Source organism: Oncorhynchus mykiss, chromosome 7 (assembly GCF_057628025.1).
Source record: "Oncorhynchus mykiss isolate SJ-2025 chromosome 7, ASM5762802v1, whole genome shotgun sequence".
In the NCBI taxonomy this organism is placed as follows: domain Eukaryota; kingdom Metazoa; phylum Chordata; class Actinopteri; order Salmoniformes; family Salmonidae; genus Oncorhynchus; species Oncorhynchus mykiss.
In genome coordinates, this window is record NC_143028.1 from 35,718,710 (window position 1) to 35,862,888 (window position 144,179).

General features: G+C 43.3%; 5 protein-coding genes across 8 annotated transcripts; 3 read left to right on the top strand and 2 right to left on the bottom strand.

Moving 5' to 3' along the window:
- The first annotated feature begins 543 nt into the window (after positions 1-543).
- Positions 544-53,097, top strand: ppm1j (protein phosphatase, Mg2+/Mn2+ dependent, 1J). Its single transcript, XM_021609266.3, has 10 exons — positions 544-1,017; positions 33,547-33,664; positions 41,179-41,514; positions 41,768-41,880; positions 42,451-42,535; positions 45,934-46,052; positions 46,240-46,303; positions 46,845-46,952; positions 47,245-47,396; positions 49,613-53,097. Exons 1-10 carry the CDS (start codon positions 758-760, stop codon positions 49,767-49,769), a joined length of 1,512 nt encoding a protein of 503 aa, XP_021464941.1. The 5' UTR covers positions 544-757; the 3' UTR covers positions 49,770-53,097.
- A 649-nt stretch (positions 53,098-53,746) lies between these two features.
- On the top strand, positions 53,747-79,355 carry rhoca (ras homolog family member Ca). Its single transcript, XM_021609267.3, has 5 exons — positions 53,747-53,992; positions 68,529-68,686; positions 70,741-70,861; positions 74,722-74,852; positions 75,924-79,355. The coding sequence occupies exons 2-5, from the start codon at positions 68,531-68,533 to the stop codon at positions 76,095-76,097; spliced, it is 582 nt and encodes a 193-aa protein (XP_021464942.1). The 5' UTR covers positions 53,747-53,992; positions 68,529-68,530; the 3' UTR covers positions 76,098-79,355.
- Positions 79,356-84,422: 5,067 nt separating this feature from the next.
- Positions 84,423-106,857, bottom strand: mov10a (Mov10 RNA helicase a). Its single transcript, XM_021609268.3, has 21 exons — positions 106,556-106,857; positions 106,323-106,428; positions 103,545-103,741; positions 103,052-103,293; positions 101,061-101,316; positions 100,741-100,881; positions 100,445-100,607; positions 99,868-100,019; positions 99,618-99,788; positions 98,607-98,754; positions 92,403-92,564; positions 92,129-92,232; positions 91,845-91,942; positions 91,473-91,571; positions 90,564-90,672; positions 90,306-90,423; positions 89,613-89,804; positions 89,450-89,521; positions 88,915-89,040; positions 86,671-86,759; positions 84,423-84,809 (listed from the first exon to the last, which is right to left on the bottom strand). The coding sequence occupies exons 1-21, from the start codon at positions 106,678-106,680 to the stop codon at positions 84,662-84,664; spliced, it is 3,018 nt and encodes a 1,005-aa protein (XP_021464943.3). The 5' UTR covers positions 106,681-106,857; the 3' UTR covers positions 84,423-84,661.
- A 2,211-nt stretch (positions 106,858-109,068) lies between these two features.
- On the bottom strand, positions 109,069-125,111 carry capza1a (capping actin protein of muscle Z-line subunit alpha 1a). Its single transcript, XM_021609272.3, has 10 exons — positions 124,922-125,111; positions 112,724-112,787; positions 112,541-112,592; positions 112,392-112,455; positions 111,854-112,060; positions 111,475-111,554; positions 111,261-111,339; positions 111,017-111,088; positions 110,540-110,602; positions 109,069-110,433 (listed from the first exon to the last, which is right to left on the bottom strand). The coding sequence occupies exons 1-10, from the start codon at positions 124,958-124,960 to the stop codon at positions 110,293-110,295; spliced, it is 861 nt and encodes a 286-aa protein (XP_021464947.3). The 5' UTR covers positions 124,961-125,111; the 3' UTR covers positions 109,069-110,292.
- Positions 125,112-125,337: 226 nt separating this feature from the next.
- st7l (suppression of tumorigenicity 7 like) lies at positions 125,338-143,437 on the top strand. Of its 4 annotated transcripts, none has more exons than XM_021609271.3 (15): positions 125,338-125,736; positions 126,317-126,399; positions 126,655-126,814; positions 127,040-127,094; positions 127,225-127,340; positions 127,533-127,611; positions 127,768-127,856; positions 127,961-128,061; positions 128,778-128,892; positions 129,165-129,237; positions 129,572-129,674; positions 136,446-136,596; positions 136,761-136,853; positions 136,953-137,092; positions 141,414-143,437. In XM_021609271.3, the coding sequence occupies exons 1-15, from the start codon at positions 125,529-125,531 to the stop codon at positions 141,507-141,509; spliced, it is 1,662 nt and encodes a 553-aa protein (XP_021464946.1). In that variant the 5' UTR covers positions 125,338-125,528; the 3' UTR covers positions 141,510-143,437. The 4 variants fall into 4 exon arrangements, 2 of the variants coding, with proteins under 2 accessions (XP_021464946.1, XP_021464945.1); XM_021609270.3 differs by having other exon boundaries at positions 125,351-125,736; positions 127,225-127,364; XR_016497221.1 differs by having other exon boundaries at positions 125,414-125,736; positions 136,446-136,634.
- Positions 143,438-144,179: the final 742 nt, after the last annotated feature.

The following is a 144,179-nucleotide window of genomic DNA, read 5'->3' on the forward strand; positions in this document are numbered from 1 at the left end:
ATGTTTGGCTTGTGATGTGATTGATGTGAAGACAAATCCAAAATGGCTTCCCTTGACACTTTTTTTTTGTGAGAAAGGACCATTCACAATTGAGATGACTCAGTTTAGCTCAACGCTCATTGGCTATTATTTTGTAGATTTTTTATCAAGGGAGGCCAAATGCTCATTGTATTCAACGCTAATGCCAGAAACAATGTCATACTCTTTCTGACCAGACAGTATCATATAGATACGCTACACATACACAGACAGAGGGGCGCTGTTTCGTTCGCTCGTATGCTTTAACCAGTTAGATACAATCAGCCGCATGCGAATTGAATGACATTTATGAGAGACAAAAATACATTATTTTTTGATTATTTTTTGTAAATTGTTTTCGGAAGCCTGGCTTCCCTTTGCAAACATGAATACACGACACTGATAAATGATCAACAGCACTGCTCAAGAGTGATATTGTCTTCATTGTGACAGGGAATGGTTATTTTATGTCCAATCCAGACTGGCGCGCAATTTGCAGTGCGTATCCCCCCCCACAACAGCGTTCACTAAACCCCTGCCTTCTGAGATGAGTATACGCACTGAGTGGGGAAGGGGTAGGCTATATTTTCAATGAGGAAAACAGTGTCTGTCAAACGTCACATGGGGCTGGGACCGATTGCTTCCTGAAATGCTGTTCATCGTTGTATTTTTTTCCCCACTACGGTACTAGTATTAGGCTTTTCATTCATTTCTGTATCGGTTTATTATTTCTTCCGCAATGATAAGCAAAGTAAAAAATGCGATGTCCACGCTGGTGGGTGGAATGATGCCCCACGGTCACAACCAGCACCACGGATCCGGGAACGTTCACCACCAGAACTGTCACCAGGACGGTCTGCCTCCACGGTTCCCCTACGGTCGACCTGAGTTTCTGGATCTTACACCAGAGCTTCTTCAATACTCGACAGAACATGCTTCTCGACCGGTGCTGACGTTGAAGAGGGACAGCAGGCTTCCCTGGCGGACGGGATACGCAGAGTGAGTGGTTTCTCGACGTGTCATTTATAGGGATTTACAAAAAATGCCAAACATTAAAATGCAACTGTCAGATTGAATGTTGTAGGCCAAGGATAATTTGCACTGTTGACAATAAACTGTTTCGTTTTGGGGTAGCTTTTTATGGCGAATATGGCCTCCGTGCTGCTATTGCAAATTCACCCGAGAGCACAGCTGCAACCTGGACTCAGGGGTATAACATAACATAGTAAACGTAAATCCAGGACACAACAATAAAAAATAAATTGTAAATCTTTATTTAACTAGGCAAGTCAGTTAAGAACAAATTCTTATTTTCAATGACAGCCTAGGAACAGTGGGTTAACTGCCTGTTCAGAACAACAGATTTGTACATTGTCAGCTCGGGGATTTGAACTTGCAACCTTCCGGTTACTAGTCCAACGCTCTAACCACTAGGCTACCCTGCCTCCCCAATTAGTAGAATATGTTACGTTTTGTATGGTGTGTATTCATTTCTCGACGTCTGTCAATAATTTCTATGATATGTTACATATTACAATTCATATGATATGCTACAAATTGCAATTTGTTGTGGCTAACATTAGCTAGGTGGCTAACATTATCTAGGCTAGGAATTATGGGTTAAGGTTAGGCGATAGGTTAAAGGGTTTTAAGATTAGCGGAATGGTTAGCTAACATGCTAAGTAGTTGAAAATTAGCTAAAAAGTAATAAGTAGTTGCTAAAATGCTGAACTGTCTGTGATGAGATTCAAACACGCAACCTTTAGGTTGCTAGAAATTCGAGTTAAAAGCCTACCACCCTATTTTCGTTTTTGCCTTAAGTAACCTTCTGTTTTATTTAACCGTATCAAGTAGCATATTATACTGATGAGTGTCTCGGATTAACATTTACTATATTACGTCTAGTCAATGACGCCAGGCTGCACAGGCTGCTGCTGCTGTAGCTGACGACGCTATAGCAACCTATTGTGTGGTTACTTTAAAACGGTGAGAATCCCTCAATGTCCACTCACTGCATAGACTGACATTGCAACAATAATCAGCTACATATGTTGCAGTTTATTGTATCTAGTATTTTATAGGATCTCACATGTAGAACAAACAAAAACATTGAAATGCTACATACGTAGAGTAAGTGATTGTCTCCAGTAGTAGACTATCATAATCTGTCCACATCACTGTTATCATCCTTTTCTCTGGACACATATTAATAGGACCATGTGCCTGTAAGCTATTCCGGTGGAAATTAGTATCTTATACGATAGGGGTAGACTGTGTACTAGGCCTACTGCTTGACATTTAGTTTCTTTCATAAAGATTCAATAAGTCCCATAGTTGACACAAAAAAAAAAAATGTAATGTAGCCTACGTGTTTTAGGCGTAAAGGCATGCTTGAAAGTAACAAAAGGGAGGGAGGGACAATTATCAACATTACTTGACATGAATGTCATACAAACTAATATCAAACATCATGCTAACTTTACCCCGGTACAGTTGAAAGGTAAGGTTGTCTCTGAACATGCAAAGTGCAAAGAACAGTTGACAAAGAGCACCTGTGTGGAAGTGTTTGAAAATGCATGTCAGTGTAGCCTACTCTTCATAAAACTGTAGCTACTGACTACAGCATATGAAGTGTCCAGTAAAAACCTATTTCTATGTAGCCTATCCATTCTACCCTATACAAATGTTTGTAGTTTATACGTAGTTTATATTCTCAGGAAGACATCCTGTGATATTGAGTTAGTCCTGCATGTTTCTACAACAGTACAAGACTACCTGTGTTTCCAGCTACAATAAAGCAATAAACCATCTAATACAAAGCATGCAGTTCCTATCACCTCCCAAGGTAATTTCATTCACTCTATTGGGTAGAATGTGCTGCCTGGTTGATTCAGGGGAGAGGGGGAAAAAAAACCTCTCAGCATCATTCCAGACCTGCCATCTCTCAAGAGGGGGAGTCAGTGGAGGCTGACTGGTGGATTCCTACATTTCCAGACCTAGGTGGGTTATACCATTGTATGAAACCCACCCCCGGCCGTCTCCTCAAAGACCCTGAGAAATAAATCTGAGAAAGAGCTGAGTCATCCAAGGGGTGAGACAGACAGAAATACAGGGGGGTTGCAATGAAGTGAAGAAGAAGCAGGGATTTTACAATTGCAGGCAGGATGAAAGAAAGGATTCTCACTCCCAAGCAGCAGCAGAATAGAACGAAGGCGAATGTAGGAAAATGCGTCACACAATTATTAAAGGGTTATTATACACAGCGTTTACAAAAACATGCATCATGGAGTCTGATTATTGTAAACAGCGTCATATATACAGAATCTCTTTATTTCACCAAACTGCAATTTGTTCTAAATTACGGACATTAAAAGTGTACATAGGCTACTGTACTTTCAGTATTGCCTATATTCTATTTTGCAATGGAGAAGAATGTAGTTGTTCTCTTCTTCGATGGAGAATTACTACATCCATCTCCTTCCCACTGTTTCTAAAGTGCAGTACAAACCACTGCTGTAATGGACCGAGTGGAAACAATGATCACACATCGACTCTGAACTCCCCAGTTGGAGAGAGAGTCCTGATCTGCACGGGTCAGTTTTTTGGAGTTGCACCCACCCCATGCCAGACACATCAATTCCGAGCTCCACCCGATACCTGACATCAAGATAGTTTTCTCCACAACCCGACCAACCCGCATAGATTTGTTTCCGAGAGCTGATACATTGTTTTTATGACTCCAAAACAGTAGGCTATTCCCCTTCCCCGCATTAATTACACTTAACAAAAATACCAACGCAATATGCAAAAAATTCAAAGATTTTACTGAGTTACAGTTCATAAGGAAATCAGTCAATTAAAATAAATGAGGCCCTAATCTATGGATTTCACATGACTGGGAATACAGATATGCATTTGTTGGTCACAGATACCTTAAAAAAAGGTAGGGGCATGGATCAGAAAACCAGTCAGTATCTGGTGTGACCACCATTTGCCTCATGCAGAGTGACAAATCTCCTTCAGAGTTGATCAGGTTGTTGATTGTGACCTGTGGAATGTTAACCCACTCCTCTTCAATGTGTGTACGAAGTTGCTGGATATTGGCGGGAACTGGAACACGCTAGCGTACACATCGATCCAGAACATCCCAAACATGCTCAATGGGTGAGTATGCAGGTCATGGAAGAAGTGGGACATTTTCAGCTTCCAGGAATTGTGTACAGATACTTGCAACATGGGGCCATGCATTATCATGCTGAAACATGAAGTGCTGGAGAACTTCCAATTTCCATAGATAAAATGCAATTGTGTTTGTCCATAGCTTGAGCCTGCTCATACCATAACCCCACTGCCACCATGAGGCACTCTGTTCACAATGTTGACATCCGCAAACTGCTAACCCACACAACGCCGTACACGCTGTCTGTTATCTGCCCGGTACAGTTGAAGTCGTTTACGACGTCGAACGGCAGTCAGGTGTGACTGCCAGGCTCGAATCGGTCTTATGTAGCAAATGTTTTTTTACATTGGATAAAAGTAGAGACTCGGGGCTAGAAAATGGTATATCATACACTACAGTTGAGGAACAATGGGAAAGCAATTCTGCTTTGAAAGTTGTTACACTTGTTGCCTCACTTTTGAGAAAATGGCCTTTGAATGTTTTGGTACACCTCCTGAAGAGCTATTCTTTGTCTACACACATTCAGCATCGTTCACACCCTCTTACGCTTTAGCCCCAGCCATCTCTAAGGGAGCCGTGTCTGAATCCTGGCTTAGGAAGGCCACCAACAATTCTGAGATTTCCATACCCAACTACAACATTTTCCGTCAAGATAGAACTGCCAAAGGGGGAGTAGCTAGCCTGCAAAGTTCTGTCATATTTTCCAGGTCTATACCCAAACAGTTTGAACTTCTAATTTTTTAAATTAATCTCTCCAGAAATAAGTCTCTCACTTTTGCCGCCTGCTATCGACCCCCCTCCGCTCCCAGCTGTTCCCTGGACACCATTTGTGAATTGATCGCCCCCCATCTAGCTTCAGAGTTCATTCTGTTAGGTGACCCAAACTGGGATATGCTTAACACCCCGGCAGTCCTACAATCTAAGCTAGATGCCCATAATCTCACAAATCAAGGAACCCACCAGGTACAACCCTAAATCCCTAAACATGGGCACCCTCATAGACATTATCCTGACCAACTTGCCCTCCAAATACACCTCCGCTGTTTTCAATCAGGATCTCAGCGATCACTGCCTCATTGCCTGCATCCGCTATGGGTCCGCGGTCAAACGACCACCTCTCATCACTGTCAAACGCTCCGTAAAACACTTCTGCGAGCAGGCCTTTCTAATCGACCTGGCCCGTGTATCCTGGAAGGATATTGACCTCATTCCGTCAGTTGAGGATGCCTGGTCATTCTTTAAAAGTAATTTCCTCACCATCTTAGATAAGCATGCCCCGTTCAAAAAATGCAGAACTAAGAACAGATATAGCCCTTGGTTCACTCCAGACCCGACTGCCCTTGACCAGCACAAAAACATCCTGTGGCGGACTGCAATAGCATCGAATAGTCCCCACGATATGCAACTGTTCAGGGAAATCAGGAACCAATACACACAGTCAGTCAGGAAAGCAAAGGCTAGCTTTTTCAAGCAGAAATGTGCATCCTGTAGATCTAACTCCAAAACGTTTTGGGACACTAAAGTCCATGGAGAACAAGAGCAGCACCTCCCAGCTTCCCACTGCACTGAGGCTAGGTAACACGGTCACCACTGATAAATCCATGATAATCGAACATTTCAATAAGCATTTCTCAACGGCAGGCCCTGCCTTCCTCCTGGCTACTCCAACCCCGGCCAACAGCTCCGCCTCCCCCGCAGCAACTGGCCCAAGCCTCCCCAGCTTCTCCTTCACCAGACAGCAGATGTTCGGAAAGAGCTGCAAAACCTGGACCCATACAAATCAGCTGGGCTAGACAATCTGGACCCTCTCTTTCTAAAACTATCCGCCGCCATTGTTGCAACCCCTATTACCAGCCTGTTCAACCTCTTTCGTATCGTCCGAGATCCCTAAAGATTGGCAAGCTGCCGCGGTCATCCCCCTCTTCAAAGGGGGTGACACTCTAGACCCAAACTGTTACAGACTTATATCCATCCTGCCCTGCCCATCTAAAGTCTTCGAAAGCCAAGTTAATAGACAGATCACTGTCCCCCCATACCTTCCCACCATACCTTCTCCGCTGTGCAATCTGGCTTCCGAGCCGGTCACGGGTGCACCTCAGCCACGCTCAAGGTACTAAATGATATCATAACCGCCATCGAAAAAAGACAGTACTGTGCAGCCATCTTTATATACCTGGCCAGGGTAACTCCCGAGCAGCAAGCTCGTCCTTAACCTCCTCCGAGACGCTGTGCAGGAACATGTCGAACAGTGCTTCCTGGTTCCAAGCACTCTCCGCTGCCGACGTGCGGAAATCAACCACATAGTCAGTCAGCCACCCTGTGGGCGTCCTGCCGGAGCTGGACTAGGCTCCGGGCAGCTTCTCTCCCGGAGAACGGGGCATCAAAAACCTTCCTCACCTCTCGCACAAACCCCTCCAGACTCACGCACATGACCGGCTGTTGTTCCCATACGGTGGTAGCCCAGGTGAGAGCCCTCCCAGACATCAACGTGATGAGGTAGGCTATCTGGGAGCGATCCGAGGGGAAGGAGGAGGGCCGAAGCGCGAAAATGAGGGCACACTGAGCTAAAAATGCCAGACAGGTGCTCGGCTCTCCATTAAAGCTTTCCAGGGGAGGTAAACAGGACTCCCGGGATGGTGGAGTTGCCATTGGGAAGGTGCTGCTAACCGCTGAGTTACTGGGGGGCGGTGGGGTTACCACCGTGGCTGCCCCCCAGACAACCCGCGGAATTGCTCCAGCAGCATGTACAACGCCCGGTCATCGCGATCAGCGAACGTTTGGACCTTATCCATAAGACCATGAAGCAATTCATGTCAACAATGTATTTGTTGCTAAAGCTGTTGCATACAGAGTTCTGGTGCCAAATTCGTCTGAAAAGTACACCTTGGAGAATTATGCTTGTGGTCTTGTGACCATTTTGAGAAATCATTTAATTATAAGTGCAAATGTAACTTCTCAAGAGCCTGTAAAGTACAAAATGGTTTTCTTTCACTATGTGTGACCCATGGGATTAAATGGGTAAAATAAACAATTCCCATAATCAAATAGTCTACAGGCTTTAAAAATAGCCTACATTTATTTAGTAGGCTAAAGGCTACTCAAGCATTTACCAGCAGCACAGGTTTTAACTTTATATGGCCTGTGTATGGTCTAAATCAGGTATTCCCAAACTGGGCTTTGCGCAATGCCTTCGGATATATGCCAAATTACATTTTTCCCCCCACATTTTCAAACAGTCCATTTATATTTTTTCCAACTGCACTATACATTTGGGTGTTTTTTTTCTCGTTAACTATCTAGTGTTCAGCAATATAACAACACAATGTCAAATACAGGTAGCCTAGTCAAATAATTAACATCAAATCACATTAACCGTTACTCTCTCGTGGGTGAAACCTTCACTCTTGTGCAGACATTTAGAAACAAAACATGCCAATTTGAAAAATAAGCCATGTGTTTGAGTGAAAATTTAGACAACTTTTGAGTAGTAAGACATGTATAAAAGCAACAGATACCATTAATAAGAAGGGGCTAGAAGCATTGTATATGGTGAGCCACCGAGTGGCTAGGACAGGCAAGCCTCATACTATTGTGGAGGACTTCTTCCTGCTGCCGTGGATATGGCTGGGACAATGTTTCAAAATGCATCAGTGACATGGCAGGAGATGTTTTGAAACAATTACTGTTTTGCATACAAGCTACTGATCTCTATGCGTTACAGCTGGATGAGTCAACAGACGTGGCGGGCCTGGCACAGCTCCTGGTATATGTCCTTTACGTTTATGGGGGGTCAATTAAGGAAGACATCTGCTTCAGCAAACCACTAAAAACCAGGACAACAGGGGAGGATATAAGTACTGGACAGCTTTGTGACATGAAGTGGACTTTGGTGGTCAAGATGTGTTGGTATCTGTACTGATGGCGCAAAAGCCATGACAGGGAGACATGCGTGCAAGCAGTTGCCCCCAACGCCACTGGATACACTGCAGCATCCACCAAGAGACTCTTGCTGCCAAGGGAATGCCTGAAAGCGTGAAAGACGTTTTGGACAGTGAAAATGGTTAATTAATTTTGTTAAAGCAAGGCCCCTGAACTCTCGTGTATTTTCTGCATTATTCAATGATATGGGCAGCGACCATGTAACACTTTTATAACATACAGAAATGCGCTAGTTATCGAGGTGCAAAGTATTGACACGTTTTTAAAAATTGAGAAATGACCTTAAAGATTTCTTTACTGACCTTCATTTTCACTTGTCTGACCTCTTGCATGATGATGAGTTTCTCACACGACTGGCCTATCTGGGTGATGCTTTTTCTCGCCTCAATGATATGAATCTAGGATTACAGGGACTCTCCGCAACTATATTCAATGTAAAGGACAATATTGAGGCTATGATTAAGAAGTTGGTGCTCTTCTCTGTCGACATTAACAAGGACAACACACACGTCTTTCCATCATTGTATGATTTTTTTTGTGTGCAAATGACCGCAAGCTTACGGACAATGTCAAATGTGACATTGCGAAGCAAAAGAACGAGCTGGGTGCGCAATTACGCAGGTACTGTCCCGAAATGGACGACACAAACAACCATTGCAAAATATTTTCAGTCTCCTGAGTTGGAATAGGGTTTTGTCGTTCCCGCTTCACGACTGTAATGGTGTGCTTGGACCCTTGTGAAGGTTGACCTGTTTAAAGGTCTTACTCACATTGGCTGCAGCTGGTGCTCTCATGCATGTTTCATTGTTATTTGCCTCGACGCAAGCATAGAAATAGTTTAGCTCGTCAGGTAGGCTCGTGTCAATGGGCAGCTCTCGGCTGTGCTTCCCTTTTTAGCCTGTAATGGTTTGCAGGCCCTGCCACATCCGACGAGTGTCAGAGCCGGTGTAGTACGACTCGATCTTAGTCCTGTATTGATGCTTTGCCTGTTTGATGGTTCATCGGAGGACATAGCTGTAACGGTTTTCTTCGTGAGAAGGAGAGTCGGACCAAAATGCGGCGTGTAGATTACGATCCATGTTTATTGTGACTATAGCAACACGAATCTAAATACAAACACTATCAAAACAATAAACTTAATGAAAACCGAAACAGCCTAAACTGGTGCAAACTAACACTAAGGACAGGAACAATCACCCACAAACACACAGTGAAACCCAGGCTACCTAAATATGGTTCCCAATCAGAGACAATGACGAACACCTGCCTCTGACTGAGAACCATATCAGGCTGAACATAGAAATAGACAAACAAGACATGAAACATAGAATGCCCACTCAGATCACACCCTGACCAATCAAAACATAGAAAATACAAAGTAAACTATGGTCAGGGCGTGACAGTACCCCCCCCCCCAAGGTGCGGACTCCGGCCGCAAAACCTGAACCTATAGGGGAGGGTCTGGGTGGGCATCTGTCCGCGGTGGCGGCTCTGGCGCTGGACGTGGACCCCACTCCATGACAGTTTTAATCCCCCTCCTAAACGTCCCTAAATAGGTTACCCACCACAATGATAACATGGGACAGAGGGACAGCTCGGGACAGAGGTAACTCGGGACAGATGGGTAGCTCAGCACTGAGAGGAAGCTCAGCACTGAGAAGAAGCTCAGCACTGAGAGGAAGCCCAGGCAGGTAGTAGAAACTACCAGAACCTGGCTGGCTGGCGGTTTCAGCAGATCCTGGTCGACTAGCAGATCTGGAAGAATCTGGTCGACTGGCGGATCTGGGAGAATCTGGTCGACTGGCGGATCTGGGAGAATCTGGTCGACTGGCGGATCTGGAAGAGTCTGGTCGACTGGCGGATCTGGAAGAGTCTGGTCGACTGGCGGATCTGGAAGAGTCTGGTCGACTGGCGGATCTGGAAGAGTCTGGTCGACTGGCGGATCTGGAAGAGTCTGGTCGACTGGCGGATCTGGAAGAGTCTGGACGACTGGCAGATCTGGAAGAGTCTGGACGACTGGCAGATCTGGAAGAGTCTGGTCGACTGGCAGATCTGGAAGAGTCTGGTCGACTGGCAGATCTGGAAGAGTCTGGTCGACTGGCAGATCTGGAAGAGTCTGGTCGACTGGCAGATCTGGAAGAGTCTGGTCGACTGGCAGATCTGGAAGAGTCTGGTCGACTGGCAGATCTGGAAGAGTCTGGTCGACTGGCGGATCTGGAAGAGTCTGGTCGACTGGCGGATCTGGAAGAGTCTGGACGACTGGCGGATCTGGAAGAGTCTGGACGACTGGCAGATCTGGAAGAGTCTGGACGACTGGCAGATCTGGAAGAGTCTGGTCGACTGGCAGATCTGGAAGAGTCTGGTCGACTGGCAGATCTGGAAGAGTCTGGTCGACTGGCAGATCTGGAAGAGTCTGGTCGACTGGCAGATCTGGAAGAGTCTGGTCGACTGGCAGATCTGGAAGAGTCTGGTCGACTGGCAGATCTGGAAGAGTCTGGTCGACTGGCAGATCTGGAAGAGTCTGGTCGACTGGCAGATCTGGAAGAGTCTGGACGACTGGCAGATCTGGAAGAGTCTGGACGACTGGCAGATCTGGAAGAGTCTGGACGACTGGCAGATCTGGAAGAGTCTGGACGACTGGCAGATCTGGAAGAGTCTGGACGACTGGCAGATCTGGAAGAGTCTGGACGACTGGCAGATCTGGAAGAGTCTGGACGACTGGCAGATCTGGAAGAGTCTGGACGACTGGCAGATCTGGAAGAGTCTGGACGACGGGCAGATCTGGAAGAGTCTGGTCGACTGGCAGATCTGGAAGAGTCTGGTCGACTGGCAGATCTGGAAGAGTCTGGACGACTGGCAGATCTGGAAGAGACTGGTCGACACAGACTGGCTGCTCTGGCTGCTCCATGCTGACTGGCAGCTCTGGCTGCTCCATGCTGGCAGACTGCTCTGGCTGCTCCATGCTGACTGGCAGCTCTGGCTGCTCCATGCTGACTGGCGGCCCTGGCTGCTCTGGCTGCTCCATGCTGACTGGCTGCTCCATGATGACTGGCAGCTCCATGATGACTGGCAGCTCTGGCTGCTCCATGCTGACTGGCTGCTCCATGCTGACTGGCAGCTCTGGCTGCTCTGGCTGCTCCATGCTGACTGACTGCTCCATGCTGACTGGCTGCTCCATGCTGACTGGCTGCTCCATGCTGACTGGCGGCCCTGGCTGCTCCATGCTGACTGGCGGCCCTGGCTGCTCCATGCTGACTGGCGGCCCTGGCTGCTCCATGCTAACTGGCAGCTCTGGCGGCTCCTTGCAGACTGGCAGCTCTGGCGGCTCCTTGCAGACTGGCAGCTTTGGCGGCATCCTGCAGACAGGCAGCTCTGGCGGCTCCTTGCAGACTGGCAGCTCCTTGCAGACTGGCAGCTCCTTGCAGACTGGCAGCTCCTTGCAGACTGGCAGCTCCTTGCTAACTGGCAGCTCCTTGCTAACTGGCAGCTCTATGCTAACTGGCAGCTCTATGCTAACTGGCAGCTCTATGCTAACTGGCAGCTCTATGCTAACTGGCAGCTCTATGCTAACTGGCAGCTCTATGCTAACTGGCAGTTCTGAACAGGCGGGAGACTCCGGCAGCGCTGTAGAGGCGGAAAGCTCTGACAGCGCTAAACAGGCGGGAGACTCCGACAGCGCTGAAGAGAAGGAAGGCTCTGGCAGCGCTGGACAGGCGAGGCGCACTGTAGGCCTGATGCGTGGTGCTGGCACTGGTGGTACTGGGCCGAGGACACGCACAGGAAGCCTAGTGCGGGGAGCTGCTACCGGAGGGCTGGGGTGTGGAGGTGGTACTGGAAAAACCGGACCGTGCAGGCGCACTGGAGCTCTTGAGCACCGAGCCTGCCCAACCTTACCTGGTTGAATGCTCACGGTCGCCCTGCCAGTGCGGCGAGGTGGAATAGCCCGCACTGGGCTATGCAGGCGAACCGGAGACATCGAGCGCAAGGCTGGTGCCATGTAAGCCGGCCCAAGGAGACGCACTGGGGACCAGCTGCGTAGAGCCGGCTTCATGGCATTAGGCTCGACGCTCAATCTAGCCCGGCCGACACGCGGAGCTGGAATATACCGCACCGGGCTATGCACCCGCACTGGAGACACCGTGCGCACCATTGCATAACACGGTGCCTGTCCGGTCTCTCTAGCCCCCCGGTAAGCACAGGGAGTCTGCCCAGGTCTCCTACCTGGCGTAGCCATACTCCCTGTTAGCCCCCCCCCAATAAATTTTTGGGGCTGCCTCTCGGGCTTCCTTGCCAGCCGTGTTCCCTCATATCGCCGGCTCCTCTCTCCGGCTGCCTCTGCTCTCCTAAGTGCCTCCACCTGTTCCCATGGGAGGCGATCTCTTCCAGCCAGTATCTCCTCCCAAGTGTAACAGCCCTTGCCATCCAAAACGTCCTCCCATGTCCATTCCTCTTTACGCTGCTGCTGCTGCCTGTTGACACGCTGCTTGGTCCGTTGGTGGTGGGTGATTCTGTAACGATTTTCTTCGTGAGAAGGAGAGTCGGACCAAAATGCGGCGTGTAGATTACGATCCATGTTTATTGTGACTATAGCAACACGAATCTAAATACAAACACTATCAAAACAATAAACTTAATGAAAACCGAAACAGCCTAAACTGGTGCAAACTAACACTAAGGACAGGAACAATCACCCACAAACACACAGTGAAACCCAGGCTACCTAAATATGGTTCCCAATCAGAGACAATGACGAACACCTGCCTCTGACTGAGAACCATATCAGGCTGAACATAGAAATAGACAAACAAGACATGAAACATAGAATGCCCACTCAGATCACACCCTGACCAATCAAAACATAGAAAATACAAAGTAAACTATGGTCAGGGCGTGACAATAGCGGGATTTCTTATAAGCTTCCGGGTTAGAGTCCCACTCCTTGAAAGCGGCAGCTCTAGCCTTTAGCTCTGTGTGGATGCTGCCTGTAATCCATGGTTTCTGGTTGGGGTATGTATGTACGGTCACTGTGGGGATGACGTCATCGATGCACTTATTGATGAAGCCAATGACAGCTGTGGTGTACTCCTCAATGCCATTGGAAGAATCCCGGAACATATTCCAGTCTGTGCTAGCAAAACAGTCCTGGAACTTAGCATCTGCTTCATCTGACCACTTTTTTATTGATCTAGTCACAGGTGCTTCCTGCTTTAATTTTTGCTTGTAAGCAGGAATCAGGAGGATAGAATTACAGTCAGATTTCCCAAATGGAGTGTGAGGGAGAGCTTTGTATGCATCTCTGTGTGTGGAGTATAGGTTGTCCAGAGTTTTTTCCCCCTCTGGTTGCACATTTAACATGCTGATGAAAATTTGGTAAGACGGATTTAAGTTTCCCTGCATTAAAGTCCCTGGCTACTCAGAGAGCCGCCCCTGAGTGAGCGTTTCATTGTTTGCTTATGGCAGAATACAGCTCACTCAATGCTATCTTAGTGTCAGCCTCTGACTGTGGCTGGCACACACTTACCAATATCTGAACAGGAGAGCCTCATCGAAATTGCAACAAGCTGTTCTGTGAAAATGTAATTTAAATCAGAAGCAACTGCCAGATTTCTGAGTATCCGGTCTTGGCAAATCGCGTGGTTAAGATACTGATGCCCTTTGCATCCACGTACCTATGTGAGAGTGGATTCTCGGCCCTCACTAGCATGAAGACTAAATACAGGCACAGACTGTGTGTGGAAAATAATTTAAGACTGAGATTCTCTCGAGTTATGTGCATCCTTTCAAGTACACCCTTTTCATTAACCTGTGGTGAGTTATTCATTATTTGTGATGCCCAAATAAGGTTTTATATGTAAGATGGCTAAATAAAGAGCAATTATATGTTGTTGTTGTTGTTATTATACAATTATATTATTTGTGCCCTGGTCTTATAAGAGCTCTTTGTCACTTCCCACGAGCCAAGTTGTGACTCAACCTCCTTATGTTTAATAAATGTATTGTATAGTGTGTGTGTGTGTGGCAGGCTTTCAATGATGGCAAACAACAACATGTGAGAGTGCGCTGACCCTGGTGCTACAGGGGGTACGCAGCTGGAGGTTGAATGTTTGAAGGGGTACGGGACTATAAAAAGTTTGGGAACCACTGGTTTAAATTAACAAAAACTCAGGTAATTATGTTAATTCAAGCTATCTTAAGCAAATACCTGCTTGCACTTTTTGTGGGCTGTGTATCATTCTATCATTCCTTCTTGTCCACAATGACTCCAAAATCCTTCCAAACCAGGGATTTCACTCATGTAGCACCTGTTTCCACGATGGTGTATTCCACCATCACAACCTTTTATTTATCCTGTTACGTTATCTATTTTTGTGTGCGTTAAACTAGCCAGGGAAAGTACACTTGGCAACGTAGTCACAAGTGGGGGAGGGAAAATAAGCTCTTCACGTGGACAAATTAGGAATGTTTCAGCACCACACTAATAATGGACAGTTCCCTGCTCCACTACGTGTGTGGTTGGTACTCTAGGCTACCATATCTGGCTCACCGCTTACCGAATGGAATTTGCAACACAACAAGCTCCTGGGTTTGTAAAAAAAAAATAATAATCTGACCCACTTTGCAGGCTAAAGAACTGTCTCTTCAGACTAAAAGCACTCTGGCATCCAGGTCCTTTGGACTCGAGAGAGTCCTTCCCCTCATCTCCTCCAGCTCCTAGCACTCCAGTTCCTAGAAATGTATTTTACCTAGATCACCTATGATGGGGCACTTAACCATGCCTCACTTAACCATGCCTCACACACACACCACATAATGCATCACTGTAATTGAGGCAAAACTTACAATAGATTTTGCACTGGAATGTTTCTATTATTGCATTGAACTTTTAATCTTTGTTATTTTACTCTACAGCAGTACTGTGGTTTTTGGCTTTGACTCGTGTTATTAAATTGTTCATGCCCCCTTATTTGAATGCACTTATTGTAAGTTGCTCTGGATAAGAGCGAGTGTTGCAATGTCAATGTGATACCCTCTGGGCATCTATTTAAGCTTATTAACCTCTAAACAGAGAAGGATGCTCATTGTAGAACCTATTGACCCACATGTTTTATTTAAAAATTGCTTCTGGTGCTATCCCTAAAATCAGGGTGCTATCCCTAAGATCTGGGTGCTATCCCTAAGATCTGGAAGGTGGCGCAAGTCTTCCCCATTCACAAAGGCAGGGATACTTCGGACCTAGATAACTACTGCCAAATTTCTGAACTATCTTGCCTTGCAAAATTATCCGAAACACTGGCAAACTCTCAGCTAATAACGGTTTTAACTTCAAATTATATTCTTAATTTGTATTTTTTATTTAACCAGGTAGGCTAGTTGAGAACAAGTTCTCATTTACAACTGCGACCTGGCCAACATAAAGTACAGCAGTTCGACACATACAACACAGAGTTACACATGGAATAAAACAGTCAATAATACAGTAGAAAAAAAGAAAAGTCTATATACAGTGAGTGCAAATGAGGTAAGGGAGGTAAAAGGCAATAAATAGGCCATGGTGGCGAAGTATTTACATTATAGCAATTAAACACTGGAATTGTAGATGTGCAGAAGATGAATGTGTGCAAGTAGATATACTGGGGTGCAAAGGAGCAAGATAAATAAATACAGTATGGGGATGAGGTAGCTTGATGGGCTGTTTACAGATGGGCTATGTACAGGCTCAGTGGAATGTGAGCTGCTCTGACAGCTGGTGCTTAATGCTAGTGAGGGAGATATGAGTCTCCAGCTTCAGTGATTTTTTTGCAGTTTGTTCCAGTCATTGGCAGCAGAGAACTGGAAGGAAAGGCGGCCAAAGGAGGAATTGGCTTTAGGGGTGACCAGTGAAATATACCTGCTGGAGTGCGTGCTGCTATGGTGACCAGTGAGCTGAGATAAGGCGGGGCTTTACCTAGCAGAGACTTGTAGATGACCTGGAGCCAGTGGGTTTGGCGACGAGTATGAAGCGAGGGCCAGCCAACAAGAGCGTACAGGTCGCAGGGGTGGGTAGTATATGGGGCTTCGATGACAAAACGGATGGCACTGTGATAGACTGCATCCAATTTGTTGAGTAGAGTGTTGGAGGCTATTTTATAAATGACATCGCCGAAGTCGAGGATCAGTAGGATGGTCAGTTTTACGAGGGTATGTTTGGCAGCATGAGTGAAGGATGCTTTGTTGCAAAATAGGAAGCGGATTCTAGATTTAATTTTGGATTGGAGATGCTTAATGTGAGTCTGGAAGGAGAGTTTACAGTCTAACCAGACACCTAGGTATTTGTAGTTGTCCACATATTCTACATATTTGTAGTTGTCCACATAAGTCAGAACCGTCCAGAGTAGTGATGCTGGACGGGCAGGCAGGGGCGGGCAGTGATCGGTTGAAGAGCATGCATTTAGTTTTACTAGCATTTAAGAGCAGTTGGAGAGTTGTATGGCATTGAAGCTCATCTGGAGGTTAGTTAACACAGTGTCCAAAGAAGGGCCAGAAGTGTACAGAATGGTGTTGCCTGTGTAGAGGTGGATTAGAGAATCACCAGCAGCAAGAGCGACATCATTGATGTATACAGAGAAGAGAGTCGGCCCGAGAATTGAACCCTGTGCCAACCGCATAGACTGCCAGAGGTCCAGCCAACAGGCCCTCCGATTTGACACACTGAACTCTATCAGAGAAGTAGTTGGTGAACCAGGCGAGGCAAACATTTGAGAAACCAAGGCTGTTGAGTCTGCCAATAAGAATGTTGTGATTGACAGAGTCGAAAGCCTTGGCCAGGTCGATGAATAGGGCTACAGTAATGTCTCTTATCGATGGCGGTTATGATATCATTTAGGACCTTGAGCATGGCTGAGGTGCACCCATGACCAGCTCTGAAACCAGATTGCATAGCGGAGAAGGTACGGTGGGATTCGAAATGGTCGGTAATCTGTTTGTTAATTTGGCTTTCGAAGACCTTAGAAAGGCAGGGTAGGATAGATATAGGTCTGTAGCAGTTAGGGTCTAGAGTGTCTCCCCCTTTGAAGAGGAGGATGACCGCGGCAGCTTTCCAATCTTTGGGAATCTCAGACGATATGAAAGAGGTTGAACAGGCTAGTAATAGGGGTTGCAACAATTTCGGCAGATCATTTTAGAAAAAGAGAGGGTCCAGATTGTCTAGCCCGGCTGATTTGTAGGGTTCCAAATTTTGCAGCTCTTTTAGAACATCAGCTATCGGGATTTGGGTGAAGGAGAAATGGGGAGGCTTGGGCGAGTTGCTGTGGGGAGTGCAGGGCTGTTGACCGGGGTAGGGGTAGCCAGGTGGAAAGCATGATTATTGACATTTTCAATTATAGTGGATTTATTGGTGGTGAGTGTTTCCTAGCCTCAGTGCAGTGGGCAGCTGGGAGGAGGTGCTCTTACTCTCCATGGACTTTACAGTGTCCCAGAACGTTGTTGAGTTTGTGCTATAGGATGCAAATTTCTGTTTGAAAAAGCTAGCCTTCGCTTTCCTAACTGCCTGTGTATATTGGTTCCAAACTTCCCTGAAAAGTTAAATATCACGGGGGCTATTCGATGCTAATGCAGAACGCCACAGGATGTTTTTGTGCTGGTCAAGGGCAGTAAGGTCTGGAGAGAACTAAGAGCTATATTTGTTCCTGGTTCTACATGTTTTGAAAGGTGTGTACCAGTCTGGTTTTAGACCTGGACATAATACATTTATGAAACGGTGCTAAATGGCTTGATAAGATAATCCATCCACCTGACAGGTGTGGCATATCAAGAAGCTGATTAAACAGCATGGTCATTACACAGGTGCACCTTGTGCTGGGGACAATAAAATTCCACTCTAAAATGTGCAGCTTTGTCACACAACACAGACGTCTCAAGTTGAGCGAGCTTGCAATTGGCATGCTGACTGCAGGAATGTCCACCAGAGCTGTTGCCAGAGATTTTAATGTTAATTTCTCTACCATAAACCGCCTTCAATGTCATTTTAGAGAATTTGGCAGTACGTACAACCGGCCTCACAACAGCAGACCATGTATGGCATTGTGTGGACGAGTGGTTTGCTGATGTCAACGTTGTGAACATAGTGCCCCATGGTGGTGGTGGGGTTATGGTATGGACAGGTATAAGCTACGGACAACAAACACAATTGCATTTTCTCGATGATCCCGTGACGAGATTCTGAGGCCCATTCTGTGACCAACAGATGCATATCTGTATTCCCAGTCATGTGAAATCCATAGATCTGGGCCTAATTAATTTTTCAATTGACTGATTTCCTCATGAACATGTTGCATTTGTATTTTTGTTCAGTATAAATAATATTGGTCTATCTGCAAAAATCTGTAACGTTCATCTGTATGCAGATGACACTTATGTACGCTATTGCCCCTACTGCTGAACAGGCTATGTTGGAAAATGGAAATGTATGTTTTATGTTGTTTTCTATTTGTTGTAGAAATATGTAAGATGTTTTACATATTTATGAATTGGATGGTTCTCTCAGCGAGCAGGTTCCCACCTATAAATATATGGGCTTTTGGATTGACAAAATGTTGACGTTTAAAAAAACAGATGAGCTGGTTAAAAAGTTAATATTGAAAGTAGCCTCTCCCCAAATAGCAGGAAGCAGTTGTACAGGCAACTTTCCTGAAAGCTCCTTACTATGGGCAACACCATTTATCAGAATGCAGCAGCCGCTACTCTAAAACCCTTGGCTACAGTGTACCATAGCGCTCTTTGCTTTATCACAGGTGACAGGTATAATACTCGTCACTGCATCCTTTATAAGAAGGTCGTCTGGACCTCTCTAAATTCCCGTAGATCACTTCATTTCTCCCTTTTTGTTTACAAGCTTCCAACATATCTCACTTCTCTGCTAAAGTATACAAATATGAGGCAGCTAATCTTGTTGTCCCTCTTGTTTTGAATCATTTACAAATCTCATTAAATCTCAAATCCCTGGTGCCAATAGGGCAGTTTAGAATGCTGATGAGGAATGAACTCACTGAAGTTTCCGAGTGTTTTGGTTGATTTGTAATAATTTAATAATGTATGTTGTAGTTTATTTTTTTCAGTTTTATTGAATTATCATATTGATGTGTGAATTATTTGTTCTCAGGGCACCATTGAGAATGAGACCCTGGTCTCAATTGGGCTTACCTCAAAAAAGACAAGTTAAATATACAAAAATAAAGACACAGTTAACTGAGTGAGGCTGGGATAAATGTGAAGCAGCAGTGTGCTGATGTTCATCATTGCAATACAGTTGTTTCAGTTGTTAAGTTAGAAACCCTATGGCAAACCAGACAGCTAGCAATGCTTTTCTAGACTTGGAACAATATGGAGCTCTTATGGTGAATATTTTCACATTGGGTGCATACCCCAGACTGTACTGTTCTCGATCACACAGTGCATTCACACACAAGCACTTCCTCGGAGCGGTTGCCTAATAAACGATTTGCAAACAACAGAAGTGTCATGTCATACAGTATGCTGTGAAAGCTTTTGGGTGGGAACAGAGACACAATAAGCCTTACTGTAGTGGAATTCAAAGGACGACTCTAACCTTTTTCAAAGTTGGCATGCTGGAGCTCAAGTCTTTTGAATTATGCTTATAGCAGCAATCCATCTCAGTGAGCATGGCATCAATTAACTGTAACTAGACACTACCTTCCACTATATTCCACTTTAAAAGCCTCTAGTCAAATTATATTAGATGCAGAATGTACAATAGCCAGAAAAGGCCAGGACATGGTCAATGGTATGCTTGAACACTGCCTAAACAAGACCCTTTTAGAACCTTTTATTAGCATCTTCCCCCCCCACTAAATATTTTTTTGCCACCCTCCTTATCTCATTTTCAAGAGAACAGCCTCCAAGTTTCATATCAGATCTGATCAACGATCACGTCTTATAAACTATACATATTAGTGAAGTAGTATATACAATAACCAGTCAAAAGTTTGGACACACCTACTCATTCAAAGGTTTTTCTTTCAATTGTACTATTTTCTACATTATAGAATAATAGTGAAGACATCGAAACTATGCAATAACACGCATGGAATCATGTAGTAACCAAGTAAAAGTGTTAAACAAATCAAAATATATTTTAGATTCTTTGAAGTAGCCACCCTTTGCCTTGATGACAGCTTTGCACACTCTCAGGCAGCTTCATGAGGAATGATTTTCCAACAGTCTTGGAGGAGTTCCCACATATGCTGAGCACTTGTTGGCTGCTTTTCCTTTACTCTGCGGTCCAACTCATCCAAAAACATCTCAATTAGGTTGAGGTCAGGTGATTGTGGAGGCCAAGGTCATCTGATGCAGCATTCCATCACTCTCCTTGGTCAAATAGCCCTTACACAGCCTGGTGGTGTGTTTTGGGTCATTGTCCTGTTGGAAAAACAAATGATCGTCCCACTAAGCTCAAACCAGATGGGATTGCGTATCGTTGCAGAATGTTGTGATAACCAGCATGGCTAAGTGTGCATTGCATTCTAAATAAATCACTGACAGGGTCACCAGCAAAGCACCCCCACACCATCACTCCTCCTCCTCCATGCTTCACAGTGTGAACCACACATTCGAAGATCATCCATCCACCTACTCTGCGTCTCACAAAGACACAGCAGTTGGAACCAAAAATCTCAAATTTGGACTCATCGGACGAAAGGACAGATTTCCACCGGTCTAATGTCCATTACTCGTGTTTCTTGGCCCAAGCAAGTCTCTTCTTATTATTGGTGTCCTTTAGTAGTGGTTTCTTTGCAGTAATTCGACCACAAAGGCCTGATTCAGGCAGTCTCCTCTGAACAGTTGATGTCGATGTTTGTTACTTGAACTCTGTGAAGCATTTATTTGGGCTGCAATCTAAGGTGCAGTTAACTCTAACAAACTTATCCTCTGCAGCAGCGGTAACTCTGGGTCTTTCTTTCCTGTGGTGGTTCTCATGAGAGCCAGTTTCATTATAGAGCTTGATGATTTTTGCAATTGCACTTTCAAAGTTCTTGACATTTTCTGGATTGACTGACCTTCATGTCTTAAAGTAATGATGGACTGTTGTTTCTCTTTGCTTATTTGAGCTGTTCTTGCCATAATATGGACTTGGTCTTTTACCAAATAGTGCTATTTTCTGTATACCACCCTACCTTGTCACAACACAACTGATTGGTTCAAACACATTAAGAAGGAAAGAAATTCCACAAATTAACTTTTAACCTCTACTGACTCCCCATCCCGCATGTGGGAGCGTAATGAAACAAATTAGCATAACGCAACGGACATAAATATCCCTAGAAAATATTCCTATTCATGAAAATCACAAATGAAATATATTGAGACACAGCTAAGCCTTTTGTTAATCACCCTGTCATCTCAGATTTTCAAAATATGCTTTACAGCCAAAGCTAGACAAGCATGTGTAAGTTTATCGATAGCCTAGCATAGCATTTTGTCCAGCTAGCAGCAGGTAACTTGGTCACGGAAATCAGAAAAGCAATCAAATTAAATCGTTTACCTTTGATGAGCTTCGGATGTTTTCACTCACGAGACTCCCAGGTAGATAACCAAAGGTCATTTTTTTCCCAAAATATTATTTTTGTAGGCGAAATAGCTCCGTTTGTTCTTCACATTTTGCTGAGAAATCGCCTGGAAATTGCAGTCACGAAAACAGCGAAAAATATTGCAAATTAGCTCCATAATAGACAGAAACATGGCAAACGTTTTTTTATAATCAATCCTCAAGGTGTTTTTCTAATATCTATTCGATAATATATCCGTCGGGACAATTCATTTTTCAGTAGGACCGATTGGAGTAATGGCTACCTCTGTATTTTACGCGAGAGTCACCCTGGGAGACATCAGGTGACCACTTACGCAATGTAGCCGCCTACGGCTATTCTTCAACATAAATGCGTAAAACTTCGTCACAATGCTGTAGACACCTTGGGGGATACGTAGAAAGCGTAAGCTGGTTGATAGCACATTCACAGCTCAATAGGGACTCATTGGAACGCAGCGCTTTCAAAATATGGGGCACTTCCAGATTGGATTTTTCTCAGGCTTTCGCCTACAACATCAGTTCTGTTATACTCACAGACAATACCTTTACAGTTTTGGAAACGTTAGTGTTTTCCATCCAAAGGTGTCAATTATATGCATATTCTAGCATCTTGTCCTGACAAAATATCCCGTTTTAAAACTGGAACGTTTTTTTTCCAAAAATGAAAATACTGCCCCTGGAGTCGCAACAGGTTTTAACAAGGCACACAAATTGCATTCCAGGTGACTACGTCTTGAGAGAATGCCAAGATTGTGCTCAGCTGTCATCAAGGCAAAGGGTGGCTACTTTGAAAAATCTCAAATATGAAATATATTTTTGATTTGTTTAACACCTTTTTTGGTTACTACATGATTCCATGTGTTATGTCATAGTTTTGAAGTCTTCACTATTTATTCTACAATGTAGAAAATAGTAAAAATAAAGAAAAGGTGTGTCCAAACTTTTGAGTGGTACTGTATGTGTATTATATACACCTCACATGCAACCCATGATAAGACTATGAACAAAGTATATAAAAACTGAATATGACTCCATAAAGGTGATTTAGCAATGTGCAAGCAAGCATTTAGTTACACTTTATATTTGACTACTAGGAAAAGGTCTGAGAATTGCAAATATTTAATATCATTGTAAAATGAATGGATTTACATACAAGGCATAAGCTTAAGTTACAAGGCATTAACACGCAATACAACGCATTATTCTAGGCATAAAGATCTACGACAAAGTATGAACAAAACAGGCCCACTAGGCCATACAACCTTTTTCCATGGGCAGGTTACAGTATAAGAGACCATGTAATTTCATTCTATTTATTCCAGAACGTACTTGTTTGTATTCAAAATCAGGGGTTGACCAACCACAGGCAAAACCGAAACTAATATAACTAAAATATCAGATCGAACCAACTAGCCAACCTCCTCAAGAGTAGGTCACATCTACATGTGATGTCCTGAGGTGGTGGGCTGAGTACTCAGTTACTGGCGCAACGCTCCAGGCTACCTGCCGCCTCAGGGGTCAGGGCTGACTGGCCCCTATCTATGTGCGTGCACGTGGGTGGAGTGGATTTTTTGGGAGCAGCTGACACCTTTTGGTAACATATCCTAACATCGATCCCACTCCCATTCACAAGGGGGTAAATACAATTATTTTTTTTGTTGGTCATTTCATTTTATGAAAGCAAGGGAGGGTCACCTTCCCTTGCTAGTAGTAGCTAGCTGGCAGCCTTGGTAGCTGCATGGTCTTAGCCTGGCTAAAAACATAGCAAGCTCGCTAGCTAGCTAGCCCTTTTAAGCGTCCCACATCGCCATGTGAAGTAATCAGATTTATATATATTTTTTTAAATATGCCCTGGCAAATATTCTTATACTGGCCGGTGTTACCTAAAATATTATCCCAGTTTGATATGCTGCTTTTGTATTCATTTCAATATCAGCTAAAACAGAACATAAAAAATAGAACATCATGTTTTGGGGGAGAAAAAAGCTCATGGCTAGCTAGTTGGCTACAGCAGGTTCACCATTTCACAATAGCCTGGAATCACTAGTTATTACTTCTAAATAAAATACCTTTTTGGGTGGATTCTTGTTGTTTGGTTTACTGTTTGAACAGTCACTGAGATTATATTTGGATATCAATGCAAAATAGACTACTTTGATGAATAGACAATACTAGACTATTTGACTATATAGACTACAGGTCAGATCAAGGAACCAAGTGAACACACTGCCCCCACACTGTGGAAGGAATGATTTGCCGTGTCTTAATTTTCAGGTAGTACAAAGGTATGTGAATGAAGTAGCGTATTACAAGGAGCCACCCATTTTGCAACACTGCCCACATGCTCCATACCTTCGGTCTTCGTAGTGTGTGAATTTACCCTAAAAGCCTTTTGTATTGTTGGGCCATTTGCCACCTGGCCATGAATAACCCTTTTCCACTCCTATTATTTTTTCAGAGAAGTTGAGGTTGAGGCCATGTCATGCAGGTCCTGCAATACAATGACTCACTGTTAGCACCATGCTTGAAAAGCTGTGACAGGAAACCACAGACATCTCAGACAGGAAGAGTTCATCTTGACTTTTGGTGATAAGCTCATGAGTGGCTTTTTAGAAAACTCATTATAAATGAATATCCAAACTCATGAAGGGTTATTCTGACCACCAAGATCACTTTGTAAAACATTTGACTTTCTCCTTTTTATCACATTTTTGTACATGAGATGAAGTCAAACATGAGGCCGTGGTTAAGTAAAATGTAATCATCATCACTCTTGGTTTGTGAGGTAGGTTAAATTGTGTTGAGAGAATGAATGATATAAGTGGAACACAAAATGTAGATGGTAAAGGAAGTGTCATCATTACTTAGAAAAAGGAATGACCCATTCTCATCTCTCTGTTCTTAAAAAAAAAAAAATAGGCAACTGATGAGGAACTCAGTGAAACTCGAGGCTTCCTCTTTTGAAAGTCCCCTACATCAGTTAACAAGATTCAAACACAGATGTGCTCGTTTAACACGGGGAAAGTATTTCAGTTACATGACTGAAACCTTAAGATAAAAATATGTCACAAATCGAATAGAACCGAATCTTCATTGTTTTGTTTTCTTACATTATTAAGGCCAGGGAATGACTGGCTTGCACTTGGTGGACTCACTCAAACGGGTGACTATTTTCTTGTAGGCATACAGTACATCCCTTGGTTGCCAAATGAGTTATGAGCAAATATATTGCATATGTGACTCATGCAAAATAAATCCCATGAATTTGCCTAGGGAGATGTTACATTTAGTGAACATTTTGAAAAAGCTGCATGGTTCTAAGGAATAGGCCTACAGCCTTAGTGCCAACTCAGACAAAGGACTTGACTTTAGCACAAACAGACTATGCATCCAGCAGTCTAAAAGAAACATGCCTCTATAACCCAAAGTATGATATTGGCAAACCGGTTACAGATGTGTTGTAAAACATGGAAATACATGACCCTGGCCTGGCTTCAAACTTTGGAACATGAATTAGAAGTCATCGTGATCATGTAAACTTTGAGGCTCACGATGACTTCTATTCCATGTCCGCGTCATCAGGATTAATACACCCCTGGCCACTACACTACAGTGCCAGTTTACTGCTTTCAACTGATTACAAACTAGATGGCTTTTTATAATCCAGATTTGGGCAGCCATAGCTTTTTCTGCCTTATATTAGAACACTCATCTCAGAGCATCAAACCAAACAGGGATCATTTTCCTCAGCAATGGTTCAACCATTTGAAATATAATTTATTTTGCCAAACGTGACGTAGTCCTTTTGCCACCCTTCACATAGCAAGATATAGGTTAGCTTAGTAATGATTTCTGAACTAGCTGTAGGCTATATGCTTTATTCAGGGTTTATGAAAGCTTCATTAAGGGACATACAGTACACACTTTGCCAATTTTCTGTCTGCCATTCATCAAGCATATTTCTGCTATTCGTTCTCTGTGGAGTGCTATAGGGACCACTCGCCAGTGCCGTTTGACTGGCGACTGAATTGGGACATTCTCTCCTGTTTCTTCATGGTGAATCGGTATGCCATCGGTAGAGAGACATTTCTACTTACAGCAAATCAGAGGGCACAAGTGGGGAGCTGAAAGGCAACCAACAAGTAGAAGAAAGGGGTAACTTTTCCCTGTGACTCCATCCATCCCTTTGCAGCTTGCTAAATGAGCCAGTCACACTGTATATGCAATGTATAGGTTCATGGTAGCTAGCTAAGTGCACAGACACAATGCGCACACACGCTCCACAGAGTTGGCAGAAAACAGATGTTTCTAGTTTTCAGGGATACAATATTTTCAACCTAACTTACGTTTCCTCTGAAAAACAGAAATGGGGACTCTGCTCAGGCTGTTTCTTCTTTCCATGAAGCAGCTGCCAGCTGGCTGCCGAGAGTCAATGCACTGTCTTTACTTTACCTAGCTAGCACAACAGCTATATAGCTAGTAAACCATGCTAACCATTTAGCTAACATTAGCCAGCAAAAAAAAAATATCTATGGGCTGTAAGCGATTATGGAGTGTTTTACATTTTCTTTGTCATCTTGCTAGCTAGTTATATAGCTGTGGCCATTTAGTATCAACAAGGGCTTTCTACAACAATAGCAACATTAGTGCTGCTAGCTAGCGAACATTGGTTATCTAGACCATAAAGCAACACACATGAACATGCATTGCCAAACAACGCTACCCACACCTTCTGGTTTGGAATATTTTAACAATGCGGAGTGGCTGACGACTTCAAGATCTTTGCTGTGTGAACACAAAATAGATTGACTGCCGACACTATTCAGAGGGGCTAAGTACTCTCAGCATGCAAATGTTTGACAATCCTACCAGTGTGTCGGTGTGTCTGAGCCCTGAAGCATTTTCATTTGTCCTTGTTTAGTGTGAGAACATTGTGAAAAGGTGAGTCAGTATTTTGATTTTGCTCACTCAAATACACTCATCCTAATGATCCTAGATAGGTGGCCATTGTACAATATGTACCAGATTGTGTAGTTTTGTCCTTGTCTATTTAGTTCTGTGCTTGTCTACTAATGTTCTGTATTATGTCACATTTTATGTTTTGTGTGGACCCCAGGAAGAGTGTTGCATGAGCAACAGCTAATGGGGATACTAATAAATATCTAACCAACTGGTTTGTTTACTTATCACCCATCCTCTCTGGTGACGCATTCTCTCCTCTATCGTATATGACTGGCGTCAGGGCACAGCTGTATCAAACAGACTCTCGCTCTTCTCTCTACACTACTCTTACTACATCATTAATCCTCTCTGTAAAAGTGTTTCTGGGGACACTTTAAGGGTAATACTCCAAATTGTCCAAGATACCAGTAATTGAATCTGAAAATGTTATGTAACAGAGTGGCTTGACCCTGTTGGATCCTTGCACTGAAGTGGCAGAGAGTCATCGGTTTTCAGCTTTAATGGTACAACAGGGGTGACACCTTTTGGCAGCCCCTGTTCGCAAGGATAATGGCTTTGCTCTAATGCAATGCATGACTTCATTCCATTTCAGTGTCCTGTAAAGTAAACACTGCAGTGGTCTGAGGTGAAGGGAGAGAGCTGGAAACTGTCCTCTGTGGCCAAATAATCTTAAAGAGCAAACTCATAGATTCCAAATGTGTTGGTCTGTTGCTCATTAAGGAAAAATGAGATTTCAGTCTTGGGGGTGTTGTTATCTTACCCTGGCAGTTGCTGTTGTTTGTCACTCTTAAGACACCGCAACAACCTACCGACTAGGCTACCGCTTCCTAGAAATAGGTTTTATTTATTCGCACCAAAGAAAATAAGTGAAAGACAAAACAGTACAGATAAACTGGTAAAAACAGTATGCAAAAGCGCTTATATGAAAAGCACACCACATCTAAGTACAGAAATGTTTTTGTTCAATCAGCTAAGCAAAGCATATCAATTATACTTGTACATGATATAGTCAGTATACAAGAAAAAACATGTTTGATTATGTGTTCGTGTGCATGTGTGTGAGAGTTAGCCTACATGGAGGGGATTATTTTGTAGTTTGGTTCATCAGGCTGACACGCCTTCTCTTGAAATTATTGAGGGATGATGAGGTTTTTTGCATTGTGAAGATATGAATTCCAGAGTATGGTACCTCCTGTATCCGATAGTCAATTCTCGATGTGAGGTGTGACAGAGGGAAGGCTAGAGGTTATCGCAGTGTCTTGTGTTACAGTTGAAGTCAGTTTACATACACCTTAGCCAAATACATTTAAACTCAGTTTCACAATTCCTGACATTTCATCCAAGTAAAAATTCCCTGTCTTAGCCCAGTTAGGATCCCCACTTTATTTTAAGAATATGAAATGTCAGAATAATAGTAGAGAATTATTTATTTCAGCTTTTATATCTTTCATCACATTCCCAGTGGGTCAGAAGTTTACATACACTCAATTAGTATTTCGTAGCATTGCCTTAAAATTGTTTAAACTGGGTCAAACGTTTCAGGTAGCCTTCCACAAGCTTCCCACAATAAGTTGGGTGAATTTTGGCCCATTCCTCATGACCGAGCTGGTGTAACTGAGTCAGGTTTGTAGGCCTCCTTGTTCGCACACGCTTTTTCAGGTCTGCCCACAAATGTTCTATAGTATTGAGGTCAGGGCTTGTGATGGCCACTCCAATTCCTTGACTTTGTTGTCCTTAAGCCATTTTGCCACAACTTTGGTAGGTATGCTTGGGGTCATTGTCCATTTGGAAGACCCATTTGCGACCAAGCTTTAACATGAGATGTTGCTTCAATATATCCACATCATTTTTCTCCCTCATGATGCCATCTATTTTGTGAAGTGCACCAGTCTCTCCTGCAGCAAAGCACCCTCAGAACATGATACTGCCAGCCCTGTGCTTCACGGTTAGGATGGTGTTCTTCAGCTTGCAAGCCTCCCCCTTTTCCTCCAAAACACAATGATGGTCATTATGGCCAAATAGTTGTATTTTGTTTCATCAGACCAGAGGACATTTCTCAAAAAAGTACGATCTTTGTCCCCGTGTGCAGTTGCAAACCATAGTCTGGCTTTTTTATGGCGGTTTTGGAGCAGTGGCTTCTTCCTTGCTGAGCAGCCTTTCAGGTTATTTCAATATAGGACTTGTTTTACTGTGGATATAGATACTTTTGCACTGGTTTCCTCCAGCATCTTCACAAGGTCTTTTGCTGTTGTTCTGGGATTGATTTGCAATTTTCACACCAAAGTACATGTATCTCTAGGAGACGGAACAAATCTTCTTCCTGAGCAGTATGACGGCTGCGTGGTCCCATGGTGTTTATACTTGAGTACTATTGTTTGTACAGATGAACATGGTACCTTGTGGAGGTCTACAAAACAAATGGAGGTCTTGGCTGATTTCTTTTGATTTTCCCATGATGTCAAGCAAAAGAGGCACTGGGTTTGAAGGTAGGGCTTGAAATACATCCACAGGTACACCTCCAATTGACTCAAATGATGTCAATTAGCCTATCAGAAGCTTTTTCTTGATTTTTCCAAGCTGTTTAAAGGCACAGTCAACTTAGTGTATGTAAACTTCTGACCCAATGGAATTGTGATACAGTGAATAAGTGAAATAATCTGTCTGTAAACAACTGTTGGAAAAATTACTTGTGTCATGCACAAAGTAGATGTCCTAACCGACTTGCCAAAACTATAGTTTGTTAACAAGACATTTGTGGAGTGGTTGAAAAACGAGTTTTAATGACTCCAACCTTATGTAAACTAACCCAACTTCAACTGTATATAGATGGATTTCAGAATTAGCCTGGAAGAATCCATTGAAGGGTTTAGGTAAACTGTCTGGGAGGTATGAGTAGTTGTAGGTGCGTAATTGGTGTACATTTAAATGTTGTAAATGGACAAGATATTGATTTTATTAAAAATAAGGTACAGTGAAGCCAGGTAATTAGAGAAGGTGGCTAGTCTTGCACATTTATTTTGTATAATGTGTCAAATAAAATTTGATTTGATTTGTCACATACACATGGTTAGCAGCTGTTAATGCGAGTGTAGCAAAATGCTTGTGCTTCTAGTTCCGACAATGCAGTAATAACCAACAAGTAATCTAACTAACAATTCCAAAACTACTGTCTTATACACAGTGTAAGGGGATAAAGAATATGTACATAAGGATATATGAATGAGTGATGGTACAGAGCAGCATAGGCAAGATACAGTAGATGATATCGAGTACAGTATATACATATGAGATGAGTATGTAAACAAAGTGGCATAGTTAAAGTGGCTAGTGATACATGTATTACATAAGGATGCAGTCGATGATATAGAGTACAGTATATACGTATGCATGTGAGATGAATAATGTAGGGTAAGTAAGATTATATAAGGTAGCATTGTTTAAAGTGGCTAGTGATATATTTACATCATTTCCTATCAATTCCCATTATTAAAGTGGCTGGAGTTGAGTCAGTGTCATTGTCAGTGTGTTGGCAGCAGCCACTCAATGTTAGTGGTGGCTGTTTAACAGTCTGATGGCCTTGAGATAGAAACTGTTTTTCAGTCTCTCGGTCCCAGCTTTGATGCACCTGTACTGACCTCGCCTTCTGGATAATAGCGGGGTGAACAGGCAGTGGCTCGGGTGGTTGATGTCCTTGATGATCTTTATGGCCTTCCTGTAACATCGGGTGGTGTAGGTGTCCTGGAGGGCAGGTAGTTTGCCCCCGGTGATGCGTTGTGCAGACCTCACTACCCTCTGGAGAGCCTTACGGTTGAGGGCGGAGCAGTTGCCGTACCAGGCAGTGATACAGCCCGACAGGATGCTCTCGATTGTGCATCTGTAGAAGTTTGTGAGTGCTTTTGGTGACAAGCCGAATTTCTTCAGCCTCCTGAGGTTGAAGAGGCGCTGCTGCGCCTTCTTCACGATGCTGTCTGTGTGAGTGGACCAATTCAGTTTGTCTGTGATGTGTATGCCGAGGAACTTAAAACTTGCTACCCTCTCCACTACTGTTCCATCGATGTGGATAGGGGGGTGTTCCCTCTGCTGTTTCCTGAAGTCCACAATCATCTCCTTAGTTTTGTTGACGTTGAGTGTGAGGTTATTTTCCTGACACCACACTCCGAGGGCCCTCACCTCCTCCCTGTTGTCCGTCTCGTCGTTGTTGGTAATCAAGCCTACCACTGTTGTGTCGTCCGCAAACTTGATGATTGAGTTGGAGGCGTGTGTGGCCACGCAGTCGTGGGTGAACACGGAGTACAGGAGAGGACTCAGAACGCACCCTTGTGGGGCCCCAGTGTTGCGGATCAGCGGGGAGGAGATGTTGTTGCCTACCCTCACCACCTGGGGGCGGCCCGTCAGGAAGTCCAGTACCCAGTTGCACAGGGCGGGGTCGAGACCCAGGGTCTCGAGCTTGATGACGAGCTTGGAGGGTATTATGGTGTTGAATGCCGAGCTGTAGTCGATGAACAGCATTCTCACATAGGTATTCCTCTTGTCCAGATGGGTTAGGGCAGTGTGCAGTGTGGTTGAGATTGCATCGTCTGTGGACCTATTTGGGCGGTAAGCAAATTGGAGTGGGTCTAGGGTGTCAGGTAGGGTGGAGGTGATATGGTCCTTGACTAGTCTCTCAAAGCACTTCATGATGACGGATGTGAGTGCTACGGGGCGGTAGTCGTTTAGCTCAGTTACCTTAGCTTTCTTGGGAACAGGAACAATGGTGGCCCTCTTGAAGCATGTGGGAACAGCAGACTGGTATAGGGATTGATTGAATATGTCCGTAAACACACCGGCCAGCTGGTCTGCGCATGCTCTGAGGGCGCGGCTGGGGATGCCGTCTGGGCCTGCAGCCTTGCGAGGGTTAACACGTTTAAATGTTTTACTCACCTCGGCTGCAGTGAAGGAGAGACCTCATTTGTGTAGGCTTGGGGTTAAAAGCTGTTTTGTAGCCTCTTGGACCTAGACTTGGCGCTCCAGTACCGCTTGCCATTCGGTAGCAGAGAGAACAGACTGACTAGGGTGGCTGGAGTTTTTGACAATTTTTAGGACCTTACTCTGACACCGCCTGGTATAGAGGTCCTGGATTGCAGGAAGTTTAGCCCCAGTGTTGTACTGGGCCGTACCCACTAGGGCTGGGCAATATGGCCAAAATATCATATTGTATGGTATTTTTGAAATTTTTACTGTATTTTATGTTTTGGGTTTATAAAAGTTCTACATTTGCTTCATGAGAAGTGCATGACCCTAGGGTGGCAAAACATACAGTGGGGAGAACAAGTATTTGATAACCTGCAAAATCGGCAGTGTTTCCTACTTATAAAGCATGTAGAGGTCTGTAATTTTTATCATAGGTACACTTCAACTGTGAGAGACGGAATCTAAAACAAAAAATCCAGAAAATCACATTGTATGATTTTTTTAAAAGTATTAATTGGTCGTATTTCAAACTGCAGTTCCTGATCACGTCTGGTGTGGGTGTACAAAATCAACACGCACGCAATGGCGGATGCATGTGCCCGAGCGGTCTGGTCTGCATACACACCGCTCCCCATTGCAAAATAAATGTACACATACATGTTATTCAATCATTGCACCCATACGCATCTGCGTAGCCAGGCGCTAAAATAGAACTTTGTTCTATTTGTGATGCGTGATAGGCTGCAAGTCCCGCCTTTCCCATCTCACTGGTTTTTAGGAGCATATACCCACGTGCCATCTCCTCATTCGTTTTTAGGAACATATACCCACGTGGGTGATTAAAAGATGAACTGCAGTCCACATTCCATTTGGTAGTGGTAATGCACCTTAAAGTTGGTTGCCAACTGCCATATAAAGTCCAAAAAAAGAAGAAGCCTGAAGGCGGAGAGATTACTAGAAACAAACTAGGTTTACCCTTTTTATCTGTGGATTAATTGTTTGAGTAGAGGACCTTGTGCATTTCAGTTAAAATAACAACCCAATGTTTATATCCCAGGACAAATTAGCAAGCAACAGCAAGCTTGAAAATGAAAATTACAGGCCTCTCATCTTTTTAAGTGGGAGAACTTGCACAATTGGTGGCTGACTAAATACTTTTTTGCCCCACTGTATATCTAATACATGTTAATGGATGGTGTAATATTAGCTACCGTAAGATTACACAAGTATGAGCAAAAAGCACTGCCTCTTCCACCACTCCTCAGACTACTGCAGTGTCTACTCCCACATTCTGTACAAGCACAGCCACTGGTCCACTGAGATGGTCAGAATATGCTTCATGCTTTATAAAGCCATTATCGTTAGGGATAGGCCAGTAATGAAAACACTTAATTCCAGTCGCAGTCCTGCAGCTTCCCTAAGCACTACCCACTGGGCACAGACGTCAGTTCAACGTCTAGTTTTGCTTTACATTTGGTTGAGTTGTCAACTAGTGTGAATTCAACAAAACATTTCACCATGTCGTTGGATTTTAGGTTAAAAGTTGAGTGAAAAAAATGAAATTCCCTTACATTGCTAACTTTTTTTCAAATCCAATCCATTTTCCACATTGATTCAACGTCAAATTGAATGTTTTTGTTAAAATTACGTGGAAACATTGATTCAACCAGTATTTGCCCAGTGGGTATCTGCTTCTTTCTTATGTTTTGTACGTAAATCATAACATTACCATCTCCCCATGATAAAAATGAAACATTGTCTGCCACTCTGATATGCTCTGAACACTGATTTATCTAAAACGCACCTTGGTTGGGTGATTTTTTTTTCTGTCCATCACCTGAACCAGGGGGGTGCATATACATTTTCTTATAGATGGATGACTTCCCCATACCTTCTCTACCCCCATTCCCCTCAGGACCATCAATGCTGGGAAGAGCATGCTGAATGAGGACCAGGCGTCCTGTGAGCTGCTCTACGTGAAGAAGCTGAGCAACAAAAAACAGCGTAACTCCACACTGCTGGACGACAATGGGGTGAGACTACTGGAATCAGTTCTAGTCATTATATAAATAGAACACTGGTAAGGCTCATTGACTGGGTCTACAGCACTACAATAGGAGAGAGGGTAAAGCATACCAGCCTGGTCTGATAGACTAGACGTAACATAGTAAATGTAAATCCAGGACATCCAAATTGGTATGATAAGTTACATTTGGTATGGTTAAATAAGACCGATATGTACTTAATGCAAAAATGAAAGTTGGGTGGATGGCATAACGCAAATGTCTAGCAACCCAAAGGTTTCGAGTTCGAATCAAATAACGAACAACTTTAACATTTTAGCTAATTAGCAACTTGCAACTACTTAGCATGTTAGCTAACCCTAACGTTCCCACTAACCCTAACCCTTTTCACGAGTGAATTCCAAATATCTCTAACGATTGCCCAAGCGTGAGATTTTTTTTAAAAATGTGTGTGATGTCAGAATATACTCACTGTTCCATGTGATTGTTACACAACAAGACAGTTAACCCATGCTGCCCTCAAACCAAAGCATGCTGTCTGCAAATTATCTGTAGGCTGTGTTTCAAATTGCCATTTCAAATTATTTTTTAAGTTTGAATTGAGGTGTGCTCCCCTCCACATTAATTCACATAGAAGTAGCCCATTTCACTGTTGACAACAATTTAAGTTTCAGGCATCAATGAGCCGGACAAACCGCTCTCTTCGACGAGGGATCAAGTACCCAGACATTTGCACATCTCCAGTCAGAACAGAATGATGTATATTTCCCTGGCACATTTTCCAGCTGGCGCCCGCATTGCCTTCATTGTTGTTTTCCTTACTAATAGTAACTTTGGCCATGTGTGTTCCAGTCAAATGAAGTGCATTATTATGTTATCATTATAGTTTCTGTATATCGTGTTGTTTCTACTGTAGCACACCATATGTATGTATGGAGCATAATGTATTTACTGTTTTATTCACATTTTCAAGTACTGGTGACAAATCATGCTTTCCAATTATTGCATAGATTAATGGACACATGGATGTGTATAAAATACTTTTTTGAAGGTTGTACTGATTATGATGAGCTAATGCTAAGCTGCCAGTTAAGTGTGGGGCCATGTTTGTTGACATCATACAATGCATTTGGTTGGTCACGTAAATGCCTGTCAGACCAAAGATGTTATAATAAAATGAGGTGAAGGGATGTTACACTCGTCTCTCGAGTAAACTTCCGGAAGTGAATGATGGTAGATGACACACCACCTTCAACATGCACACTGCAAGCAGACCAAACTCATCTTGTATACGCTTATCTTTGCTTAGCACACACACAAAACAAATGGCAGCACCATAAACTACCCATCGTCGGATTACTTTAGATTCTTAGAAAGTGTTTTACTCAATTATTTCATTCACTGGTGAGCTCACCCTTGATGTGATGAATTGTAAATAGTAATTGTTATTAGCTAATTCAGATTATGGGTTCTGTCAGCCGAGAGTTAGCTAAATATGACCGATTGTGTTAGGTCACTATATCCTCAGTTAGCGCTATGACTTATGTAGCCTACATTTTCTGGGTTGAATGAGATTTGTGCTATGCTGTCGCCATTTCTGTGAATATCTGTCAGAGGGTGGGTGTAGCTGGTGCATGGAAGTCAGGCGTAGGAGATCAGAGATGAGTGGACAAAGCACTTTACTCAGACAATATAAAACAGGACGCAACCGCTTCACAAAAACAAATGCCCAAAGAACAAGTGAGGCAGCACAAAGTACACACAACCAGGTACAAAGTACCGGCTGTCACAAAGCACGGGTACAAAACAAACCGCGGTGTACACCAGCCGTTTTCATACCAACCTGACAAACAATTTCACACACAGACATGGAGGGAACAGAGGGGTAAATACACGACAAGTACTGAGGGAATGAAAACCAGGTGTGTGGGAAAACAAGACAAAACAAATGGATCGGCGATGGCTAGAAGACCGGTGACGTCGACCTCCGAACACCGCCCGAACAAGGAGAGGAACCGACTTCGGCGGAAGTCATGACAGTACCCTCCCCCCCTCGGTGCACAGCTCCAGCAGCTCGCCGACACCAGCCTTAGGGACGACCCGGAAGGCGAAGTGCAGGGCGATCCGGACGGAGACGATGGAACTCCCGCAGCATAGAAGGGTCCAACACGTCCTCCACCGGAACCCAGCATCTCTCCTCCAGACCGTACCCCTCCCACTCCACAAGGTACTGAAGGCCCCTCGCCCGACGCCTCGAATCCAGTATGGAGCGAATGGAATACGCCGGGGGCCCCGGCCCAATAGATCAGCTGGTCACGGCTAGTGATAAATTGATTACATCAATTTTTCCATTATTAAAGTGGCTGGAGTTGAGTCAGTATGTTGGCAGCAGCCACTCAATGTTACTGATGGCTGTTTAACAATCTGATGGTCTTGAGATAGAAGCTGTCTCCCGGTCCCTGCTTTGATGCACCTGTACTGACCTCGCCTTCTGGATGATAGTGGGGTGAACAGGCAGTGGCTCGGGTGATTGTTGTCAGAATAATACGAAATGCTCTGAGACCAGGTTGAGAATAGGCACATCCTGGTCCAATGTTTGTTTTGTTATGGTCTACTGCCCTATTTGTTAAGATGGGACCTTTGGTGACACGCTGCACTGCAGCAAGGTTTTCACAGGTCTCGCTCTCTCTAATAAAACCATCTCTGTTTAAATGTCTCCAGACATCACTGGCTAGCTGGGGATTCATTTTTTTTCTCCTGACAAAGAAAATACAATTTGATTAAGACATTGACCATTGTGTGCCGCTATATTTAGAAACAGCTTTCCGTGGGTCTGTAGAGCAGCTACCGCCCCTAGCACACAAATCCAAAAACCTACTCACTCAGAGATTGCCCCATAATCTCTCAATTGTATTTACACAGCAGTCTATAGTATACAGTATTGTACTGGGTCTGTTGTGTCCGGTCAATCCCTCCAGTCCTTCTGGTGGCCTCGCAACCCCCTCCCCTCCTGTATTCTCCATGTTTACCCTCTGTCCCTCCTGTTAATTAAATTACATCATCTCTTCTGTGCCCCTCCTCCACTCTAGTCTAGTAAGAGGTCAACAGATGCCCCCATACTGCTATCCATTCTGTGGATTGGGCTCTTAAAGTAGACATGCTGTAACCGTCTGGGACACTATTACTATACTAAACACATTTACTTCTTGGCATAGGTGAGAAGTAAGATTCACCCGATAGGTGGACATCTTGTTAGTGGAATTTACTGCCACGATGAAATCCTGTGGAAGTGAATGAAATCCAAGTGGAATATTTTTAATCCAACACAGTAACTGCTGTCATTGAGCACATATTTACAGTGATAGTGTCATCGAGTAAGACATGTTATTGCTGATTTTAGAATGTAAATCTTTTTGGGGCAAACTCGAAAACAATTGTTGCAATGCATTCCAGCAAAGCCACTACGCAACATGACACTAAACAATAAATGAATTGCACTGTAACGGTGACAAATGGTGCCAGCAAACTGTTAGGTCTGACTTGTTTAAACAAATGTGGTTTCTACTGATAACTGAGATGTACAAACTATGGCATAAGGGGACGATGACCGAATAAGAGGCGATCCGTGATTTCGATTAAGACATTAATGAGCGAGCTAGGACGGATCGTAGTCAATATAACTATTTGTTCAGCACTTTTGAAATGGGCCGTTCTTACAGTCAGAACCGTAGGCTAACTAAAGGGGGCATATAAGCAGACAATGAAAGCTCTTACAATATTCAATGATTACATTTCTCCAAAACAGGCTATAAGCTACATGTGCACCACCAAACCAGAACAGTAGGCTAAGTTAATAGAGGGAAAGGGACCAAATTATTAGGGCGAGACTCATGGGCTACTAACAGCTTACTACACAACATAGTATTACTTTCTTAGCAACAGTATACATATCTCCTGGCACATTTCATTATTTATGCAGCAAGACATTTTTGGACCTTGCTGTGCTCACTTAAACAGGAAGGTGGCGTGGCGGTACTTGTGGGCAAATTTTGCCATCAAACTTAAATCAAAGTTTGGCATCCTCAGGATTTATGGTGCTTTCAAGACAACTGGGAACTCTGGGGGGGGGGGGGGGGGGTCGAATCATGACGTCAGTGATCTTCAGGTCAGAGCTCTAGAAAGTGGCCTGACTTGGAATTCCGAGTTGGATGACCATTCAAAACATGTTTTCCCAGTCAGAGCAAATTGTTTTCTGCATTCTCACAGAAGTCTGAGAGTTCTGAGTTTCCAGTTGTTAAGAAAGTGGCAGAAGTCATGCTGGATTAACAACATGGCCAATGTATTCAACATTTTCTGGCCCATGGTGTGTTGTGTATGGTGTGTTGTGTATGTTTATCCTTTTAAGCTTAGACAAAAAGAGACCCTTAAACCCAGACTTGGACCTCACACCCACTCCGCTGAATAGCAGGCTATTGATTGCTTTGCAGCGCTTGCAGTTAGCCACTGAATCCTTCCAAACCACTCATTGTTGAATTTGCAATTTCCAACTTGTTGTGTAATGTTTATGTCCAATGGCCATTGAGCACCGATATGTTATCTCTATCATTTCTCTTCATGTGACAAGGTTTGAAAAGGATTTGCCAATAGATTGTCAACTTGATTCATGATGATGACTTCTTGTCGAGCTTGTTAGCTACGATTTTGAAAGTATGATGCGGACATGATCCGTCCAATCAACGCTAAGGTAGATATAACGTTATTTGACGTACTTTTCTGGCCGCCTGGCCTAACTGCGCAATCAGGGGAGAAGGGCCTTGGTCATTGAGGTGACCAAGAACCCGTTGGTCAATCTGACAGAGCTCCAGAGTTCCGCTGTAGAGATGGGAGAACCTTCCAGAAGGACAACCATCTCTGCAACATTCCACCAATCAGTCCTTTATGGTAGAGTGGCCAGACGGAAGCCAATCCTCAGTAAAGCACATGACAGCCCGCTTGGAGTTCACCAAAAGGCACCTAAAGGACTCTAAGACCATGAGAAACAAGATTCTCTGGTCTGATGAAACCAATATTGGCCTGAATGCCAAGCATCACATCTGGAGGAAACCTAGCATCATCCCTACGGTGAAGCATGGTGATGGCAGCATCATGTTGTGAGAATGTTATTCATCGGCAGGGTCTGGGAGACTAGTCAGGATCGAGGGAAAGATGAACGGAGCAAAGTACAGCTATCCTTGATGAAAACATGCTCCAGAGCGCTCAGGACCTCAGACTGGGGGTGAATGTTCACCTTCCAACATGACAACAACCCTAAGCACACAGCCAAGACAACGCAGAAGTGGCTTCTTGACAAGTCTCTTAATGTCCTTGAGTGGCCCAGCCAGAGCCCGTTCTAGAACCCGATCAAACATCTCTGGAGAGACCTGAAAGTAGCTGTGCAGCAATGCTCCCCATCCAACCTGACAGAGCTTGAAAGGATCTGCAGAGAAGAATGGGAGAAACTCCCCAAATACAGGTGTGTCAGCTTGTAGCGTCATACCCAAGAAGACGCAAGGCTGTAATCGCTGCCAAAGGTGCTTCAACAAAGTACTCATTAAAGGGTCTGAATACTTATGTAATAGTGATATTTCCAATTTTTCCTAAAAATCTGTTTTTGCTTTGTCATTATCGGGTATTATATGTAGATTGAGGGAAAAAAACTGTAATCAATTTTAGAATATGGCTGTAACGTAACAAAATGGGAAAAACTTATATACAGTACCAGTCAAAAGTTTGGACACACCTACTCATTCAAGGGTTTTTCTTTATTTTTTACAGTTTTCTACATTGTAGAATAATAGTGAAGACATCAGAACTATGAAATAACACATGGAATTATGTAGTATCCAAAAAAGTTTAACAAAACAAAATCTTTTAGATTCTTCAAAGTAGCCACCTTTTGCCTTTAACAGCTTTGCACACTCTTGGCATTCTCTCAACCAGCTTCATGAGGAATGCTTTTCCAACAGTCTTGAAGGAGTTCCCACATATGCTGAGCACTTGTTGGCTGCTTTTCCTTCACTCTGCGGTCCAACTCATCCCAAACCATCTCAATTGGGTTGAGGTCGGGTGATTGTGGAGGCCAGGTCATCTGATGCAGCACTCCATCACTCTCCTTGGTCAAATAGCCCTTACACAGCCTGGAGGTGTGTTGGGTCATTGTCCTGTTAAAACAAATGATAGTCCCACTAAGCCCAAACCAGATGGGATTGTGTATTGCTGCAGAATGCTGTGGTAGCCATGCTGGTTAAGTGTGCCTTGAATTCTAAATAAACAGACAGTGTCACCAGCAAAGCACCCCCACACCATCACACCTCGTCCTCCATGCTTCACGGTGGGAACCACACATGCAGAGATCATCTATTCACCTACTCCTCATCTCACGAAGACATGGCGGTTGGAACCAAAAATCTCAAATTTGGACTCATCAGACCAAAAGACAGATTTCCACCAGTCTAATGTCCACTGCTTGTGTTTCTTGGCCCAAGCAAGTCTCATCTTCTTATTGGTGTCTTTTAGTAGTGGTTTCTTTGCAGAAATTCGACCATGAAGGCCTGATTCACGCAGACTCCTCTGAACAGTTGATGTTCAGATGCTTCAGATTTTAAGGAAACAGGCACATTTATTTGGGCTGCAATCTGAGATGCAGTTAACTGGATCTTGAGTCAGTTTTATCATAGCGCTTGATGTTTTTTGAGACTGCAATTAAAGAAACTTTCAAAGTTCTTGGAATTTTCCGGATTCGCTGACCTTCATGTCTTAAAGTAACGATGGACTGTTGTTTCTCTTTGCTTATTTGATCTGTTCTTGCCATAATATGGACTTGGTATTTTACCAAATCGTCTGTATACCACCCCTACCTTGTCACAACACAACTGATAGTCTCAAACGCATTAAGGAAAGAAATTTCACAAATTAACTTTTAACAAGGCACACCTGTTATTTGAAACGCATTCCAGGTGACTACCTCATGAAGCTGGTTAAGAGAATGCCAAGAGTGTGTAAAGCTGTCAAAGAGTAGCTACTTTGAAGAATTTCAAATATATTTGGTTTAACACTTTTTTTTTTTGGTTACTTCCATATGTATTATTTAATAGTTTTGATGTCTTTGCTATTATTCTACAATGTAGAAAATAGTAAAAATAAAGATAAACCCTGGTATGAGTAGGTGTGTCATAACTTTTGACTGGTACTGTATATATATATATATATTTTTGATAAACAGGTGAGGCTCAAAACAGAATGGATGAGAAGTATTCCCATCCATTTTCTGACAGAAATGTCCTTTAGGCATTCTCCGAGTTTAATTCTCATCAGGATAAACTCTTGCAAGAGAGACCTGTTAAAGAGACTGAATCCCTGGCCAGTGTTGTATTTCCTGCCATTTCTCTCATTTCTTACTGTTATCCTGTCTTTTGATATATCTAAAATGCATGTTTTGATATGATTTGAGCTTGATTTGACTTAATTTGCTCAACCTTTTCCAGGACGGCACAGGGATCCCATTGCATTACTGGGGCGTGTTCGACGGTCATGCAGGCTCAGGGTGTGCCATCATGGCATCTAAACTCCTCCATCGCCTCATCAGAGACAGACTGGGGGACGTCGCCCACCTGCTGGAGAACCCCTCTGTGACGCCCCCTATCTGCCTGGCCAAGAACGGCAGCCCCTACCAGCTGGAGGTGAAGAAGGGAGCAAATTCCACCCAGGACCCAGAGGACCCTAATGCCATCACTGACCCCTCCATCCGCTTCCACACGGAGAAAACTGTCAGTCTGGAGAGTCTGATCATGGGCATCATAGAAAACGCCTTCAAACAGATGGTAAGACACAGGCGAACGCTCACGGCATATCACCTTAAATTTGTGAAGTAGTGTTCTACTCGTCTCAGCGAAGCCTGGGCGTCCAAGAGAAAATTTTGGTTTCCAGAATCAAATGCACAGATTTATTTTTAGCCAGTCTTTTATCTGTCAATAATTGTAAACATTTCATCTTAAGTATAACCTCATCATAGGGCTGCTAACTTCCTTCTATTACCCAATGGGTGAATAACCTTTTGTTTCCGGTTGATTACAGGATGAACTGATAGAGAAGGAGAAGACGTCCTTTACCATCTCTGGTGGGTGTTGTGCCTTGGCTGCCATCCATTTAATGGGGAAGCTCTATGTTGCCAATGCTGGAGACAGCAGGTAGGTCAACTGCAGGTCAAACTCTAATAGCAGCAGATTGATTAATGCCCATAATGACTAATGAATTACAGGCCTACTTGTTGTACATATTCAATGTTTTCAATGCAGAGTTGAATGACTGAAATAGAGGTTAAAGGAAGTGACACAACATGATGCCCATAGCCGTTAATTCAAAGAAAGCTGTTCCCTTTGGTCATGCTCAAATTCTCAAACCGCAGTTCTTATGACCTCTGCTGGCCGCTCTTTGTACGGCAACACCATTCATCATGTACTGTAAACTCCTGGTAGAATATGCCCATAAGCACAGATCTAGGATTGGTATAGTGTTTTCAAATGTTAGCCTCAACCATTAGGGGGGAACAATTTGACTTTAGATCAGTGTCTTGGAGCAATAATCATCCTCTAACATGCTGTGCTGACCCTCTTAACCCAACATTAACTATCCCGAGTGTCCTCCTGATGTGGGGTCACAATATGGTGTCTGTCTTTGTCTTTATACAGTATGTTGTCCCCCCCATATAAAAAATAATCACTACTCATTCTACTTTGGTTCTTACTCTGTTTCTACAGAGCCATCATCATCCGTAACAATGAGGTCATCCCCATGTCCAACGAGTTCACACCCGAGTCTGAGAGGCAGCGCCTGCAGTATCTGGTGAGGGCGGGGTTAATGCATTTATTTATGTTTTCCTTATCTAAAAATCAAAAAAAATCAAAAATAAGCTAGTTTACTCAAATTAAAGTGTCAACCTTTTCCAGACTTTAGAGGTCTGAAAACATCTGACAAACTTTGGTTTGAAAGTGTAATGTCCCTTTAACCAGGTGAGTCCCATCACCACGAGATATGAATAGCTTTTTCAAGGGTGCCTTGGCCAAGAGGAGGACGCACGGGGGAGGGAGGGTATTGCAATTTAACGTATGATTCAGACTACATCTTTATTCATTGACTGTCTGTTGGTCTAAATTAAGCTGGAGTGGGTGGCTGTGTGGGAGAGTGGTGGAACCCTCAGGGAAGGGAATGAAAAGTACCAAGTTTGTGTTTCACAGTTATATAATGTTCTACTGTCACTTTTCCTACTGCTATGATACTTCCTTTAGGATCTGTTTGTTGCACCATTTACACTAAAAATATACTTTTGGTCATGTAGTGTATGTGGACACCTGCTCGTCGAACATCTCATTCCAAAAATCATCAGCATTAATATGGAGTTGGTCTCCCCCCTTTTGCTGCTATAACAGCCTCCACTTTTCTGGGAAGGCTTTCCACCAGATGTTGGAACTAGGGATGCGCGATATATCGGTAAGCATATCAGAATCGGCCGATATTAGATAAAAATGCCAACAATCGGCCCGATGTCTAGTTTAACGCCGATGAGTAAAACCAATGTCAAAGCTGACGTGCGTACCTATATAACGTTAGGTCGAAAACGTAATGATGCCACAAGAAATATAGTGCAACACAGCATTCCTAACCTGGCCCACAATGTCTGCTGTATGGATCGAGCAGTCAACAAGTTTGAAAGAGTAAGAACATTTCAGCGAGACAACTCAAAGGTGAAAAACGGCAAGATAATGGAATTCATTGCCCTTGATAATCAACAGTTCTCTGTCGTGGATGATGTTGGCTTTTGCCCGACTGGTCGAGCCCCGGTACACACTACCAAGTAGGCGCTATTTTTCAGATGTTGCCCTACCGGAGTTACACAGTATTGTTGAAACTCACATCCATGAGCTACTTGCTATGGGCGTCACTGCTATTAGCTTCACGACTGACATTTGGGCCAGCAATGTCAGCCTCATGAGCATTACGAGTGTGACAGCAGTGGGTCGGCGAGGATTTCGTACTGCGGAAAGCCGTATTGCATGCTCAAGAATGTGCTGGTTCTCATACCGCTGCTGCCAATTCAGTGGCATTGAGAACATGTTTGAAACATGAACACACTCCTAGCTCCAATCGAACAACTGACTGGAGAAATAAGCTCAGCTGTGTCTGCAGCAGACGTGATACCCTGTCATGGCATTGAAACGCCTGCTCAACAAAAATGCCAACACAGACCGTGGGGTTAACTTGGAAAAGTACTCTCCTAGAGGCTGTGAACCACCATGCTCGATGCTAGGTACAAGGACCGCCACTTCGATGCAGACAAGAAACGAGGTTTACGTGAAATGTTACAGCCACAGCTGGACAAGATGGAAACGGACACAGTGACAGTGCCCACCGAGGAAAAGAGGCCACGGACAGAAAGAGCTGAAACGTCCTGCTTGACACGTATGATGAAATCCTGGTTGAGACTGAACAAATGAACAACGAAGCAGCACAGTAAGTAAGTGAAAGAAATAGGTTTTGATTATGGGCTCAAGTAGCACAGCGGTCTAAGGCACTGCATCTCAGTGCTAGAAGCATTACTACAGACACACTGGTTCAAATCCAGGCTGTATCACAACCGGCTGTAAATGCCAACAAAATAACTTTTTGGTCAGTGTGTGTTTTTACTATTTAACTGTAATAAAATGCTTAAAAGGCCGCAAAAATCTTAAATAACGGTTATCGGTATGTCGGTGCATCCCTAGTTGGAACATTGCAGCGGGGACTTGCATCCATTCAGCCACAAAAGCATTAGTGAGATCGGGCACGGATGTTGGGCGATTAGGCCTGGCTCGCAGTCGGCATTCCAATTCATCCCAAAGGTGTTCGATGTGGTTGAGGTCAGGGCTCTTTGCAGGCCAGTCAAGCTCTTCCACACTGATCTTGACAAACCATTTCTGTATGGACCTTGCTATGTGCATGGGGGAATTGTCATGCTGAAACAGGAAAGGGCCTTTCCCAAACTGTTGCCACAAAGTTGGAAGCACAGAATCATCTACAATGTCATTTTATGCTGTAGCGTTAAGATTTCCCTTCACTGGAACTAAGGGGCCTAGCCCGAACCATGAAAAACAGCCCCAGACCATTATTTCCCCTCCACCAAATGTTACAGTTGCACTACACATTCGGGCGGGGGCGGCGGAGTAGCCTAGTGGTTAGAGCGTTGGACTAGTAACTGAAAGGTTGCAAGTTCATATCCCTGAGCTGACAAGGCACAGGTCTGTTGTTCTGCCCCTGAACAGGCGGTTAACACGCTGTCATTGAAAATAAGAATTTGTTCTTTTATCTTTATTTAACTAGGCAAGTCAGTTAAGAACAAATTCTTATTTTCAATGACAGCCTAGGAACAGTGGGTTCTGTTCAGGGGCAGAACAACAGATTTGTACCTTGTCAGCTCGGGGATTTGAAATTGGAACCTTCCGGTTACTAGTCCAACGCTCTAACCACTAGGCTACCCTGCCACCCCGTAACTGACTTGCCTAGTTAAATAAAGGTAAAATAAAAAAGGTAGCTGGCATCCGCCAAACTCAGCTTTGTCCATCCTGATCCATCACTTCAGAGAACGCATTTCCACTGCTCCAGAGTCCAATGACAGCGAGCTTTACAACCAGAGGACAGATAATTTTTATGCGCTTCAGCACTTGACGGTCCCGTTCTGTGACATAGTGTGGCCTAAAACTTTGTGGTTGAGCCATTGTTGCTCCTATATGTTTCCACTTCACAATAACAGCACTTACAGTTGACCAGGGCAGCTCAAGCAGGGCATACATGTGATGAACTGACTTGTTGGAAAGGTGGCATCCTAGGACAGTGCCACGTTGAAAGTCACTGAGCTCTTCAGTAAGACCATTCTACTGCCAATGGCAATCTTAATTTTAAACCAAGTACGTTAATACATCCAGAGGAATTCCAACCACTTATCACAATTAACCCACAGTGCATTAAATCTACCATTCTACTGCCAATGTTTGTCTATGGAGATTGCATGCATGCTCGATTTTATACATCTGTCAGCAACGGGTGAGGCTGAAATGGACAAATCCACTCATTTGAAGTGATATCCACATACGTTTGTGTACATTTAGTGTACAATTCGTAAGAGCCATTTCATCACAAGTCAATTTGACACGACAGTTTGAACACGCATATAGTTTTGTCAACGTTTGCTCTGCTCTGTGTCCCTGCAGGGATTCCTGAGACCGGAGCTGCTGGGGAATGAGTTCACACACTTGGAGTTCCCTCGCAGGATCCAGCACAAGGAGCTGGACAAGAAGATGCTCTTCAGGGACCACACAATGAACGGCTGGTAAGTTACAGCTATTGTCGAACACACAGGGTTGAATTTGTTTCCCTTGTTGTTGCCCTATAAAATGTGTTGCCCTATAAAATCCTCTGACCGTGTACAGGATCAAGAGATAAAAGAAGTAGGCCATATACTTCTTGAAGAATATAATCACTAATCCCTAACCCGTGATCCTGTTGGTTTGTTGCAGGGCTTACAAGACCATCATAGAAGACGACCTCAAGTTCCCGCTTATATATGGAGAGGGTAAAAAGGTGAAGGGCTTTGTCATGTTTATGGACTGGGTACTGGTGGACATCAGAACAGCACAGAATATATGCATGGCCATAGACAGGGCCACGGTAGTTTGTTAAGAACCACATTACCACCTGACCGGGTAAAACCCTGCCCAAGTCATGGGACATTTTGATATGCACAGTACAGTAGACCTTGGTCTTCAAACAAAATGTAGATTTACTGTTGTCCACCTGCCCTAATCATACGTTACCCCTGACAGGAAGAAACCTTTGTGTATGCTTAGCTGTTAGTTCACCAGCAGGACAGATATAGCAAGACAATAACTTTTAGTTATTCATTCCGCTGTATGTGTGGGAGGACTTCGCATGCAAATTCATGGTTGTTGCTGAACTCTCCCAGTCTTTCGCTGTGTGGTAAAAGCGACACACTGAGAACATTATTTTCCCACGCAGAAAAGTGCTCCTGAGTCACTAATCCCCCCTAAGTGGATTTTCCGAGAATCAAGGAACACCCACAGGCACTAACCCAGATCACTCACGGTGTTTGTGTTGTGCGTAGGCCCGTGTCATGGCCACCATTGGGGTAACACGTGGCCTAGGGGATCATGACCTGAAGGTGTACAACTCCAACATCTACATCAAACCCTTTCTCTCCTGCTGCCCAGAGGTGAGTAAGAGGTCATGCTGTCTGTGTCTAGAACCATGCATCATACACCATATGTAAGATTATGGCTCGTCTAGAAGCATCTCAGTGTGTTCCAAAGCTTGGAGGACATCTAATGACACATTTTACTTTATTTTGGCTCATCAGTGAACATATTGTCCAATATTTTATTGAATATCCCTCATTTGTTTTCCCTCCCCATTATCTGTCCCTCCTCCTTCACTCCTCCCTCTGTCCATCCATCCCTCCCTCTTATCTGTCGCTCCTCCATCCCTCTTATCTGTCGCTCCTACAGGTGATAGTGTACGACATGTCTGAGTTCAAGCATGGCCCGAATGACGTGCTGGTGATGGGTACAGATGGGCTGTGGGATGTGACCACAGACAGGGAGGTAGCAGACGCAGTCTCAGGCTTCCTGTCCTGCTGCGAGCCCACTGATCCTGTGAGGTATGTACTGTCATCTCTAGTCTACACAGTCCAGTATATGTTCATGCTGCTTTGTCTATAATCTAAAAACAGTATACAGCCACGTTGCTTTGGCAGCTTGCATGCATCAAATCTATTAATTACATTTATGATGAACAAGATTTTGCAAGTCGGCAAGGTACACTCCATTTGTAAGAATCAACCGCTTATCAAAAAATGTGTAAGATAAATATTCCTATCCTTGCAATGTACTTCCCTTTCGAGAGCCATTGAACTATGCACTGATTCAGTGGTGTCTGAAGAACCACAGGGATGAACAGACCAGAGCCAAAGAATGTCAGGGCAATGGGGCATTCAACTAATATAGGCGTATAAAGACCAGGTAAAACCTGAACATGAGGACTAAGTCATATCTGGACTAGGCCAACATGTCAATGGAGGGTCCACATTCAGAAACCAACCAAATGCAGAGACACAGTAACAGGCTACACATTGTAACAGTGATATGTTAATGCTTCCTTTCGCATGACACAATAGCTTGTGCAACGCACTGGTAGCAGTTTTCCAACTAGCCTTTCCTTGATCATTTCTTTGTTCTTAAACGTTTGTGTCCAGTTGCAGGTGGTACTCCATAAAATATTGATTATTCATTAGGATATTGAATCCACTTCCTTTCAGACAGCTTGCATGTCCCAGCAGCATACCACCCTGCATACCACTGCTGGCTTGCTTCTGAAGCTAAGCAGGGTTGGTCTTGGTCAGTTCCTGGATGGGAGACCAGATGCTGCTGGAAGTGGTGTTGGAGGGCCAGTAGGAGGCACTCTTTCCTCTGGTCTAATAAAAAATATCCAGTGATTGGGGACACTGCCCTGTGTAGGGTGCAGTCTTTCGGGGACTGGGGTGTCCTGACTCTCTGAGGTCATTAAAGATCCCATGGTACTTAGTTGTAAGAGTAGGGGTGTCCTGGCTAAATTCCCAATCTGGCCCTCAAACCATCAGTCACCTAATATTCCCCAGTTTTGGCTCATTAATCCCCCTCCTCTCCCCTGTAACTATTCCCCAGGTTCTTGCTGCAAATGAGAACATGTTCTCCGTCAACTTACCTGGTAAAATAACGGATACATTTTTTTTTTAAATTGCAGGAACTAGGAGTTTCTATGCAACAAGGCCACGTGTAGAAGTACATGACAGCGTGTCACACAGTGCGACCAAAACAAACATTTCTCGCTCTATACAAATCGAGAATTGTAATATTCTCTGGCTTTTGGAGTTCCACCTGCAACTGGGCACAGAAGTTTATAAGAGAAGTGTCTTCCGAATCGAGAACGAAGAAAGTATCGGCAAATAATTGTTAGTCGAAAGAATACGGCCGGTGCTTTGCACTAGCTACAGTGTAACCGGTGTATGGTAGCTTTACCATATCACCGGTAGCTAATATAATAACATGGTGAGCAGAACTATAATGCTTCAGTAAACAGCTTGACATAAACATGGCAAAGCCATTCGTTTGGTTAATTAGCACGCATATGTTAGCATAGTGTGTGAGCGCTACACGCAATACCAAACAATCTAATAATAAAGCATTGTGGTAGAGCGAGAAAATACCAGGACGCGCAGGTATGAGACATGCACGAAGTTCAACAGTAGCGTAAATATGTTAAGATAGTCAACATTGTACAAACAATAGAGTTGAATGAACGCACGATTCGGCCACTCATAGTCTCCTCCCGCTAATGACCGCCCCCCCTCTTTTTTGTTGTTGTAGTAAACTCACCTGATCCCAAGGCGAGCATGCTTGGGATGTGATTGACCAACCTACCGGAAGCAGAGAAGGGCTCGTTTTTTGCCTTGTCGGTATATCGGGCCTTGTCATGGAAGGATGTGATTCTTATTAGGGGGATACATTGTGAGAGGGCTTATACTATTAGAGTTGCTACCAATAAAAACAGGGTAGATATTGAATATTTAGGTAGCCATGAAAAAAAATGAAAAAAAAACACTGAATATTGGTTAGAAAAGGAGGAGTAATCAAAGGATATATCCACTAGAGGTCAGTATCTAGCCTGTACAAATTAGTATGGTCATTTTAAAATGGCAATACCATTTTGAGGAGCACCTTCATAGACACATATTTGGGATGAATTACATTTCAAATTCGATTCATGAACATAAAAAAATACTAATTTGAAATAAATAGCACTTTTCAATGTTTTGACCGCAACCCTGTTTACATCCAGATACACACTGGCCGCTCAGGACCTGTTGATGCGGTCGCGAGGGGTCCTGAAGGAGAGGGGCTGGCGGTTACCCAATGAGAGGCTGGGTTCAGGAGACGACATCACTTGTTATGTGATCCCCTTGGCGGGACCGGTAGGGCCCGAGACAGAGACATGACAGGCCTTGTCCCACCACCCTACCAGGAGAGGACGAACTCCCTAGGACCGACCAGGGTCAATCCTTCCCCCTTACCCTCTCTACCCTGGGGGAAGGGTGAAGAAAACACCTCCCTTTTATAGGGAAGCCTCAGGTTGGAGAGCTGGCTGCTGACACCTGTCAACCGGCCCATCTTCCTGGCTTCTGGAACAACCCACTGGGCTCTAATTATTGTTTTTGTTTGGTACTCGTGTAACAGGTGTTCAATGACATTACCTGACCGCCCGAAAACATGTCCATTTCTGAAACCTGCTATTTTTTGATCGCTACTTAACGAGAACCCTCCCCCTGTAGTTTCATGTTTTAATCTCTCTAATTAATTGGCTGATATTTGCAGCAGGATTGGTTTGGCCATATTCTGATAGAAGTGCTTGGTTAGTCTTTTCTAAATACTTCCTTATTACCTTATGACCCCCACATGTGATTTATAGAATGCTAAATTCCTAAAATAATCTAATTTATTGCTTGTGTAGAGTACAGTATGACAGGTGGAGGTAGATGGCCCGGCATATTGTCTAAAATCAATTAGTATGACTGATAGCAATTGAGGGACTAGCATCACATAGGAGTGACGCCACTGCTCAGAAGGCAGTGGAGCTCTGTGACAAAATAACTACAGTCGTGGCCAAAAGTTTTGAGAATGACACAAATATTAATTTTCACAAAGTCTGCTGCCTCAGTTTGTATGATGGCAATTTTCATATACTCCAGAACGTTATGAAGAGTGATCAGATGAATTGCAAAGTCCCTCTTTGCCATGCAAATGAACTGAATCTCCAGAAAATATTTCCACTGTATTTCAGCCCTGCCACAAAAGGACCAGCTGACATCATGTCAGTGATTCTCTCGTTAACACAGGTGTGAGTGTTGACGACAAGGCTGGAGATCACTCTGTCATGCTGATTGAGTTCGAATAACAGACTGGAAGCTTCAAAAGGAGGGTGGTGCTTGGAATCATTGTTCTTCCTCTGTCAACCATGGTTATCTGCAAGGAAACACGTGCCGTCATCATTGCTTTGCACAAAAAGGGCTTCACAGGCAAGGATATTGCTGCCAGTAAGATTGCACCTAAATCAACCATTTATCGGATCATCAAGAACTTCAAGGAGAGCGGTTCAATTGTTGTGAAGAAGGATTCAGGGCGCCCAAGAAAGTCCAGCAAGCGCCAGGACCGTCTCCTAAAGTTGATTCAGCTGCGGGAGCGGGGCACCACCAGAACAGAGCTTGATCAGGAATGGCAGCAGGCAGGTGTGAGTCCATCTGCACGCACAGTGAGGCAAAGACTTTTGGAGGATGGCCTGGTGTCAAGAAGGGCAGAAAATAAGCCACTTCTCTCCAGGAAAAACATCAGGGACAGACTGATATTCTGCAAAAGGTACAGGGATTGGACTGCTGAGGACTGAGGTAAAGTCGTTTTCTCTGATGAATCCCCTTTCCGATTGTTCGGGGAATCAGGAAAAAAGCTTGTCCGGAGAAGGCAAGGTGAGCGCTACCATCAGTCCTGTGTCATGCCAACAGTAAAGCATCCTGAGACCATTCATGTTTGGGGTTGCTTCTCAGCCAAGGGAGTGGGCTCACTCACAATTTTGCCTAAGTACACAGCCATGAATAAAGAATGGTACCAACACATCCTCCGAGAGCAACTTCTCCCAACCATCCAGGAACAGTTTGGTGATGAACAATGCCTTTTCCAGCATGACGGAGCACCTTGCCATAAGGCAAAAGTGAATTGCAAAGTGGCTCGGGGAACAAAACATCGATATTTTGGGTCCATGGCCAGGAAACTCCCCAGACCTTAATCCCATTGAGAACTTGTGGTCAATCCTCAAGAGGCGGGTGGACAAACAAAACCCCACAAATTCTGACTAACTCCAAGCATTGATTATGCAAGAATGGGCTGCCATCAGTCAGGATGTGGCCCAGAAGTTAATTGACAGCATGCCAGGGTGGATTGCAGAGGTCTTGAAAAAGAAGGGTCAACACTGCAAATGTTGACTCTTTGCATCAACCTCATGTAATTGTCAACAAAAAGCCTTTGACACTTATGAAATGCTTGTAATTGTACTTCCGTATTCCATTGTAACATCTGACAGAAATATCTAAAGACACTGAAGCAGCAAACTTTGTGGAAATTAATATTTGTGTCATTCTCAAAACTTTTGGCCACGACTGTATATGAGCCCTATGTCTAAGGTTGGGAGATGTTTCTGAAACACGGATGGGAATGTTGCATGAGGAAGATACAAAGAATGAAGTGGAAACTGTCTGTTACCAGTCCTGTGCCAGTATTGCAGAAATTCCAATGTCAAAGCAGCAGTGAATGATGATGGAGGATGTGAAACCTGAAGCACTTTAAGACAGTCAGTCTGATTTAGTGGTTATGTATTCAATGGCACTTGCAATGATTTTTCTTGAATTATGTATGTTTAGAGATATATTTTTGTTTAACTTATTGTTAGTTTTGTCACCATGACAACAAGAAAAAGACAAGGCAGGGCTGAGATGTGCATGACCTTTGTTGTAATATCATCATATAATATATTCGATCCAAACTCAAATATCAAAGGCTCTTTTGGCATGTAGGTGCAATGTCATTTTGAATTGGAATGAAGCTATGGTTTCCTTCCTCTCAAAGTGTTCTTATAGAATGTATTGTTTGTGTTGTTGAGTATTGTCTCCCAGATTCAAAAGATCCACAATAGTGTGCTGTACTGTTTTCTACTTTTTATTCTGGATTGACAACTTGTAGTAGATAATCTGTTTGTCAGGATGTGATCAATTTCACTTGACTGCCTTACTACACTCGAGGAGCATTGTGGGCCAGGGACTGTATGTTTATATGTTAACTCGTTAGTATCAAAGTTTTCATTTCATTTCATTTAGGAGAAGTTGCCAAGACAAATGTATGCCCTCAAATGTTTTACTTCTCTCTTTGATTGTTATGTTGTTGTTGTTTTTTTTACATGTTACGTGTAGCCATTATAGGTACGTTATCCCTAGCTTTTGAGAATGTTGGCTAATAGCTGTATCATAAATATTGCTTTATTTATAATAAAGAGGTAGGGGATCAAGTGTATCCTTACCAAAATTAGACGTACATCTCTATACGAACTTCCCCATATCCTTTGAACCTATATAATAATTATTCTAAAATTAATCTTTGAACAAACTTAGCATTTGTTCTGAACCAGATTTTGAAATAATAACTTGGTAAATAATGGCATTATACCTAATGCAGTTAGGTAATGACCATGCAGTCCATGAATAAACCCTGTTAATCTTTCAGAAATGTGTGCAATCCCTTACAATTATACAGAAATCTCTGCACTGGAAAGGGAAGGTTTAGAGGGAAAACAAAGGGTATATTTAGAGTGATTACAGAAATTAATGGTTGATACCATAATGTTTCGTTTATGTTCATTTTGATGGTTTGTTAATATTAAAAATATAATATATATAATTATGTCTTACATGTCTAATACAGATGACAAAAAAAGTAATCTGAGAAGAGCTATTGTTTGTCATACTGGGCTCCTGAATGGCACTGCATTGGTCTAAGGCACTGCATCTCAGTGCAAGAGGTGACACTACAGACCCTGGTTCAAATCCAGGCTGAATCACATCTGGCTGTGATTGGGAGTCCCAGAGGGTGGCACACAATTGGCCCAGTGTTGGCCGGGGTAGGCTGTCATTGTAATTAATCATTTGTTCTTAACTGATTTGCCTAATTAAATATAAACTATAGGGGGAAAACTACCCTAAAATTGAACAAATACTGTAACACAGACTACTTATAGAACATATATATTTTATAGGGAAATAATAGTTCTGAGGGTGCTGGTTAATAACGGATTCGGTGACCATTTCATCCACACCCTACTTGTGTACTTCTTTGGCCCCCTCCCTTTATTCTACAATCCTTGTAGACGAATGATGTCATTATTTTTGACCGTGGAAAGGGAGGGGACCTCACTGATTCCAACTGCTGCACCTCGTCCCTAACCAATAGAGATTAAGCGCCACCACTGCCTTTCCTGATCGGTGGGAGGATCCTATGTTTGTCTGTCCTGTTTCTTAGCACCCTCTATGTAGGCTAATTTACCGAATACTGCAGCAAGGGTGTCACGATCCAGAGAGAAGGAAGGCAAATCGGGAGTAAAATCTGAACAGCGGCCAGAAGAGAGGTAATTTCTTTCGTTTAAATATCATGTTAAATTGTTATAGTTAGCGGGGTGGACTAGGATTGTCCGTTTGGAAATAATTGATTAGGCCACTTTGCTTCGGCCCGGGAAAGTAGGTGGTGGCTTGTGGCGATAGTTAGTCATTCGACAAGTTAGCCTATGTTTCTTATTCTTATAGATTTAGGTTTAATCTATTCCTGGGTATTCCAGAACTACTCATTATTGTACCACGGCCCTTTTAACGTTTCACTGATTTCGACGTAATTGTTGATACACTGTTGCTTCTTATGCTGCGTTTGTAACCAAGTGGGAGGTGGGAATTTACCAGTTGTGAAATCATAAATACCAGTTGGATGCATTCACTGGTATTTATCATTGAGAATGGCTGATTGGCTAACAAGCTTCTAAAACATAAACAAAAAATACATATATCGTGTTTGTAAACAAATTAGTGTTCAAATAACAGATTTGTTTTTTTTTACGTTGCATTTAACTGCCTTAAAGGCTGTTATCTAGGTCATATCCTTTGTAATTGAATTCAAGAGGTCAACGTGCGGGAGAAGTGGGAGTTCAATATGAGTTTGCCACTAGTAATTACGAGTTGGAGGGGCGTTCGAGTGTTTTTTTTCCCCCAGGCATATGTGGTAAATTCATACTTCTCACTTGGTTACGAATGCAGCATATGCCTAGGCTACTGACGGAACTCAAAAGCAGCAACCTCGCTAATCAGTCTTTTGAGAACAAGTCCTATTTTTTTCATATTACACTGATGTTCATTTGAAAGGTTTCAATAAAAACATTTTTTTGAAAAGCGGTTAATTTAAAACACGCAGGCCTTGTCGAGTTTATTTGTTGTAGATTATTTCAATTCCTATCTCTGGGCGGTGAGTTGTTTGCCATTTCTGAACGAAAGGGCGTTTGAGTTTATCTCAGCCGGGAAGAAATTATTAGAGGCATTTCCACAGCCTAATAAAATTAGCAGAAAAGTATTACACAACCCAATGTTCTGTTTAATTGCGTGCTATTGTTTGTTCTGAAATCCGTAGTTTTTGATGATTTAATTTTGTGACGTCGGCCCTCCAATCTGCCCACACTAGTTGCTGCTCAACTCAATCGTAAACCGTGGAGTTGAGTTGGCTAATGCCACGTTCACAGGCTAGTCGGAACTTGGAGATTAGTTGATTAGTTGAATGTGGCAGGTGTATAACTACAACCAGTTAGCAAGTCGAATATTTCTGATTTTTCTAGTTCCGACAAGTACGTGAACGCGGCATTAGTCATGGCTAAGGGCTAACGCCCTGTACAAATCGTGACGTATGTACACCATTTATTTAACTAGGCAAGTCAGTTAAGAACAAATTGATATTTACAATGAAGAGCTACACCGACCAAATCAGGACGACACTGGGCCTATTGTGTGCTGGCCTATGGGATTGTGATACAGCCTGGATTCGAACCAGGGTGTCTGTAGTGACACCTCTAGCACTAAGATGCAGTACCTTAGACCGCTGCACCACCATATGTTATCTTGGTGCTTTCAAGACAAGTGGGAAGTGTGTGTGTGTTTGGGGGGGGGGGTGTGTGTGTGTGTTTGTCTGTAAGTTCTAGCTCAAGAAAAAGGCCAGAGTCCCCAATTTTGGAATTCTGAGTTTGATGACCATTCAAAATGTATTTTCCCAGTTGGAGATCGTCGTCGTCGTCCCCCCCCAGAGTTCCCAGTTCTCTTGAACACACTGTAGTCAGAGGTCGGAGACTTCCCATTTAAGAGTTCTGAGCTCCCAGTTTCCCCACTACTGAACAGACAAGTGTATTGTTTGTAACACAAGATGGAGGAGAGCATGTCTCTCGCCAGAGATCACATTTATTTTGGGAGATTGGAAAATATGACCTCTTCATTCAAGACAGGATAAATCTATTATTTCAGGTGATAACATGTTTTGGTTAGTTCATTTCTCTAAATTTATAGCAAGTGAAGCTACCTTTCGCTGCAAAGCTAGGCTAGGTTGAAGACACTGTAGCTAGCGTCCTCCACCTAATAATTATCAAACAAGGTCATTACCATCATAATATTCTTAAACGGGAGTCAGTCATATAATATAATTTGCTTAGCAGCCAATATGTATTATTTAACATTGCTATTAAAATAATACTTACTCACTTATCGGAATGGGTAATTGTTTACAAGTTGCTAGCTATCCCATAAAGCCACTGCCGAAAACCACATATTTTCATTTTCTGTGGTTGGTAACTTCCCGGTCTTTGACGGACTCTGGCTGGACTGAAGATGAAAAAAAAAATCTAATAATAATCTAGGCATGTGAAGTCCGTCTCGCAACGGAGCCTTCAACCGCAAGGGGGCGTTGCGATACAACTCCGTTGTGGACGTCCCCATTGAAATGCTTGACGTTCGGTGCAATTTTAAGAATGCTTATGAATAATTTGAACCAGGTTTAAGGCTGGGACTGTTCTGTGATTTGGAAAGGAATGTAGGCTGTATGCCTATGCCCTCTTCCTGAAGAGTAGAGCTGTAATAGAAGGCTTGCAGAGCCGACCTGTTGGTCCTGTTTGGGCTGCTTTGCCTGAGTTGTTGAGTGAAAGTGACAACTGCAGTAGCAGAGATGTGGCATGGCTGGCTGTTTTTAACTATGCGTGTGGGACCGTGTTGCGTCTAGATTATGGAGGGTGTTGCCGGTTTATAATTAAGGCATATTTTGGCGTATGTTAGCTGCCTGTCAAACTGCAAAAGGGATACTGAAACTAAAGTTGATGGTTAAGTTTATGTAATAATTCTGAGTGGTTAAGTGTTTGGGATAGTGAAAAAAAGTGGGCCTAGCGCTGGGATTGAACCTGCTGCTCTAGCTCATTGCAAGCCTACTAGATGATAAAATATGCTTGTTGCCCCTAGTGGAAGGTAGGAAATTGCCATGGAAATAAAATGATATCCCATGCCATAATTTCAACATTTTTTTTTAAATATGTCTAAAATATGCCTTAATCAAGTTTAGCCTGGGTCTCCTATTTTGAGAGATCAGCCTGCTGCATTTCCACATGTGGGATGGCCAATGGCATACCTTTCAGGGTCGCCATGTCCTGGACATCTATCAACCAGCACACTTTCTATTGGAGGTCGACCGATTAATCGGAATGGCCGATTTCAAGTTTTCATAACAATCGGTAATCTGCATTATTGGACACCGATCACGGCCGATTACATTGCACTCCACCAGGAGACTGCGTCAGTGCAGCAAGGAGCCAAGGTAAGGTGCTAGCTAGCATTAAATGTATCTTAGGAAAAAAATCCATCTTAACATAACTAGTTAACTACACATGATTGATGATGTTACTAGTTTATCTAGCTTGTCCTGCGTTGCATATAATCGATGTGGTGCCTGTTAATTTATCATTGAATCAATCATAGCCTACTTCGCCAAACACTTATTTAACAAGCGCATTTGTGAAAAAAGCACTGTTGCACCAATGTGTACCTAAACATCAACGCCTTTCTTAAAATAAATACACAAGTATATATTTTTAAACCTACATATTTAGATAATAATGCCTGCTAACATGAATTATTTTAACTAGGGAAATTGTGTCACTTCTCTTGCGTTCTGTGCAACAGAGTCAGGGTATATGCAGCAGTTTGGGCCGCCTGGCTCGTTGCGAACTGTGTGAAGACCAACTTCGCCAAACGGGGGATGACTTGAAAAAAGCACAATCGTTGCACGAATGTACCTAACCATAAACATCAATGCCTTTCTTAAAATCAATACACAGAGGTATAGTTTTTTTTTTTAAACCTGCATATTTGGTTAAAAGAAATCCGGGTTAGCAGGCAATATTAAACTAGGGAAATTGTCACTTCTCTTGCGTTAATTGCACGCAGAGTCAGGGTATATGCAACAGTTTGGGCCGCCTGGCTCGTTGCGAACTAATTTGCCAGAATTTTACATAACATTAAAGGTTGTGCAATGTAACAGGAATATTTAGACTTATGGATGCCACCCGTTAGATAAAATACGGAACGGTTCCGTATTTCACTGAAACAATAAATGTTTTGTTTTCGAAATGGTAGTTTCCAGATTTGACCATATTAATGACATATGGCTCGTATTTCTGTGTTATGTTATAATTAAGTCTATGATTTTATATTTGATAGAGCAGTCTGACTGAGCAGTGGTAGGCAGCAGCAGGCTCGTAAGCATTCATTCAAACAGCACTTTTGTGCGTTTGCCAGCAGCTCTTCCCCGTGCTTCAAGAATTGAGCTGTTTTATAACTTCAAGCCGATCAACTCCCGAGATTAGGCTGGTGTAACAGATGTGAAATGGCTAGCTAGTTAGCGGGGTGCGCGCTAATAGCGTTTCAATCGGTGACATAACTCGCTCTGAGACCTTGAAGTAGTTGTTCCCCTTGCTCTGCAAGGGCCGTGGCTTTTTGGGAGCGATGGGTAACGATGCTTCGAGGGTGGCTGTTGTTGATGCGTTCCTGTTTCAAGCCCAGGTAGGGGCGAGGAGAGGTACGGAAGCTATACTGTTACACTGGCAATACTAAAGTGCCTATAAGAACATCCAATAGTCAAAGGTAAATTAAATACAAATGGTATAGAGCGAAATAGTCCTATAATTCCTATAATAACTACAACCTAAAACTTCTTACCTGGGAATATTGAAGACTCATGTTAAAAGACACCACCAGCTTTCATATGTTCTCATGTTCTGAGCAAGGAACTTAAACGTTAGCTTTTTTTACATGGAGCATATTGCACTTTTACTTTCTTCTCCAACACTTTGTTTTTGCATTATTTTAAACCAAATTGAACATGTTTCATTATTTATTTGAGGCTAAATGGATTTTTATTGATATATTAAGTTAAAATAAGTGTTCATTCAGTATTGTTGAGTTTATTATTATAAATAAAAACATTTTTTAAATCGTCCGATTAATCAGTATTGGCTTTTTTTGGCACTCCAATTATCGGTATCGGCGTTGAAAAATCCTAATTGGTCGACCCCTACTTTCTATCTTGTCAGTCTCACTGTCCCTGAGCCTAATGCTAAAGCATTTAATAGTAAATCAGCATCAGGATAAAATCTGTCCGTCATTGCTCTTCTAAACATTGATTCTTGAATGGAAAGGAAATTACAAGGCTAGGAATTTGCTTTTACACAAGTTTGTAATTCTAGAAGTGGTTGTTCGATTCCTACATCAACGGTTCCCCGTAAGCGAAATAGGCTTACACTGTATTGAAATGGAGGTGAAAGAACCAGTATGTGTATAAAATGTACGCCCCAAAAGTATGGGAGACATTGTAAAAGACCCATTCACCGACTGAGAATGAAACAATGTATCATTTCCAGTCCACATATTATGCTAATTTCACACACAGTGCCAGGATTCCTCTCTAACCACGAGGACTATCATTACACTGAGAAATAACTTAGGTGAAACTAAATAGCCTTGTCTATGGCAGCCCTGGGAACTCTATGGCCAGACAGAGGTACTTTAACTATGCTTGATTGAAAATGGAAAACAATGTGTGTTATGAGCCTAGGGCCTAAATCCTAAAATCATTAGGCCTAAAGCTTTTTTGCAAATACATTTCAAGTTACAGTAGCGCTTAGGCCCATAGCAGTCTCTGGTTACTTGTAAGTCGCTCTGGATAAGAGCGTCTGCTAAATGAGTAAAATGTAACATGGTGATTATCCTCTTGAGAGAGCAAAGTCTATTGCCATACAAACTCTAGTGATAGATATGACTGATCCTAGTTACACTGATAACCAGTGGTGTTAGCATGTGTAATGTGACGTGATGGGTAGTTATGGTGGAGCCAACCTGAGTCATTGTGTGCTCTCGCGCTCAAAACAGCAGCCACAGTTACTGCCAACCTGTGAACTTTAGCCCATTTCTCAGATATGCTCTGTAAAAGTGACCCAAGGGTTGGACTTTAACATTAAGAAGGCAACAGTGGTAGATCTGGTTTTACTTGCCCAGTATTTGCAAGTGAAGAAATAACGCCGGCCACTGTACAAATATTTACAAAATAACAAACAGCGTTGATCAGACAAACCGAATGAAGTAAAAAAATATATATAAGTAGCGCTCTATCAAAGCGTGCCGACATGTTACCTGTCTATTCGACAAACGACAGCCCCTTCCCGTAATATAACAGCCAATGAGAAACAGCCATATTAGATGTTCAATTAGCAATGCATGAATTTCAAGCTACAGACGATAAACATGCATTCATCATTACAAGCGCACGTCAATAAAGGTGCTACACATGCTTTTAAGCATGCATACCACCAGGGATATAAATATGTATGCCAACCCGGGATAAGCTACTACCGCATTACCCGTACCATTCATTAACTGCGCTCTGGAACGCGTCTGCCGGTGAAACTTCCAGCCAGAGGACTCTACAATAAACGAGGAATGCATGGTAACCATAGACATTTCTGATGACCGACCTTCACGTTTAACTGTTACATGTTATCCCAATGTACTACAGTAGTAATGTTTGATCATCAATGGCATGAAAAGAAAGACTGGCTATATTGACTGGAAACTCACAACAAAAACCTTTGGCGCCAAACTGTCTGCTTCCACACTCTTAATACATGTTTGTTTTCTCTTTTACGTCAACTATCAGCATATCGGGACCACAGTAATACAAACAATAAATGTGCTTCTCATCATGAACCATTTTGTCATCTCTGGTCATTTATAATAGGCTTAGGTGACAGAGGACATGGGACAATCGTCTTGAGCGCAGAGGTTAAATAAATGTTGTTTTGCCGTCACCTCAACTTTAATGCTTGTCCCACCCACACAAAAACCATGCAGTGAGTGTACCTCATGTGGTCTATGCTGTCTTTAAAAAAATATATATATATATTTCACCTTTATTTAACCAGGTAGGCCAATTTGAGAACAAGTTCTCATTTACAATTGCAACCTGGCCAAGATAAAGCAAAGCAGTGCGACACAAAAACACATAGGATAAACAAACGTACAGTCAATAACGCAATAGAAAGTCTATATACAGTGTGTGCAAATGAAGTAAGGCAATAAATAGGCCGTAGTGGCGAAGTAATTACAATTTAGCAATTGACACTGGCGTGATAGATGTGCAGATGAGGATGTGCAAGTAGAAATACTGGTGTGCAAAAGAACAGAAAAAACAAATATGGGGCTGTGTACAGCTGCAGCGATCGGTAAGATGCTTGAAGTTAGTGAGGGAGATAAGTCTCCAACCTCAGTGAATTTTTATTTTTTTTGCAATTTGTTCGTCATTTGCTGCAGAGAGCTGTAAGGAAAGGCAGCCAAAGGAGGTGTTTGCTTTGGGGATGACCAGTGAGATATACCTGCTGGAGCGCATGCTACAGGTGGATGTTGCTATGGTGACCAGTGAGCTAAGGCCGAGCTTTACCTAGCAAAGACTTATAGATGACCCTGAGCCAGTGGGTTTGGCGACGAATATGTAGCGAGGACCAGCCAACGAGAGCATACAGGTCGCAATGGTGGGTAGTATATGGGGCTTTGGTGACAAAACGGATGGCACTGTGATAGACTGCATCCAATTTGCTGAGTAGAGTGTTGGAGGCTATTTTGTAAATGACATCGCCGATGTCAAGGATCGGCAGGATAGTCAGTTTTACGAGGGTATGTTGGGCAGCATGAGCGAAGGAGGCTTTGTTGCTGAATAGGAAGCCAATTCTAGGTTTCATTTTGGATTGGAGATGCTTAATATGAGTCTGGAAGGAGAGTTTACAGTCTTGCTGGCAGTGGAGAATGGATTGTGTACATTTTGGTACAAACCCTTTAAAATGTCAATACTGACTGATGTAGTCAAACATGTTAATCTTTCCAGTAACATTTTAATTTCTATGACTTCCAGACAGGATACAAAACACAGTTCTCTAGAACTGTGAGGGTTTTATTTGTGTTCCTTAACTTGCTGGTGAGTTCCTAATCAGGAAATGACCTTTTGATCATGTCAGCTGACTTAAAATGTTGCACTTGTAGGCCACAATAAGAAACCTCTCACACTGTAGCTTGTTGAGAGATCTGAAACAATGCTGTTTGGATTATGGCTTGTGTTTTCACTTATACCACTCCTGAAGTCTGTTTGGTCATCACATTACAAAAAAGTGGATATATTTTCCTGTAAGAAGCTTTCCCCGGGTGCGTGTGACCCCGTACTGCCGGTCTCCTGATGTGTTGTGTGGTTTATTGTTCCTACAATAGACTGAGAATCTGCCCCACCCGACCGTGCCTGGGTCACTTTTCTCAGTACTCACTACTCGCACTGCTCTGGTTGCAAAACTTCTACTGGCTGACTGGTTTTGGCCTCTGGAAACTTTCGAAAAGTGAAATGTTAACTTGAAGTGGGAGGGTTGTTCTACTAGTATTGGATTCACTCCCGCAAACACAGTTGCGTCATTCTCCTCTTGTAATATATACTGTATGTGTCACACTAGACTAGTGCTCCCTGAACAGGTCTATAGGCCTTGATATCCTGGTGGATGTTGGTTTATGCGTGGTTTAGTTTCACCTGAACTTAAATATGACCCTGTTTCCTTCTCTGGTCATGCATGATGTGTATTACCAAATATTAGGTTAGATGTAGGCAGTAGCTGGGGTAAAATCACTGGGGAAGCTAGACCAGGGGAGGGAAAAGCCATATTACAACCTACTTGTTGTGATAATTGCGTTGTTTACTTTATAACCTGTTAGTTCATATGCCTTGCCACCATGATACATAGGCCTAAGGCCAAGACAATAGTAAGACAGTGGCAGAATACATTCAACCACACCTTGTTTCAGCACAAAACCGGAGAGCGACCTCTGTTCGGTGAAGTTCACAAAGCATATTGCATGTAACAAACAGTTACGTGACCTACAGCATGGTCAAGCAAATGAATGTTTCCAACATTTTTGTACTACTAAACCATTGATTTAGAACGACAGAGTTACCGCAAGTAGCAAAGAACAGGAGCTGCCTCCACTATTCCAACACCATTTCAACATCATCAAATCACCTATGCTTAGCCTAATACTGTGACAACTAAAATATACCAAAAACTATTTAGTCCAATCAACGTAAGCTAAATATGTGTCTGTCCATGCTTCTGGTGTGTTTGTGTGTGTGGGTGCACATTTATGCAACTAGAAAAACATGTTGACTCACCCTACTAGAGAAACGCCAATGCCATCCTCTTTCATGTTGCCGAAATGGTCTATGACTGTCATACCATACACACTTTTATTTTGTTGTCCTACGCTGCCTGGCTAATAAGCTTGTTTGCTAGCCCAGCTTCCTTTTTTGGTGGGCAACATTAGCTAGGTAACATTAGCCTTCTACATATTTAACTTCCATTCTCTCAAGCCAGGGGCCCAATGTATAAATATATGGTTTGATCAGAATCCACCTTATAATCATTGGCCAGTACAGATAATTGAGTAAAACCACAAGTCCAAATCTCTTTCTCCATCCATTTAGGAAAGGGACCATTTTAGCTAGCTATCCACCGGACGACAACAACCAGATGCAACAATTCAAGTTGTTTCTGTCAATTACTTATTGCGGTTGATGGAATGTGATTGGTGCGAAGCCAAATCCAAACTGGCTTCCTTTTACAAATATTTTTTTGGGGTGCACCAGGACCATCCATAGTTGAGCTCACTCAATTTATCTCAGTGCTGATTGGCTATTATTTAATACTTTTATTTATGAAGGTAGGCCAAATGTTTGCTAGCTTCCCTTGCATTCAATGCTACAGGCGGCAACAATATCATACTCTTTTTGACCAGACATTATCAGATGGCTATATCAGATGGCCTACACATACAGAAGGGTGCTGTTTCGCTCACTAGGATGCTTTTTCTGGTGAGATACATTCAGCCTCTTGCAAATTGAAGGAAGGAAAAAAAATATGTATCTTTTTTTTTCATTTTCTAGAGGCTGAATCTATCTCATCAGAAAAAGTGTGAGTGAAACAGTCAAAAGTTTGGACACCTACTCTTTCAAGGGTTTTCCGTTATTTGTACTATTTTCAACATTGTAGAATAATAGTGAAGATGTCCCATATGGAACCATGTAGTAACCAAAGAAGTGGTAAATAAATCAAAATATTTTATATTTGAGATTCTTTAAAGTAGCCACCCTTTGCCTTGACAGCTTTCCACACTCTTGGATTCTCTCAACCAGCATGATGAGGTAGTCACCTGGAATGCATTTCAATTTACAGGTGTGCCTTGTGTTATTTTGTGGCATTTCTTTCCTCATTGTGTTTGAGCCAATCAGTTGTGTTGTAACAAGGTAGGGGTGGTATACAGAAGATAACCCTTTTTGGTAAAAGACCAAGTCCATATTATGGCAAGAACTACTCAAATAAGCAAAGAGAAACGACAGTCCATCATTACTTTAAGACATGAAGGTCAGTCAATTCTGAAAATTTCAAGAACTTTGAAAGTTGCTTCAAGTGCAGTCGCAAAAAGCGTCAAGTGCTATGATGAAACTGGCTCTCATGAGACCGCCACAGGAATGGAAGACCCAGAGTTACCTCTGCTGCAGAGGATACATTCATTAGTTACCAGCCTCGGAAATTGCAACCCAAATAAATGCTTCAGAGTTCAAGTAACAGACACATCTCAACATCAACTGTTCAGGGGAGACTGCGTGAATCAGGCTTTCATGGTCTAATTGCTGTAAAGAAACCATTAAAGGACACCAATAATAAGAGACTTGTTAATGGTGTCATAATGCTGAGCTAACAAATGCTCAGCATATGTGGGAACTCCTTCAAACCTGTTGGAAAAGCATATTTTGATTTTAACTTTTTTTTCTGGGTACTACATGATTCCATATGTGTTGTCTCATACTTGTGATGTCTTCACTGTTCTACAATGTAGAACATAGTCTTTAAAAAATAAAGAAACCCTTGAATGAGTAGGTGTGTCCAAACTTGGCTGGTACTGTATCTTTTTAGTCTGTCTTTTTGGGGCGGGGGAAACCTGGCATCCATGAATACGTATGTATACAAAACATTAAGAACACCTTCCTAATATTCAGTTTTGTACACTGTGTAGATGCATAAATTCAAGCAGTCCTTCAGTGCTGAATGATATATATATATATATATACCTGGAAAAGTAGCTTGTTTTGTACCTCAACAGCCTCTTTCTTGTTTTGAGAAAGTGTCTTTTACCAACATTGACATTTTAACTGAGAATAACAAACAGCTCCCGGTGTTATGGCCTCTGTCAATATGGTATTAACGAAGGTCTACATATCCCTCCATATTTACATGTACACCTGGATATGTCTCAATGGTATGTTAGTTGAATTAAAACATGGCTGCTGTCCCAGCGAATACAAATATATTTCTGTATCATTGTTTTAAATATATATATATATTTTCAAGGTTACACATTAGGGCTGGGAATTGCCAGGGGCCTCACGATATGATATTTAGGTGCTGATACGATATGCATTTCAATTCTCACATTTCGATATGTATCTCACGTTTCTATATGTATTGCGAATCGGTACTGCGACCTTTGATGTGCCAAACATATTTCTCAGTGTTTAATTGTTTTATATCTCAACAATTCTACTCAGATACAGTTCATATAAGGAAATCATTCAATTGAAATAAATTCATTAGGCTCTAATCTACTGGGAAGCCAGGCCCAGCCAATCCGTATTAGTTTCTTCCCCCCCCCCCACAAAACAGATTTATTGCAAACCAGTCTCAGATGATCCTGCAGGTGGAGGTCCTGGGCTGGCGTGGTTATACGTGGTCTGCGGTTGTGAGGCCGGTTGGACATACGGACAAATTCTCTAAAACAATGTTGGTGATGGCTTATGGTAGAGAAATGAACATTACATTCTCTGGCAACACCTCTGTTGGACATTCCTGCTGTCATCATACCAATTGCACACTCCCTCAACTTGAGACATCTGTGACATTGTGTTGTGTGACAACTGCACATTTTTAGTGGCCTTTTATTGTCCCAGCACAGGGTTCTGTTTAACCAGTTTCTTGATATGACACACCTCAGTCAGGTGGATGGACTATCTTGGAGAAGGAGAAATGCTCACTAACAGGGATGTAAACACATTTGTGCAGACCATTTGAGAGAAATTTGCTTTTTGTGCTCATGGAACACTTCTGGGGTCTTATTTCAGTTTATTTAACATGGTGCCAACATGTTGCGTTTTAGGTGTAGTCTATAGTTAGTAGTGACCCGTCATATGACTAATTCTCTGGATGTCTAGTGCAGTGATTTCAGGGAGGAACTGTAACTTCCTCAACTGAGAGAATATTTTGGCGTACTTTACTCCATTTTGCCTCCGGAGAGGAGGATCAAGCTCATTTCTTTTTTTAGCAAATGAGTTTGTGGGTCATTACCCCTAGTGGGAAGTGGGATGAGTAAGACCGGATTGATGGCTTATCCTTTTCACATTCTGCAGATGGTTCTGTTGTATTAAATTGGTGGCTGTCCCAGTAACTTGTTGGGTAATTGTCTGAATTTGATGACGGAATAGAAAAGGGAGAGTACAGTGGCTCGTCTATCTTCTACTGTGTTACTGATCCAGTGCATTGTGTTTAACACTAATTGTCAGCAACATCATAAGCCTGCCATTTAAAAAGGTGTGTGTAATGGATGTTGTCTACATGGAAATATAAGAATTATAACCTTTTTCAATTCAAGATGTTCCTTAATGGTTGTTAGTGATTCTTGGACACTAAGGGCCCATGTATGCAGTCACTGTCTTTATCATTTAGTGGTGTGCAAAGAGAGGAGGGTTTTGTGTGTGTTTAGTCTTTGGCAGCACTCTCCTCGACTCCATGGAGGCCTGTACAAATAGGGCAGCAGCCAAGGGCCCCTCCCCACCACAGTACCCCAGCACAGGAAGTGGATTGTTTTGTTTCACAGGGTGAGCTTCGGGAGCCTGGCTTGGTGCTCTTGTCTCCTCTCCCACTTGCTTGGCCTCAGTCTCAGGCCCATCCAGTGTTTTGGTCCTTCTCCTGTCCAGCCCGGTTTGCTATCTGACTTGGGAGTTAATCTGTGGTTCACAGAGCTGTCAGTGTGGGGTGGGAAACCTCCATACCTTAATACAAGTCAGTCATTTGATAGATTATATATTGTGCCACCCCCCCCCCCCCCCCCCCCCCCCATTATCTAGACAGATTTATTGCTTGTCTGAATCTTATCTCTACTCAGCGGCATCTGGTGTCGTGTGAATTAGACTTAGTTTCCTGACAGCCAAGCAGGAGAGAACACAGGAGGAGAATATAATTGTTTTGCTAGAAGGCATGATGAATAGAATATGATGTATGTATGTCCAATACTTTCTCTGCTTTCGGTAAAGCAGAGTAGGAGGCAGCCAAATGACTATGCATAGCTGTTCTGCTTTCCTCTCAGGCGCCTCGTTTATCAAGGACGTTTATCCCACACAGCACTGGGATCTGGTCAGCGGCAGGGCATCACTCTCTCGCTCTCTTTGTCTGAGTTATTCTGAAACTGACTGGTGTTTCACACAACCAGCATTTTAAGTACCTTACTGTGATTTCTTTTACATTTATTTTTGACCATTTTTTTTATTTAAAAACAAAGACAAAACAGCATCTTAGCAAAGAGCATTTCTCAAGCAAGAATTTTGCTAGGACTGTCTAGGAGTTGGGGAGGGGAAAACTGAACACTAGCTGTTATTGGCAGAGAGGTTTGGAACTCTTTTCTTATTGGTCTATTAACTATGCCTAATTTACTGGGTCACCAGGCAGGCTAAAACTCCATCCCAACAAAACATGCAGATTTCAGCCGGTGTTTTCAAACAGCTTTTTTGGAACTAAAAGGGCATTCTCATAAGTTTCACGGTATTAGTCCAACCTCATAGTGTGAAAATATATATATAAAACACACACAGGAAAATCACATTATAAATAAAAAATAACACACATTTCAAAAGTGACTCTATACCCTACTGATGAAATGTAGGTACCCAGGGCAATTTAAGAGGGACAGGGACAGAGAAGAAACAATATATTGTTTGTAATAGTTTAAGGAAACAGCTGGAGTAGCACTTATAGTTTCCCGGATGCCTTTCCGCGTGCTGCCTGCCTTTCCACTGACGGACCATAGTAGGAAACAAGTAGGTCGGAGTCAGTGAATGGGCTGATGGAACACAACATTCCTCCCTGTCCCAGCTTGCCTCATCCCTCTCTCTCGTCCCCCCCACTTGGAGATCAAACAGCCTCCTTTTAGAAATGGGATTTCATGGTGTCCGTTGTCCGAATACTTGTAATAAAAAATAAAAAAAATACTTTGTTTCAGGGGTAGAACAGAACTAAGCCTAGCTACATCTTGCTTCCTTATCACACTCTTATTCCCTGACAGGTTTCCCGGCTCGATTCTCTCGCTGAGTATATTGACTTTTTATACAACCCAACAGGTTATTAGGGTTGTCGACGTTTTGTGAAAATCCAGTGACGTGAATGTAAAGTGTTCCCTGCTTTTTTTTCTCCACAGTAATGGCAGCCATTAGGAAGAAGCTGGTGATCGTAGGGGATGGAGCCTGTGGAAAGACTTGTCTTCTCATCGTCTTCAGTAAAGACCAGTTCCCCGAGGTCTACGTGCCCACAGTGTTCGAGAACTACATCGCTGACATCGAGGTTGATGGCAAACAGGTGTGTAGACTACCATCCAGGAAATACATTTTCAAAAAAATACAGAAATGATCCATACTTAAATGTAAAGTCTTCATACACATGAACCATACAGCCAACCCACACAGTAAACCTATATCATAAGGCTTTGGTTAACAAACGGTCTTGTTATGGAGTGTAGTGGGAGTGACGCAGGGCTCTTAGTTATGGGGCGTAGCCTAGCTGTGTTCTGGAGGCCAGGGCCCCTCCACAGCAGATGGGATGTTATGTCAATGGTCTTTGTTCTCCTGTGCTGACCAGCACAGGATCACAGCCTGGCAAAACAGGAAATGACTACTCCTGGGCTTCCTGCACCGACTGGGAACATGGTTGTCCACTGGCAATTCCCCACCCCCTGTAGACTGCCCCTCAGCCCGATAAACGGCTCTCATTTCCTGCTCTGGGGGAGCAACAGGCAGGTGGGGGAGGGGTTGATGTACTGTTATCTTCTGTACAGGAAATACACAAAGTCAGGGATCCAAGTGTGGTTGTTGTGGATCGTGCCACCTCCCAGCCCCCCATTCAGCTTAGCTCTCCCAGGGGGCTGCGCCCCCAGAATTACCCCCACTTTAATTTGGTGTGGATAAGATCGGTGTTCTCAGTATATAGTCGCCACAGTCAACATTTAAATCTTATTTTCCTTCAGGGAGAATGGTAATCTCCTTCTCTCACCTTCAGTGGGCGGGGCCGGGCCCAGTTCTAAATATAGCCCTTTAAAAAATAAATATATTTCAAAACCTTGTGCTGTGCAGTCAGTCAGTGTGTCCAGAGGGGATATGGCTCCTAACCCCATTGCTCATGCCAGGAGTATGTAGCCTCCCTCTCCCACCCGGCCTACAAACCTCTGCTATAGCTGCTATTTTGGGATGGTTGAATGTGTGTGTACTGTAGTCATACAAAGTTGTGTTACTAACCTTTTGACTAGATGTATGAAGGACAGGCTCCTCCTCTCAAAGACATTGGACTTTTTCTTTCTTTTTTTTTCTTTCTTTCCAAATAGTGCATAAATCATGTATAGAGTAAAAGAGCAAGTTGTGGCAGAATATTATGATTCAGTTGTAGAATCCAGCAGACTGTAATGTAGTTGCTCTGGTTTACTCCCCAGAGGAACAGAATGTATCTGGTTAGATTCTCCTTAATCACCTGATTTCCCTAATGGAATTAATCAGTGGTGTGATGGGATAAAGCCACCATGCCTCCTCTCTGCATCCCTGTGAAAACCTGTCCGTAGACTGAGACAAACGGCCAGTCGTTAGCTGCTGCACTGCTTTCTCTCTCTCCCCAAGACCAGAGCTATGACGAAGCCACTCCTAATAGTGGTGTTCGTCATCATGGTTATCACTGCTAGTTTCACGGCCGCCAAAAGACGTTAACCTGCTACGACTTCACACCTCGAGTGTGTCATATGCAAATCGTACTCCAAATTCCTGCCGCATCACTTGAGAGATTTCTCAGAGATACAGTATTTCTGCATCCCAAATGACACACTATTCCCACTACTTTTGGCCAGGACGCAGTGTGAACTATACAGGGAACAGGATGCCATTTGGGAGGAACAGTGAAACTGAAACACTGCTCTGAATCATATTAGTCATTATTAGCGGTTTCTAAGGCATGACTGTTTCCAGTTTTGATGGTGTTTTACATTTCCCTATGAGAACATGGTGAAAACAAAATTACAGCTACAGTATCTTGTAATGATTTCCACAGTAAAAGATGTGCCAGCACTTTGCTCCACTGCTGTTAGCCCGACACTGCCCAGCCCAGTCATGGCGCTCCTATCACCGTTATTTAGTGACCATGGATGGTTAAGTGCGTTTTTATTTTGCTTTGTTTCTTTTTGCTCATCTGAACATGCATCTCTCGCAGAATCTATTAATCAACATCATATCAAAAATAGGACTCTCGGGTTTCTGAGAGAGATTTGCTTCAGAAAGATTGAGCCTTTTTTTTTTTTTTTTTTTTTAAGAGCAGCCATTTTGACTATCTGCGAAGTCCTGACCCTTCCTCTTCTCTTCTTATGTGGCGTGTTTTAGGTGGAGCTGGCGCTGTGGGATACAGCCGGCCAGGAGGACTACGACAGGTTGAGGCCTCTCTCCTACCCCGACACTGATGTCATCCTCATGTGCTTCTCTATCGACAGCCCTGACAGTTTAGGTAAATTACCAGAAGAAAAGCTTATTTCTAGTCCAGGGACACTCTGTTGCTGATTTCTCTGATGTTTTGATTTCCAAATGCACTTGTCTAAGTTGTTTTAATGTCAACTGGAAGTGACTGTGACAGTGTGTGTATCAGTTTTATACAGTGGATTTGGAAAGTATTCAGACCCCTTCACTTTTTCCACATTTTGTTACGTTATAGCCTTATTATAAAATGGATTAAATAGTTTTCCCCCTCATCAATCTTCACACAATACCCCATAATGACAAAGCAAAAATTGGGAGATTAAAAAAAAAAAAAAAAAAAAAAAAACATTTGAATAAGTATTCAGACCCTCTATTCAGTACTTTGTTGAATAACCTTTGGCAGTGATAACAGCCTCAAGTCTTTGTGGGTATGATGCTACAAGCTTGGCACACCTTTATTTGGGGAGTTTCTCCTGTTCTTCTCTGCAGATTCTCTCAAGATCTGTCAGATTGGATGGGGAGCATCGCTGCACAGCTGTTTTCAGGTCTCTCCAGAGATGTTCGATCGGGTTCAAGTCTGGCCTCTGGATGGGCCACTCAAGGACATTCAGAGACTTGTCCCGAAGCCACTCCTGTGTTGTCTTGGCTGTGTGCTTAGGGTCGCTATCCTGTGGAGGGTGAACCTTCACCCCAGTCTGAGTTCCTGAGCGCTCTGGAGCAGGTTTCCACCAAGGATCTCTCTGTACTTCGCTCTGTTCATCTTTCCCTCAATCTTGACTAGTCTCCCAATCCCTGCCACTGAAAAACATCCATACAGCATGATGCTGCCACCACCATGCTTCACCACAGGGATGGTATTTTCTAGGTGATGCACGGTGCCTGGTTTCCTCCAGATTGACGCATGGCATTCAGGCCAAAGAGTTCAATCTTGGTTTTATATAATCGGATAATCTTGTTTCTCATGGTCAAAGTCCTTTGGGTGACTTTTGGCAAACTTCAAACGGGCTGTCATGCCTTTTACTGAGGAGTGGCTTCTGTCAGGCCACTCTACCATAAAGGCCTGATTGGTGGAGTGCTGCAGAGATGGTTGTCCTTCTGGAAGGTTCTCCCATCTCCACAGAGGAGCTCTGTCAGTGACCATTAGGTTCTTGGTCACCTCCCTGATCAATGCCCTTCTCACCCGATTGCTCAGTTCGGCCGGGCGGCCAGCTCTAGGACGAGTCTTGGTGGTTCCAGACTACTTCCATTTAAGAATGATGGAGGCCACTGTGTTCTTGAGGACCTTAAATGTTGCAGACATTTTTGGTACCCTTCCCCAGATCTGTGCCTCGACACAATCCTGTCTCTGAGCTCTACGGACAATTCCTTTGACCTCGTGGCTTGGTTTTTGCTCTGACATGCATTGTCAACTGTGGGAGCTTTATATAGACAGGTGTGTGCGTTTCCAAATCCTGTCCAATCAATTAAATTTACCACAGGTGGACTCCAAGTTGTAGAAACATCTCAAGGATAGTCAATGGAAACAGGATGCTCAATTTCATGTCTCATAGCAAAAGGGTCTGAGTACTTATGTAAATAAGGTATTTCTGTTTTATTTTTAATAAATGTAAAAACATTTCTAAAAACCTGTTTTTGCTTTGTCAGTATTGGGGTATTGTGTGTAGATTTGAGGGAGACAATTAATTTATTCCATTTTAGAATAAGGCTGTAACAAAATGTGGAAAAAGTGAAAGGGTCTGAATACTTTCCGAATGCACCGTATAGGGTGTCAAGTGGGATAAATGATCTGCATGGACCTAATCTGAACTCTGTGTATGAACATGTCTGCTGAGCTCTTTCTCCAGTCATTGTCCCATAAGCAGTAGCGGTTTTAGCATGCACATCTTAGTGGGACAATGAAATATAAAATGTATGCATGCCAGCAAAGCCACTACACAACACACAACTCTACATGAATCACACTAACAGTGACAAACGGTGCCCACAAACTTAGGTTTGCTGTCCCAACATCATACCACCGCTACACCTGGCTATCAGCAGAGCCTTGTCTGGCAGCAAAACAGTTAATTCTGCCTCATTTAATGCCTCTTTTTAAAAATGCAGACAATGAAAGCTCTTAGAATATTCAATGATTACATTTCTCTAATACAGGCTACATGTGCACCACCAAGTCAGAACAGTTGGTGAAATTAAGAGGGGAAAAGGGACCAAATGATTAGTGTGAGGCACATGGGCTACTAACAGCTTACTACACAACATACACTTAGTATTACTTTCTTAGCTATGGTATACATATCTCCCTGGCAAATTACATAATTTAAGCAGCAGCATACAATACATTTTTGGACTCAGCTTGTGCTGTGCTCACTTCCTATTTCCATCTTGCTGTGTAATGGCCGATGATAATATCTCTTCATTATTTATCTTCATATGAAAAGGATTTGCCAGTCGATTTGTTGACTTGATTCATGATGACTGCTAGCTAGGATTTTGAAAGTATGATGTTGACATGATCAGTCCAATCAAAGCTACTGTACATGTGCAATTTGATGTCATTTTATCTGTGGCCAATGGCCCTCACCCTCCTATCCAACAGGTCCCAGACGTGCTCAATGGGATTGAGATCCAGGCTCTTCCCTGGCCATGGCAGAACACTGACATTCCTGTCTTACAGGAAATCACACACAGAACAAGCAGTATGGCTGGTGGCATTGTCATGCTGGAGGGTCATGTCAGGATGAGCCTGCAGGAAGGGTACCACATGAGGGAGAAGGATGTCTTCTCTGTAACGCACAGCGTTATTGCCTACAATGACAACAAGCTCAGTCCGATGATGCTGTGACACACCGGCCCAGACCATGACGAACCATCCACCTCCAAGTCAATCCCGCTCCAGAGTACAGGCCTCGGCGTAACGCTCATTCCTTCGACGATAAACGCAAATCCGACCATCACCCCTGGTGAAATACAACCGCGACTCATCAGAGAAGAGCACTTTCTGCCAGTCCTGTCTGGTCCAGCGACGGTGGGTTTGTGCCCATAGGTGGTGACGTTGTTGCCGGTGATGTCTGGTGAGGACCTGCCTTACAACCGGTCTGCAAGCCCTCAGTCCAGCCTCTCAGCCTATTGCGGACAGTCTGAGCACTGATGGAGGGATTGTGCGTTCCTGGTGTAACTCAGGCAGTTGTTGTTGCCATCCTGTACCTGTCCGGCAGGTGTGTTGTACGGATATACCGATCCTGTGCCGTTGTTACACGTGTTCTGCCACTGCGTGGATGATCAGCTGTCTGTCCTGTCTCCCTGTAACGCTGTCTTAGGCGTCTCACAGTACGGACATTGCAATTTATTGCCCTGGCCACATCTGCAGTCCTCATGCCTCCTTGCAGCATGCCTAAGGCACGTTCACACAGATGAGCAGGGACCCTGGGCATCTTTCTTTTGGTGTTTTTCCAGAGTCAGTAGAAAGGCCTCTTTAGTGTCCTAAGTTGTTATAATTGTGACCTTAATTGCCTACCGTCTGTAAGCTGTTAGTCTTAACTACCGTTCCACAGGTGCATGTTCATTAATTGTTTATGGTTTATTGAACAAGCATGGGGAAACGGTGTTTATACCCTTTACAATGAAGATCTGTGAAGTTATTTGGGTTTTTATTAATTATCTTTGAAAGGCAGGGTCCTGAAAAAGGACGTTTCTTTTTTTTGCTGAGTTTATATATTTACATTGTTTGCAAACTGATGTGTTAAAAATGTTAATGCCGAATTAACATGCAAAACAGGCAAGCCCCCAAATGTCCAAAACATCTTTTGCTAAAAAAAAGGCTCTGCCCTGAATGATGGGTCGCCACTGCCCATAAGTATCTCTGAAATATCTACTTGCTTCTTCCTCTGGTAGAAAACATCCCGGAGAAGTGGACCCCTGAGGTGAAGCACTTCTGCCCCAACGTTCCAATCATCCTGGTGGGCAACAAGAAGGACCTGAGGAACGACGAACACACACGGAGGGAGCTGGCCAAGATGAAGCAGGTACCGTACCATAGTTCCATACTGAGTGTACTGCACAAAACCCTCAAACAGACCCCTAACCCATAGGTAGGAAGTACTGCTATAAATCTGAAAGGGTTGGATAAAGTAGTCGGTCTAATCTTATATCTAGCCAACACTTTTTTAGATGTGGCTGGTGTCCTCAACTAGGCCTCTGGAAGGGATAACATTTTAAGACTACAATTTGTCAAAGGGTATTAGTGTTCCCCTTTAAGTTGAGTCATTGTTTCAGGATATGTGAGGCTAGATAACCAGCCAAACTAAGATGGTGGTTGAGTGACCAATGTCATCACTGATTAGACTGTGGAAAACTTTTCAGGAAAAGGCTGTTTTGACTCGAGTCACTGGCATCCCTTGCTTTCTTTAAAAAAAACACGTAGCTTGACAGGTCTGAAATGACTGGGCCTGATTTTGCTCTGCCTGGCATGGGGGAGGAGCAACAGCTCCTAGAAGTTACAAGTCACTGATTAGCTTGTTTGTTTAGTCTGAAGTGTCTTCCTCTTCTCAATGCGGGTTCTAATCGACGGCAGACAGTACGTTGCATGACGGCATGTTCTCTGTCTGTGTCTCTGTGTAGGCCTACTGTCTGTGTGGTACTAGTCTCCAGGTCCAGTTGGTGATGGGGGGGGGTTACAAAGCCCTCTGACTCTGTCAGCCGTTTCTTTCTCTCAGAGTGCAGGGAACTGTGTAACAAAGAGGGTGTGAGAGAGGATTACGATCCCCACAAGTCATCACTTTTAAGTGTTTTAGCGTGATGTTAAAAGTAACATTGGTGGTGGCTATGTTGTACCCAGGCAGTGGAGTCATGCTATTTCCCAGGGTTGATGTGTTCTGTAGTCAAGCATAAATCTAGATCAGGGGGGGGTGATACAACCTACACACAGTAGGCTACATGCACTGGGATAAATACATTTTACATTGTGTTTTTATAGTCTTGATGGTATAAGTGTCCCATGAATGTTGTTGGTAAATTCACACTGCTTAGGTGTGTGTGTGTGTGTACATACATTCATGGTCACACCAGTTTTAACACCCTGTCTGTTTACCCTGTAGGAGCCAGTGAAGCCAGAGGAAGGCCGGGACATGGCTAACCGTATCAGTGCCTTTGGCTACCTGGAGTGTTCAGCCAAGACAAAGGATGGCGTGAGGGAGGTTTTTGAGATGGCCACCAGGGCGGCGCTGCAGGTGCGCAAGCGCAAGAAGAGGGGTGCCTGCCTGCTGTTGTGAGGAGGAGGAAGACCTCAGTCGTCAACTGACAAAACAACAATATATATATATATATATATATATATATATACGCAGGACTGACCTTTTACCAAATGGCATCTTTGTACTGTATCTCATTTCACGCTAAAGAGGTTGGCGGCCGAAAGTGCTGAACGTAAAATAACAAGGAAAAGGACTGGTCTGTAACACAGGTTAGAAATTAGTGTTTAAACTTCTCAGCTTTGTTTTTGTTTGTTAAGCTTATTCCATGCAATGGGTACACTGTCTTTCGTCTAGTTTTTCCACAGCCGTCTTTTTTTCCCCCCCTGTCGCTTTTGAGAAGATAATAAATGCACATGTATTTGTATGCAAAAATATTTGGCTGTCCTTCCCTGGGCCTGTACAAACAGTCGGTCAACAGAGCTTGTGTTGTCAACATGCACACTGTTGTAATCAGGACTCACCCAAACTCTTGTTCATTTGTAACCCGTCCTGTCCGCTAGCATAGATTCTATGGTAAGAGGGTCTACTTTCCAGGGGAGAGGTTTTGCTCTTTAGAACCAGTGCCTTTTAAAAAAAGTTATTTTTCAAGTCCTTGCATACCACTAAGTAATGCTCCTCCTGACCTGTTGGTCAACTCACTAGCAGGGGAGCGGAGGGCCTCCCCACGTTAATTATACACAGTATGTATTGTAATGCAATCTGAGCTTTGCTGCATGTAACCTAGGCTTTGAGGGCTGTCGACAACTAGCCGCAAGAAACAACTTCAAAGTTAATTTTACTTAGGAGAAAGCATCAGCTAGTCCGTATTGACTGAAATCAGTCCCCACCCCCCGGGGGTGGTCGGAGCACCTCATGGCACTGTAACATGACCCTACAGATATGTGTGCAGAGAAGTCCATCCTCCCCTCAAATAAGGTCTGGATTGAACACCTGTACAGAGATGCTTGAATATCCCACATAAACAGAAGCTAGCATGACTTTAAAGTACCACCACACCAGGACGTGACAAGTTAAAACAGGTGTCGCATGATGATTAGGGGAGCATGGTCTACAGTAGCTACAGTAGGTTTGTATGAGTTGACACAATCCTCTTTTTAGAATGAGAATGCCAATGTATTTGTCACAAGGCTGGAGCTACTGGGGTATGTGGGGGACTGACTGACTGGTGGATCCTGCCTCGAGATCCTGTCAGGGTTGACTGGCCTGCGGATTTCCAGTCTGACTGCATTCTGAGGAGCCACATGAGTGTTTTTCAGTGCCTTCTCTTTCCTGGTAACCTGTGCGACTTTAGCGTTCCCTTCCCCGAGAGCCGAGCAGAGACTGGACCGGTTGCTCAATGCCAACACGCCACAGCCAGTCAACTTTGACACCTCTGTCATGTTACACAAAGTTCAACACTCCCAGCACTCACTCACCCAGCCATAAAGAATGTCAGGGGGAAATGATGCTTGACAAATTAAGAGTGTTTTTTTCAAGGTACACTTTGCCATAGCGTTCCGCAAAACATACCTGGTTGAAACCCCAGTTAGAATTTGATCATCCATAGATGAGATCTCTTCAGCCTGGTGGTTGATTGTAATTTCATTTGAGGAAGGAAACTCCCAGTGTGCTTTGCCTGATTTTTCAGGAACTGGTTTATCAATTCTCAGTTTGTTCTGGCTTGGCGCTATTTGACAAGAAGGCAAGACCTGAATTATTTTTTTTGAGAGAGAGAGAGACTTCTGTTGGCTGCCACACAATTCTCTCTCCCTACCTGTCGCACAGCTAAAATGACGTGCTCTGCACTGTGTTACGTTAACAGTAACGTTTGGAGGGTGTGCTACAGAGTTGGAAATTACTTTTGCATTCGGACATGATTTCTTGTCTTCTGTCTTTTTTTTATTTTTTATATTGCACTGCTGAGAACAATAAAATGCATCGGGGTTGCTGAAGTCACTGGTCAACCTAGGCTGCGTTTTTCTTTCACTGTTTTGTCATTTGACTTGATTTACGTAATGGAACACCACTGGAGCTATAGCATGCCTGAGACTGGCGCTGGAATATACTGTATTCGGGCTCCTCTCGTTCTTTAGCTTTTTAACCACCTATTTCCATTACACTTTTTACTTGTGTCCACCATGGCTCCAACATTACACCACTCTAATATGCTTGATCTCTATTTTCTGTATTGCTTGGACTAGGTTAGACATTTCACTTGCATGGAAGTGGAAATGTCAATTTAAGTTTACTCTTTTGTATCCTATGATGTTGACCATTTGTCTAGCGGGAGCCCGATGAGCCTTTCTCTACTGATTCTTCACAGCGTTCCTATTTCTCCTGGTTTGTGTCTGTCGTTCTTCTGCCTGTGTCCATAAACCGGTCTGTCCAACCAAACAGGGATCAACTTTCCAAATGTCCATCAGCAATGTCACATGACAGGTTTAAAGGGTTGCATGCAACCTGGTGTGTGTGTGATGCTAGCGATAACATGTATTCCACAATGCCAATGAAAAAAATATTAGCTGGTTCGATTGACCGAGCCCTCTGCTGGCCAAGTCGTCCATGTTAACAGAGCTTCTACTGTGGTAGGAAAATGACTTTACGTTCAAGCAGACAGAAACCGGGCGGTGTTCATAAGCGGTGTCCCAGTATCACCCAATATTGTGACTGTTCAGGGGTGAAGCTCCAAGGAAATATGAGTTTGTCCCTTCAGGAGTATGTTTGACTACACAAAATGGAACTTATGACATTTGCCATTTTGTTACCATATTACCTTTTTTGCATAGGTGTATGTTTAAACAGTGTTTCCATGTCGCCAACCCATGAAAAGGACGGCAACTTTTAAGATGTCAGACATTTTACGCCAACCTAAATGCCAAGGAATTCTAGGACATCTAAACAAAGCATTTGCAAGACTATATGTCCAGCATAATGTTACAACCAACCCCCACCCCAAAGCAGAAGGCAAACTACATATCAAGATAAGCATGTAGACTGCTGTTTTGTGTACGCTGCTACTAAACCTAGATCACGCTACTACAAAACCTAATCTTGTCTTCTATTATGTCGGTGTCTGCATGAGTGAAACTATGGTCTCTGCAGCAGTTGCTCCACTATGGGAACAGCTTTTATCTGCTCAGTGTCTAACTCCTCTTTCTGGAAGTATCTAAAAATAACAATCCAGATTTCTATAAGAAAGCTCATTGTAATAATGCTTAAACGGAAAGTGATGTAGTGGATGTTTGATTAAAGTGAACACGAACAATGTTAATAAACTATTTTTGAGACGAGATTATACACTGCCTCACTATTCCAGTTGTTCCATTTTACACACAGATGATGAAAGCTAGGTGAGAATCCAAAATCATTTATTGCCTGTTTTCCAGTTTAGCAGCCACTGCTTCAGTTTAGGGAGTTAGTAGTGCGATATGAACTTACAGTAAGTACATGGTTATAGATTCCTGAGCGACTGAAACATGAATGTTAGACCAAGTGACACTGATCCAATAGTCATCATAGTACTGTATCTAAAATGTAGTACTTCAATTGTCGGCATACTGAAAATACAGTGGCGGTATAAAAATACATTACCACAAGCAGAAAATATATGCATTTTGATTATTAAATACACTCCCATCATATGCTCTGAGGAGATACTGCCTTAAGTAGTAGGTATGTGTAGGTTTCCATTGGTCACTTGTCAGTGGGACATTTCCTATAACAAAACAGCTAACTAGTCAGGCTGAAGATTTCATCCAGTTTCTGCTGAGCAACAATTTCAATCATCCATCGAGACATACCTTTCCAAAATATACACTGCTCAAAAAAATAAAGGGAACACTTAAACAACACAATGTAACTCCGAGTCAAGCACACTTCTGTGAAATCAAACTGTCCACTTAGGAAGCAACACTGATTGACAAATTTCACATGCTGTTGTGCAAATGGAATAGACAACAGGTGGAAATTATAGGCATTTAGCAAGACACCCCCAATAAAGGAGTGATTCTGCAGGTGGGGACCACAGATCACTTCTCAGTTCCTATGCTTCCTGGCTGATGTTTTGGTCACTTTTGAATGCTGGCGGTGCTTCCACTCTAGTGGTAGCATGAGACGGAGTCTACAACCCACCCAAGTGGCTCAGGTAGTGCAGCTCATCCAGGATGGCACATCAATGCGAGATGTGGCAAGAAGGTTTGCTGTGTCTGTCGGCGTAGTGTCCAGCGCATGGAGGCGCTACCAGGAGACAGGCCAGTACATCAGGAGACGTGGAGGAGGCCGTAGAAGGGCAACAACCCAGCAGCAGGACCGCTACCTCCGCCTTTATGCAAGGAGGAGCACTGCCAGAGCCCTGCAAAATGACCTCCAGCAGGCCACAAATGTGCATATGTCTGCTCAAACGGTCAGAAACAGACTCCATGAGGGTGGTATGAGGGCCCGACGTCCACAGGTGGGAGTCGTGCTTACAGCCCAACACTGTGCAGGATGTTTGGCATTTGCCAGAGAACACCCAAGTTTGGCAAATTCGCCACTGGCGCCCTGTGCTCTTCACAGATGAAAGCAGGTTCACACTGAGCACATGTGACAGACGTGACAGTCTGGAGACGCCGTGGAGAACGTTCTGCTGCCTGCAACATCCTCCAGCATGACCGGTTTGGCAGTGGGTCAGTCATGGTGTGGGGTGGCATTTCATTGGGGGGCCGCACAGCCCTCCACATGCTCGCCAGAAGTAGCCTGACTGCCATTAGGTACCGAGATGAGATCCTCAGACCCCTTGTGAGACCATATGCTGGTGTGGTTGGCCCTGGGTTCCTCCTAATGCAAGACAATGCTAGACCTCATGTGGCTGGAGTGTGTCAGCAGTTCCTGCAAGAGGAAGGCATTGATGCTATGGACTGGCCTGCCCGTTACCCAGACCTGAATCCAATTGAGCACATCTGGGACATCATGTCTCGCTCCATCCACCAACGCAACATTGCACCACAGACTATCCAGGAGTTGGCGGATGCTTTAGTCCAGGTCTGGGAGGAGATCCCTCAGGAGACCATCCGTCACCTCATCAGGAGCATGCCCAGGAGTTGTAGGGAGGTCATACAGGCACGTGGAGGCTACACACACTACTGAGCCTCATTTTGACTTGTTTTAAGGACATTACATCAAAGTTGGATCAGCCTGTAGTGTGGTTTTCCACTTGTGTGTGACTCCAAATCCAGACCTCCATGGGTTGATACATTTGATTTCCATTGATAATTTTTGTGTGATTTTGTTGTCAGCACATTCAACTATGTAAAGAAAAAAGTATTTAATAAGAATATTTCATTCATTCAGATCTAGGATGTGTTATTTTAGTGTTCCCTTTATTTTTTTGAGCAGTGTAGTTGTTGCCAATTGATTGGAACGCTATACTTCATTTTGATATAAAGTTCACAAAAGGCAGCAAAAATATGTCTGTGGAATATCTGTTTTGAGAGGTACAGTACCTCCAGTATAATTTTGTAGCTCCCAAGGGCTGTTGCGGTGACCATATTACCGCCACTGGCAGTCATGACTCATGACCGCAGTAGAATTTCATGTGACCGTTGAGAGTCACAGTAATCTCCTTTAATGTACTCTGGACATGCATTGGTAGTACCCAACTCGCTCACAACCATCAGGTCACCAATGGCCTGGTACTCAGGGCTCTATTGTCCCTCTAACCACTCTGACATCAACGCAAATGCGTTCAAAAATCACATCAAAACCGTATTGTGCTTTTAAAACTTACCTCACTGTGAATGATCAATTCGAAGAAAGAAGCAGGTTGAGACCGTGGAAAACATGGTCATTGAGGATGTTGTTTCAAAGCCTAACATACCGAAATGGACCGATCTTTCTAAGGTGATCATTAATTCAAAACCCCATATGCATTTTAGAGCTTATGCATAGGCCTATGAGCGCAAGCCCGAAAAAAAAAACTGAATTCAAATAATGATTGTGCAGTTATATAATACATAGCCTACTGCATTTTACGCATTTAAGATGTATTTGGTAGATAATTGGTCTAGCAGCCTATACTACAAAATTAAATACCTTCTAGTAATCACCTTTGAGTATGGACTGTATTATTATGCATACTGGATGGACTGGTTACCTTATGCTACACTCCAAACGTTCTATCCATGAGTCTGGGGGAAAACATTTAGTCCTAGGCAATGCTGTTGGTTCATCGATTATGCAGGGTGGCTAAGCCTACAAATATAGTACATTTTTATTTGATTTTGAATAGCCTAGGGTGTTTTTTATATTTTCATAATGAATAGGCTGACATTACTTTTAGCTACAGAATATATCTCACCACCATGCATTTCCATCTCCTCCTCTCTCTCCTTCATTCCTTTCACCAGCACTCAGCGGCAGGGACTGGGAGACTAGTCAGGATCAAGGGAAAGATGAACGGGGCAAAGTACAGAGAGACGCCTGATGAAAACCTGCTCCAGAGCACTCAGGAACTCAGACTGGGGCGAAGGTTCACCTTCCAAAAGGACAATGACCCTAAGCACACAGCCAAGACAATGCAGGAGCGGCTTCAGGACAAGTCTCTGAATGTCCTTGAGTGGCTCAGCCAGAGCCCGGACTTAAACCCGATCTAACATCTCTGGAGAGACCTGAAAACAGCTGTGCAGCGATGCTCCCCATCCAGCTTGACAGATCTTGAGAGAATCTGCAGAGAATGGGAGAAACTCCCCAAATACAAGCTTGTAGCGTCATACCCAAAAAGACTCGAGGGTGTAATCGCTGCCAATGGTGCTTCAACAAAGTACTGAGTAAAGGGTCTGAATACTTATGTAAATATGATAATTCAGTTGTTTATTTTGAATACATTTGAAAACAATGCTTTGTCATTATGGGGTATTGTGTGTAGATTGATGTGAGAAAAAAAAACAATTTCATCCATTTTAGAATAAGGCTGTAACGTAACAAAAAGTGGAATAAGTCAAGGGGTCTGAATACTTTCACAGTGCACTGTATAAGACCTGTTCAAATTATCACTTTAACGCTCAACATCGCCACTTCATATGCACACTCGCTCCGAAATGGGAAAAATATCCTTTCTGTTTTATTCAGCTAAGTTCAATTATATTCTTCTTACTATAAAATCCTATAATATAAAATAATGGAATGGGACTTAAAAGCATTTATTGTCTACAAAATGAACAAGCCTACAGCCTATAGCCAGATAACATACTCATATTAAATTGTCTGTCTGTAATGGTGTGCCCCAGGGCTCTGTACTTTGTCCCCTCTTATTCACTATTTCTATAATTAATTTAGACAAAAATTTGAAAAATGAGTAACTTCACTTTTATGCTGATGATACTGTTATTTATTGTTGTGCCTCGTCTCTCACAAAAGCTTTCCAGAACTTGCAAACTACTTTTTATACAGTTCAACATACCATACCAACATACTAAACTAATGGTGTAAAGCAAGAAATAGATCTGTGAAACTTTCACCTATTACTACCTGTCAGGGCAATGAAATTGAGAGTGTAACCTCATATAAATATGTTGGAATTTTAATTGATTATGGCCTCTCTTTTAAATTGCATATTCAACAACTTGCAAAAAAAATTAAGCTGAAGTTGGGATTTTATTTTAGGAATAAGGCCTATTTTTCTTTTGAAGCCAGGAGGCTACATTTATGCCTTTACTAGACTATGGGGATATTTTATATATGAATGCTTCCAAGACGCATTGAGATTTATTTAAACTGCAAAACACTTACGCACCACTGCACTTTATATACCAGGGCTGGCTGGCCTTCTCTAGTCACTCATAGGCTCAGTCACTGGTATACTTTTATTTACAAAGCCATTTTGGGTTTAATACCATTTTATTTGGGCATTTTTATTGTTCAGAAATGTGGTGGGTACTCTCTTCGTTCGCAGGACTTTATCCTGCTAACTGTTAGAAATGTCCGAACTGAATTTGGTAAAAGGGCTTTTATGTACTCTGCGCCATCTGCATGGAACGCCTTACAAAATACTTTTAAATCACTGATGAAGGATTTTGAGACTGATTCCCTGACCTGTCAATGTTTTTAATTTTCTGTTTTATGATTTTGCTCTTGTAAATTCTATGGTTTTTACTAGATTACTTGTAGTCTTTCATGTTGTCTGTCTGTATTTGTGTAATGACTTGGTGCTGCCTATCTTGGCCAGGATGCTCTTGAAAAAGAGATTTCAAATCTCAATGAGCCCTTCCTGGTTAAATAAAGGTTAAATAAATAAATATTCTCAACTCATATTCTGTTCTTCTGAAAACAAATTATCTTCATATCATGTTTCTTTAGACCTGCCTAAAATAAATAATGGATTTATTGTGATTGTGTATATTAAAATTGATTTATTTTACGTTTTTTAAATGTAGATGTTCCAAAGGCGTGCATCAGCGGCTTATATGCGTGGAGGCCTGGAGATGCTAAACATGTTTATGTTAATTAACTGTCAATTACCATGAGACCGGCTGACAAAATATCATGACCGCCACAGCCCTAGCTCCTGCCCAGCTTTGCTGGTGTCCAGAGGGCTACTGCTCAGTCCTCCATTCTGGATGGACATACTGCTAGAGGTCACTCTCCTCTGCCAGACCTGTAGAAGACTCCACCATGATTTTAAGGGAAGCCAGTCGTGTTACTACATCTTCTTCTCCTTCAGCGTCAGTGAAGTCGAAGCCAGTGTACCCCTGCTCCTCCACACAATAGCTGATAAACCTGAACACACAGACAGTGTTGAGTGAGCTAAAAACATTTATTAAATAATCCAAACCCACTTACAGTCATGTGTACATACATGTTACGTATGGGTGGCCTTGGGAATCAAACCCACAATCCTGGCATTGAAAGCACCATGCTCTACCAACTGAGCCATACATATAGCAACTATAACTAGGAGTTGTCCTGGGTTCTTTAATCAACTTTGGTATGTAAGAAAAGAGAAGAGAGCACCAATATGTGTATGTGGCGGTGGAGGTTTCCAAAAGGGTTCTGCAGCTGCTCCCATGGAAGAACCCTTTTTGGTGTAAGCAGAACAATTTTGTGATCCATGTATAACCCTCTACATGGAACCCAAAAGAGTTCTGCCTGGAACCAAAAGGGTTCTACCTGGAACCAAAAGGAGCTCTAAAAAGTGTTCTCCTATGGAGACAGCCGAAGAACCCTTTTTGGTTCTAGATAGCACCTTTGTTTCCTAAGAGTGTCGTGGGAAAGAAATGAGAGAGGGTGGCCCTTGTGTCTGGTGACTTGCTGACGCCAGCACAGCGTGATGATTTGATCACAATTTATGGCATTGTCCGGGTTTGGATGGCCGTATGTTTGCATATCACAGGAGTGAAACACACCGCCGCCATTGGCTTTTTCCGGGGCGGGACCTTCCCATGGAGCCCTGGGGATTACTGACGAAGGTGTGAAGACTGATGGAATTTGACAAAATGAATGTTACTGTGAATTAATTTGTCATGTTTCAATTGTTTCAAGAGTTCATAAAGAGCTGTGAATGTTGATATTCCTGATTGTACTGTACATGTTACGGATTCATTTTTCCCCCAGAGTTGCTGTGCTAAAGTGTTGGCCGGGAGCCGGTCAGTTCAAAGTGGGAGCAGCCCAGATTGTGCGCTCCTATTATTGTGTTGATTAGACGAGAGAAATGTGTGTGAATTGTTATGCTTTTGTTTAATTGTTTTGGCAAAGCAGAGTGATGGAAATTAAACAGTGAGGGTTATTGAAGTGGAGTTCTGTCCTGGTTAGGACAAAAAAAGTGTTGCTTCGTTCAGGGAGTCATTGTAAAACAATGTCATACTTTGTATGCCATAGTAGTGTATTTGTTATGCTTAATAATGCTCTATCTTTTTAAATGTAAGACTTCTGGTGTGTACTCTTTGATAATTGTATTCTTATTGCATAACTGTAATTGTTACGAATTCCTTGCTGGTGACCGTTGCAACCCTGAGCTGCACACTCCAAATCCCCATCCCCCATGACCGGAGCCTGAGAGTCTAGGGGGTACCATAAACCTCTCTTAAACTCTCCCTGACCCTGATAGGTTTCTAGGGAGGTTACTAGGGGGCCGGACATCCGCCAATCCTTATGACTATACAGGACACACAATATGTACGGTAGTCCTCATATTTCAGAGTAATATTTTCCTTAATTATTCTTTGATGTAATGGTCTAATGGTACATTTTATTTACACTACACATAGCCTGTGCTTGGGTTCTAACTTTACATCTCTGCGCTAAGCTTGACTCAATGCTGGAACTTCGATCGCTAGAATTAGCTCATAGTATCTGGACATTGTTAATTGCATAACAGTTATCTTAGACACGTGTAATTATAGTTAATGGGACAGGTGATGCAAGACTAGCTTTCTTGCTAGACTTGCCAGAGATGCTTAAGGCCTATTGCATTTATTCACGTGATTATGGAGTTAGATTGAATTATTATATTACAATCATATTCCTCCTACACTAATTGTCATCCTCAGTAGTCAGAGTGGATTCATACCATTCTACAGAGGATAGTTAACATTCTCCTCATGTTAACTTTCCTTGGCCCTTGGGAGAACAAAGGTCTTACCGCTCCCAAGTTGGGTCCTTGTTGAGGATAACAGGGTTTCCCACCACTATCAGCAGGGCCTTGGCTCTGGTCATGGCCACATTGAATCTCTGTAGAGAAGAGAGGACATGGTGGGGTCAGCTGACAGTTGCACAGAAAGACGGGACATACAGTACCAGTCAAAAGTTTGGACACACCTACTCATTCCAGGGTTTTTCTTTATTTCTACTATTTTCTGCATTGTAGAATAATAGTGAAGATGTCAAAACTACAAAATAACACATAAGGAATCATGTAGTAACCATCAAAATATATTTTACATGTGAGATTTTATATGTCAGCCAATCAGTTGTGTTGTGACAATGTAGGGTGGTATACAGAAGATAGCCCTATTTGGTAAAAGACCAAGTCCATATTATGGCAAGAACAGCTCAAATAAGCAAAGAGAAACAACAGTCCATCATTACTTTAAGACACGAAGGTCAGTCAATACGGAACATTTCAAGAACTTTGAAAGAGCAATCGCAAAAAACATCAAGCGCTATGATGAAATTGGCTCTCATGAAGACCGCCACAGGAAAGGAAGACCCAGAGTTACCTCTGCTGCAGAGCATAAGTTCATAAGTTTACCCTCGGGAATTGCAGCCCTAATAAATGCTTCAGAGTTCAAGTAACAGACATGTCAACATCAACTGTTCAGAGAAGACTGTGTGAATCATGGTCAAATTTCTGCAAAGAAACCACTACTAAAGGACACCAATAAGAAGAGACCTGCTGGAGCCAAGAAACATTAGCAATGGACATTAGACTGGTGGAAATCTGTCCTTTGGTCTGGTGAGTCCAAATTTGGGATTTTTGGTTCCAACCGCCGTGTCTTTGTGAGATGCAGAGTCGATGAACGGATGATCTCCGCATGTGTAGTTCCCACCGTGAAGCATGGAGGAGGAGGTGTGATGGTGCTTTGCTGGTGACACTGTCAGTGATTTACTTAGAATTCAAGGCACACTTAACCAGCATGGCTACCACAGCATTCTGCAGCGACACGCCAACCAATCTGCTTTGAGCATAGTGGGACTATCATTTGTTTCTCAACAGGACAATGACTGTCCGTGTTATTAGTGCTACGAGAACGAACTCTCTGATCTGGGGCAATGATCGGCTCAAACATGAACGGCTTCAGTAGGTTTATTGTCTCCCTAAGTAAAGTTATTTCATCCTCTGCCATAAACTCATTCTCAGACTCGTAGCTACTCTCTATAAATTCAGCAATTTTTTGGAGTTCCAAAATGTTCTCTCCTGCCAGTGATGTAAAAATGGTGATTTACAGTTGCAGTTAGCTGGCGTTCTAAATCTTAGTGTTTCACTGCAGGACATAGTGAAAAGCTAATACTTTCTCTTGGGTCTAGTACACAGAAAATTAGCCAGTGTTAAATCAACACTGAGAGTGTTCAATTTAACACTGGTCCAGTATCTATATGGGTCCACACTTTTCAGTGTTAAATTAACATATTGCTAATTGTAAAGCATTATTTGCATATTTCCCAGAGTGCCTTGCCTTTCAAGTGAATTGTAGAGTTACCACCTATGACTGTATTTGTTGCATTCATCCATTTTCATTCCTGTTGCATTCCCCAAGTAAGATCCTAAGCAAATATGTTATCATTAAAATGGAATTCTTTAAGACAATACATGTATTTCATAAGGCCTTACGTTGAGAGCCTAGTTTTTACCCTGATATAGTGGCCTGAAATTCATGGTTTACAAGCCACATCAGGCTTGCAAGTCACATTATGCTGGCTTGCAAAGTAATGTGTCATTCCTATTGGAATCCAGCCAGAGTGGGGATATCTAACATTTTGAATATTTATTCACCCGCAACCTGCATTCAGAATGACTGCCAGAGTTGGGAAGAGTAAGAAATGAGACTACGTAAAAGCATCTAAACTGGAATTACCTTTTCAGTAACGGGTGTAAATAGTCCAAATAACATATTGGATTAGTTGAGAAGAATGTATGTTTTTTATATTTGAGTAGCATAAGATTAATTAATCAGTCAATATACATGCAACACATAAATATTGAAACAAAATTGTATAAAAATCAACCTGCAATAGAGCATGCTGGGAAATATGATAATGATGCACTATTACACTATTATTTATGCATACACACAATGTACACATGCGGACACAAAACGCACGCATGTGGGCGCACACAGACATCATATAGAGCAAGAGTGAGCAAAAGGTAAGTGCTGGGAAAGACCTTCTCGTTAGTGAGGAAGCCAATGTTAAAGTCTTGGTCCATCTTGACGTAGTTGATGCTGCTGCGGACGGTAGAGACCATGATGATCTTTCTCTCCTGTCCCTGGAACTCCTCCACTGAACCCACCTGAAACAACAACAACATGCTTCATCAACAGTTTAAGCTTCAATATGTAACTTTTTGGGTGACCCGACCAAAGTCACATAGAAATGTAAGTTATAGATATGTCCTTCTCATTGAAAGAACGTCTAAGAAGCTGTAGATCTGTTCTATGTGCGCTATTTCTTTGCTTCCCGTTCTTAACTTTAGTTTTTAGCTTCAAACAGCTGAAAATACAATATTTTAGGTTATTGAAAATATATTTCACAGCGGATTAGATGGTACAATGTGTTTTGTCACATAAACTGAAATTAGGTGAACAATTTGAATTTTAGCAACCAGGAAATGGCGGAGCGATTTCTGCATATTGCACCTTTAACGCCTCATCTAAACAAAGGCCTCAGGTTGTAAGACTGATGTATAACACAGGACTCACCTTGAGCTCCTTGATGTCCTTCCATTGACTCAACTCTTTGACAAAATTCAGAGCATTTTGGATTTTCTCAACCTGATAAAAACAGCAGATTAACTTAGGCAAAACTCCTGCACATCAGGTATAGTTAATGATGGGTGCTTTAACTCCATGGATGACGTCTCACCTGTTTCCTATAGGGAGCGATGATGCCAATGTCTTTAGGGGACAGTTTGGGCAGGCCCTTCTTGCCCTGGGTCTTCATCAACTTGGTGAGGTAGTCCACCAGGACCTCAATCTCTGACACGTTGAAGAAGGACGGACTGTTGCCTTCTCTCTCATCCTTTCCCAACACTCCATGGAATATCAGTGGGAACCCCTACACAGAAGGACCACAGGACTGCAAACAATACTGGAGACATTTCCACCACCCACACAATCACAACTTAACCCATGATTAAGATTCAGCTTTCTGCAACATGGCCACTCATATTTTACCTTTTAAATATTCATTAAGAAATCAGGAGAAACAGCAGTCCACATAGACCTGTTGCTGCATGTTTGAGAAAGAGGGAGATGTTTTTTAATTTTTTTTAATTTTCTTTTAAATATGCTGCTACTAATGTTAAATGGGGACTCAGGAATAGCTCTGTGGTCAGAGGGGAGCAGCCATGCCTCAGACAGACAGGCAGGCACGCGCTGACATTGTAATTACTGAGCTGCCTGAGGAGAAGAGACCCTGGAGAGGTGCAACAACACTAACTCACACACCTAACAAACCTCAAATCGGAATAATGTTCAGTGGGCACTGAACGGGAAGAAAACGTTTGAATCAGAGATGGTGCTAGCAGAACCTGTACAAAAATAACACTTGTCACACCTCCTTGGGCAGATGCTCCCAGTTGCAGTAGGTTTCACGATCCCACTGGTCTGCAAACACCTGCAGCTCCTTCTCATAGAAGAGCTCATTGGGAATCTTCAGAATAGCAGGGTGGGACCTGGGGAGGAAGAGAAGAGACGAAAGGAAGAGGGTAAAGGAAATAGTTAAGGTAGATGAGCTCAGAACTATCTAATCAAACGATGTTACAAAAGAGCAACACTGGAAAGAACAGGATGGAAGAAATCCCAGAGCCCAGACCTGTAGTTGCGAAGGAGCTTGGTCACAAAGCGACTGTCAAAGTGTCCAAATTCTCCATCCTTCTGATACAGTGGGTTGTCTTTCATCAGTCTCTCTAGCAAAGAAATCCCTGGGATACACAAAAGTTAATCTTATAGTCATGGGAGAAAGAAGAATCCATTTCTTCCCAGTACGGGGCGTTCGATATGCGCACAAGCTTGTGTGTGTGACCCCCAAAAATTCTGGGCCTAATCATAGAATGACATATAGAACCCCTATTAATTCAATAGGATCTCTGTTGGCGTAGTCGTAAAGATCTGTCATATAACTTATAAAATGTATTACCTTTCATTTAGGGATAAACACAACCAGTCATAATGTTTTAATCTGACTGTTAAACAATCACTTCAAAGGGCTCCTTTACTAGGCTACCCGTGCACGTTCATCCTCTAGCAACATATGTCCAGCCTCCAAACAGTAGTGAATGGAAAGGGACATCTGTTACACAGAAAAGTGTAATGACATTTGGCGAATGTCATTAGGGCAGAATTTATGCGTCAATGTCTCAGTGTCGGCCCCTCATCTCTGCCTTGACAAAATGTCAGTGTTCTCGTCGAACGACATCACATTTTGGAGCGTAGGTTCTCTCACCCGTTTTCAAGTTCTTTTTTTCATGCAGTAATGATAAAAAGTGGTGTAATAGCCTAGTCTTCTTTTAATTATTGTGATAGGCTCATGTTTTACCAGTATGGCGTACCGCCACTATTTATTTTGCTGGGACACCGCACCAGACCGCACCGCCTTACTTTCACCCCCGCTTATAGTACATTGAGCTTGCTGATATTCCAGCTATGAGACATGACAGAAATGGGGATTGTTTATTGAATATAGTCATTGGGTATGCTTCATTGATTGCGCATTAGAGCCTACCCATTCCATACTGCATGGCCAGGGGGGATCGTAAGATGGGTCCTAGCTGCTGAGGGTCTCCAGCCAATACCAGCTGGCCCTCCTCTGGATGGAGCAGGCCTGTGGATACAAGAGGCAGCCATTGGCTACTGGATAGTAGCAAGCCAATATGGTCATGTTCACTAGGGCCAAAACGGGATGAAGCATTTTGAAATATAGTGAAATAGACGAGGTGCAACAGGAGTTTATCCAATACGATGACAGATTTTTGTTATCTGTTACAGAACGTTTTGCTGAGTTGTTCCCTACTGACCACAAGCCAGGCCTATGGTGTACAATCTAATATAGGGCTCACACATTGAACAGAGCCCTCCCTGGTATTATCTATCTCACCTGCGATCCCAATGATGCTCTCTGGCTCCACTGCTTGACCCGACTCATCAATGAACACATGGGTGAAGTGACCGACTGGGATGCCGCCAGACACAAGCCTAGGAAAGGAACACCAACACACAGTGGTTAAACAGAGAGACTTCATCAGGAAAAAGGATATATTTTGTGTAAAACTGTAATAATCTGTAAGCACAATGTAACAACTTTAGTTATTGCACACTGCAAATCGGTTCTTACAGCAGTATAAAACCATTCAGCCTTTCTACTGTAAAAATGAGCCGTACCGCCCTGCTGTCACCAGTGTGGTGATGATGACCTTGTAGCCCATCAAAACCTCCTTTGTGGGAAACACAAAGCTGTCCTGGCTCGCGTCCCAGTTACAATGTTTCTGGAATGCCGAAGAACACGGAGAGGGAGAGTCATTGGAAAGGACACACAGTGAAATGTCAGTGAGTATAGAAATCTGTTGAGACTTGTATTCTCAATGTATTTTATTTGTTTAACCTTTTTTCACCATGCAAGTGGCCTACAACCTCATGTAATATGTGTGAACCTCACCAGGAGATTTTGGGGCACCGTGCTGAGGGGTCTGCTGCTGGCATAGAGACGGTAGACACAGTGAGGGTCCATGTGACCCAGCAGCCTCTCACACAACAGGTCTGATGCACTATTAGATGGGGCACATGCCAGAATGTGGCACAGAGGATCCACTCTGTTCAGCTGAAAACACAGGCATAACGTTTAACACTAGAACCGCCAGGATGGTCAATCTGACCGTTTTCAAACTTCAATAAAAACCTTGAACCCACCTGTCCCTGACTTTTCCTAAATATGTATATATTACACTGTAGCAGTACTTTGAGAAAACTAAACTCAGCAAAAAAAGAAACGTCCCTTTTTCAGGAACCCATCTTTCAAAGATAATTCGTAAAAATCCAAATAACTTCACAGATTTAAAGGGCTTAAACACTGTTTCCCATGCTTGTTCAATGAACCATAATCAATTTATGAACATGCACCTGTGGAACGGTCGTTAAGACACCAACAGCTTACAGACGGTAGGCAGTTATGAAAACTTAGGACACTAAAGAAGCCTTTCTACTGACTCTGAAAAACACTCAAAGAAAGATGCCCAGAGTCCCTGCTCATCTGCGTGAACGTGCCTTAGGCATGCTGCAAGGAGACATCAAGACTACAGATGTGGCCAGGGTAATAAATTGCAATGTTTGTACTGTGAGACGCCAAGACAGATCTACAGGGAGACAGAACGGACAGCTGATCGTCCTCGCAGTGGCAGACCACGTGTAACAACAACTGCACAGGATCGGTACATCCGAACATCACACCTGCGGGACAGTTAAGGGATGGCAACAACAACTGCCTGAGTTACACCAGGAACTCACAATCCCTCCATCAGTGCTCAGACTGTCCGCAATAGGCTGAGAGAGGCTGGACTGAGGGCTTGTAGGCCTGTTGTAAGGCATGTCCTCACCAGACATCACCGGCAACAACGTCACCTATGGGCACAAACCCACCGTCGCTGGCCCAGACAGGACTGGCAAAAAGTGCTCTTCTCAGATGAGTCGCGGTTGTGTCTCACCAGGGGTGATGGTCGGATTTGCTTTTATAGTCAAAGGAATGAGTGTTACACCGAAGCCTGTACTCTGGAGCGGGATCGACTTGGAGGAGGAGGGTCCGTCATGGTCTGGGGCGGTGTGTCACAGCATCATCGAAATGAGGTTGTTGTCATTGCAGGCGATCTCAACGCTGTGCGTTACAGGGAAGACATCCATCCTCCCTCATGTGGTACCATTCCTGCAGGCTGACATCCTGACTCTAGCATGACAATGCCACCAGCCATACTGCTCGTTCTGTGCGTGATTTCCTGCAAGACAGGAATGTCAGTGTTCTGCCATGGCCAGCGAAGAGCCCGGATCTCAATCCCAATGAGCACTTCTCGGACCTGTTGGATCGGAGGGTGAGGGCTAGGGCCATTCCCCCCAGAAATGTCCGGGAACTTGCAGGTGCCTTGGTGGAAGAGTGGGGTAACATCTCACAGCAAGAACTGGCAAATCTGGGCAGTCCATGAGGAGGAGATGCACGGCAGTACTTAATGCAGCTGGTGTCCACACCAGATACTGACTGTTACTTTTGATTTTGACCCCCTTTTGTTCAGGGACACATTATTCAATTTCTGTTAGTCACATGTCTGAGGAACTTGTTCAGTTTATGTCTCAGTTGTTGAATCTTGTTCAATCTTATTCAATCAAATATTTACACATGTTAAGTTTGCTGAAAATAAACACAGTTGACAGTGAGAGGACGCTTCCTTTTTTGCTGAGTTAATAATAAAATACAAAAACTTTGAGCATTTCTACCTCAAAGTGACCATAAGCATATTTAACAGTGGAATAGCCAGCCTCCACAAGTAACAATAGCCGCCAGCCGAATAAATCCATTTAAAATACACAGTCACAAAGACAACATTAATATTTTGTTTAGGAAGGTCATAAAAAACATGATACTAAGACAATTTTTTAAAAATATATTTTTTTGTATTTATCTGCGCTTAGTAGCCAAGGCTATTAGGCTGCACCATGCCAATTAAATCAAACAAATGTTATTAGTCACATACGCAGAATAAAACAGATGTAGACCTTACTGTGAAATGCATACTTACCAGCCATTAACCAACAATGCAATATTTAAAAAAACATTTAGTAAATAAACAAAAGCAAAAAATGAAAGACACAATAAAATAACAAATGAGGCTATATACAGGGGGTACGGGTACCGAGTCAATGTGCGGGGGTATAGGTTATTCGAGGTCATTTGTACATGTAGGTAGAGGTAAAGTGAATATGCATAGATAATAAGCAGCGAGTAGCAGCAGTGTAAAAACAAACGGGGGGGTTACAATCTCATGTTCAGCAGTCTTATGGCTTGGGGGGGAAGAAGCTGTTAAGGAGCCTTTTGGACCTAGACTTGGCACTCCGGTACCGCTTACCGTGCGGTAGCAGAGAGAACAGCCTATGACTTGGGTGACTGGAGTCTTTGACAATTTTTTGGGCCTTCCTCTGACACCGCCTAGTATATAGGTCCTGGATGGCAGGAACCTTGGCTACAGTGATGTACTGGGCCATACACACTACGGTCGATGCCGAGCAGTTGCCATACCAGGCGGTGATGCAACCGGTCAGGATGCTCTCAATGGTGCAGCTGTAGAACGTTTTGAGGATCTGTGGAACCATGCCAAGGGGGAAAAGGCATTGTCGGGCCCTCTTCACAACTTTCTTGGTGTGTTTGGACCATGATAGTTTGTTGGTGATGTGGACACCAAGGAACTTGAAACCTTCGACCCGCTGCACTACAGCCACGTCGATGTGAATGGGGGTGTGTTCAGCCCTCCTTTTCCTGTAATCCATGATCATCTCCTTTGTCTTGCTCACGTTGAGGGAGAGGTTGTTGTCCTTGCACCACACTGCCAGGTGTCTGACCTCCTCTCTATAGGCTGTCTCATCGTTTTCTGTGATCTGGTCTACAGTTGTGCTTGGCCACACAGTTGTGGGTGAACAGGGAGTACAGGGGGGACTAAGCATGCACCCCTGAGGGTGTTGAGGATGAGCGTGGCCGATGTGTTGTTGCCTACCCTTACCACCTGGGGGCGGCCGTCAGGAAGTCCAGGTTCTAGTTGCAGAGGGAGGTGTTCAGTCCCAAGGTCCTTAGCTTAGTCATGAGCTTTGTGGGCACTATGGTGTTGAACGCTGAGCTGTAGTCAATGAACAGCATTCTCACATAGGTGTTCCTTTTGTCCAGATGGGAAAGGGCAGTGTGGAGTGTGATTGAGATTGCGTCATGTGTGGGGCGGTATGCAAATTGGAGTGGTCTAGGGTTTCCGGGATGATGGTTTTGATGTGAGCCATGACCAGCCTTTCAAAGCACTCCATGGCTACTGACGTGAGTGCTACAGGGCGGTAGTCATTTAGGCAGGTTACCTTCGCTTTCTTGGGCACAGGGACTATGGTGGTCTGCTTGAAACATGTAGGTATTACAGACTCGGTCAGGGAGAGGATGAAAATGACAGGTAAGCAACATTGACGATGCCAGTTGACTCGCGCATGCTCTAAGTACACGTCCTTCTGGCCCCGCATCCTTGTGAATGTTGCTCCCGAGTGGCGCAGTGGTCTAAGGCACTGCATCTCAATGAACACCCTGGTTCGATTCCAGGCTGTATCACAACCGGCCGTGATTGTGAGTCCCATAGGTTGGCGCACAATTGGCCCAGCATCGTCCGGGTTTGGCCGTAATTGTAAATAAGAATTTGACTTGCCTAGTTAAATAAAGGTTAAAAAAAAAAAAAACAGGCTACAGAGAGCATGATCACACAGTCGTCCAGAACAGCTGGTGCTCTCATGCATGCTTCAATGTTGCTTGCCTCAATGCGAGTATAAAAGGCCCTTCTGGCAGGTTTGCGTCACTGGGCAGCTCGCAGCTGGCTTTCCCTTTGTCGTCTGTAATAGTTTTCAAGCCCTGCCACATCCGACAAGTGTCAGAGTCGGTGTTACTCAATATTACTCCTGTATAGACGCTTTGCCTGTTTGATGGTTCGTCTGAGGGCATAGCAGGATTTCTTGTAAGTGTACGGATCCTTGAAAGCGGCAGCTCTAGCCTTTAGCTCGGTGCAGATGTTGCCTGTAATCAATGTCTTCTGGTTGGGATATTTGGTCACTGTGGGGATGACATCGTCAATGCACTTATTGATGAAGCCGGTGACTGAGGTGGTATACTCCTCAATGCCATTGGATGAATACCGGAACATGTTCTAGTCTGTGCTAGCAAAACAGTCCTGTAGCGTAGCATCCGTGTCATCTGACCACCCCCACCCCTCGTCTTACCGGACGTAGCCATTCTGTCCTGCCGATGCACGGAAATCCCAGCCAACGGTATATTATCCATGTCGTCGTTTAGCCACGACTCGGTGAAACAAAAGATATTACAGTTTTTAATGTCCCGTTGGTAGGATAGTCTCAAACGGAGCTCATCCAGTTTATTCTCCAGTGATTGCAAGTTGTGCAATATAACAGATGGTAGAGGCAGGTTGCACACTAATCAACAAATTATCACAAGGCCCCCTGATCTGCAACCTCTGTATCTCCTTATTTTCTTCATGTGAATGACGGGGATTTGGGCCTTGTCCGGTAGCAACATTATATCCTTTGATCAGACTCATTAAAGAAAACATCTTTGTCCAGTTCGAGGTGAGTGTTCACTGTTCTGATATCCAGAGGCTCTGTTCGGTCATAAGAGACGGTAGAATCAACATTATGTACAAAATAGGTTACAAACAATGTGAGAGAAAAAAAACACAAAATAGCATAATTGGTTAGGAGGCCGTAAAACGGCAGCCTTCCCCTCCAGCGCCATTCTTTAAAAATGTACATGTAGCAGACATCACATGCTTATAATTCCCTGCCCTACCACACAGAGTATATCAAACATTAGGAACACCTTCCTAATATTGAGTTGCACTCCCCCCTTTTGCCCTCAGAACAGCCTCAATTTGTCGGGGCATGGACTCTACAAGGTGTCGAAAGCATTCCATAGGGATTCTGGTCCAGTTTGACTCCAATGTTTCCCACAGTTGTGCCAAATTGGCTGGATGTCCTTTGAATGGTGGACCATTCTTGATACACACGGGAAACTGTTGAGTGTGAAAAACCAAGCAGCGTTGCAGTTCTTGACACAAACCGATGCGCCTGGCACCTACTACCATACCCTGTTCAAAGGCACTTAAATGTTTTTGCCTTACCCATTCACCCTCAATAAGGGATCATAACTTTCACCTGGATTTACTTGGTCAGTCTACATCATAGAAAGAGCAGGTGTTCTTAATGTTTTGTATATTCAGTGTGTATTTTACAGTAAGAATATAATGGAATATAACAGAATAAAATATAAATTATGTTTTCCAAATGACTATCGCTGATTGTCGCCAGTAACTCACATGTGGAACACGTGGAGCCACGATAATTATAGGAAATAGTTATGTTTTGAAAAAGAGCCCATCAACAACAAAGAAATTGAGAGCTTATTGGCAAAACCAGGTTAATTAAAAACCTTACAATCTGCTCTTTCCAATAGGGTATAGCAAATCAAAACCTCTGGCCTACATGGACCTTTGTAGGATGATTCGACCCATCAGTCAATGGAATTTTGTCTTTAGGCTACATCTATTATTATACTGCACATGTGAACATTTTTCAATATAGTTTAGGTGTAGTTTGGATGGACCATTAGCTGGGCAGGCGACTCTTGTCAGGCGACAGTCAGAAAATACACTATTGTCTTATTTTAGTATTTACAGTCTATGCGCTTCTGGATCAATAAATACATTTTCAAACTTATTACAATTTACATTTAGTGTCCTGAGGTTTCTTATGGCATATTTTAACATAGTAAATGCATTCGTTTTGCAATTGATAATGTGTAATGGAATATTTACACAATTGAAAGATCAACAGTCAGAATGAATTCCAGCACCGCGAGTTTAAGACAGGTTTGGGGGGGGGGTACATATTGTTTTTATGTAGTGCTATGTTATGCTATTTACATATAATGTTACATACGGTATATAGAATATGAGCGCTCCACTGCCCCATCAAAGTGAGTGAAGACGAAATGGTACATCAAATATTAAGACACATCATAGAACATGTATGCAATATGTCATACTTTATTTTTCTGTGATGGGGGAGTTTATACCTGGTTCATGGCTTCAACTAGAGTGATAGTCTTGCCGGTCCCTGGAGGTCCAAACACCAGGTAAGGAGCAGGCTTGGAGGCCCCAGACACGATGCGTTGGATGGCTGCATGTTGTTCCGGGTTGTTCTCCAGCTGACGATTAAACATGCTGGAGAAATGTGGAGGAAACATTGGACCATTGTTACTACAATGTCATATCATATGTGTCAACCTGTATTCTCCAATCAAAAATGTGTTTAAAAAGAAGATGCTGGAGACAGAAGGAGATAACGATCACTTGCCAGGCTTATCTGCTGTCATCAACTGTTTCCACTCAAACTGTTTGATCCGGAATAGGAAAATATGTTTTTGCATGTCAAGTACACACTGAAACCGAAGAAATGGAGCCACTAAACTACAAGAAGGTATGTGATGTAGAAACTAGATATGTGCCCCGCCTACTTGACACAGACAGAGCTGCCAGTTGGATCCTTTATTTGAATAAAACTCCTTGGGGAAATGTCTTGCTATCTTGTGATAAGCGTGGGACTTTTTAGGCTAACAAAAGGCAGACCATCCAGATTTCAAACTCATTAATGAGGTCTAGTCACTGACATGAAACCGAGAGGCCGGAAGGGAACAAAATTAGAAATATGAGAGGAGCCATTCACAATCTACGTTTTGAAATGTCATGGCGACACTCCTTACAAAATGGCATTATATAATGGGAATCACACCAACGCTTCTGTCTGTGACCTTCCTCTGAGAGAGATATTCATTCCTTCACATCTACAGTTTGTCATTTGGTATGAAATGTCATTGAAACACTTTAGATGAAGTTGCTCTCGTACTTGTGTAGCGACACTGTAATTACCGCAGATACATCATCGTAATTGGTTTGTGATTCCATACTAATGGAGTTGAACGGTTCTTGCGATTACATGAGTGTATAATGACACAACCATCAACCCACAACAACAGAGCAAAGCCAGTGTGAGTGTTTTGCTATTGGCTGGAAGGGGGAATCCAGACCTGAGTTTGGGCATGAGGGTAGTCCGGACTCCAGAGCCCGATGGGAAGAGCACCTCGTCCATCTGGTGCTTCTCTGCCAGGTCCACCGCCCGGTGCTGCAGCTTCAAGGGGAAACGATTGATGGTGAACTCCACGTCAAACCTTGTGTTACTGATGAAGCTCTGCACCAGCCTGAGAGGAAGGGAGGGGGTTGGAAAGTATCCTACAGATGGCCATTGCATTGCAACATTATGGGTGGCCTCTCGCTTACCTCCTTGAGAAGCCCAGCTTGACTCTTTCTAGCTCCACTCTATGAACGTAGCCTGTATACACTGTGATGGGTTGGACCTTGTCCTCAGACTTGGCCACCTTCAGGCAGTCTCCCCTAAGGACAGATGGCCTATTCTCTGCCACACCCGGGACCTGGTGAATATCATGGAGAAAGCCACTCAGCATACTTATGGTTAGAGTGATATTTAGAGTCAGTGATCGTACCCATTAATTTGGGGTTGAGTTATATCACTGGATCTAAACAAAACAGAGCACGAGATGGGAACTCATTACACAACTTTGAGGTAAAAAAAAAAAAAGAAGACTGTCAATTTAGTTCAGGAATGAACTATCACTTTAAGTCATCATAGTCCTCTCTGATCATTGTCCTCTCTCTCTCTCTCTCTCTCTCTCTCTCTCTCCACACCTGCATTGCTTGCTGTTTGGGGTTTTAGGCTGGGTTTCTGTATAGCACTTTGTGACATCAGCTGATGTAAGAAGGGCTTTATAAATAAATGCGATTGATTGATTGACGACTGCAGGCATACAGTACATTATGGCCTTTTGCCTTTTCTTACATGTAGAACCAGGAGTCTTCTGTTGTCCCTATCCTGAGTCATGGTTTGGTGATGGAGGTCATATTTCTTGATGTCCACCTCCATCTGGATCTCCTCCAGGTGCAGCAGGAGGTGGAAGCGATGGTGGTAGTTCCTCATCTTCAGGGGGCATTTAAGGAGGTTTCTGGGAAGAACATAGACAGAGACAAGACAGAATTGTCAATGAGAATGACCTTCAAGTACAGGAGCTATCAGTCCGGGGAGGATGGGGTCTAGGCAGTTATTGATCTCAGCAGGCAGGCAGGCAGCACACTGACCTCACCGATGAGAGCTTCTGTCTGGCTGTAGGTGAGAGGTACTCAGAGTCCTCCAGTCTCTGTTTAGCCAGGTCCTTCAGATAAAAGGGATACTTATAGTCTCTGAGTTTCACTAGCATTTTCAGAGGCTGGACAACAGATCTGCCGTGACAAATGAGAACGATGAAATGTAACGTTTGACTATAAGGAATATCATTATCAAGCCACATAAACAATGTGAAAAGAAAGCTCATTAGAATTAGAACAAAGTATGTACAGTATACGACTATTGATGAAAATGGGTAAACAAATGGGTAAACATCACTTTTGTCTTACTGTACCTTTCAGGGGGCTCTCCCTCAACTATCACCGTGTCCACAGGCTTGTATGGCACCACTTGACAAGGCTTGAAGGGAGCGAAAGGCCCCAGCTCCACAGCTAAGTGAGTCCTGGCTGATGCCTCCATCTCCCTCACTATGCAGAAGGGCTTAGAAGAGCCTGGTGGGTCTGACTCCGTGCAGAACTCAAAGTACATGGTGGCAGGGAAATGGCCATAATGATGCAGCCAATAGTGAACCTCTACATCATAGCTTTCCCCTGTGAAAAACAACACAACACATACAGTGGGGGTAAAAAAGTATTTGATCCCCTGCTGATTTTGTACATTTGCCCACTGACAAAGAAATTATCAGCCTATAATTTTAATGGTAGGTTTATTTGAACAGTGAGAGACAGAATAACAACAAAAAAATCCAGAAAAAAGCATGTCAACAATGTTATAAATTGATTTGCATTTTAATGAGGGAAATACGTATTTGACCCCCTCTCAATCAGAAAGATTTCTGGCTCCCAGGTGTTTTTTATACAGGTAACGAGCTGAGACTAGGAGCACACTCTTAAAGGGAGTGCTTCTAATCTCAGCTTGTTACCTGTATTAAAGACACCTGTCCACAGAAGCAATCAATCAATCAGATTCCAAACTCTCCACCATGGCCAAGACCAAAGAACTCTCCAAGGATGTCAGGGACACGATTGTAGACCTACACAAGGCTGGAATGGGCTACAAGACCATCGCCAAGCAGCTTGGTGAGAAGGTGACAACAATTGGTGCGATTTTTCGCAAATGGAAGAAACACAAAAGAACTGTCAATCTCCCTCGGCCTGGGGCTCCATGCAAGATCTCACCTCGTGGAGTTGCAATGATCATGAGAATGGTGAGGAACTACACGGGAGGATCTTGTCAATGATCTCAAGGCAGCTGGAACCATAGTCACCAAGAAAACAATTGGTAACACACTACGCCGTGAAGGACTGAAATCCTGCAGCGTCCGCAAGATCCCCCTGCTCAAGAAAGCACATATACATGCCCGTCTGAAGTTTGCCAATGATCATCTGAATGATTGAGGGTAACTGGGTGAAAGTGTTGTGGTCAGATGAGACCAAAATGGAGCTCTTTGGCATCAACTCAACTAGCCGTGTTTGGAGGAGGAATGCTGACTATGACCCCAAGAACACCACCCCCTCCGTCAAACATTATGCTTTGGGGGTGTTTTTCTGCTAAGGGGACAGGACAACTTCACCGCATGGACGGGGCCATGTACCGTCAAATCTTGGGTGAGAACCTCCTTCCCTCAGCCAGGGCATTGAAAATGGGTCGTGGATGGGTATTCCAGCATGACAATGACCCAAAACACACGGCCAAGGCAACAAAGGAGTGGCTCAAGAAGAAGCACATTAAGGTCCTGGAGTGGCCTAGCCAGTCTGCAGACCTTAATCCCATAGAAAATCTGTGGAGGGAGCTGAAGGTTCGAGTTGCCAAACGTCAGCCTCGAAACCTTAATGACTTGGAGAAGTTCTGCAAAGAGGAGTGGGACAAAATCCCTCCTGAGATGTGTGCAAACCTGGTGGCCAACTACAAGAAACGTCTGACCTCTGTGATTACCAACAAGGGTTTTGCCACCAAGTATTTAGTCATGTTTTGCAGAGGGGTCAAATACGTATTTCCCTCATTAAAATGCAAATCAATTTATAACATTTTTGACATGCGTTTTTCTGGATTTTTTTGTTGTTATTCTGTCTCTCACTGTTCAAATAAACCTACCATTAAAATTATAGACGGAACATTTCTTTGTCAGTGGGCAAACGTACAAAATCAGCAGGGGATCAAATACTTTTTTCCCTCACTGTACCCAGGCAGGGTTTAGAGAGAGGGTGTGAGGGCAAACTCACTAGAAGTTCATTTATTTTAAGGTGTTCATTTGTTTGCAAAGCCTAATGAATTCAGACAACTTTGACAGTGCATTGAAACAGATGGTGCTCGACTTTTTTTCACCTGGACATAGGAAGAGCGGACAGGCCCGAGTCACTCTTCTCTCGTCCATCAGTGTAAAACAGCGGATCCTGTGCAGAGCTGTGTAATAGGTGAAATACACACAGCTCGCTCCGTTGTTAGAAATATAGAACTTGACTGCAAACGTTTCCTGCAGGCGCTCCACGCTGAACGTGACTTTACCATTGGTCATCTCAGGATCTGAAGTGATCTCAATGCCGCCCTTGTCAGAGGTCAACTCTGCCCTGAGAGAGAGAGAGAGAGAGAGAGAGAGAGAGAGAGAGAGAGAGAGAGAGAGAGAGAGAGAGAGAGAAGAGAGGGAGAGAGAGGGGAGGACATACCAGTCAAACCACAGAAGATTATCATCTACATGATCCCCATACAATCTAGATAGGACATGGACCAACTGCTGCAACTAATCTAATGGCTATCTTGTTGTCACATCTGACTGGTCACTAACCAGTCTTATACAGTAGGAGCTCACACAATATCTTACCTGTTCACCTTTAGGCTTTGGAGGATTTCTTTAGCGAGCCTCTTCTTGGGTGTCAACACAGTGTCGACAGGGGTAGCGGAAGAGGATGTGAGAGGAGAGAAAGGCTCTGGGGCTCCTCCATTTTCCTGAGGTGTGATATTGTCCTGTTGTTGACGTACTGAAGGTCTCCTCCACTGGTCACAGTAGTACACTCGGACCTGTCATACCAGAGACCAGGAAGAAGATATTGTCTAGGGCGGTGGTTCCCAAACCTTTAATTGTCCCGTACCCCTTCAAACATTCAACCTCCAGCTGCGTACCCCCTCTAGCACCAGGGTCTCAGTCTTAAATTATTTTCTACACACAGTCTGTGCCTGTATTCGGTTTTCATGCTAGTGAGGGCTGAGAATCCACTCTCACATACTGTAGGTATGTGGCTGCAAAGGGCATCAGTGTCTTAACAGCTCGATTAGCCAAGGCAGGATACTCTGAGCACAGCCCAAACCAGAAATCTGGCAGTGGCTTCTGAATAAATTCAATTTTCTCAGAACCACTTGTTGCAATTTCGATGAGGCTCTCTTGTCGGTAAGGCATGCAACAAAAGGGATAACGAATCCAGTTTGTGTCATCCGTTTCAGGAAAGTACCTGTGTAATTGCGCACCCAACTCACTCAGGTGCTTTGCTATATCACATCTGACATTGTCCTTCAGCTTGAGTTAATTTACGCACAAAAAAATCATACAATGATGGAAAGACCTGTGTGTTGTCCTTGTTAATGCAGACAGAGAAGAGCTCCAACTTCTTAATCATAGCCTCAATTCTGTCCCACACATTGAATGTAGTTGCGGAGAGTCCCTGTAATCCTAGATTCAGATCATTCAGGCGAGAAAAAACATCACCCAGACAGGCCAGTCATGTGAGAAACTCCTCATCATGCCAGCCGTCAGACAAGTGAAAATTATGGTCAGTAAACAAAACTTTAAACTCGTCTCTCAATTCAAAAAAACGTGTCAATACTTTGTCCCTTGGTAACCAGCGCACTTCTAAGTATGTTGTAAAAGCGTTACACGGTCGCTGCCCATATCATTGCATAGTTCAGAAAATACACACCAGTTCAGGGGACTTGTTTTAACAAAGTTAACTATTTTCACTGTAGTGTCCAAAACGTATTTTAAGCTGTCCGGCATTACCTTGGCAGCAAGAGCCTCTCGGTGGATACTGCAGTGCACCCAAGTGGCGTCGGGACCAACTGCTTGCACGCGCGTTACCACTCCACTATGTCTCCCTGTCATGGCTTTTGCGCCATCAGTACAGATACCAACACATCTTGACCACCAAAGTCCACTTCATGTCACAACGCTGTCCAGTACTTTAAACATATCCTCTCCTGTTGTCCTGGTTTCCAGTAGTTTGCAGAAGAGCATCTCTTCCTTAATTGACCCCCCATAAACGTAACGGACATATACCAGGAGCTGTGCCAGGCCCGCCACGTCAGTTGACTCATCCAGCTGTAACGCATATAATTCAGTGGCTTGTATGCGAAGCAGTAATTGTTTCAAAACAACTCCTGTCATGTCGCTGATGCGTCGTGAAACAGTGCTGTTTGATGAAGGCATTGTCTGTATAATTTTTTGGCCTTTTCCCCCAGCAATGTCCCAGCCATATCCACGGCAGCCGGAATAATTAAGTACTCCACAATAGTATGGGGCTTGCCTGTCCTAGCCACTCAGTAGCTCACCATATAAGATGCTTATAGCCCATTCTAATTAATGGTATCTGTTGCTTTTATACACGTCTTACTACGCAAAAGTCGTCTTAACTCTCGCTCATAAAACTCCCATGGCTTATTTTTCACATTGGCATGCTTTGTTTCTAAAAGTCTTCGCAAGAGTGAAGGTTTCATTGAGTTGTGCGATAGTACTTTTGCACTGTGGCTGAGGAAAGGCACAACTACCAATATAAGTGAACCTCATATCAATGTAGTTCTCATCATATTTGCACCTTTTCGATGGTCCAGCGTCCCTGTCTGTTGTTTGGTGCTTTCCCGGGTAAGAGGGCAGTAGCTCATTGGCTGCATCAGATTCACAACTGTCCGTGTCCATGCTAGCTGGGATAACAACTGTAGAATTACTGATACTAGCATTGGATGTGCTCGTGGAAGCAGAACAACTTGTGTCGTCGACAGGTGCAGGTACTACCAGTAAAGCTGTGATGTGTCTCTATGGCGCGGGCCTTACTTTTTTGCACCATTTATCTGCAAAAGGAATGAGCAGCAGCTACGTTTGGCTACGTACCAACCGTTAGTGGAATTCCCGCGAGAGAGTAACGGTTAATGTGATTGGATGTTAATTATTTGACGAGGCTTCCTGTATTTGACATTGTGTTTTTATTTCACTGAACACTAGATGGTTTAATTTTATTTTTGGCAGTTAAACGAGGCTACTCAAGCGAGAGAGAAAAAACACACCCAAATGTTGGAAAATATAAATGGACTGTTTGAAAATGTGAATTAAAATATTTTTATTTTAAATGTGAATCACATTTTTATTTGGCGTACCCCAGTTTGGGAATACCTGGTCTAGGGCATATCCACAAGGGTGTAAAGGGGATATTGAGCTCTATGTATTACCTGACAAGCACATAGCCCATATGCTGATCAATCATCTGTTTCACTTGTCTTCCCTTTGGCCAAACATTGAGTGGTGCCTTAGTTTGAAGCTGAGCCTCACATCAAGAACATAATAACTACACTAGAATAGAGCTGATCAGGGTTGGAAAGTGCAATAAGGTATTATTACCTGGGGTTTGACATTAAAGTATAATTTCCCCTGTCGTATGCGGACTTTGTTGAATTTCAGCAGGGCATATAGAACGTTGGAAAAGTGGGGGTCTTTCATTCCTTCCCTGAAAAACAAAACCATGTAGTCATATGTCAGCTGTCTGACTGAAGCATACCGTGTACTATTAGGCCGTCTATGACAGGTCAGGTGTCACAGTTAGTTAGCCTTTGAAAACCAATCCTTATCATTACCTGCATTTGAATTCTAAATTGTAAATGTCACGAAGTTCTTTTCTATCCGACATAGTCGATTTCCTCTCTCCGAGGAATTCTATGAAGTCCAATCCGGATTCGAGCGAGTCCATGAGCGACGGCATGTTGCAACGTAACAACGATTGATAGTGTTTTGAATAATGATTGTATTGCAGAACAGTGGAAACAAATTAAATGTATTGGCTATGGTCAAAATGGCAACCCCCTATTCGCTTTTCGGCGCCGTGTGTTCACGTGTGCATACAGTAAATACTGTTTCAGCGTTTCAGGGACATATCTGCAAAGTGCTTACTGAGCGCAGGAACGAAAAGTAGTTTGAAACCAAACTTTCACAGAATATGAACGTGTAAATTATGTAGTGTTCATATTAAATCACATAGTACCTTTAATATTCGATACATGTTAGATTAATATACTCATGATAAAAAGAGAAGTCTTTACTTTAGCATGAATTAACGTTAGTCCTTCCCAGGGCAGTTTGTTACATAATCCCTACAATTGAAACCATTACAATGAAACTGTGTACGTGATGCAAACAATCCGGCATGGATCGCACATCACTTATTTTTTATCTGAAACATGGATTTCTAGCTTTTGAGTTTAGTATTCCAAGAAAAGCGATTGTGTTGTCTTGTCAAACCTTCCCTGTTCATTGTGGTATGATTGTGTATTTCAAATTGTTTTTGTTTTTTTACATAATCTAACTGGGCCAGTTTTCACCAAAACAGCACGTCAATATAAGATTATCACGCGAGTATTATGAAGGAAAGGTTATATACAGCGCCTTCGGAAAGTATTCAGACCCCTTCCCTTATTCCTTTTTTTTAATAATTTTTTTTACTTTAGCCTTATTCTAAAATTGATCAAATTAACATTTTTCCAATCAAGCTACACACAATAATGACAAAGCGAAAACAGGTCAAGAAATTTTGCAAGTGTATGTTTTTTTCCACAGAAATACCCTATTTACATAAGTATTCAGACCCTTTGTTTGAGAATCGAAATAAATTGAGCTCAGGTGAATCCTGTTTCCATTGATCATCCTTGAGATATTTTATAACTTGGGAGTCCATCTGTGGTAAATTCAAGCGATTGGACATGATTTGGAAAGGCGCACACCTGTTTATATAAGGTCCCACAGTTGACAGTGCATGTCAGAGCAAAAACCAAGCCATGGGGGTCGAAGGAATCGTCCGTAGAGCTCCGAGACGGGATTGAGTCAAGGCACAGATCTGGGGAAGGGTACCAAAACATTTCTGCAGCATTGAAGGTCCCCAAGAACAGTGGCCTCCATCATTCTTAAATAGAAGTTTGGAACCACCAATGACCATGACTCTTCATAGAGCTGGCCGCCCAGACAAACTGAGCATCCGGGGCAGAAGGGCCTTGGTCAGGGAGATGACCAAGAACCCGATGGTCACTGTGACAGAGCTCCAGAGTTACTCTGTGGAGATGGAAGAACCTTCCAGGTTAAGGACAACCATCTCTGCAGCACTCCACCAATCAGGCCTTTATGGTAGAGACAGAAGCCACTCCTCAGTAAAAGGAACATGACAGCCCGCTTGGTGTTGGCCAAAATGCACCTAAAGGACTCTGACCATGGAAAACAAGATTCTCTAGTCTGATGAAACCAAGATTGAACTATTTGGCCTGAATGCAAAGCATCACATCTGGAGGAAGCCTGGCACCATCCCTACAGTGAAGCATGGTGGCAGCATCATGCTGTGGGGATGTTTTTCAGTGTCAGGGACTGGAAGACTAGTCAGGATTCGGGGGAAAGATGAATGGAGCAAAGTACAGAGATCCTTTAAAACCTGCCCCAGAGCGCTCAGGACTTAGGTTAAGTCCTAAGCACACAGCCAAGACAATGCAGGAGTGGCTTCGGGACAAGCCTCTGAATGTCTTTGAGTGACCCAGCTCGAGCCCGGACTTGAACCTGATCAAACAACTCTGGAGACCTGAAAATAGCTGTGCAGCAATGCTCCCCATCCAACCTGACAGAGATTGAGAAGATCTGCAGAGAAGAACCGGAGAAACTCCCCAGATACAAGTGTGCCAGCTTGTCGCTTCATACCCAAGAAGAATCGAGGCTGTAACCACTGCCAAAGGTGCGTCAACAGTGTACTGAGCAAAGGGTCTGAATACTTATTTTTATTTACATTTGCAAAAATGACTAAAAACCAGTTTCTGCTTTGTCATTATGGTGTACTGTGTGTTGATTGAGGGGGGAAAATAAAATGTTATCCATTTTAGAATAAGGCTGTAATGTAAAATGTGGAAAAAGTCAAGGTCTGAATACTTTCCGAATGCACTGTATAGAATAGTTGAGACATAAGAACTGAAAGCAGAACAATATAGCAAAATAGTGTATTGTCCAATGCGTAAAAGCATTTTGGACACAAATGTACCAGTACACAGACAATGAATCTGTGTTATATTTCATATGTAAACAGTCAAGAGGTGCATTTCAAGTACTTCATTATAAAGTGATATACAATAATGTGTCTTTATTCAAATTGTCCCTTTACTGTATTTTCAGTGTTATTCAGAATTTACACATTTGGCACCAATTCTGATTAGAATTTTTCCCAATCAGAATATTTCTACACACTGGTATGGGAAACAGTATGGTTAACAGTTAATGATCACAGTAGTTACAGCACTGCATTTGGTGCAACTTCTTCATTCCTTTTGTTATACATGTTTGACATTTTGTATAAAAAAAAATATGAGTAAAAAGCTAAAAAGGAGGTAAAGGGAATATAGGTATTATATATTAACGTAGCCTAATTACTGATAGAGGATACTGATGGTACTGTAGGTACTGTACTTGTTTAGGCTTGATTAAACCAGAGCCGAGCACGTAGGCCTGCCTCGTGTGTGAAATGAAGATTCATTCGGTGTGATGAATTCCATTTTTTCCCCCAAACAGTTCAAAGTACATATCTTTACCACGGGAAAGATGGAACAGAACTGTTACTTGGGTCTTTTCTTTGGGGTGGGGAGGTGCACTATATTTTTGTCATATTAAATGGAGTATACACCGCACTCAGAAGAGACCTTGGGTTACAAAAATATTTGCCAATACCTATACAAAATTATATAGGTCGGAATTCAATCCAACGCAGATTAAAAGCCTATCGCTGTGTGCATGCTGTTAAAAGGCAATATCTCCGGACATTAACGGAGATCAAATAAGCCGTCAAGGAAGCGGATGGTAGCTCAGCTCAATCTGAAATCACATTTAACCAAAGATCAACCACAAAACACAGGTCATTTATCTGCATTTGTTTGAATCCCAGCGCTTGTAGGGTTACAAACAGGGCTTAAATAGATTGCTACCTGTGGCACCCAGACAACCAACTGAGGGGTATGACTACAATTTGAAGCGTGAGTGTGTGCGGGCAGGAGGGGGATGACCCAATGACCCAAACTTTCAGTGTCAGTAAAGGCATTTTCTTTTTTTATATTTTTGTTGTTGCAAATGAGCCAGAGATGAACAACCCATCAAAATGTCCTCTTAAAAGGCATCACCTTGTAACGTGGCGAAGGAAGTACACTAACTCCTGACATCAAATCGTGGCATTCTTCAACACAGACTAAATAGACACATTAGACCACAAATTTTATGAGACCACCCTCTCCTTTTCTGATTTCACCCGTTCAAGCGATTTGTCTTTGCAGTAACACACAGAGACAGACCGACACACTGTCCTCTAGGCATTCTGCATCTCCTTGCCAATCTTGTAGCTGAGGATCTTGTTCCAGTCAATCTTGGTGCGGGTGACAGGAAGCTGTCGGCGTAAGGCTTTGAACGTGGTGTCAGACATGGTCTGGTAATTTTCACTGATGGCCGTCTGGAAATGAGAGAAATGTTTAGACTCTCGCCCCTCCCCAATGACAAGAAATGTGATTTATTTCAATTTATCAAAATATTACTGGGAGGAAACATAAGTTGCATACCTGGTATTCATTTTCTGCATCCTCAATGATTTTCACAAACTCCTTTGCAGTCTGAGTCTCATTCTGTCAAAACAAGAGAATAAAAAAACAAGTGTTACACCTCGGATGTAAGATAAGAGTTGTCATGCCAAAGGACTAATAAAAACATCAGAATTCATGCCTTTGACAATTGCCTGTAAACTTGACAGAGATTGAAGACCATCTCTATCATAAAGGCCTTTTCTTCTTTCTTACGTCATCCTACTTCCCCTCATGCCCCAATGAACAGTTAGTCTGCACCCTTCTACTTCCTTTTAACACTTATGTGCAGGTTTAGAGGAAATAGGCCACAAAACCACAGTAGAGTATCATAAGTGTCTCCTCTACTAGGGCTGACTGACACTTCAAGAGTTCTATCATTACCAGTGTCCTTTGCAAAAATAAGCATGCCTTTAGTGCTACTGATTGTGGGCACATTCTACTGAAAGGGAAACTCACATTCACTGTGAGGGATTCCTGGACATCCTTGTGGCTGACAAGCTGCACATTTCCATCCTCATAGTAATGTACCTATAACCACAAGATAGGGGTGAGACGCAATATACAATATGACATGAGAACAAGATACATGTTCAGTAAATCAATTTGACTTTCAGGGGCCTGTGCCCAACCCGTTGTCTTTGAAGAGGCTTTTACACAGCCGGACAAAATGGAGGACACTTGGCAACAGACACTAGCCTACCTGTATTTTGAGGACTCCAACGACTTGAGCTGTAGATTGGGATATACTGAACTTCCATTCAGACCTGCAACGGCCATTCCTGAAAACACAAATTAAATATGAGTCCTGACTCCTTACCCAGTCATAGAAGTAGATATTATGTTGTAAACAAAAACAAATGTATATTTAAATTAAGACTTCTTAAAGTGTACTTGCATTGTACACTGTCATTTACCAGAAGTTCTTTGGTTGAAATTGGTGACCTTCAATGCAAGCAATTATGGTTTGCTGGCCGTCTATAGTTTTCCCATAAACCTGTGATGAATAAAACAAGGTTCTGTCAATGTTTACCATGCTCATCTTTATCAACTACACTTGTACAGTCCAAAATAATTAATGTTTCCAGCATGAAAAGCTCTTTAAAGATAATATTATTATGTCGAATCCAGGCTGTGCCACAACCGGCTGTGATTGGGAGCCCCATTGGGCGGCGCACAATAGGCCCAGCGTCGTCCGGCGTAGGCCATCATTGTAAATAAGAACGTTCTTAACTGACTTGCCTAGTTAAATTTAAAAAAAAGAATCCTATCCTGCAGGTGAAAGGGAGGACGTACAGTGCAGACGCCGCTGGGGTAGTGCTCCTTGACGTAGGCCCTCAGGGCACTGTCACACGCATCTCTCCACGGTCTGAGAGACGCCTCTCCCTCGTGGGGCTGGGTGTCACTGGCCTCCTTCCTCAGGTGGTCAAACTTGAATGACTGCTTGTTGTGGGGGTCAAAGAAACGCCCGTTGCCCAAGTCTCCATGCTCGGTGATCAGTACCTGGAGAGGGGGAGCGGCGGAGCACAGGGACACAGATAGAGGGCATCAGTTGCTGCATTGACCTTACAGATAATGTGATATATACACATACGTACAGTACCAGTCAAACGTTTGGACACACCTACTCGTTCCAGGGTTTTCCTTATTTTTATATTGTCGAATAATAGCGAAGACATCAAACATACAAACAAACAAGAGTGTGCAAAGCTGTCATCCAGGCAAAGGGTGGCTACTTTTGACTGGTACTGTATGTATGCATGTCACAGTATGAGACCAACCAGTTTCAAAACCGCTGGGTAAGAGTCACAGTTCAGGTGACTGAACATCTTACCTGATCATCATACCCTTCAAGTTTGGCAAGGGTGAACTGATCCATGTTGTACTGGGCAAAGGCACTGTTGAAATACAGCAGATTAAAAGGTTATATTTGCACAACAATGCATGAACAGAATATAGATAAATAAATAAAACTCCACTCACTGCGCTGCACCCTCCCTGAGAAGATTGTCATTGTTGAGCAGTATCCGCACATCTTAAATCAAGAAATGGCATTATCAAGAGACTACCAACAGCAATGCATTAACAGACTGTATAAAAATAAAAACAAGTGCCTGGGTAGCAAATAAACAGTACAATGATCATACTATTTCTAAGCATACCCACCGTTGAAGACTTCATTGAATTCTCCAGGTGGAGCATGGACGACGAAATTAGCCGCAATGCGGACCTGAGGGAAAGACAATACAATGTGATAAACAACTTTTAAGGCTGACTGTCAGTCGAAATAAATGAGACAGTGACAGTATAATGACAGCCATTTTACCCTGGTCACTAGAGTGAAGCAGAGAGCAGTGACTGGCTTGGCTGCCTGATGAGCCTACTTCTGCGCTGTCCAAGCCACTCCTTAGATGGAAGGGGCTATTTTTAGCAGCTGTAATGCATATGTAATGCATGTGGGGTGTCAGAGGCACTGACAGTTAAACCGGGGGGTTTAACATTTTAACAAGGGCCCCCCCTGAAAAAGTCTAGAGTGCACTGAAATCCGTTGATGGAACGACAGTATTGTAGGCCTATGTACAGTACCAGTCAAAAGTTGACACACCTACTCAGTCCAGGGTTTTTCCTTTATATTTTCTACAATGTAGAAGAATAGTGAAGACATCAAATATATGAAATAACACACAGAATCATGTAGTAATCAAAAAGTGTTATTTTATATTTGAGATTCTTCCTAGTAGCCACACTTTGTCTTGATGACAGCTTTGCTCACTCTCGGCACTCTCTCAACCAGCTTCATGCAGGAGTCACTTGGATTGCATTTCAATTAACAGTTGTGTCTTGTTAAAAGTACATTTGTGGCATTTCTTTCCTTAACAACTTTGAGCCAATCAGTTGTGTTATGACATGGTAGGGTGGTATGCAGAAGATGGTCTTTTACCAAATAGGGCTAAGTCCATATTATGGCAAGAACGGCTCAAATAAGCAAAGAGAAACAGTCCCCCATTACTTTAAGAAATTAATCAATATGGAACATTTGAAGAACTTTGAAAGTTTCTTCAAGTGCAATCGCAAAAAGCATCAAGCTCTGATGAAACTGGCTCTCATGAAGACCGCCACAGGAAACGTTACCCCGAGTTACCTAGTTGCTGCAGAGGATAAACTCATTAGAGTTACATGCACCTCAGATTACAGCCCAAATAAATGCTTCAGAGATCAAGTAACAGACATCAACTGTTAAGAAGAGACTGCGTGGGCCTCCCGGGTGGCGCAGTGGTTAAGGGCCCTGTACAGCAGCACCAGCTGTGCCACCAGAGACTCTGGGTTCGCGCCCAGGCTCTGTCGTAACCGGCCGCGACCGTGGGGCGACGCACAATTGGCCTAGCATCGTCCGGGGTAGGGAGGGTTTGACCGGTAGGGAAATCCTTGTCTCATCGCGCACCAGTGACTCCCGTGGCAGGCCGGGCACAGTGAGCGCTAACCAAGGTTGCCAGGTGCACGGTGTTTCCTCCGACACATTGGTGCGGCTGGCTTCCGGATTGGATGGCGCTGTGTTAAGAAGCAGTGCGGCTTGGTTGGGTTGTGTATCAGAGGACGCATGACTTTCAACCTTCGTCTCTCCCGAGCCCATACGGGAGTTGTAGCGATAAGACAAGATAGTAGCTACTAAAACAATTGGATACCACAAAATTGGGGAGAAAAGGAGGTAAAAAAATAAAAATAAAAAAAAGAGACTGCGGCCTTCATGATCGAATTGCTACAAAGAAACAACTAGTAAAATGACACCAATAAGAGACTTCCTTGGGCCAATTTTTAGTACACACTCAAGAACCCCCAGAAGCTAACCAGCTAACTAGCTACAAGCTATTTAGTCATTGTTAGTTTTTTTTACCTGGATAACACTCGCCAGTCCAGCTTCCCTGCCCCATCCACCGCTGCCCCCTGGACACTGATCTCTTGGCTACATAGCTGATGCACGCTGGACTGTCCATTAATCACGGTACTCCATTCTGCTTGTTTGTTTTATCTGTTGGCCCCGTTGCCTAGTCAACGCCATTTTACCTGCTGTTGTTGTGCTAGCTGATTAGCTGTTGTCTCACCTACTGTTTTAGCTAGCTTTCCCAACTCAACACCTGTGATTACTGTATGCCTCGCTGTATGTCTCTCTCAAGTGTCAATATGCCTTGTATACTGTTGTTCAGGTTAGTTATCATTGTTTTAGTTATACAACCTCTCTCATCATCACCCAGTGCCTGGGCTTACCTCCGCTGTACCCGCACCCCACCATACCCCTGTCTGCGCATTATGCCCTGAATATATTCTACCATGCCCAGAAACCTGCTCCTCTTATTCTCTGTCCAACGCTCTAGGCGACCAGTTTTGATAGCCTTTAGCCGCACTCTCATACTACTCCTTCTCTGTTCCGCGGGTGATGTGGAGGTAAACCCAGGCCCTGCATGTCCCCAGGCACCCTCATTTGTTGACTTCTGTGATCGAAAAAGCCTTGGTTTCATGCATGTCAACATCAGAAGCCTCCTCCCTAAGTTTGTTTTACTCACTGCTTTAGCACACTCTGCTAACCCTGATGTCCTTGCTGTGTCTGAATCCTGGCTCAGGAAGGCCACCAAAAATTCAGAGATTTCCATACCCAACTATAACATCTTCCGTCAAGATAGAACTGCCAAAGGGGGAGGAGTTGCAGTCTACTGCAGATAGCCTGCAAAGTAATGTCATACTTTCCAGGTCCATACCCAAACAGTTCGAACTACTAATTTTGAAAATTACTCTCTCCAGAAATAAGTCTCTCACTGTTGCCGCCTGCTACCGACCTCCCTCAGCTCCCAGCTGTGCCCTGGACACCATTTGTGAATTGATCGCCCCCCATCTAGCTTCAGAGTTTGTTCTGTTAGGTGACCTAAACTGGGATATGCTTAACACCCCGGCAGTCCTACAATCTAAGCTAGATGCCCTCAATCTCACACAAATCATCAAGGAACCCACCAGGTACAACCCTAACTCTGTAAACAAGGGCACCCTCATAGACGTCATCCTGACCAACTGGCCCTCCAAATACACCTCCGCTGTCTTCAACCAGGATCTCAGCGATCACTGCCTCATTGCCTGTATCCGCTACGGAGCCGCAGTCAAACGACCACCCCTCATCACTGTCAAACGCTCCCTAAAACACTTCTGTGAGCAGGCCTTTCTAATCGACCTGGCCCGGGTATCCTGGAAGGACATTGACCTCATCCCGTCAGTTGAGGATGCCTGGTCATTCTTTAAAAGTAACTTCCTCACCATTTTAGATAAGCATACTCCGTTCAAAAAATGCAGAACTAAGAACAGACACAGCCCTTGGTTCACCCCAGACCTGACTGCCCTCGACCAGCACAAAAACATCCTGTGGCGGACTGCAATAGCATCGAATAGTCCCCGTGATATGCAACTGTTCAGGGAAGTCCGGAACCAATACACGCAGTCAGTCAGGAAAGCTAAGGCCAGCTTCTTCAGGCAGAAGTTTGCATCCTGTAGCTCCAACTCCAAAAAGTTCTGGGACACTGTGAAGTCAATGGAGAACAAGAGCACCTCCTCCCAGCTGCCCACTGCACTGAGGCTAGGTAACACGGTCACCACCGATAAATCCGTGATAATCGAAAACGTCAACAAGCATTTCTCAACGGCTGGCCATGCCTTCCGCCTGGCTACTTCAACCTCGGCCAACAGCCCCGCCCCCCCCCCCCCGCTGCTCCTCGCCCAAGCCTCTCCAGGTTCTCCTTTACCCAAATCCAGATAGCAGATGTTCTGAAAGAGCTGCAAAACCTGGACCCGTACAAATCAGCTGGGCTTGACAATCTGGACCCTCTATTTCTGAAACTATCCGCCACCATTGTCGCAACCCCTATTACCAGCCTGTTCAACCTCTTTCATATCGTCTGAGATCCCCAAGGATTGGAAAGCTGCCGCAGTCATCCCCCTCTTCAAAGGGGGAGACACCCTGGACCCAAACTGTTACAGACCTATATCCATCCTGCCCTGCCTATCTAAGGTCTTCGAAAGCCAAGTCAACAAACAGGTCACTGACCATCTCGAATCCCACTGTACCTTCTCCGCTGTGCAATCTGGTTTCCGAGCCGGTCACGGGTGCACCTCTGCCACACTCAAGGTACTAAACGATATCATAACCGCCATCGATAAAAGACAGTACTGTGCAGCCGTCTTCATCGACCTTGCCAAGGCTTTCGAATCTGTCAATCACCATATTCTTATCGGCAGACTCAGTAGCCTCGGTTTTTCGGATGACTGCCTTGCCTGGTTCACCAATTACTTTGCAGACAGAGTTCAGTGTGTCAAATCGGAGGGCATGCTGTCCGGTCCTCTGGCAGTCTCTATGGGGGTGCCACAGGGTTCAATTCTCGGGCCGACTCTTTTCTCTGTATACATCAATGATGTTGCTCTTGCTGCGGGCGATTCCCTGATCCACCTCTACGCAGACGACACCATTCTATATACTTTCGGCCCGTCATTGGACACTGTGCTATCTAACCTCCAAACAAGCTTCAATGCCATACAACACTCCTTCCGTGGCCTCCGACTGCTCTTAAACGCTAGTAAAACCAAGTGCATGCTTTTCAACCGATCGCTGCCTGCACCCGCATGCCCGCCTAGCATCACCACCCTGGATGGTTCCGACCTAGAATATGTGGACATCTATAAGTACCTAGGTGTCTGGCTAGACTGCAAACTCTCCTTCCAGACTCATATCAAACATCTCCAATCGAAAATCAAATCAAGAGTCGGCTTTCTATTCCGCAACAAAGCCTCCTTCACTCACGCCGCCAAGCTTACCCTAGTAAAACTGACTATCCTACCGATCCTCGACTTCGGCGATGTCATCTACAAAATGGCTTCCAACACTCTACTCAGCAAACTGGATGCAGTCTATCACAGTGCCATCCGTTTTGTCACTAAAGCACCTTATACCACCCACCACTGCGAGTTGTATGCTCTAGTCGGCTGGCCCTCGCTACATATTCGTCGCCAGACCCACTGGCTCCAGGTCATCTACAAGTCCATGCTAGGTAAAGCTCCGCCTTATCTCAGCTCACTGGTCACGATGGCAACACCCACCCGTAGCACGCGCTCCAGCAGGTGTATCTCACTGATCATCCCTAAAGCCAACACCTCATTTGGCCGCCTTTCGTTCCAGTACTCTGCTGCCTGTGACTGGAACGAATTGCAAAAATCGCTGAAGTTGGAGACTTTTATCTCCCTCACCAACTTCAAACATCAGCTATCTGAGCAGCTAACCGATCGCTGCAGCTGTACATAGTCTATTGGTAAATAGCCCACCCATTTTCACCTACCTCATCCCCATACTGTTTTTATTTATATACTTTTCTGCTCTTTTGCACACCAATATCTCTACCTGTACATGACCATCTGATCATTTATCACTCCAGTGTTAATCTGCAAAATTGTAATTATTCGCCTACCTCATGCCTTTTGCACACATTGTATATAGACTCCCCCTTTGTTTTCTACTGTGTTATTGACTTGTTAATTGTTTACTCCATGTGTAACTCTGTGTTGTCTGCTCATACTGCTATGCTTTATCTTGGCCAGGTCGCAGTTGCAAATGAGAACTTGTTCTCAACTAGCCTACCTGGTTAAATAAAGGTGAAATAAAAAAAGAAAAAAGAAAAAAAGAAATGCAAGCAATGGACATAAGACCGGTTTAAATCTGTCCTTTGTTTTGATGAGACAAATTTGAGATTTCTGATTGCAACCGCTGTGTCTTTGTGAGATGCAGAGTGGGGGAACAGATGATCTTCGCATGTGTGGTTCCCAGCGTGAAGCATGGAGGTGGTGGTGTGATGGTGCTTTGCTGGTGACACCGTCAGTAATTTATTTAGAATTCAAGGCCCACTTAACCAGCATGGCTACCACGACATTCTGCAGCAATATGCCATCCCATCTGGTTTGCGCTTAGTGGGACTATCATTTGTTTTTCAACAGGACAATGGCTCAACATAACACCAAGCTGGGTAAGGGTTATTTGACCAAGAAGGAGAGTGATGGAGTGCTGCATCAGATGACCTGGCCCCCACAATCACCCGACCTCAACCCAATTGAGATGGTTTGGGATGAGTTGGACCACAGAGTGAAAGAAAAGCAGCCAACAAGTGCTCAGCATATGTGAGAACTCCTTCAAGACTGTTGGAAAAGCATTCCAGGTGAAGCTGGTTGAGAGAATAACAAAGTGTGCAAAGCTGTCATCAAGGCAAAGGCTGGCTACTTTGAAGAATCTAAAATATAATATATGGATTTGGTTAAGGCTTTTTTGGTTAATACATTATTCCATGTGTGTTATTTCATAGTTGATGGCTTCACTATTATTTTATAATGTAGAAAATAGTACAAATAAAGAAAACCCTTGAATGAGTGGGTGTGTCCAAACTTTTGACTGGTACTGTGTTCATGTTCAGATGCAGACCCAAAGGTTGTGTGGGTTACATAGCTTAATTCAATACAAGTAAAGTACTCACTGTATAGTTCTATTTTTGCAACTCTTCACTGGTGCATGTCAAAAATTGAAACAAACAAGTTCTGCTGTGTGTATGCTGCTGCACAGTTAGGCCTAAAGTTACTTCAGAAAGTATTCACACCCCTTGACTTTTCCACATTTTGTTGTGTTAGTCTGAAATTAAAATTGATGAAATATATTTTTGGGGTCACTGGCCTACACACAATAACCCATAACGTCAAAGTTGAATTGTGTTTGACATTTTTACAAATGATTTGAAAATGAAAAGCTGAAATGTCATGCCAATATGTAAGTACTCAACCCCTTTATGGCCTTGTTAATCCTCAATTTAATGAGTAAACATTCACTTAACAAATCACAAATTTCATAGACTAACTCCGTGTGCAATAGTGTTAGCGTGATTTGAATGAATAACTTTCCTCTCTACCCCACACATACAATTATCTTTAAGGTCCCTCAGGGAATTTCAGATTCAACCACAAAGACCAGGGAGGTTTTCCAATGCCTCACAAAGGGCACCTATTGGTAGATGCGTAAATAAAAATGTTTTAGAAAAATAGAAACAGATACTGAATATCCCAATGAGCATGGTGAAATTATGAATTACACTTTGGATGGTGTATCAATACACCCAGTCACTACAAAGATGCCGGCATCCTTCCTAACTCAGCTGCCAGAGAGGAAGGAAACCGCTCAGAGATTTCACCAGGAGGCCAACGGTGATTTTTTTTTAAAGCTAGAGTTTAATGGCTGTGACAGGAGAAAACAGAGGATGGATCAACAACATTTGTAATTAAGCCACAATACAAAGCTAAATGACAGAATGAAAAGGAAGCCTCTATAGAATAAAAATAAAACCTGCATCCTGTTTACAACAAGGCAAAGTAGAACTGTCAAAAATGTGGCAATTAAAATGAAACTTACGTCCTGAATACAAAACATCATGTTTGTGGCAAATCGCACCACAACACTGAGTACCACTTCATATTTTCAAGCATGGTAGAGGCTGCATCATGTTATGGGTATGCTTGTCATTGCCATGCTTGTCATTGCCAAGGAATAGGGAGGTTTTTTTAGGATAAAAAGAACTGGAATAGAGCTAAGCACAAGCTAAATACTAAAAGGAAAACCTGGTTCAAATCAGCTTTACAACAGACACTAGGAGACAAATTCACCTTTCAGCAGGACAATAACCTAAAACACAAAGCCAAAGTTGCCAAGATGGCATTGAAAATTCCTGAGGGGTCTAGTTACTGTTTTGACTTTAAAAAGTTATCTTGAAAACATATGGCAAGACTTGACAATGTCTGTCCACCAATGATCAACAACCAACTTGACAGAGATTGAAGACATTTTTAAAGAATAATGTGCAAATATTGTACAATCCAGATGTGTAAAGCTCTTATATAATTTACCAGGAAGACTCACGGCTGTAATCTCTGTAAAAGGTGATTGTAACATGCATTGGCTCAGGGATGTGAATACTTATGTAAATGAGATCTCTATTTCATTTTCAATACATTTGCATGTTTTCACTTTGTCAATATTGGGTCTTGTGTCTAGATTTGTGAGATTATTTTGTATTTGTTGTTTCAACCTGAATAAAACAAAATGTGGAATCAGTCAAGGGTATGAATACTTCTGAAAGCACTGTAGATGCTCCCAAAGACTGTGGCACCTTTCCACACAGAGCAGTATTTGTAAAATACATATACTCATTCTACTGGTCTGTACATGTATCTGACCGTATCCCTGCTGTGGGCCTGCCATTGAAGTGATAGGAATGTTACACCCCAGTAGGGACTGGCAGCTTCAAACATGTATCTGCATGCAGCTGACAGCAAGAACAGTCCATTTTCAAGCTTTCAAATGAAGGTTGTTTAGTTTTTGGTGATTCAATCGCAATTGGTTGAAATGGCCACAATCACTATGATAATGTATTTTCTTCAGAAGAAGTCTTGTGAATATGGTTGTACAGTATGTTTGTGTGGACTTTTCATGGGATCAGAATCATAAAACACGGGACGAGATGTTAAAAACTGTCCATTGTGCCAATAGATGGAATGCACTCGCATGAGATTTGCCGTGATGTTGACAGAGTGGCATGGGAGGTTTATTTCTTAGACTGGGTTAAGATGTCAATTTTGGGACACATCCTCAGTAGTGTGCCTTCGAATCAGTGGGTGTTTCGGCCTTTAACCACTAAACACTCTCATCAAAGGTGGCCAGCTAAAGGGTGATCAAGCCTTAGCTTGTGTCCCATGCCCAATTAAGATGTCCCACGGGACTATGATTCCTATACCAAGTAAGAGGTCAACAGTTCCTTGTGTTGTAATTAGGGCTGTCAGAGTTCTTGTAATACAATTTTTATTGCGATTAATTGCATTATCTGAACGTGTTCAAGAGCGACTGCCTTTAAAAGCAACAAATCCCTTTGAAAATGTCCTATGGGCATCAATATGAGTCAGAAACCGTTATTGTAGTATACAAAATGACTACAAAGTGAATAAGATCATTTTGGTCTTAAAGTTAGTTTGGAACATAGTGCCGTGAAAAAGTATTTGCCCCCTTTCAAATTCTCAACTTTTGCATATTTTTGACACTGAATGTTATCAGATCTTCAACCAAGACCTAATATTAGATTAAGGGAACCTGAGTGAACAAGTAACAACAATTAAATACTTATTTCATAAACAAAATTATGCAAAAAGTAATTGCCCCCTTACACTCAACTGGTTGTGCCACCAGTTGTCTTTGGGTCAAAACACACAATCAAATCTACATGAAAATGACTAAAAAATATAGACATTTGAAGTTTTGGAATGACCTAGTCAAAGTCCAGACCTAATCCCTATCGAGATGTGACAGGACTTGAAACGAGCTGTTCATGCTTGAAAACCTACAAATGTCACTGAGTTAAAGCAGTTCCGCATTCGAGAGTAGGTCAAAATGCCTCCACGGTGATGTGAGACTCATCAACAACTACAGGAAGCATTTGGTTGCAGTCATTACAGCTAAAAAGGTGGCACATCCCGTTGAGTGTAAGGGGACAATTACTTTTTCCACACACACACACGAATTGTGTTGCATAATTTTGTTGATTAAATAAATAAGGATCAATTATTTTTGTTATTTGTTCACTCAAGTTCCCTTTATCTAATATTAGGGTTTGGTTGAAGATCTGATAACATACAGTAGCAAAAATAGAGAAAATCAGAATGTGGGCAAATACTTTCACGACACTGTATGTGCGTCACAAGGAGAAAATGAAGATTGGGTTTTGATTTGACGATGTCCAGTTGCCTTCTAACATGGGGTTAACAGCTGTGGTGACTGCTCTCTATCCAATAGCATAGGCAGTGAGAGACCTGCCTAGCAGCACAAATTTGTTTACCGAATTCAAAACCTTACAATTTTTTTACTTGAGAAATACTGCAAACTCCTTAGACGTCAAATAAAACATCCTCTGCAAAAACCGTCTAATTAATTAGATTTTTTGAGTTCTTAGATTATTCTGTGGATTTTGAGGAAGTGAAACACAGAAGCTGTCAGAAAACACACCAAGACTGAAATCAAATTTTTCTAATGAGCAACAGAAAAACACCTGCCTGTCGGGGTGTTTTAGTCACCCTTTTAAAATACACTGAAAACATCACAAATACTGGCTCAAAGACCAGCAGGTGGCGATTTTCAATCATTTCATTTTAAGGGAATCTATGCAGCCGGGAATCTACGCATACACTCATATCCCCCGTGAACCGGTTCAGACACAAATCAATCTCCATTTAGGCTGCAAGGTGTCGATTTCCACCTTATTTTTCACCACCATGCTACAGTGGCTAATGCAAGTCCCAGATGTTGCGTATCGCATTCAGCCAATCAGATTGCAGCAGTCTTTTTTCAATCCTGGTCTGATTGGCTGAATGCAATACTCAACATCCGGGAGTAGCATTAGTCACTGTAGCATGGTGGTGTAAAATGGTGTTTCATAAAGAAAGTATGCATATGTAACAACAAAATCTGCTTTCTTGCCTTTAATCCAGTTGAGGAAATTGCTGCCTTTGCAGCCTGAATGGATCATGTTTTACGCACAAACCTGTCCACAGGGGATACAAGTGTATAGCTGGCTGCATAGATTCCCTTTGGACGGTAAGATGAAATGACCCAATATCGCCATCTGTCTGTATTTGGGTTGCCCAAAGACCATCTAAGGTAAACAGCTAAAAACAACTATGCAATGTCCACTGAACAAAAATATAAATGCAACATAGTGAGCATTTCTCCTTCGCCAAGATAGTCCATCCACCTAACAGGTGTGGCAAATCATGAAGCTGATTAAACAGCATGATCATTACACAGGTGCACCTTGTGCTCCGGACAATAAAAGGCCACTAAAAATGTACAGTTGTCACAACACAATGACAGATGTCTCAAATTGAGGGATTGTTCAATTGGCATGCTGACTGCAGGAATGTCCACCAGAGCTGTTGACAGAGAATTGAATGTTCATGTTTCTACCATAAGCCACCTCAAGTCGTTTTAGAGAATTTGGCAGTATGTCCAACTGGGGTTATGGTATGGGCAGGCAGCATAAGCTACAGACAATGAACACAATTTAATGTTATCTCTGGAAAATCGAATGCAGAGATACTGTGACGAGATCCTGATGTCCATTGTCGTGCCATTCATACGCCGCCATCACCTCATGTTTTAGCATGTTAATGCACGGCCCCATGCCGCTGCTATTATGCAGGCCATTCTTCCATGGCCTGCATAATCACTAGACATGTCACCCATTGAACATGTTCGGTAGGCTCTGAATCGACGTGTACAACAGCGTGTTCTACTTCCCGCAACCACTGAAGATGAGTGGGACAACATTCCACAGGCCACAATCAACAGCCTGATCAACTCTATACGAAGGAGATGTGTCACACTGCATGAGGAAAATGGTGGTCACACAAGATACAGACTGGTTGTGATCCACACCCCTACCTTTGTGACCAACAGATGCATATCTGTATTCTCAGTCACGTGAAATCCATAGATTAGCGCCTAATCTATTTAAAATGTATTTTATTTCCTTATATGAACTGTAACTCAGTAAAATCTTCGAAATTGTCTCATGTTGCGTTTATATTTTTGTTAAGTAAAAAAAAAAAAACAAGTGTGCTGTTTTTCAATTTACCCAATTGTGCTAACCGATACTTTAGACAAAACCAAGAAGTCATTATGGTAAAGTTAAAAATAAAAAGCTAAATCTGATTTAATTACATCTTAATTTGAACTAATTCTGAACTTGACATTAATCAATATTTGTATTTAATGTTTGACAGCCCTGGTTGTTATAGTCAATCGGCTAGATGCAATGTAATACCACCAAGACAGACAATGTGATAATGAATAGAATGATGCCTATGTTCTTCGGAGTTGTGTCTAGCACAGTGGGCATATGTGTCTAAGTCTTAAAACACATACCCACCTTAGCTAACATTTACAAACATTTTGGCTAGCTACAGACTCCTATTTACGCAAACTGATTCTTGCGTTCGGTATTATTTACATGATGCGTATGGAGTATAGTTGGTTCAATTAACTCCGTCAGTTTATTTCCTAGCAGACAGGATAGTTAGCTCATATGTTAACTAGTTAGCGTCAGCCAGCAAGCTAACTTTAGCTAGGTACTAGCTTAGCAAACTAGCTAACGTTATTTCTGCAGCCAAAATAATTTAGGAAGGACACAACAACCTAGCTAATTTACTAAAAATCGTAAAACAGTGAACAAAGCTTATCAAAATACTGACTAGTTATGTAGCTACCTTCTCTTCCCCAGTGAGCTGTTCTTCGAAATTTGCCATCTTGGCTGATCTGCGACAGTGATGAAGCGGATCTCCACAGTGTCACAATAGACAAAACAATGAGCCAGATATTTCACCAGGTGTATAAATGTCAAACATCCGGTTGGCGTTCCACTCACTACCAAATATGGCGATGAGAGGAAGCCCAGTGGCCGGCAGTGGGAGAAGATGGAGCGAGTTGGATTTTGTCCGAAATTCTGAAAAATTTCTCATCGATAAAACATTTGATCTCCATACAGTTTTCTGTTTCCAAAACTAGAATCTGTAAAAAACATGGTGGACTGCGTTTTGTAGACTTTTCCAAAGTAAAAACAAAATGCGTTGTTTAGATGGAGTGCGAGGGCGAATTGTGTTATTGCATACGCGCATTTCACAGAGTCCCTAACGTTCCCTAACGAAAATATGCAAATTATTGTTAGAACAGGCCAATAGGAGCTCGCTATCTCATGCTTTGCTCTGCCCACCTCCTTGTTTGTTCGGGCCAACATGATTCATTTGCTCCCATTGGAAACGACAGGCTCTGATTTTTCTTGGGTTACTTTTAACAAATCTTTGGTGCCACTGGCACATGATTCCTCTGTTTACAGCACAGCCATCCGGTAAAAACATGGAGGACGCCACCAGCAGTAATCCTCAATCTATTGGATTTACAGAGAAATTAAAATCATGGCTGTCCTGGTCATGGACATACATATGTGCAGTTTGGTTTGCCATGGTTTTAACTATGATCTATGTTCTGCGAAGCCCCTTGAAACTGCAGGACACTCTTACCTCAGGTGAGTTAGCTAGCTAAAGTAACGTTAGCTGTAATGCAGAGCCATCAAAGAATGGGCAAGCTAGCTAGTTAGCTAATGTAACCAGCCTGCTAGCTAACAAATATACATCGAGAGACAGTGGATGAAGTGAAAGTTTGACAGTTCCATAGCCAGCATCTCAGGTTGGTTTATTTATTAAATATTAGACAGCTATTAGACACCTAACTAACGTTTACTGTTATGCTTATGCATAACAACTAACCTGCTAGCTAGATCGCTAGTTTACGTCATTCAAACTAGCAATGCATAGTGATTGCTAGAATTGCATGAGTTTCTTAGTCAGTGTGGCTATTCGCTAGAGACATAGCTAACTAGCTATATCTCTCTTCACCAATGGGCTTCTTCACCAATGGGCTACTTCAACCTCGCTAGCTAGCTACACGGACCCAGCACAGGCTCTGTCTGTAGTAGGCTCTGCATTATTAGCCTCTAATTTACGTTCAGTGTTATATCTGAATCCCAGTCATATTATTCAGTCAGGCTTGTGCAGTGTCATCAATTTGTGTGTTATGCATTTGATCTAACACACCTGTTGTTTCAGCATCTGTGTTCTTGAATACACTGACCCCTAAATTCTATGTGGCACTCACTGGAACATCCTCTCTCATCTCTGGCCTAATCTTGGTGAGTTGTGAAGATCACAGGGTTATTCACTGCATGGGGGTTGGTGAATATAGTTAGCCCTGGTTGTAGATTGGACACTCCACATTTGCAAATGTGCAATTCAAATACCAACACCAACGGGAACCTAGATGTGTTGTACACTTAGCTAGTGCACAATGATACGATTCAAATAAATGGCAATCAATTTCATTGTCAAGAAGATGTGTATACTGGTACATTGCTCTCTGTATGACTGGCCCAATCCCCTGCTTGCAGATATTTGAGTGGTGGTACTTTCGTAAGTATGGGACCTCGTTCATTGAGCAGGTGTCTGTTAGCCATCTGCGGCCTCTCCTAGGTGGGGTGGAGAGCAGCACGACCACTGGCCTGTTCTCCTCAGTCAACGGAGAGGCTGAGCCTAGACCCAGTGTCTCAGGTAAACATTTCACCGATAGTATGGTTCCCCAAACAGACCAAAGACCTGGGTCGTAGTAATTAGTGCACAGCACACTGTAGCAAACCGCAGCAAAGCATTTTGCAATGGACAACAAAAAAATGAGCATTTCTGATTGGACAAGTTCAGGTGCTCTCTCACTGTGGCCAGTGAATATGTGACTCGGGTTTGCAAGGCCATCACTGTAATGACACTTGTCTTTTGCAGAGTGTAAAGTTTGGAGGAATCCTTTAAATCTATTCAGAGGAGCAGAATACAGCAGGTAATGTACATCCCCCACCACAGGATGTCACTCATCCTGAGTTTTAGCTACACTGGCCTTCTATCTAAAGGTAAATTGCTATTTATAAATACTTTGCCCCTGACACTCTTTATTTTGTACCCCTCTAAAGGTACACATGGGTGACTGGAAAAGAGCCTTTGACATACTACGATATGAACCTGTCTGCTCAAGACCACCAGACCTTCTTCACTGGCGACACTCAGCAACTCAAGTCTGAAGATACTGGTTTGAATCTAAGCTTTTCAACTGGTATATTATGATATATGAAAGCCAAAGTTTACATTTCTGGGAAGGAATAGAATCCTTCATTCTTTGTAAAAAGACTGCTTTGTGCCTTATTGGCCTGCGGACTGTCTTCTGGATCCATGTCTAGACACTACGTTCAGTATTTTGTTATATTTTTCTGTTCTCTTACAGTTATGCAGAAGGCCTGGAGGGAGAGAAATCCCCAAGCCCGGATCAGAGCAGCTTACCAGGCCATAGAGATGAACCACGAGTGAGTTCTACTGCCATGACAGTTTCGGTTGTGGTTCGAAGACCTTGCACGCTCATTTCGGGAAATCCAAAATGAATAGTCTTATTTAGGCCAAACAAGTAGGTGTATTCTAGTAGAAGTAGAAAGCAAAGCAAGTGTCTTCCCTGTGGTTTTTAGGTGTGCTGCTGCCTATGTGCTCCTGGCTGAGGAGGAAGCTACCACCATCACAGAGGCTGAGCGGCTGTTCAAACAAGCCCTGCGGAGTGGTAAGAGAGTACAGGACCAAATCACAAGCCTCGGGCCTTTTGAAATCATTAGTCGGGGATGGGATTTTTGTAATTAAATGCAATACATTGCCTCTCTTGCATAGCTGGCAAAGACATCAACTTGCTGGTGTATATCAAACGCAGACTGGCCATGTGTGCACGCAAGCTGGGACGCATCAAGGAGGCAGTGAAAATGATGAGAGATGTGAGTGTTGCCATTTCCTTGACCAGGGGTGTTAAAATCAGGGCCTTGAGTTCTGCATTATGGCTGTTTATGCAGGTAGCAGTTACAGCATTGAGACAGGAACCAAAAGGTTGCTGGTTCAAATACCCAAGCCGACAAGGTGAAAAATCTGTCTGTTCCCTCGAGCGACCCTGTAAAAACAACACATTTCACTGTACCTATCCGGTGTATGTAAGATTTATTTTTATTGATTGATGCCATTGATTGGCTAGAGGGAGAGTTCACTTACCTGGGACGCATTCAGTTCACTTCAACCTTTGCTACATTGCGTGACGGTTTGCATCGTTCTTAAACAGCCTTTGTGGTATGTTTTTGCTCCCGTGTTGGCGGGGTGTGGCCGGATCAATATGGATGTGACCATCTGAAATCATAAAACTCCTGCAACACACCATTCATAATCGTCCTTTGGGCCACCATAATCACAAAGCTTTTCAACCTGTCTTTCAGTACAGTACCATTTCCGTTGAATTCATAGTTTTACACTGTTTTGTCATACTGAACGCAGCCCTGGTATTAGTCGCTGTTTAGAGGATAGAACAAACAGAAGTAATGTGGACGTAGAGGCTGTGATTTTCTATTGTCCTGTCTTTAGCCCTCTTCTATGCACCTTTTAAAACTGGTTAGTCCAGACACTTTATGATTCCTTCTCTCACTTACTGCTCCTTACTTTTTCCCAGTTAATGAAAGAATTCCCACTGTTGGGAATGTTGAATATACATGAAAATCTCCTAGAGGCATTACTGGAGCTGCAGGCTTATGCTGACGTACAAGCAGTCCTTGCCAAATATGACGGTAAGCTATATGGCACGTAGCCAATGTTTTTATCCAAGGCGACAGTAATGAGTGTGTACATTTTTCATAATAGTGGGCCCAGCGTTAATCAAACCACAATCCTGGCGTTGAAAGCCCCATGCTACAAAACTGAACCCCATAGGACCACGTGAGGAAAAACAGGGTTCAAGCCAACAAACGACAATGACTTTGAACCAGTCCTCTGTGTTCATGATTTCCAGACTCCTAGTTTGAGCTTAAAGTGAAATAACCATCATGTGTTCTCGTTGTAGACATCAGCTTGCCAAAGTCAGCTACTATATGCTACACGTCTGCACTGCTGAAAGCACGGGCTGTATCAGAGAAGTAAGTGTCCCCGTGGGGGAAATTTAGATTTTTAAGATCCGTTAGTAACCATTATTGTACGATTTTTACAAGACGTACAAAAACAGTATATTGCATGATCTATGCTTGACAAAGATGCATCTGTTTTTATAGGTCAGACAAGTAGCACGGGGAATTCTGCCTACTAACAATCAATACTTTTTTTGTGGGACATCCAACTCTCTTTTTGTGACTGAAGTGCAGTAGACCCCCCCCCCACACACACACACACACACACTTGAAGCTGTCCTCCTGACTTCTGTCTTAACACGGGTGTGTCTTTCTATCTGTCTCTCTCTCTCTCCATACGTCCCAGGTTTTCTCCTGAGGCAGCGTCCCGGCGGGGCCTGAGCACTGCAGAGATGAACGCTGTGGAGGCTATACACAGAGCTGTGGAGTTCAACCCACATGTGCCAAAGGTCAGTCGAGACCTTCAGCCACAGATCTACCACAGATCTAGGATAAGCTTATGCTCTCCAAATTCTAACCTTGACCATTAATTGCAAGAAAGGTACATATCTACAATCAGCTTAGCTTACCCTATCCAAGTCCGAACCTGAACAATTAGTGGGGGAAATGCTGATATGAATTTGTATGTTTTTTCCGTTAGCTTTATTTGAGCAAATTCTGTCATTTTTTTACAAACACAGGTGATGGCTATTTAGTTATTTTGCTGTACTCCATTCTCTTCTGGGGTGATGGCAGCAGAGAGCATCAACGTCTCTCCCAGAACTGTGCTGACTTTAGTACTTGTAAGGACCTAGGACAGCCAGCAGGTGTCAGTATTGCACTGCATCGTAAATGTAGCTGCTGTAGTCAGGACTGGACCTGTGTGCCACTACTCACTCTCTCTGTAGCACAGTAGAACACAGTGCCCTGCACTTAGTGGATTTTTCCAAAGGTAAAACTATAAGCCTAATTATTATTCCATTAGCTATCTATCAGTTGACTATGAAGAGTTCCTGGTGAGATCTGGATCGTGTTCAGTAGGGCATACTGTAGCATACTGTAAATCTTTTGCAACAGAAAATACAAATCTGTATTTTTACTGCATAAGATCAGATAGTACATCCCCCGTTTCAAAATCTTTTCTACCTACTGAACAGGAACCTGAGGTGTAACCTCGTTGATCATGGACATGACTGGGCTGTACTCTGGTCTGGGTGACAACAAGGGGCCCTGATGTGTCCCCTGCAGTAGACAGACAGAAACAATTCCTGCACATCTCTTCCCACAGGGATTAGGCTTGGATGCCCTATAGTAAAACACACAATCCCCCACACACACACTCTCTTGCTCTCACACTCACTCTCATACACAGAGGTCGCAGTCTCCCTACAGCAAGTGTGTGTGTGTGTGTGTGTGTGTGTGAGCTGCGATGTGTGGCAGTCACAGGCAGCGAGGGGGAAACTCAGTGCTTTGATCCAGGCTTTGATGTGAGGGCCCTCATCCTGAGTGTCTCCCTGTCCCCCACCTCGCCCCAGGGGTATTGCTGCCCCCCTCTCTGCTCCCTTCTCAGCCCCCCTTTGCCCCCTCTCATTCCCCTGCCATGGCACTGACAAACAGGGCGGGTCAGACTATAAAGTAGTGATCCCAGAGATAGTGCACATCTACAGCACCTCTGCTTTCAACTGGTGTTACCCTAGACCCTTCTAACTAAACTCTGAACCTCGAAGCCAGTTCCACTGCATTTTTTTCCCACTGTCCCCCTCTAATCAAGGACTGATTTAGACCTGGGACACCAGGTGTGTGCAATGAATTATCAGGTAGAACCAAAAACCAGCAAGCTCCGGACCTCGTAGGGTAGAGTTGAATACCCCAGCTCTAGACCGTTGAGCTGGGAGAGACTAATATGTTCTCTCCGTCTGTCAATCTCTGTCCCATTGAAGAAGATCTTCTCCCTCCCAGGGTTCACGTCTCATAGTAGACAGGCAGACGGGACACTCCAAACCTTTTAGAATTGTTCAGATCCGTCAGATATCGACTGAATTATAGCACATAAAACATTTTACTGCCACTGACGCATAATGAATGGAGTTCAGGGATTTTGGTGGGAATTCAGGTATAACATGTATTGTCATGTCACTTATTTTCTTAGAATGCACTTATATATATATATATATATATATATATATATATATATATATATATACACACACAGTGCCTTCAGAAAGTATTCACACCCCTTGACTTTTTCTACATTTTGTTGTGATTCCATTTAGATTTTGTGTCACTGGCCTACACCATAATGTCAAAGTGGAATGATGTTAGACATTTTTACAAATTAATAAAAAATGAAAAGCTGAAATGTCTTGAGTCAATTCAACCCCCAATTCAACCCCTTTGTTATGGCAAGCCTAAATCAGTTCAGGAGTAAAAATGTGCTTAACAAGTCACATAATAAGTTGCATGGATAGTGTTTAACATATCATTTTTGAATGATTACCTCATCTCTGTACCCCACACATATATACAATTATCTGTAAGGTCCCTCAGTCAAACAGTGAATTTCAAACACATAGACCAGGGAGGTTTTCCAATGCTTCACAAAGAAGGGCACCTATTGGTCGATGGGTAAGGGGAAGAAAAAAAAGAAGCAGGCATTGAATATCCCTTTGAGAATGGTGAAGTTATTAATTACACTTTGCGTGTATTGATACACCATCCAGTCCCTACAAACATACTGGTGTCCTTCCTAACTCCGTTGCCAGAGAGGAAAGAAACCGCTCACGGCCAGTTGTAACTTTAAATAGTTAAGAGTTTAATGGTAGTGAAAAAACTGAGTATGGATCAACACCATTGTAGTTGCTCAACAATACTAACCTAAATGCCTGAGTGAAAATAAGCCTGTACAGAATAAAATATATTCCAAAACATGCATCCTGTTTGCAATAAAGCACTAAAAATACATTTTTAAAAATGTGGCAAAGAAATTAACACACCACATCACTGAGTACCACTTTTCATATTTTCAAGCATGGTAGAGGCTGCGTCATGTTATAAGTATGCTTGTCACCGGCAAGGAGTGGACTAGGAAGTTTTTCAGGATTAAAAGAAACAGAATAGAGCTAAATTCAGGAAAAGTCCTAGATTAAAACCTGGTTGTCTGCTTTCCACCAGACAAGTCAACATTCACCAGGACAATAACCTAAAACACAAGGCCAAATATACACTGGTGTTGCTTACCAAGACGACATTTAATGTTCCTGATTGGCCTAGTTATAGTTTGGACTTAAATCGGCTTGAAAATCTATGGCAAAGTTGAATGTAACATATATTGGCTCAATGCTGTGAATACTTAAATACATATCTGTATTTAATTTTCAATACATTTGCTAACATTTCTAAAAACATGTTTTCACTTTCATGCGGTATTGTGTGTAGATGGATGAGAATAGTTTTTATTTCATCTATTTTGAGTTCAGGCTGTAACACAACAAAATGTGGAGTAAGCCTTGGGGTATGAATACTTTCTGATGATACTGTATATTTTCTAATGGTATCAGGTATATATTTTTTTCTTAAAGTAAATCAAATGAGATGCCTCATTTGCATAAGGGTGTATTTTCATACGTGAATACATTAACATAACGGGATGGAACAGGGCTGAAAAAACATGCCCTGTCTATGCCTACCTGTGCTGTCTATGCCTACCTGCACTCACCTGTGCTGTCTAGACTGCCTAATTTAATTACTGTTGTTGTCACTTTCTGTTGCGTAATTCAACAAGTGTGTCAATAGCAGGATATCCTAGATTAGAAATCACCACACTTGGCTCTAGGTTACACCTATCTAAACAAACATTGTTTGCGAGAGCAGACATAATGTCACTATAATCGCAAGTGTTCATTTTAGGTACTTGTTTCATTTCAGCGCGTCTAATTTGTAAACATCAGTATTACATTATTTTAATTCCACCAAAAAAATCAACACTCATCAAAATAAAGTTATCTTTCTTCTCTTTCTTGTGACGTAAGTATCGAAGCGATGCGTTGAATCCCAGATGAAGCTTTAGCGTTATTATAGACACCATTACCAGCGTGCGTTTGACAGGCCATTGCAAACATTTCTGCACTCGTACCTTTTAACGGGGGAAAAAAGTACAGGCTCAAGCAAGAGGTATGAAATGTTCGCAGGAGTCAAATGAAAGCAATCAATCCAGTGATATTGAAGTGACCGGTGGATTTTGCACCCCTCAAACACAGGAAATAGATGGCTGCGACGGACTTAACGTGGCGACTTTTAAAGAGTTGTGCCTGTCGCATTGTCCTCAGGAGCGCGGGAGTGAAGCAGGTTCTTTCAGCCTCACCGTGTCAAGTCAATTCATTGAATCCGCTAGAGGTTGGGTGCTTTGGTCTTCTTATAGTCAAAGCTTTTGAGATTATGCAGCGGGATTATTTCCTGGTCTAAATGATTTGTGTCAGACTTGTCTTTATTTATTTATTGATCAAGGTGAGTCCCATTTGAGATCTTATCAAGATCCGGTGTGTATCTCTTTCACAAGGGACCCCTGTCCTTGTCTGTCTAAATGGTCAGTGAGTGCACCTGTAGCCGTAGAGCCCGAGGCATGCCTGGCGTGGGCTGTTTTCTGCCCAGCAGCCAGTGTTCACACACAGATACCAGTTGTTCACTGGACTGGAGCGAGCTGCTCTGGCTCTGTTGTGGGTGGGCTTCCATTCCCAGCAGCTTCCCCGCATTCCCCTGCTTCAATCAACGAGCGAGACCCCCCGATTCCTCCCACCGGCCTCGGCAACGTGACCCCTCAGCAGTCAGTCAGTCCACCAGCCAGCCCCCACCAGGCAGCCTTGGAAGAGTGGTGTAATGAAGGCAAGATTTATGGGCATTCTGGGAGGTCAGGCGTGGGGAGTGTTAGGGCCAGCATCGCAGCAGGCCTGAGGGGATTATATATGGACATCACGCTACATCACATGAGCAGACTGCACTAAATGCTCCACACACCCAGCTGTTTCAGTGCTCAACCTCTTAACCGCTCTGCTCGCCACTTTTTTCTTGTCTGTCCCAATCAGTCTCGCTCTCTCTCTCTCTCTCTCTCTCTTTCTCTCTCTCTCCAAGGAACAGTAGAATGGTTGAGGAACCGGACAGAGGGAAGCCTGTATGGCTGGTCAAGTGTTAAGGACACCTGAATGTGTTTTATATTTGGCACACTCCTGTGGTTAACACTTCCTCGCGCATTTGGAGTGTGCTGCATTGTGCCTGGTAGCCTATGTTGTGGCGATGGCCTCCTCGGCCTTGTTCAGATTTCAGGTGGATGGAGGCTTGACTTAGGTCAAGTGTGATCCAACACTGCTCTGGAGGAGACGGCGGCAGTAAGAAGTGCCTTGGCTCAGCTCTAGCGTCAGCTCACCTTCACCAGTTCCTAACCTTAATCATTGGAAGGAACGATACAAAACTGACTTTTTTAAAAAAAAGATTTTTTAAGATTTTAAGAATATCCTCCTCCAGCATCCGTCCAGTTCAGTCCGCCGCTACCTTCGGGTGACCTAACATGACAGACGGCCTCAGAGGTCACCTATCCTTCAACAGCACCGTGAGCCAATGAGACGACGGCTGGATGTCGTCGACTTGTTCCATTGTGCTAAATGCCGAAGATTAAAATCGGAGGGAGGCTTATGAGTTATGCTCCGGCGTATGAGTGTTCCAAGATAAAAGAGGAACGTCAATGAAACTCGATCCCTTCATCAAAGAGGCGACTGGTGAAGGGGGGAGGGGGGGGGGGTGTACGGAGGAGGGAGGCAGCGCAGAGGGCTGAGGTGTTACCCACCCTTATGCCAGGGCATGCCAGGAAGGACAGCTGCCAGTCAAATGCTTTGGTAACCATCACCTCTAGCCTTATTAAACACACTGGTATACCTGGTTAAAAGTGCTGCTCCTAACAGAATGAAGTATGCTCAGCATCTATATAGCAGGCCTCTCCAACCCTGCTCCCGGAGAGCTACCGCGTAGGTTTTCGCTCCAACCCTAATCTTGCACACCAGATTCTAATAATTAGCTGGTTGAAAAGCTGAATCAGGCTAGTTACAACTGGGGTTGGAGCGTAAACCTACAGAAGGGTAGCTCTCCAGGGACAGGGTGGGAGAGCCCTGATCTATACAGTAAGCCTAAGTGCTGACTGGCGTAAAAGTCTCAAATTTGGCGAGGACATGAAAGTCGCGCACGCCACTGAACGACTGCAACTCAAATAAATCACTGCAGCGAGGAGTGGAGTGCGCTGAAAACGTCTTTAAAAAGTGCTAGACACTCAATCTCAAAAACATGAAACTCACAGACCATTATCCACGCATAACCAATCAGCATCATATTCATGCAGACACACTGTAACCAGCCAGCTAACACACCAGCTAACTGTCCCTGAGGGAAGAGGAGAGCAGTGCAAAGGGCTGGTCTGCCCCTCGGGCCCTGGGTGCAGCCTCCTGGGCAAGCAGGGTGGCTCTGGGCTGCTATGCACTGGGCTGGCTGGCTGGCTGAGCCTGTGACCATGGGGGAGATTAAACAGGATTAGCTTTAGGGTAACCTTCCCAAAGTGTCAGTCTAAGACCCATAGTCCTGTGAAGCAGGCTGCCTGGGAATCCAGAAGGCCCAACCCCAACGGTCCCTGCTGGCCCCACAGCCCAGGGGACCAGTTCAGAGGGGATTAACGCCACTGCCACGCCGCCACACACACACACACACACACAGTCCAGACACGGAGGAAAGTCGGCAGCACCACACAGCATAGCTTGACTCAGTGGGAGGAACTCACAAGGGGAGTTTACACTCTGAAACTAACAGTAAAAGAGAAGAGAGAGGCTTTAGATTTCCCCCACTTGAACAATTGCAAAACAAGGGCCCTCAACAAATGCCTCACGAGGAAAAGTATATTTCAGTCTATCGGTCAGATAGCCTTAGCCTAGGGAATTATTGCTCAACAGGATATGGATGAAGTGCTGACTAATTCCCATTCAAATAAATGAACTACACTGCCCTTGTCTTCCTTGCACTCACATTCACACTTCTCTCTGCTGAACAGCACAAATTTTGCAGATTGCGACTGTTATTGCGAAATGCGGTTGTTTACCTCGCGCTGGTTGTAAGCCACCCTGGACAAGAGCGTCTGCTGCTGAACTATGCCAACGCCTTTGCCTGTAATGTACTGTAATGGCGTTGTCTCCTGTCTGCCTCTCTGTCTGTAGTATTTATTAGAGATGAAGAGTCTGATCCTGCCTCCAGAGCACATCCTGAAGAGGGGGGACAGCGAGGCGGTGGCCTACGCCTTCTTTCACCTGCAGCACTGGAAGAGGGCCGAGGGAGCCTTAAACCTGCTGCACTGCACCTGGGAAGGCAGTACGTACTGGGACATTGATTGATTGTTTGATTAATTAGTAGGTTGATTCATTCATTCATTGCATTTCTGGCAGTACTCGCATTAAAAAAAAAGAGTTGACATTTAAAATCTATGCATGTACATGCTTGATGTGTTTTTCTGCATTTCTCTCCTGCCCCTGAAGCTTTTCGGATAATTCCCTACCCTCTAGAGAAGGGTCACCTGTTTTACCCCTACCCTGGGTGCACAGAAACAGCAGATCGGGAACTGCTGCCCTGTAAGTTGTAGGACAAGTCACTACTATACAGTATACTCAATGCAATGGTCAATTCTGATGATAATATGTCCCCCCCCCCCCTCTCATTCTCTTCTGCAGCCTTCCACGAGGTGTCTGTGTACCCAAAGAAAGAGCTTCCCTTCTTCATCCTCTTCACAGCGGGCCTTTGTTCGTTCACTGCCATGCTGGCCATGCTCACACACCAGTTTCCTGAGCTCATGGGCGTCTTTGCCAAAGCAGTAAGTCGTGCAATTCTCTTCCACTGATTGTTTTGGATGTTGGGGGTAATATTTACTATGGACCGCTTCACATGGCTTTTCATGTTACATTCACTGAATGAATACTTGATGGTCATTTGGGCTAGCAAAAAAACAAGGTTGTCAATATATAAATGGAATCTGGATGTGGTATTTCTCTGCTTTGTGATCACATTTCTCGGGAGTTGCAGAGGTGTGGCATTGACATATCCTAGTATAGAAAATATCATTAACCTAGAGTGATTTGCTGATATCGAACTGGATCCGTTTTAAATTTAGAAGCGTTTTAATGGGAACGATTCAATTCTTAAGAAATGTTGTATGCGTGTTATTATTCTCATGTACTCTGACCAAGTTGTCCTCTTGTGTAGTCGCTGCCTCTCACTTCTGTCAACAACGAGGCTCATGGGATGCCTGGGTCTGATTTTGTATGTGGCTCCTGTGTCTTTCACAGCACAGCGCTAGAGCAATACAGCCAGAATCTCTTAGGATTTAATATTGTATTATTTAATAGTTGTTTTTGCCTCCACGGTGTGAGAATGAAATATAGCTTAACCATATCCTGTTGTCTGAGTAGATTCCTAGAGTACTGTACTGTATGACTTGGCGCAAAAGCAGCATCTCCAACTAAGCCCTGTCCCAGCCAGGTAGTTTGTAGTACACTCATGTATTGGATAGCAGGACTTGAAGATCATCCACAGAGCAACAGCTAAGAGGGCCACCTCTAGTGATTTAGTTCAGACTAGATAAGTGACGTGGGCCTTTCTCAACCAGAACAGGCTAGTCTTGCGTCGTCTCACTTCCCAGTTCCAAGTCTCTTGAGAAAGCCGGAAATGTAGGTTGAGAACAAGCGAGCAACACCTTCGCTCAGCAGCACCGTACTTGGCTACTATAGCAGACTTGAAGAGGAAACTTGCTTTGATGACGCCGGATTTCCACAGAGCCGCACCCTGTCAGGAGGGTCTCCAGGGAATGTGGAGGTTAAGGTTTAGGATGATAGAGTGTGCCTGTCACTACCAGAACAGGTTAACACCTCCACGCAGTCCTTCTCAAAGGGCTGTTTTCCAGCCCAGGCTCAGTTGCCTAATGCACCGTGCCTGTTAAACATCAAAAGTAAAGAACTGCAGTCCAATTGCCCCCATAGCCCATTTCACAGAGCCCCTTTTCCCGCACATTATGGGAATATATGGGGGCCGAAAGAGCATAAGCCAGCAGCTGATAACACAATCCAACATAGGCTTACAGCATGCGCATTAGTTCCAGGGTTTAAGCATTGGGTTTGATGTATGTGATTTAGTCCCTTGTTTATTTATAAGACAGTGTGGCAGACTGTCAATGTTTCTGTTTTTAGCCTGTTTGGCTAGGCCCTCTCTCACGCTAATCCTCTGTTTACGGTGGCCCTGTTTATTAGCTCTCACTTTACACAGCAGAGCAGGGCCATTAGCCTGGGCAAAAACAAGTCCGCAGAGACCGCCTGGCACTCACACTTTTGTTATGGGAAAGACTGCCTCTAGATAACACTTTTACAGCGCAGTGGAGAGCCTGGTTTGTGTAAGGGCCAGATAGAGGCACTCCATGAAAGCCTCGGAGGCTGGAGGGAGGGGAACGGCCCAGGCCCACACCGTTCTCTGAGGAAAAAACAAGATTTCTGCTGAAGAGTATAAAAAAGATCCCCGGCCTGAAACAGGACAGTGGGGGTGACCCCCCCCCCCCCCCCCCACGCTTCCTCTTTATCTACTCCTAGCCCTACTACATGGCAGCCATGTCTGTCCTCAACCAGCTTTTATTAGGTTACCTATTCTGTGGCTCATTGGTGTCAGTAGGGCTAGGCCTAACCTAATTCAAAGTGTGCTTTGTAACTCACTCCATCTTATGGAGGATGGATGTTGTTTTCAAAGTCTTCAGAAGTAGGTGACTGACTGGTATGACGAGAGAATTTGTTCTTAACTGACTTGCCTGGTTAAATAAAGGTACAAAAATAAATAAATAAAAAAGAGCGTTTTATTTTTTATATACACTACATGACCAGAAGGATGTGAACACCTGCTCGTCAAACATCTCATTCCAAAAGCATGGGCATTAAAATGGAGTTGGTCAGGGCTCTGTGCAGGCCAGTCATGTTATTCCACAGTGATGTCGACCAACCATTTCTGTATGGACCTCCCTTTATGCACTGGGGCATTGTCATGCTGAAACGGGAAAGGGCCTTCCCCCAAACTGTTGCCACAAAGCTGGAATGTCATTGTATGCTGTAGCGTTAAGGGGCCTAGCCCGAACCATGAAAAACAGCTGCAGACCATTATTCCTCCTCCACCAAACTTTACAGTTGGCACTATGCATTGGGGCAGGGAGCGTTTTCCTGGCATCCGTCAAACCCAGATTCGTCCGTCGGCCTGCAAGATGGTGAAGTGTGATTCATCACTCCAGAGAACGTGTTTCCACTGCTCCAGAGTCCAATGGCGACGAACTTTACACCACTCCAGCCAACGCTTGGCATTGCACATGGTGATCTTAGGCTTGTGTGCGGCTGCTCGGCCATGGAAACCCATTTCATGAAGTTCCTGACAACAGTTCTTGTGCTGAAGTTGGTTCCAGAGACAGTTTGGAACTCGGTAGTGTTCCAACCGAGGACAGACCATTTTTACGCGCTACACGCTTCAGCTCTCAACGGTCCTGTTCTGTGAGCTTGTATGGCCTACCACTTTGCGGCTGAACCGTTGTTGCTCCTATATGTTTCCACTTCACAATAACAGCACTTACAGTTGACCAGGACAGCCCTAACAGGACAGGAATTTGACAAATTGATTTGTTGGAAAGGTGGCATCCTATGACGGTACCACGTTGAAAGTCACTGAGCTCTTCAGTAAGGCCATGCTACTGCCAATGTTTGTCTATGGAGATTACATGACTGTGTGCTCAATTGTATACACCTGTCAGCAACTGGTGTGGCTGAAACAGCCAAATCCACTAATTTGAAGGCGTATCCACATACTTTTGTATATATAGTGTATCTTATTTGACTGGGTGTTTTTAAACACTTTGACACATCTGACTCATGGTCACTGCACACTGTTTGGTCTGGGTGGACGTGTCTGTAGACTTGTGATTATTGAAATGTTTACCTAAAGGCTTGTTTTATAAACACAAGCAAATAGTTGGACATAATACCTTTCAACAAAATAATGTGTGAAGACCGCACTCAATAACTTTCCACTTTGCAGACCTGAATTTGGAAAAAACCTTGATCAATTGGGCTAATATCTTGTGTTTTCAAAATATTTTCCATTCCTGTTGTTGCACTAGGCGTGAGGACTTGCCTCTGTCTGTCACGTTGGGCAGTGTCATCGCTGTCGGTTGAGACTCAACAGATTGGGGGAGAGAGACCCATGGCATTGCATGCTTAAGCGTTGGCCGTGGTTCCAGATACTAGAGCAAAATGCTGTGGCCTTGCTTCCCCTATCCTGTCACAACCATCTGTTCACCTCGCAAATGTATTGCTTCATAAACACATTCAAGTGTTGTTTATGGTGGATTTAACTATTGGGGATGAAACATTTTTTCAGATATGCGACCGCGGGCCAATTTCAATTGGTTAAGCTGGACATGGAGGCCTCAACAAGGGTTTATGAGTCTCCTCTCTCCTTGCTTATTTGTTTTGGGAGAGCGTTTTATAGAATTAGACCTTGGATCCCTAGGGTGTAGTAGTGATGCAAGCGTTGGTATTCAACCCTAGATGAAGGGTACATTCTAACATGCCCCCTCAGTACAACGCGCCAGGCCAGTGCCTGTCATCTCACGTTTGATTTCACCGTACCCCACAGCAGTCTGTGTAGTTTGTTGAATACAGGGGAATAGCAGTTGTCAGAATTCAAAATGAAAGTGTGTTCATTTCTGTTCATCAGTTATATTGTGTTGGGGTAGCCACCCCCCCAGTAGGCCAATGCCACGCCCTAGCATTGTAAGAAATATAGTTATAGCACATGTGCAATTGTGTTATTGTTGTGACTGAGCTTGTAAAGATATACATGTACAAAGATAGAGCTGTGTGGTATGATTTGGGATGGTGTAGGCCCCTCAAACTGAACTCTAAGACCTCAAAGCCAGTTCCACTGCATTTTTTTTCCATTGTCCCCCTCTAATCAGGGACGGATTTTAGACCTGGGACGCCAGGTGTGTGCAATTAATTATCAGGTAGTACAGAAAACCAGCCGTCTCCAGACCTCGTAGTGTAGGAGTTGAGTATCCCTTGTGTAGTCTATTGAAAGCCGTGTATTGAAATATCTTTGTTTCTTTCGTTCCTCAGTTCTTCAGCACCCTATTCGCACCCCTGGGGTTCTTCGCTGACAAGATGGAGAGCTTCATGCCGTCCAGTTTTTGGCATCAGCTGACTCGAATCTGACCCCATCACACACACACACGCACGCACACACCACATACACAAACACACTCCTCAGACAGCAACACTTCGAAACTATAGACAGAAATGTTTGCTCTCCTGTCTTCAGCATTTACACACACTTTGGGAATGATTCTGTTGGCGAAGTCTTGTATCATGAGACAGATTTTTTTTTTTTAAGTAAACATTTACCAGATATTCACACAGTCATTCATTTTTTTATTATTACCATTATTATATGAACTTGAAGTTACTTTGAGTAACACAGAATGGTAAATTGAGAGTATTTCAACCCACAGTTTACTCCCAAGTCTGGCCTCGAAATTGGGCCATTCTCTCATAGATGAAGTGCCGAAACAATAAGTGAAACAACAAATTAATGATTCTAAATGAGCACACAATTCATATTTTTTTTTTTTTGGAGTGCAGTGACGGTTCACGTTTCATCATTCTGAAAGCTAACACTACAGTTCCTACTCTGTTCTATTTGCGGTTGACAAATGTATTGCCTCTGTTAGCTGGTGCAACAGGAGCGAGAGAGAGGTAAAGAAGAGGAGAAACGGTACTAGAAGGCCTGTTTTCTAAGATCACAGTTATGTACAGACACATTTCTGTTCACTAGAACAAAGTATGTGTGTCAAAAGAGTACATGCCAGTTGAGATGGGTAAAAATAAATAAATAAAGCATAACCTTTATGGTACATAGTTTCCTATGGGGCCGGAGTTTGTGATTTACTGCCTCACCCTGTCTGTGGTGTATGCAACGCCTGCAACGTTTTGCCAGTTGTTGCTACGGCATGCCACCTCAGTATTATATCACTCTAGCCCCTCAGACGTAGCATGAAAATGTAAATGGGATATTGACTGGTCACGGCATGGGCAGTCATGGCATCACTCACAGCCAATTACATAACGGAAAGCTGCATTTCTAGTTTCTCCTCTATGAGTTGGAGGCAACTCGTATTGCTCAGGTGTTATGGGCAGTGTTTAACTTGGGCAGGAGCTCACCGGAGCTGGGTACCGGCACCGGCATGTTCTACTACTTGAGCTCCTGTTCCTCTTTATAAAATACTAGCTCAAAAGTATTGTGGAGCTCCTGCACTTACATATAAACAGTACCGGCACCCAAAATGAGTACCGGCACCTATTTCAGTTCAAGTCAAGCACTGGTTATGGGGCAATAGCAATCACAACAGGACACTATTTGTTTGAAGTACTGTATGATCTCACTTTATCCTCATCAGAAAATACTCTGAACCATGATCTAAGACTAGTCAATAGCCAATATATTGTGGCAAGACTTGAATAGCATGAAGTGCCTCACTGGCTCAACAGACAGAGTGGAAATAATCGGCTTGATGAAATGGAAAGACATTGCCCACGATACTGCCAGATATTTATTGTATTGAACCAACGTTGCGGGCATACAGTGCCTTATTCACCGGGGAGGACCAGTGGTTTCAGAACATGCTCATTAATTTGCTAATTCCTTCAAACTGCGTTATACGTTTGAGTGTACATGAACCCAATCATGAGTCAAGGCAGCAGTGAGAGCTGACCGTTTATTGGTTGCTGGTGGTGCGTTGGCATCACGGTCAATTATCACACATTGCTCGAGCAGCACTAATAATTGGTTTGCTTACATTCAACGTGTGTGTCAAAGCCATCAACATTCCTACCCGGCTATACTGTGCACGATCTGGGTGTACTTACTGTGCACTATTTTAATTCCATACTGTTGGATTATATTTGAGTAACATGATGAAATGCTGAAGACAGAAGTCATACTATTTGACCTAACTACCATATGATGAGTTGGATAGCTCACAATAAATTGGTTATTGAATGTCATTTTAATGTGTTTTGTGTTTGAATTTTTCTTGTACATTGTGAACAAATCCCCCCCAAAATAAAAATGATTCAAGATGGAATTTGTTTTTATGATTATGTCTTGGGAATGTGGGCCTAGGAGGCTCTATGGTTTACCTAGACGGAGAACATGCATGCAAAACAAGTCCAGACTACCTGGGTCTTTCTATAACGGGGGGGGGGGGGGGGCAATGTGTGGCATCGAGGTCACATTTTCTGAAAGGTTTAATATGCATTTACATGTGGTTTTCTTGCAGCTTCTCTTGTGTAGTTACAGGAATAAGAGTCTAGATGGACACAATGAGATGGTAACTCCTAGCAACAACAAAGCATCTACATGTCATATGAAACATGGACACTGCATGTTTCTTTGTCATGCCTGGTAACTAGGTCTGTTTGTGCTTTAGACAACTTCTCCATCATTTATAGCCATGCTAAACCTTCCAGGGGAATGAAAAGGATAAACAACAGCATTTCTGTCGTTTTTAATAGTTGATGTAATCATTCCATTCAATAATATAATACAATAGGTTCTGTCAACATAATCATTGACAATAATAATAATAACAATAACCAATGATAAAAGCATTATAATTACTAAACTCTTCAAGCTGAGTGTGTGTGTTAAAACTAGACATCCCATTCTTAGACATCACCCTAGACCCACTCCAATAAGCATACCGCCCCAACAGATCCACAGATGACGCAATCTCAATTACACTCCACACTGCCCTTTCCCACCTGGATAAAAGGAACACCTACACTACAATTCAAAAGTTTGGGGTCACTTAGAGAAAAGCACTG

What these genes read in the sequence shown, in the direction of transcription:
- ppm1j (XM_021609266.3), top strand. Translation starts at nt 758, where the DNA reads ATGATAAGCAAAGTAAAAAATGCGATGTCCACGCTGGTGGGTGGAATG. An exon ending in TGGCGGACGGGATACGCAGA is followed by an intron (nt 1,018 to 33,546) that starts GTGAGTGGTTTC and finishes CATTCCCCTCAG; the next exon opens with GACCATCAATGCTGGGAAGA. An exon ending in GCCAATGCTGGAGACAGCAG is followed by an intron (nt 41,881 to 42,450) that starts GTAGGTCAACTG and finishes CTGTTTCTACAG; the next exon opens with AGCCATCATCATCCGTAACA.
- rhoca (XM_021609267.3), top strand. Translation starts at nt 68,531, where the DNA reads ATGGCAGCCATTAGGAAGAAGCTGGTGATCGTAGGGGATGGAGCCTGT. An exon ending in CGACAGCCCTGACAGTTTAG is followed by an intron (nt 70,862 to 74,721) that starts GTAAATTACCAG and finishes TTCCTCTGGTAG; the next exon opens with AAAACATCCCGGAGAAGTGG. An exon ending in AGCTGGCCAAGATGAAGCAG is followed by an intron (nt 74,853 to 75,923) that starts GTACCGTACCAT and finishes TTTACCCTGTAG; the next exon opens with GAGCCAGTGAAGCCAGAGGA.
- mov10a (XM_021609268.3), bottom strand. Translation starts at nt 106,680, where the DNA reads ATGCCGTCGCTCATGGACTCGCTCGAATCCGGATTGGACTTCATAGAA. An exon ending in AATTTAGAATTCAAATGCAG is followed by an intron (nt 106,429 to 106,555) that starts GTAATGATAAGG and finishes TTTGTTTTTCAG; the next exon opens with GGAAGGAATGAAAGACCCCC. An exon ending in TCGCTCCCTATAGGAAACAG is followed by an intron (nt 89,522 to 89,612) that starts GTGAGACGTCAT and finishes TGTTTTTATCAG; the next exon opens with GTTGAGAAAATCCAAAATGC.
- capza1a (XM_021609272.3), bottom strand. Translation starts at nt 124,960, where the DNA reads ATGGCAAATTTCGAAGAACAGCTCACTGGGGAAGAGAAG. An exon ending in ATTCAATGAAGTCTTCAACG is followed by an intron (nt 112,593 to 112,723) that starts GTGGGTATGCTT and finishes TCTTGATTTAAG; the next exon opens with ATGTGCGGATACTGCTCAAC. An exon ending in ATGCAGAAAATGAATACCAG is followed by an intron (nt 110,434 to 110,539) that starts GTATGCAACTTA and finishes TCTCATTTCCAG; the next exon opens with ACGGCCATCAGTGAAAATTA.
- st7l (XM_021609270.3), top strand. Translation starts at nt 125,529, where the DNA reads ATGATTCCTCTGTTTACAGCACAGCCATCCGGTAAAAACATGGAGGAC. An exon ending in TCATCTCTGGCCTAATCTTG is followed by an intron (nt 126,400 to 126,654) that starts GTGAGTTGTGAA and finishes CCCTGCTTGCAG; the next exon opens with ATATTTGAGTGGTGGTACTT. An exon ending in GCCATAGAGATGAACCACGA is followed by an intron (nt 127,612 to 127,767) that starts GTGAGTTCTACT and finishes TGTGGTTTTTAG; the next exon opens with GTGTGCTGCTGCCTATGTGC.